Genomic DNA, 143,358 nt, shown 5'->3' with positions numbered 1-143,358 from the left:
AAGTGCTACATATTTTTCCTTTTGTTTTACCAAGATCAGACGAACATGTCTACCTCTCTATTAATCTTCAAATATGTGGCTCGGAGAGAATGGGGATCCTCTCTTCTCCATGACCATGGAAGGCTGGACAACAAGGGTTAATCAGTAGGGAGTTTTTGATTAAAAATTAGGAAAACTTTAAAACTAAAGGGATAATTAAGACCTTAACAGGCTTTCAGAGGAGACTGTGGAATCCCCATCATGGGAGGACCTGTAAGGAAAGATTGGACAAACACCTAGCAGAGACCGTCTAGGTTTACTTGCCCTGCATCAGAATGGGTTCTGGACTTGCGGGGCTGGAAGGAGCCACCATTTCTCTGAATCTGTGATCTGCCATTAAATTAGATCACAGATTGATTCTTTTCATTAGGTTTGCTCTTTGCATGGAGCTGAACTACAGATCTCTTTGGGGATCATGTTTGCACTGACATGCAGGTAATATTACCTTTTATTGTGGCTTTCCCATCTTTCCTGGGTACAGCCATCACCCAAGGTAGCGCTGTTGGACTGATATGACATTTGTTACCTCTTAATGTTTTGCTACAATATGCAAATTCTCTGGCACATGATGGCATGCAGAAAAGGGGAAGCAGGAACAAGAACATTCTTTGGAAACACTCCAGTAGGGGACACAGCATTCTAAGTGGCTTTGGAATTTCCCAAAACTAAGGCCAATTACCATTCATATCATCTTGCTTGTGCATTAAGAGCTCAATAAGGCTGTGGCTAGAGGGCCATTCATTACTTCAGATAGATCACACATTCACTATACACCCATGCACAAGAAACACAGCAGAGGGATTTTAGTTGGGGAAACAATCAGAAAGCTATTTTCAGTATTGATTTCACAACAGTGATTTAGATCCTAAATCAAATCCATTTATGCAAAACTTCTGTAAGAAGTTTCTATTGAAATTTTTCAACAAAACAAAAATGTTTCATTTTGTTTGGAATTTTTCATTGAATATTTCAATTTTCTGATTAAATAAACTGGAACGAGCATTTTCATCTGACGCAGGGAATTCTGCAGTTTGTCTTTTCTTCTCTCTCCTTTTCTTCTTCCTTCTTCCCCAGTGGTAAAAAGGGAAAGAGAACAAAATAACCCAACCCACTGACAACCAAAAGGAAACAAAAAAATTCGATTGAAATTTTCTCTCAATTTGCTTAAACAACACATTGAAAAACATTGAAGAAAATGAACCTTTTTTGTGAAAACATGTTTCCTCTGAAAAGCCATTTTTCATCAAAACACATTTCCATAAGATATGTCCTGCCAGCTCTGGTAGAACAGTTGTCGGCAATCATTTGAGATGGTCTGCGCAGTTTACTCATGGTTTCACCATTTGTTGGTAGAGGATCTGCCCCATACTCATCCTGGCAAAATCATAACTGTACCATCATGTGTAGCTGGTCCACCACACGTCATCCTAATAATCCATCAAATCTCGCAAAATAGGAGACACTTTGGTTGAATGGTTAAAGCAAATCAGACAGCATTCCTGAGCTGTATTCCTCATCCTGGTGCTAATTCATTGTGTGGTCTTGGGCAAATCGCTTAACCATCCTGTATCTCAGGTTCCCCTGGCGGAAGATGGGCATAATATGTTCCTGCATGTATCCTTGTCCTTGGAGAAAAGGCCACATAAAGGACTGCTCTTTGGCACAGGGATCTCAGCAGGGTTACGGCAAGCTACCTTCCCAAACGCATTGGTTGTGTCCCAGTCAGTGGTGCTAATCTAGAGACAAGCGATTGCTGCTGCCGAAATGGGCGAGGAATGCAGAAGACTGGGTCCCTCGCTTTTCGTTTCCGTGCTTCGAAGGTGGTGGAGTGTATCCTGACACAGCCGCAGCTGCACACAATGTTTGCGTGTGGCTAGAGAAATGTGCCTCTCGCAGCAGGGGACATGCACTCTACAGCTTGCTCAATGGGATGGTCCCACAGGCTCCAAGCACCACCCTCAACATCCCACGTGGCTGGTGGCCTCTTGAGGGACCCGGGCCATTGGCCCAAAGATGGATAAAGGTATGAGATCTGGAGAAATCAACCCCCATTCTCAAAGGAGCTGAAGGTGCTAGAAATCACTTAACACCTCCCAGCTGGTCTTCAGCACTAAGGATTCAGAAGGGGAGTCAAGAAATCAACACAAATGTCGAGTTTGGGAATATGACTCCACCTTGTCTCTTTCCTCTGTCTGAATATGTAGGGGGCATCACTCCTCTTTCAACACTTACGCCCCGGGGCCTCAGCAAACACTGAAAGAAACATCCAGCCAGGCGGAGGGCATCGTGGTGGCAATTCACCTGGCCCTCTTTGTCATTACTGAGTACACGGCACCAAAGCGTGCTGTCATTCAACTGGGATGTAAACCTGAGGTGCTGACCAATTTTCTGAGTATCAAAGATCCCCGGAGCACTTTTTGTAAGTGTAGGTATTCCCGTGCCATGGGACTCTGGGGGCGCTGCAGGCTGAAATCTCTACCCAATGCACAGTAAGAAAGGCAGCAGTGCCGATAAGAGACCGAAAGTTATTTCCTGGCCTTGGTCATATGGTGTGAGTCAGGGCTGTGTATATTGGATTCTTCACGACCAATATGGCTTCCGACAGTTTCTACTAGGTCAAAGGTGGTATTCTCAATGCTTCTGTCATGCATCTAGGAAAACCCTTTCCTTCCCAGCCCAGCATCCCCCCAATCTGCAGCCAAACACTGGCCAGAGCATTCACCCTTTTGACATGGTGGGAGCGGGACTGAATCAAACGACATGATCTTAGGCCAGAGAGGCCTAGGAAACTAAAGCAAATACCCCCAACTCCAAAGTGTGTCTCATCTCTCCGAGCCTTGAAAGCCGTGAGCACCCTGGGATTTCTCTTGCAAAAGGGAATCCCACAAAAGCCAAGGCAAGAGAAGATTATTTCTCCATACACAGATGGCTACTGCTGGTTCCTCCCTCGCAAGTTCTTGGCTTTGGCGGCATGGCATGGGTTGCCATTTTTACGCCCCAATCCTGGGTGAGGAAGAATGCAATCAATGCACGAGGACCGTGGAGCAGAGCGCCTGCAAAATGCGAACTCAGTGCAGCAAGCAGCAGCAGCAAGGGCTGAATTGCCATTTAAATAAAATGCCAAAAGGCAGTCAGTGAAAGTGACATTTATGGTGTTACTACAAATGCATTCAGTGGGAAAGCTGAGTAGCAGAAGCAGAGGAGGGGGGGGAACAAGCTGTAGTGAAAACTGCCATCTGTATATTGTGCCCCGTTTTTAATATTCTGTATTCTCATAAAAAGTGTTGTTTCTGTCACTATTCAATCTCACAAACTCACACGGAACACTGTTAAAAGTCAGCAGTGTGTGAAATGGTATTTTAAAATAAATGAAACCCGCTCGCAGAGCTGCGGAGGAATATTGCAATGCCGAGGCGCTGACAGACAGGCACTGAAAAGTAACAACCGTTATCATCTTAAAGCAAAGCGGATTAAATAAAAACCCACAGCTAGTGGTGCATTACCAAGTCTGATATTGACACAGCTGCTGTGGTGGTTATTTTTCATTGTCTCATCAAGACAAAGCATCATGGGATATCAATCTTCCCTCTGTCAGGCCATGCCTGGTATAAAGTTTTTCGTTTACATTTTCATTATATCCCTTTTATCTCAGCTGCCAGCCTTTTTTTCCCCAACCCTAGGACTTGATGACTTTAGGGTCAGGGCTGAGTTCTTGCCTCCTGACCACCAAGGGTCCCCCTGGGGTAGAGGGTATTTATCTTGCTCCCTCTCTCATTCACTCCTCCCATCCCCATCACTGGCCTGCAATGGACTTAGTCGGCCATTATCCTTACACACGGGAGAGAGGTGAAAACCCGTGGAAGGATGGGATTTTCATCGACTTCCATGGGAGCAGTGGTTGGAGGGTAAGTTGAAATGGTGGGATTCCTTGAGGGCAGTACAGCCAATAAACCTAAGTAAGCACCATCCTCCTTGCCCTGCCAAGCTTCCCTGGGCCGGCCTCTTCTCATCGCCGGCTTTCACTGCACTTCAGCATGGCTGGCCTATGAAGCATAGTTCAGTTTGGAAAGATTCTCCACGGAGAGGACTGCTTCCTCAGCTCAGTTCTGCTCGCTGCCGCATTTTCTCCTTTCTCCTGAACAGGACAGCCCATGTCTCTAGCACTTACAGTGCTTTACACTGCAAAGACCTGGCTAGACACATCGTTGAATTATCCCTCACAACACAGTGAGGTAGGCAAGGATCATGACCCCCATTGTCTCTCTTTGCCCCCCCCCCCCCCCCGCCCCGATATTCAAGTTGGAGCATTTGACAGAACTTTGCGGACAGGCAGTGTCTCTAATTCTGGGAGCACAGAGACCTCAAAGCCTTTGGAGAGGCGTTCCTCAGAGCAAAGCAAGCTCGTATGGAATCCAGCGGTCACTCCTCTGCAGGGGGCTCCCTTCATTCAGCACGGCTTTTCCACATAAACCCAGCAACTGACTTCCTCTTCTTTTGATCTGCTCCAGGCCAGTTTCCAGAGACACTAACCAATCCCAGCTGCTTCTGGCCCTCTCTTCATTTTTGCCTCACTCCATAGAACCCTAACATGGATCGCCAAGACCTTCTGACCCAGCCCCCGATAAGTAATACCAAACCACGACAGTGCAGAAGGCAAGCACAGCCAACTCTATGTAACCAGGAACCAGGGTTCCCACTGGACAAAGGTCCGAAGACTGGGCAGGCCAGAGATAGGGCCTACAGCCTCAAAGCATCCACCAGAGATAACAATACATCATGGAGCTCTCTCTCTCGTGTCCTGGGAAGAGCTGAGCTGCCAGGGACCTGGGGGAATCACTGGGGACCAAAGCCAGAGCACAAGTGGAAACTTGAGTTGCATAAGCATCCTTACCGCTGTCAGCCCTGTCGTTGGAGCCCTCAAGTGGCAAATTTGTTTTCTGAACCGTGTTTTCGGTATGAAATTATTATTTATTTCAAAGCACCCTGCTGAGGGGTAGGCTCTTCACAGAAGCCAGGAGACAACAAAATAAAACCATTCCTTGTTCCAAGAAGCTTTCAATCTCAGGTCCTGAGCACGGCGTGGGTACAGGAGAGCTTGCATGGAGCTCAGTGCAGGATCAGGGCCCAGGTGTTAGTCACAAGACAAGCACTGTTACCCCAATGGCTTGAGTGATTGATCAGTAGTTGGGGCCTCGCTGGGTTGTCTCCATTTGAGAAGAAATTGATAACACGGATGGGGTATTTCTTTGGTGGAATCCCGCTGATTTATTGCAAAGAATGTACACAAAGTCTTGTTTCCCAAGGCACACTAGCAACAAAGAACAGCAGACAGTTCCAGGCTCCCAAACGCCACGCCTGCCTCCCCAGTCAGTCCCGTACTTCAAAGACCTCTGTCTCTGCTCCTTTCCAAGGTCCCTCCGATGAATACTTCTTTTGCTGTCTTCCTCCCTCACTCACACACCCATCTTGCCAAACCACCTTGTTGCCCCTGAGTTTGCTGTCAGTCCCAGGAAACCCCTTTTTTCTTCTGATGTTAGCTCTTGCTCAGGCCCTGCCATGCATCCCACTGCCATGGGTGGTGGCTTCTCTTATTTCCAGGTCCCACTAAGGAAATGGGAGTTAATTGCTTTGAATGAAGGGCTCCTTCCACAACCAGGTCTGTGGTCTGTAGGGTCGGTAACCCAAGAGGAGACTGGAACAGCCTATGTTTCTCCCTCTCAACCTCTTTCCTGCACAAAAGAAGAATTTCACAGGCTGCTGCGCCCCCACTTGAAACTTTGCCACTACAACATTTTGAGCAAAACTTGAACGGGGGAGGGATTATAATTAATTTACCATTCAGAGCAAAGCACAACTAAAACTAGTGCATCCAAAGTCACAAATGAACAACTCAGTGAGTGAGTGAATGAAGTAATGATGGATTCCCAGGAGGTGACATTTCCCATACTAAAATAGCGACTTGGTGAAAATCCGGATTTTTTTAGTCTCACAATGTTATCTATAGTTCAGGTTTCTCTGACAGCACCAGCTCCTGGATGCATGGGACTTAGCTGAGAATCTCTTGAAAAATAATCGTCTAGCTCCCATGGTTCTGCAGAAAAGCTCAAAATTGACCTGAGAGCACGCTAAAGGCCTAGAAAATGGAAAAATAATAAAATCAACCCCAGATCAATCACTTCTTTTAAAAGCTCATGATTTTTAAACTGTTCTGTGAAGGGAGGGTTAAGACAACAGCTGTCATTAAGGACATGACTGAAATAGTTCTGCAGAAAACTGAAATCCTTTGTACAGATTACACATGCAGGACACCCCGGGTAGGTGAACACAGAACTGTCTTTCTTTCCAGCAGACTCCTTAATATATACCCCCTACCTGCCACCCTTCATCGTGACTCCAAACGTTCACAATTAACTCCACACCCCTGCTGATGAAAAGCTTAGCCCATCTTACCTTGAAGCATGTGCGCTTTAGCGGAATGGAGACCTCACTGAGTACATAGCTCATTTACTAAGTGTATGTCTACACTTTCACCCTCTTTCAAGAGAGGGATGCAAATGCAGCTGAGCAAAATTGCAAATGAAGCACAGATTTGAATTTCCCATGCTTCATTTCCATATTCGCTTTATGGCGCTATTTCGAAATGTTGCTATTTCGAAACAACAAACGCTGTGTAGACGCGGTTATTTCGAAAGAAACCCCATCTTCTGAAATAACCCTTATTCCTCCTACAATGAGGTTTACTAGTTATTTTGGAAAAAGGGTTTTCTTTCGAAATAACCATGTCTACACAGCGTTTGTTATTTCAAAATAGAGCCATAACGCGAATATGCAAATGAAGTGCGGGAAATTCAAATCCGCGCTTCATTTGCAATTTCACTCAGCTGTATTTGCATCCCTCTCTCGAAAGAGGGTACAAGTGTAGACATACCCTAAGTGTTCCCTGGATAAATTTCGCTGGGCTGACAAACACAGCTGACCCAAGCTACCTCTAAACACGCTTCACTACAACCCGTGCTGAACTCAAGTGGACCCAAACAAAAACCATCCTCATGACCAGTTCCTGGAGCTAACCGGGAGGCAATTTGTTGCCTTTTGTCTTTTATAAATAATGGTGATTTTCTAGGATAGACACAACTCATTATTATTGCTCCTTCCCCCAGCCCCAGTATTGCCAGTTGCAACCAGTCAGACACCAAACACATGAGACTAGTTTAAAAAAAAATCACAAGGCTTTCTTTCTTCTTCTTCTTTTTTTTTTAAAGAATATGGGGTTCTTTTTCTTTGCCTTCTTGTTTCTGAGTCTGTACTCGGGACTTGTTTCCAAGCTTTCCTCTGCAGTCATGAGGGCTGGAAGCACAACACGTTATTAAATAAAGGCTAAGCATCTTCTGTAATACCAGGACTCCAGAAGCAAATACCAAATAGCATGAGAGCTGGCAACACTGCCTTTCCGCCTTGTGCATCGACCCTACTAAAAGTTGATTGAGAAGCAGCTGTAAAAAGGGTGACATTTTATAAATAAAATATTCATTGTCATCTACTGCTTGGAGTATCACAGTAGCACCTCAAGGTCTCAACTGGGAGCAGGACCTCATTGTGTTAGGCACAATACAGGCACATAGCAAGACAGTCCCTGCCCCAAAGATCTTACAGTCTCAATAGACACACCAGTCAAAGGGGAAACAGCGGCACAGACCACAAAGAGGGCAGGAACAGAGCTCAGACAGGACTCCCAGCCCTTGCCCTTGGATCATGCTGTCTCACCATATTATTAAGGATCGTTACTATTAAAACCTGCCCATTTTGATTCAGTAAAGTCCCAGAGATGGAGGAGTATGGATGCTGCAGGTGTCTTGGCATAGCAGAGGGGTGGCAGGTGGTGGGAAATTCAAGAAGCTGCTGCGGCACAAGAGAGCTGGGGAAGGAGCTGAAACGGTCATAAGCAGAGGGTGCTCATTTGGGACTGAGATAAACCTGCAGAATCTTCTAGGCCACATTAAGAACACTTTCTTGATGTGGCTACTAAGGCCCCTGAAGCACACTCCTACCTTTATACTCGTGAGTAGTTCCAGTGAAGACCATGGCATCCCACTTGCTTACCTGAGGTGGGAATTTGATCCAGCAGTCACATTACGTCTCCTCCCCAGAATTCCCCGAAGGGAACAGTTACACAGAATCCTCCAGTAGAACTTTACTCTCGCCCTGAGCGGCAGAAATTGCCACTCCACATCCCTAATAGCAGCATAATCAAAAGTTATGATGCATTTTTCAGTAATCACAAGAAATGATCCCCACTTAGTGTTAAGTAAAGCAAATTCTCCACTGGAAAAAAAAGCGGGGGGGAGGGGGGAGGAGAGTCAAAAGCATTTCAATTTTCATTTGAAATGAATGAGACAGTGTCAATTTGGTAAAGCCGTTAACAGCGGCAGTGCACCCCTCTCAGTCCTTAACAGGTACAATTTGCTTTTAACAAACAACCTCACGGAGGTCTCCCGCGCTATATTAACACAGTGGCATTCAAACCTTCTCGCTGTTGTGTGTTTAAATTGGGTAATAGAGTCAGTCGGAGGAGTGCCAACATGAATCTTAAGAAGCAGCGCAATTTGCCAGCCTCTAAAAATCCTTTTACAAAAAAAAAAAACCCTGAATCTGTTTGCCGTTTGTGTTGGGTTATTTCAGAGCTGAATAATAATCATTATAAAAAAAAGGCCCAATAAGATCCAAAGTGGCGCGGCGTGAGATGGTAGCAGCTACGCCCAGCTCTGAGTGAAGAAGTCTTTAGTTTGCGAAGAGCATCTGTGCACGAAGGCTCCCCCTAAACCCAGGTGTCAGTGAAAAGAGACAAGTGCTACATTTTAATTGGCGTTACAGAGCAGACAGTCCTCTCTTCGGCATGAGCTCATGCTTCTCCACCGTCTGTGGAGACTCTGGATGAAATGAGTGTGTCTCTTGCAATGCTGTGTCCACACAACAGATGGTATAATAAGGCAAAGAGAAATTCACTAGACGCTTAAACAGTCACCATGGGGCTCTGTTGGGTGTAGAAAAGAACGGTTACTTACCAGTAACTGTTGTTCTTCGAGATGTGTTGCTCATGTCCATTCGAAGTAGGTGTGCGCGCCGCGTGCACCACGTCTTCCGGAGCGTTTTCCCTAGCGGTACCCGTAGCGCCGGCGGGGCACCCCTGGAGTGGCGCCGCCATGGCGGGACATAAGTACCCCTGCCGGCGCTGCCCCACCTCAGTTCCTTCTTGCCAGATATTCCAACGAAGGGGAGGTAGGGTGGGAGTCGAATGGACATGAACAACACATCTCGAAGAACAACAGTTACTGGTAAGTAACCGTTTTCTTCTTCGAGTGGTTGCTCATGTCCATTCGAAGTAGGTGACTACCAAGCTAACCCCAAGGAGGAGGGGTCAGAACAGTCATAGCACCAGAGTCATAAAGGAAGGTGAACAATAACAGATTTATTTGAACAAATAAACAGTGACAAGTCACCAACCCAGAACAAAGACAAACAGATCTATATATTTACATCACAGATTCGAGGACTGCAGAGCCCACCCTTGCATCCTCCCTGGCCTGTTGAGGTAGCACATAATGTGTTGCAAACGTGTGGAGGAAGACCAGGTGGCTGCCCTGCAAATGTCTGTAATAGGTACTTGTGCACCAAAGGCTACCGAGGACGCCTGCACCCTGTAGAGTGTGCCTTCACCTTGGGTGGGGTTTTACCAGCCCATTGATAACACTCTGCTATACACTGCACCACCCATCTGGATAACCTTTGCGTAGAAATAGGTGAACCTTTTCCCTTATCCCCAAATGCAACAAACAATTGTTGGGATTTACGGAAGGGCTTGGTTCAGTCAATATAAAAGCCAGTGCTTGCTTGGCATCCAGGGAATGTAGAACACGCTCCTTAGGGGATGCGTGAGGTTTAGGGAAGAACACCAGTAAATAAATCTCCTGAGATAGGTGAAAAGGAGAAACCACCTTCGGGAGGAAGGTTGGATGAGGCCGTAGCCTTACGTTATCATGTGAAAAAACAAGGTAGGGCGGCTCTATAGTCAGTGCCCTTAACTCTGATACCCTTCTAGCAGACGTAATGGCTACTATAAAAGCAACCTTCAATGAAAGGTGCTTCAATGAGCATGTAGCCAAAGGCTCGAAAGGAGGGGACATAAGCTTGTGAAGGACCAGGTTGAGGTTCCAGGCATGGTATGGAGCCCTCACTGAGGGGTACAATTTCTCCAAACCAGTAAGAAACTTTTTAACCACCTGATTAAAAAAAAGAGAGGTTCCTGCCGTACCAACATGGAAGGCGGAGAGAGATGCCACATGGACTTTAATAGAGGAAAAGGACAGGCCAGAAGAACGGAGTTGAAAGAGATAGTCGAGAATAGTTGGAATAGGGGCCGAGGACGGTTGTACTCCTCTCCGGGACTCCCAAGACGAGAAGCGCCGCCACTTGGCAGTGTACAACTGTCTAGTAGAGGGCTTCCTGCTGCTAAGGAGCACCATCTGTACCTGTCGGGAACATTCCCTTTCTGGTTGGTTCAACCACGGATAAACCAGGCCGTTAGATGAAGAGACCAGAGATCCGGGTGAACCATTACCCCCCCGTCCCAAGGCTGAGTTAGCAGATCCCGAACTGGAGGGAGTGCTATAGGGTCTTGGGTCAGCATGTCCACCAGGATGAGGAACCAGAACTGCCTGGGCCACCTGGGGGCTATGAGAATGATCGATGACCTGAAAGTTCTCGCTCTGGTCAAAACCCTGGAAACTAGTGGAAATGAGGGAAAAGCATAGAGAATGCCCTTTGGCCACACGGTCGTCAGGGCATCCCCCAGGGATTATTCCCCCAGCCCCAGCAGGGAACAGTAGTTCCTGCACTTCGCATTGCGTGCCGAGGCAAACAGGTCTAGGTGGGGATAGCCCCACCTGCAGAAAACCTGGCTGAGGACAGAGTCCTTGAGCGACCACTCGTGGGCTCCAAAGTATCTGCTCAGTGTGTCTGCAAGTAAGTTTTTGCACCCGGGGAGGTACTCCGCCTGAGGCGTGATATTGTGGGTGACACACAGATGCCATAGACACAGGGCCTCCTTGCATAGGGGTGGCGAACGCGCCCCACCCTGCTTGTTGAGGTAGAAGACCGCTGCAGTGTTGTCCATAGGTACCAGGATGGAGCGGTGGGAGAGCCTCAGTAGGAATGCTTCGCAGGCCCTCCTCACCGCCAGTAGTTCCCAGACGTTGATGTGCAGGGACCGTTCAGAAGGGGACCAGAGGCCCTGAGTTCTGTGGCACCCTAGGTGTGCACCCCATCCCAGGTCGGACGTATCGGTGACTACCGTCAGCAAGGGGGCAGGGGCGTTGAAGGGAACCCCGCTGCGCACCACGGAGTCCTGGGTACACCAGAGTAGGGAGTCCAGAATGTCGGGGGGCACTGATACTATGGAGTCCCATAGACCCTTGGACTGGCAGAAAGCCTTCGCCAACCACGCCTGCAGAGGTCTCATCCTCATCCTGGCATGTCGCACCGTGTAAGTGCATGCCGCCATATGTCCCAGGAGCCTGGAGCAGACCTGAGGGGTCGTAATGGGGAACCGGGTTAGTTCTGAAATCAGCTCCACTATGGAGAGGAACCTGCTGTGGGGCAGGAACGCTCTTGCCACCTTCGCATCGAGAAGGGCTCCCACAAACTCTATGCTCTGGGAGGGGGTCAGGGATGACTTCTCGACATTTATCATGAGCCCTAACCTTAGGAGAAGAGCTCTTATGAGTGATACGTGAGCTTCTACCTGCTCGTACGAGCGACCTCGGATTAACCAATCGTCGAGATACGGGAACACGTGTACCCCTCGATTGCGCAGAAAGGCGGCAACCACAGCCATACATTTTGTGAATACCCTTGGTGCAGTACATAACCCAAAGGGGAGTACCGTGAACTGAAAATGATAACAGCCCACCATAAACCGGAGGAACCTCCTGTGACCGGGCCTGATAGCCACATGGAAGTAGGCGTCCATTAGATCGAGAGTCGCGTACCAGTCGCCCATTTGTAGCACTGGGATGACCGAGGCTAAAGTCACCATTCTGAACTTGTGTTTTACCACCGCCTTGTTTAAGTATCGGAGGTCCAGGATAGGACAAACTCCCCCTTTTGGTTTTGGGACGACAAAATAACAGGAGTAGAACCCCTTGCCCCGCAGATGCGGGGGAACCCTTTCTATTGCTCCTTTTTCGAGGAGTGCCCCCACTTCCTGAAATAGGATGTGTTCGTGAGGGATGTCCCTTATTAGGGACAGGGTAGGGGGTTTTGAAGGCGGTGGGCCCAGGAACGGGATAGAATAGCCCGTATGTACAATGTTCAGGACCCAGGCATCTGATGTTATTCGGGCCCATGCCTGGGCAAAACGGGAAAGCCGGGCCCCAAACAGGGGGCCTGGGTGGCCGACTGGTACGGGACTCTCGAACGCCCCGTCAAAATTGAGGCTTGCCCTGATTGGAAGGGCCGTGGGGGCCTGCCCTCTGGGAATCTGACCTGGGGCGATGTCGTCGACCCCTAGGCCCTTGAGGGTGCGCAGCCGCCCCGGAACCTCCACCGGGGACCTGGGGCTGCGCTCTACCCTGCTGCCTATACGGCAGTTGTCGCCGCTGCGTGGCTGGCGTATGTATGCCTAAGGACTTCAAAGTTGACCTAGTGTCCTTTAGGGTATGGAGCCTGGAGTCTGTGTGCTCCGAAAACAAGGCCTTCCCTTCAAAGGGAAGTCCTGTATGGTATGCTGCACGTCTGAGGGAATCCCCGAAATGTGGAGCCACGCTCCACGGCGCATAACGACACCTGTTGCCATGGTGCGGGCTGCCGAGTCCACGGTGTCCAAAGCCGCTTGGAGGGCGTTCGAGTAATGACTTTATCCTCGGAAGCCATAGCTGCAAACTCCTGTCGGTCCTCCATCGGGAGTCGGTCTCTAAATTTTTCGACCGCCTGCCAGGTGTTGAAAGCATACCTGCTCAGCATCGCCTGTTGGTTTGTGATACGGAGCTGCAGAGCACCCGTAGCGTAGACCTTGCGGCCCAACAGGTCCAGCTTCTTAGGCTCCCTTGCCTTTGGCGAAGGCCCGGGCTGGGGAAGCCTTTCTTTTTGGGCCGCGGCCTGTACGACCAATGATCCCGGGATGGGCTGGGAGTAAAGAAATTCGTGACCCAACTGCGGGACAAAATAATGCCTTTCTACCCCTTTTTGGGTAGGAGTCAGAGTTGCTGGCGTTTGCCACAGGGCATTAGTAATTTTTGAAACCATTTTATTGAGCGGTAAAGCGAAGCGCGCAGGGGTGTCCTCAGTGAGGATGTCTACCATTGGATCGGTATCCTCAATTACGGGCTCAACCGGGACAGCTAGGTTGGAAGCCATGCGCCGCAGGAGGTCCTGATGTGCTCTGGCATCCATTGATGGTAGCCTGGGCGCTGGGTCTGCCAGTGCCTCATCGGGGGAGGATGACGATGACGACTCCTGAATCAATAGGGGAGTGGTCATGACCAACTGCGGAGCCGGTTGGATGGTTTGAGCTTCCGGAGGGCCTGTCTCCGGTACCGGTGGCTGTGGTGCCGCAGGATCTTGTTGCGGCACTCGAAAGGGAGAGGGGGGCACCCTAGACAGGGAAGCAGAGGGGTGGGAACGGTGCCCCGAAGCCTCCGACCCCATAGATAGTGGTGGTTGTCCCTGCCACTGATGATAGGCCCAGGGAGTCCAAAAGGGCCACTGCGGATGAGGGGGCCACATCTGCTGGTTGTGGTCCCTCCGGTGCCTGGATCTGGACCTGTGGGTCGTGGAAGCTCCCGAAGACCCTAACTGCACTGACACCGCGTCTGAATCCGAGGAGTAATCGGACTCAGGCCAAGGGGGGGCCGACGAGGATTGCGGTGCAAACTTGGCCATCAACTCCGGCTTGCCCGCGTGGGCGCGGCGAGGACGTGCCGTCTGAGGTACCGGGGGACCCATGCCCGGTGCCGTAAGGGCCGCTGATAACTGCGGCACCGGGAGACCCAGGCCCGGTGCAGCGAACTCTGCTGAAGCAGTTAAGTGTGGCGCCGGGGTGCCCAGGCCCGGTGTCAGCTGCCCCGTCAGAAACTGCGGCACCGGGGTACCCAAGCCCGGTGCCGTTTGCGACGTCATTTGCGGCACCGAGGTGCTCAAGCTCGGTGTCGGCTGCACCGTTTGTGGCACCGGGGTGCCTATGCCCGGTGCCGAGTGCGTCGCCAGTAACTGCGGCACCGAGGTGCTCAGGCTCGGTGTCGGTTGCGATGCCTGGAGTTGCAGCACCGGGGTACCTAGGCCCGGTGCCGGTTACGCCGACTGAAGCTGCGGCACTGGGTTGCTCAGGCCTGATGCCGATTGTGTGGCCAGCAGGTACGGCACCGAGGTGCTCAGGCTCGATGCCGACTGAGTCATGCCCGACTGAGACGGTACCGGGGTGCCCAGGCCCGGTACCGGGGTAGACCACTGGGTCGATGCCGGTGCCGATGATAACACAGAGACGGACGCCGACTCCTAGAAGGCCACATGGCCATGGGGGTATGGCACTGGTACGGCCAAGTGAGGCTCTGGCAACTTGGAGAGCAACAACCTGCCATGGCTCGACGTTCCCTGAGAATGACGATTCGGCGTCATGAAGGGTGCCGTAGTAGTAGCGGGAGCCGACCCCACCGGGATTGGTCCCGACACATAAGCCACTGTAGCATGCCGACCCTGGCCATGCATGGGCGACGGCGGTGCCCTCCGAGCTTGCACCGGGGGCGACCTCGACCCGTCCGAGTCAACCGACGACAGCGGGGAGGTTGTAAGACTTATTAGGTCCTGCGCCGCTTCAAAGGTGTCCGGTGTCGACGGGCGATGAGAGGGCAGGCGACCAGGGCTCACTAGACCCCCTCGGTGCCGACGGTGCACTGGAGGGGAAACACGCACCAGTGAACTGCCGGTGCGGTGTCCAGCCGACGTCGACTTCTTAGACGGAGACCTGCCCTGGGACTTCTTCAACTTCTTAGATGGTGCAGAGTGAGACCGGTGCCGGGATCTTAACATCGATGGCCGGTGTGTGGCCTCGCGCGTGGAGGCCGGTGCGCTGTGCACCGCAGGCTGGTCCGGTGGTGCCGGTTGAAGCGCCGTCTCCATGAGGAGAAGCTTCAAGCGGGAAACTTTCTTTCCTCGTACGAGGCTTGAAAGACTTGCAGATTTTGCAGGCAATTGCCAAATGAGCCTCACCCAGACACTTAAGGCAGCTGTCGTGTGGGTCGCCCCGGGCATAAACTTCCCGCAGTCAGCGCACACCTTGAAGCCTTGCGGCCCTGGCATTCCTTACCCCCAAGGGGGGGAAGGAACAAAAAACAAAAATCCTAACTATCTAACTACACAACTATTTACAAAGTGAGAAATGGGAACCATTAACTATCTAAGCCTAACAGCTATAGAGAGAGAGAGAAACGCTCCAACGACCAACACGGCGGTAAGAAGGAACTGAGGTGGAGCAGCGCCGGCAGGGGTACTTATGCCCTGCCATGGCGGCGCCACTCCAGGGGGCGTCCCGCCGGCGCTTCGGTACGGCGCTAGGGAAAATGCTCCAGAAGAAGTGGTGCACGCAGCGCACACACCTACTTCGAATGGACATGAGCAACCACTCGAAGAAGAAACAGGGTTGCACCCCTTTAATCCGTTTGTGAGTCCTCCCTCTAGCACTGCTCACTGGGTTCTGTGGCTTGGTTCCAAGAGATTGCAGCTCTCCCATGTGTGTTGTGTAGAATTAATAAACACCATTATTTGAAACCCAGCTGTGCCCATGTGGGTTCCTCTGTTCCAATTGTTATGGTGTGTGAAGAGCAAAAGATGCATGGCATTCTCCTCTGTCTCTGGGCCAGACCAGCCTTCCTGAGGTTCCTTTCAGACAGATTTCCTGGCATTCTTCTCATGGAGGGGGATGGCAGGAGGCGGGTGGTTGCCCCTGCACAACAAGCCAACCAGTCTGCCTGCCAAACTACTTCCTGAGCCCCAAAGGGATCAGCAGAAGCCCTCAGTGCAAACCACCACGCTGAGGTTTTGTCTGTCCCACAAAAACACTAACCCAAGGCGGAAGCGGCAGAGCCCGGGTTCACAGACCTGGACTTGTGGTCTCACACTCTGGCACTAGAACTAGCAGCGTCATCGCTCCATCTCGGGCTGACGCTTGGGCCCTGAGTACTGCCAACCAGAGCAGGAACAAGATCGTTATTTTAGCACGGAGCAGAGAGCCCCACGTGCCCCAGCTGTAGACCTGGCTTTTGAGACTCACTGCTGTGAGGGGTTTTTTCCAGTGCTGATGTCCTCAGTTATGCTCAAGCCTATTTACCCTGCTCTGGAAGCACCTTTGTGCCTTAAATCAGAAGACCAGAAGGCGGCTCGCCCTTGCCCCCCGGCTGAAGGAGCCCCTACCTTCCCTAGAATATAGGAAGTACAAAGACAGCATAAAGCGGAGAGAAACCCCCAGCACAGGGACGGGGCCTAGCACTGTGTGCCCCCCACCACTCTCTCAGGTCCCGCAGAGCAGCGACTCCCCCACTGGCCAGTCACCCTGGAATTCCCTCCAAAAGGCTGAGCACTCTCCCTAAGCCAACTCTGCTGTGCGCTGTGTTAATTCAAGGCTGGTGGGGACGAGGCGGGTTCATGGGCAGCAGCCTCGCCCCTCCCAGCCCCACATCCATCCCAGACAGCACACGAGGAAAGGCTTCCGTAGGGAAGCCATGGTACAAAAAAACCTCACAGCTCCACGACCTCACCGCCGCAGAGTCCTCTTCTCTCTCCCCCGCATTCCTTTATTCTCTCGTTTCATTATTTCACAGACTCCTCGTCTTTCTGCAGAATTACAGGAGGTCAATGAAAAATTCATGTTCTCAGTCAGTAATTGGCATTTTTGTTTAACATCTGAGGATCTGAATGGGGCGGGAGCAGTCACGCAGTTGTTAAGATAAGGTTCCTGCCCGTGCTCCCCCTCCCCCCGAGCATTTGGGGCCGCGCTTAAGGAAGTAAAGCACCCTACCTATTGAAATTGGAAAGCACGCCTCATGTTTTTATTAGCGCTATAAGTAATGAAAGCAGCCTGGATATATGCACTGTTTAGCGCGTAATCCACTGGAAATGATGTCAGTCCAATAATGCTATGTTCTACTTTCTCCTCAGTTTTTTTCGACTTCAAATAAATGCTTTCCAAATTTCTGCCGAAGTTACTGTTCTGATCAATAGCACCAAGACTCTAAGCATAAGACTCAATTAATAGGATGCCGGCAAAGGCTTGCTATTGATCTTTGGCTGATCTGAAACAAGCCAATAGTGGCAAAGAAGGACCTAGAGCAGTGGGGTGGGGAATATGCTAAATAATTCCTGCACAAAAAGGGCCAGAGCCGAACAGTTTGTGAAATTGCAGCTACCTGGAGTAAAACGAAGTACCTGTACTAAACAACTATTGTACTCTATTTCAAAAGGTACTCTGGAACAGTACTAACAACCAGAGTCCACCCCTCTGAGCTCCTAAACCATTGGATTTAATGGTCACTTTGCCCTGGACATTATTTCTCCCCGTGTTTGAAATCAAACACATTTCATTCCCTTTAAAGACACAGCCCAGAAGGTGGAAAGGAAACACGCCTCCCGAAAACAGCAGTCACGCTGTCAGCTGGGAAATGGGTCACTGTGTAAGTCGGTCCAAGGCTTACAGTGATTAGATCTATTAATACAAGGTCTCCAATTCCCCTCCAAGGCCCCAATTCACCGTGACAATCAGGGATGGGCTCAGTTTTGCTGAGATGGAGCCTAAAATCACGACCTTCTTTGTGATTGCTGCTTAGTGGCCTGTGTGAAGTGAGTCTGGGGGTCTGAGGCAAGCATCTACCATGGCAGTGGAACAACTGATGCCCCATGTTAACTGGCTCAGCAGGGTGACACCACCACCTCAGCCTTAGAGGAACTACGGCAGCGTGAAGTGGGGTGAGTAGATCTTAGCCTCAGGGCCCATCTATATGAAGGGGGAGGGGGCTTTTGCCCAGATAGGCTCCTCCTACTCCTTCCGAGGAGTCAAACAGGCCTGGTTCTGTGGCCCCTCCCTCAACCGACAAAGTGGGTGTATTGCCATAGGAGACTCCACCCACTATACCTGGCATTCAAACAGGCTTCGGTCCTGCAGCCCCCACCCCCTCCCCTTGAGAGGGATCCACCTCCTCACGCCAAGAGCTAAATACACTGGTGGAATCAGCAGTGGGCAGCTGGCATTGCACCTTTGCCCTTACTCCCATGCCCCATAGTCATTTGCTGGTTGTGGTCCCACCTTCTGCTGAGGGGACGCCCATGTTGCGGGCCGACTCCTTCCAGTCTCCAGGGATCAAAGAGGCTGGTGCCCACCAAGGACATGAGTGATGGCTCCTCCACAGAGTCATGGTCACACATAGGGGTGGCATTGGTTACAGAGTTCTCCAGACCCCAGCACACTTGCTCTGTAATGCGCCTCGTTGCAGCCCTTCTTCCACCTCCACCGGAATCTGTCATTGAGATTCCAGCCATGCTGCTCCCCACTTCTCCTGCCTTCTGCACTCCCCATCCAGAGCACCACAGAAACGGCCAATGTTCGCCACTCGTTGGCCAGGACGATGGCCCATCAGTGCTGGGGGGAGGAAGCAGGCTGGAAAGATTCTCTATGATTCCTTCCTAAGAGCACGCATATGGGCTGAGTTCCTTTAAGCGCCATCCGCCAACCTGCCGGACACCTTGGAGCAGTTGACACTGGCTGTAGTTCTCTGCTCAGTGCTGCTTCCTAGATCAGCATCCACACAATGGTTTTAGCTGTCCATTGAATTTAGAGTAAATGTTAGAAAAAAGTATTCCAACCTCTCATAGGCCCTTCCCAAAGGCATCCCCCCAAAAACCTGTGAAACAGCTAATACAAATCAGGCACCTGATCATTTTTTGTCTTTGGGCCAAATCTTCAGCTGGTTAAAAGCAGCGTTGGCCTACTGGGTTCAATGCTGATTGACACCTGCTGAGAATCTAGCCGCCTCTTCTTTTTTTTTTCTTTTACGTGTGGAAGCCGCGCTCCAGGCATCTTCTCCTGCCACGGACATGTTGGGGAGACCAAGAGAGGAAAGGCAAACCCCTGGTTTTCCAAGACAATTGACACCACTCGCTAATCAGTATGAGTGTGGATGCATCTTCCCACCACCTGCAGCCTGCTTCCATGTGTGTGCGCACATGCAGACCAGGGAAGTTAAAAGTGTTCAGTTTGCACATTTATTACATGCTTATTAGATAACAGGCACCTGTATGATGAATTGGCTGCACAATTGCACTGTTCCACTTCTGTTCTCAGAGCTCTGCAGACGGTGCTAATTTTGTTTTGCACAGGCTCAGTGAGGCAGAGTTGGGTTAGAGGCGGGCTTCTACTGGCTCCAGAAAAACCCACCTGATCCTGCAAACATCACCCTGGACAGGACTTGTGGGACATGTTTTGCGAGCAGTTGTTTTGCTTTTCAATTGCAAGAGTGTCTGCAAATCTCATGGAAGCGACAGGGAGCAGACTGGCAGCTGCAGGGGGTGTCTACACTGCAGTGTAAGCCATGGGGTAGTAGATTTCAAGTTAGAAGATCTTGGGTTTATCAACCTAGGGCTTGAGCATCTTGGAAGGCCTGGCTCTTTCGTGACGACTTCTCCCCCGGTTCATTCTGAATGGTCATTCGTCAGTAGGATGCTGACACCTTATTTTTTTCCTTCTTTCCTTTAAGTTTCAATTCAAACACCAGCAAGGAGAGAAGAGTTCAGAGGCTGGTTCTTCCACAGGATTGTTCTCCACTTGCCCACACTGTGATATGCATTAGATATTTCCCCTTCCACATCAGGCCAAGGACACTGAGCGGTGCTTTTAACAGTTGGCATTTCTGCATGCGCACATGCGCGCGTGTGTGTGTGTGTGTGTGTGAGGGTGAACAAGGCAAAATGAAAACCTACTTCCCTACTCGATCTGTCAGTCAATAGCTGTGCTTCCTCCTTTTCTCTCTCTCTCTTCACCCCGTTGGCTTATTTGTCCCTGTTTTGGTCAGTGAAGGAGAACAGCAGGGGATGATGCCAGCAGGGGCACCCACACGTATCCGGTCTTCACTTTATTGGCACTTCTGGAACATATTCCAGCACTCCTCTGCTTGCGTGTGCTGACGAAGGCAAGGAGATTGCTGAGCTCACTGCGCAACATTCGGCCTTGATCCACGTGGCCAGGGTGAGGGCTCCCATGGGATCTGACCTTTTACCTCAAGCTCAGGAGGCCAGTGGCCGGAAGCTGGCTGTCACGTGGCCTTTTGGCATCCTCTGGGCAATGAACTGGTGGGCCTCAATCCCATTGCTGATGCTCCGGTGTCTATCGCACGAGAGGCACTAATGGCTTTGCTGCTTGAGAGGGGCAAAGGAGTGAAAGACATGGAGGGTGAATTGCCTCTCAGAATGGTCCCAAAAAGTCAGGGGTACGATATATTGGGCAGGGAGCGGGGTGGGGGTGGTGGACCTCAGTCTGCTGCTGCTGCTCTGTGCTATAATGGGAAACACCAGTCTGCCTGAATCTTCCGTATGGCTAACATCATTGCCAGCAGAACAATGAGAAAGAGCATTCACCGCCCTGTGGCAAATTTCACCTTCTAGCAGCTGCACGAGAGTTCAACCAACCCTCGTGGGATTGCACCAGCTTAGTCCAGCTTGGTCTGGCCCCTATCACTGGTGGGCCTGAACAAGTCCCGCGCTTTCCCGCACTGCTCCTCACAACAGCCCCGGGAGTTGGGAAGCAATAGCCAGTTTTGCAAATGGGATACTCACAGGAAGGTATTTAAGCACTAACCTCCCATGGAAGTTACGGAAACCAACCGGCACTAGAATTAATCCTTTGAGGATTACGGCCAGAGAAGCTAAGTCATTTTTGAACATCACTCAAAAGGTAAGCGCTGGAGCAGGGAATTGAAGTGCTAGGACAAGACAGAGACCTAACGACTGGACCATCCTACCAAGCTGAAGGGAGCTGAATTCTGTCCGTCCTCCAGGAAGCTGACTGCGGCATCCCAGACCAGTTCAAATGTTGCCGATTCTTTATGGGAAGTTTTTTCCCCTTCCTCCATCATTGGAGAATCCAGCCTCCCAGCAGGGGGAGGAGTGCGTATTACATACATCCCTGCTGAATTGTTACATGTTTCTGCTTCATTCCTTAGATAGAGGACTTTGCTACCAGCAAACAAGAGAGAAACAGCCATCTGGGACCGCGTGTACTTTCCCAACAGATGGTTGACTATTCTAGTCGTGTCTTATTTCTAGACATAGATTGTACAGCAGCAGCACTAATGTGAAAATGGGATATGACAGGATATATATTGTTGACACCTTCTGAAAAGTTCAGATGAAAACCAAAATGTCAAATTCCATCTAATTAGGTAATTAAGAAAAGAGGAAAAAAGCTGATTTTATATATATGAAGTAGTGTGCATGTATACACACACAGCATATCATATGCATGCTGTAATATAAAGAATCATGAACACGGCCGCAGAGGCAGACACGCGAATGTATATATTCAGACATACCATGTAATCAGGGGCGGCTGATCCTGTTTTAGCTGTGGTCTGTCTGCATTTGTCATTCAGGTAGTAAGCGCTTCAGGGCATCTTCCATTCTATGTTTCTAGAGCGCTGCAGTTCTAGAAAGGGGCACAACAGGGCCCTATTCCTGGCCTGGGCTGGTTGGCACTAACAGCAGAAACCACATAACTTTATTGTAATTTGTCTTGAGATCGATTCTGGGAGCCACCAACAAGGCCTGCCCGCTGTGCTGGAGGCTGCACAGACACAACAAATGAGTCTCCTGCTCCAAAGAGCTTACGATCTACAACCATGGTGTGTCTAAAAAGAGCAGGATAGTTTCTCAGCCGACATCCATAAGAGCTGCTAGAAGGTCTTCAGCAGAGGTCAGTGTTTTGATCAAATAGAGAGGGGCACATCCCCTATGAAAGACTCACGCTATTGAAATGTACAGCTGTATAGGCAAAGGACGGATGAGGGAGTGCTGTGAAGTTTGGATACATATCCGTTCCCAACCCTCCCTCTCGTTTGTGGTGCACAGATGCAGTGTTTCAGATTGGTCCATTAGCCCAACAGCTATAAAGCAAAGTTTGGATCAAGATCTGAATCTCCTCAGAGTCCTGACATGGTCAGAGATGGGGTGTTGGTCTGGGACCTATTTGTCCCAAAAGGGGCTCTATCTTAGCTCACTCATCAGCAATTTACCCACTTTTCACAGAAAACTTTTCTTGTGCTTCACATGTTGACAGAAGAATGAGACTGCAAAAAATAGAGATGCAGAATTAAAGAGTCCCTGATCCTTGATTATCAGTACATGACAAGCAGCACACGGGGAGCGTCAGAAGGCTAAAAACTAAGCCATGCATTCAGATAACAAGCACAAACTATGACTCTCTCGAGCTCTCTTATCTCCAGGTACTGAACACATTCTCTTACCTCAAACTTTCAGGCCAGCAGGAACCACTGATCAATAATGTGACCTCTGGCAAGTTGCAGGCCACGGACCCTCACCTACCAACTCCTGGAACAGACCCCTAACCTCTGGCTGAGCTACTGAAGTCCTCAAATAATCGTTTAAAGACCAAGTTGCAGGGAATCCACCATTTTCTCTAGTTCAAACCAGAAAATGACCTAGGCTCCATATTATATAGGATGGCCAAAAAAAAACCAAGATCTCTGCCAATCTGACCAAGGGGAAAATTCCTTTTCAACCCCAAATACAGCAATCATCCTCCAGGGCAGACTCTCTGCCCTTCTCTTTTCTCTTTGTACCACTGCGACTTCCATCCCCTCCTGGGAACACCCTTACCACGATGGAGTCCTCAGCAGGCACAGAAAGGCAAAGCTGGCTCCTTCGGAAACCAAAGAGAGCTTGGCCTTGGACAGTCATGGGGCTGGATGCCAGGTCTGGGGCCTTGATTTCCTTCCAGAATCAGTAATGGGGGTGCTTGCATGAGTGTAGGCTTGCAGAATTGGGCCCTATGCCTTGTATTCCTTGCACATGTATCTGGGAAGCAGTTTGAGTGCACAACTGGGATGCTATATGGTATCACTCCCTACAATAGGCTGCGTGTGCACAGCTCAAACTCCGGCAAATGCTGATTCTCCAAGTGCTGTAATAAAAGCTGGTAGGGCCACCGAGATACCTGGGGGAGCAGGGCTGGCAGTCCCTGCTGGAAGCAGTGCCACTGCACGGGCTGGTGCATGGCTTCGGGCCCGGGGCAGCAAGGAAATCTGAAATGCATCCTGACGCCTTGGGACACTGTGTAGCACTCAAGGGCAAAGAACATAAGGCTCTGGCAACAAAGCTGCAAGGGAAGCCTCCTTCTCACAGGGCTCTGAGAAGTCTACTTGCATAGAGAGGAGGAAGGCCGATACCTGGCCAAGCCGTGTTGGGCTCCAGCCCCTTCTTTGCATATTTCACAGACAGCTGATGGCCACGGAGGCACGCTCCCGTTCTGCATCACGCTCCAATTCCTTGGGCCCAATCCAGAGAGGCATTTCAAGAATCAGCCAGTCGCCTGGGCATATAACTCATGCTCCTCTGGGCTGCCTCCTGTTCACACCCCATTACCTGGCCCCTCGGAGGTTGGCCTGCTAATTGACAAGGCCAGGAGCTGGAGCAGCACAAACTCCTCACAGGAGGCACGTGCTGAATGGAGCCCTTATTGACGATGCAGCAACGATACAGCCCAAGCACCACGAGATCCCATCTGAGCGCAAGTCCTGGAGCGAGGTGCTGTACATGAGTCTTTCACTGCGCGCCCCTGCCCCACGGTGCTTACCGCCTGCCATGCAAGTCGGTCAAAGGGTGGGAGAAAGAGACAAAGGGATCAGTCTACCTTGCAATCAGTCAGGGCACGGCAGCACGTGTAGATACACCTGAGCGCACTTTGGTGTCATGCAGGGCAAAGCACGCTGGAGTAACGCAAACCTCCCAGTCAGCAGCGCAGGCGGGGACTAGTCAAGTCTGTAGTCAGGGTCTCAGGTGGGCAGGGATAATTGTGTGCCTCCATGGCTTCCCTATTACGTGAGCTGGCTAGGTCAAAGCTACAAAGCCGCGGTCACACTTCCCAGCTGAACCTGCCCAAAGTCACCCAATGAGCTCTCCTGAGGCCCAGTCTGCAGCCACAAGACCATAGAAGTGGTACCACAAGCCAAGCAGGGAGGGTGCCACATGGGAAGTGAATTAAACATTAGAGCCAGATGACAAACCAAACTGCTGAACCTTTCACCTTACTCCTAAAACAAGAGCTCGGAGCCTGGGCTGACCAGCCACCAGTGGCAAGCCTTCTCACGGCGGCAAAAGCCGGGGATTTTACCTTTTCCTCCTCCGCATCATGCAAAAAAGGGCACTGCAGAAAGGAGAGGATGGCTGGGAGTTTGGGGGATTTAAACCACGGCAAGACGGCAAACTCTGTCTTTGTCACTCTGCGGCTCCCTGCGTGTCACTCAAACGGGAAGTCTCCTGTCCCATTTCCATTAGGCCGGGATGTGTTTTCCCACTTTTGCCTAGTGAGGTACTTTCTGTAGAGCTGACGGTTAATTACTTGACAATGAATACACCACTCAGTAGTATACCACTCCGAAGAGAAAAGGGAGGGGATTTGGGGGGATATGAAGCCTATTATTCACTGCACACTCACACAGATTGCACAAAAACAACACACCCTAGATGCAGCAAATGCTGCCCCTGCTGTTAAGATGAAGATCTTTCATCAGCTCCTCCTTTAGGATCAGAGAGGAGATATTGTTAAGCTGCTGAAACGTTCAGGGGCATCTCATTGTACTTGGTAATGTGCAATGTACAAACCAAACAAAGCACAACCGCAGAAGATAAATTCAGAGTGGAGCCTCCATAAATCCCCCTGCCTATACACTGGGGTGGGGGAATTTCTTCTGCCTGCCCCCAGTGGGGAAACTCAGCTCTTTCGGGGGGAGGCGGGGGTGGGGGAAGTGGCACAGGGCTGCATTGAAATGTAAATTCACTCAAATTATTAAGCACAAGAGAGCAGCTCCTGCCAGCCCTTTGTTCCGCAGTCAGAATGTGTAATCGAGAAGAATAAATATAGTCAGTTATCAGCCAAACAAAGAGACCCAGGCCATGCATATTCACTGACCCTCTCCTTTTACCCCCAGGAATCTGCCCCCTTCACCAGGGAGGTTCTTTCCGCAGTCAACAATTAGAGATCAAAATGCCCTGTTAATTGGGACCGGAATTATAACCCATTGTTGTTTATGTGCAGGGTGGGGTCAGCCATGTCACTCTGTGGGACAATATTCCCCTCTCCCCAACCCCCATCCTGTCCTCGGAGGATGGGAGAGGACTCCCTTGGACACCCATCAATGTCGCGCTCATCAGGCAGAGGGGGGTGCTGCAGAGCAAAACCCTCGGTCGGACAGACAACGCGGCTCCAACCATCGTCTCTGCTGGCCTCGGTGCTACTCCCAGACAGACCAGGACAGAGCCCCCTGCAGACTGGCCGAAAACAGAGTCCAAGCGGCCAAATGTCCCTCGCCACTTGACGTGTGACATGGCATGAAGGGTGAACTAAGCCCAGCTGCTCCGATACAAAACAACCTCTTGCCAGTGTGTCGTGGCACTTTGCACAGAGGCTCCCAGGTACACATTGCTACCAAGATGTTCGCCCTGGGGAAAGCTGGAAATGCACGATGCTGCTAGGGTAGGTTGGCAAGAGAAAGTAGGAAGAGGAAGGGAAGCTTTTCACTGCTAGGGTTAAGTTGCCTGGCTCGCTGCCAGTGGATTATATTAAGTTACAGGGCTGTGTTCAGGGGATTGTTGGCACACATTTTTAAACTGTGCTCAGGGCATCTAGAGCGTATGAGTAACTGCTCTGGGTTTTTTGCATTTGCATGACTGTAAATAATTCCAGTATTTGTGTTGGCCTAGCAGTGCGGATCTGTCTACACTGCACGCGGGAGACATGACTGCAATGCATGTAGCCACCTTAAGCTAGATTTGGTCTCACTAGCTCAGCGCTAGCTCAAGTAGCAGGCAAGCCACTGCTGCAGTGACTAGCCCATCCCACCAGGATCCTGGGTCTGTACTCAAGCAGCTGCAAAAGCTGGGGATTTTCCCCTCTGGGCAGCATTGTAGATCTGCCCCCTGTGGCTTCAGTCAAGGATCCTCTTGTGCAAGGTGCCAAGCACCTAACAAAAAGGTGGTGGAGCAGGGCTACTCCACATCCATGCAGCCCGAGGCCTGTTTGCGGCCCGCGGGGCGCTTTGGGTTTATGCAGGGCTCAACACACAGCCTGTGGGTGGGATCCTTTGAACGTGGCCTCCACTGGGAACACCCTCCACAATGGCAAGTCAATATAAGGGTCTTCTGTTGATACCCGTTTTAGTAGTTCAATTCCTGGACTGTGCACTGCTCATTAAAACTGCTGTCAGATGGGTAGAAATCGGATGAATATTGCATGTTATTAATATCATCAGAAATCACTTAAATGGGGCCTATGTGTTGTGTAGTCTTGCCTTAATCTTTGCATTCATGCCTGTCAACGTGAAAGAAACTATTTGCATATATATTTGCATGTGTATGCAACCATACTTAAGTTGTGGCCCTCAGGATGTGCTGTGAGTATCACTGTTGCCCCCGGGGCTTCCAAAGTTGAGTAGCCCTGTGGTAGAGTATGGTCAGTTAGGTAATTCCCTTACGGTATGTTAGGGCTGGTTAGTAAAATAATTGGTGACGGTCGAGCTAAGCAGGACTCAAGATTCACTATATAAACTGGGGCCCAAAAGGAAATTCTTTGGGAACCAACTCCAGGACAGAGCTCCAAGATCAGAGCTGCCAGTCCCCAACCCTGTGCCAATGACACTGGGCTGAAACTGGAGTCCCCCAGATGGACCTGATCCTGACTGGTCACTATAACAGACTGGGACCTCACAGACCACCTGCACCACGTGTGTGTGTGGGAGAGAATCCACATGCTGCTTTTCATGGCATGTTTTCAACAAACATGGCCTGCTGCCTTTTCCCCTGGAAAGGATCCCGTGTGCTTCTAAGCATAACACCATAAACGAGTTTGCAGGTCTCGGTGTAGCTCCCAACAGCCCAGTGCTGCTATCACCGTGAGCCGTGCTAATGAGCCATCTCCGTCGAGGGGCCCAGGCCTGCATGGGCCCTGGGTTGTGACAGAAGGGGCTCCCGTGCGGTCACGGCGAGGCATGGCTCCAGAGAGGGACGCTTGCGCTGCCTGTGTTGCAGCTGTTCTGTGGGCAAACCCAGCACATCCATCTCCAGGGCTGTCAATCCAGCGCCTTCCCCCAGCACTAAAGCCACTTCAAAGATTTACAAGAAGAGAGAGGGGGGGAAATCAATTTGGCTGGTTTTGAGTTATATGAATATAATAAACTCCAAGTGTCCTGCTTTTGGAGGCAGTCTGGGCCTCCAATAACTCAGCAGCGGATTCATTAAACAAAGGCAGAGAGGTAAAAGCAGCCAAGCCATTAAAATAAACTACTGGGAAAGGCAGCGCCATGCAGGCTGTAAATAACTTTGACTCATTTTCAGACAATTTTTTTTAACCACTTCTCATTTAACGGGTGACCGCTGAATTCGGCCCCCCCAGAATCATCGTTCTGTGTCCTCCCACGGGACTGCTCCTCAGAGGATCACAGCGCACTCTCTCAACCACAGCTACATAAGCCTTGCAACTTGGCTGAGCAACAGGCAGGCACAGTTCACCCGCCTCTGAAACGCAGGTGCCACCAGAGGGAGCTCTCAATGCCCGAGTTCCAGCGAGCGGGAGAGTTTTGGCAAATTACTGGATGCTTTAATTGGCGCATTGGAGCCACTCTCCTGAATCCCCAGTGCCGCCTCTTGCAACCCACCACCTTCTTTCAGCAGGCTGGGCTCAGAGGGATGAATCTGCTGAATAGCCAACACCAATTTGGCAATAGCCAGGCTTTCCTTGGAAGTCTCCCCGCTTCGGGTAGTTTCATAGCCCACCTGACTTTGTAGGGTGTTGATTCCTTGCGCGGTTCTGCCCAACACAAAGGCAAGTATCTGTAAAAGTTGCTGAGATCATCAGGGGAGTTCTCTGCAGGGCACAGTCCGTCTGCCTTCTTGCCAAGGCAGCTGTGTGACGCGTTTGCATGTCCAAGGTGATTGTGCAACAGCATGGGGCTGTCTGGAGCCCAATCTCTTTTGTCCTCTCCCCTCCAGCTTGATTTGAAAAGACCCCTCCTTTGAGTGCAGATCTTAAGAGTTCAGGCACCTCTTGCTCTTAATCCCTCACAAAGCCTGGAGCAGATGGTGATTTTGAAGGAAGTGGAGCTATAACCCTCCAAAGTTATTAAAGGATGTTTGCTAAGTTACTGGTTCTGTGCAACAAGCTGCAGTGGAGAAGCATCTTGGAGGCTTCATGGGAGCAGAGAGGCTGGGAATGGGTCAAGACAGCTTGAGCCGTGGAAAATGGAGTGCCAGCGCACCTTTCTCCTCCTCCCCAGGGCAAGAAGTCGGCACCTGTTCCTCGCGAACACGAAGCTGGCCACAGGGAGCTGTGAGATTGCTCGATACTGCAGTGCCTGCTCCATGAGGCAGCTACCGGGGCTTCCAAAGAGAGCAGGTGGCCAAGCACATACCCCACTGGAAGGGAACACGCAATGCCCCTTTGCACTGGCTGTGTTGACCAAAGTGAGCCCAGCTCTCCACTGACTCCCCACTGAGAATTAGACCCAATGTGCGGTCCTGGGCTCCCACGTGCTGAGCTACCAATGGACCAATGGGGCACAGACCTTGCTCTCCACTCCCCTCATTATGTGGGTCATATAGAGAGCCCTGGGGTGGGGGAAAGGGACCAAGAATCATTCTTTCCCAAGAGGCTTCGATGGGAAAGCCCAGAAAAACACCTGAGTGAATAGGTTTTGAGGAGGGCAGATTCCTCGGGGTGATGCTGGAGGCTGAGGGAAGAACGGCATTCCAGCCTGCCTCCTCTTCAGACACCAGCAAAGGCCAGGCACAGCAGGTTAATGGTGGCTCCTTGCAGTGCCAGCGTGGGATGCAGGAGACAGGCAGCTACAGCAGCCAGGCTAGGTTGGGCCTATTAGCCAGAGCCCTGAGCATGGGCTAGCTGGAGCTGAACCCCCAGAGGAGGAGGCTGCAGCATGCAGGGATGCAGGCTTTGCTTCATGGGACAGAGCCATGCCCCACTCCCTCCCCACCTCTTGTGGGGAAATGTGCCCCCTGTGATGCATGGAGGAAGCAATCCCCCTTCTCCCCCAGACACGAGGCCTGCCTATGTGCCCAGCCCACGCAGGGGACATGCGGCAGGATTGGGCCAGGAGTCCCCACGCTTGCTGGGGCTATGGCCAAACAGGCCCCAAGTGAGAGCAGCTGGCTCAGCTCAAGCCTCAGAGAGGCCTGGGCCCAAGCCTTTCAGGGTGGTGCCAAGTCACAATCCTCCCCCCCGCCTCTTGCTGCTTGGCGACTTCAACTCCAGCGATCAGGTTACACTTTCGGAGCGAGACGCTTACTCGGTAAAATAAACAAACGCTGAGATTCAGCTCCCGGGGGAGCCCAAAGGTTAGTTCTGCTAGGCAGGGGCTCTGCAGAGCCCCCCTCAGCTCAGCCCTGGCTGAGACACAAAGGTACCATACCACTGCAACCCACGGGCGTCACTCCTGAGTCACAGCACAGAGAGAGAGCAGGCTCTGGACCTCTTCGATCTACAGTATTACCCACGAATAAAACCAACTGGGAAAGGGAATGATTCTTCAAAGGGCTGTTTTAAGGAGTCACGTCATTGTTTGCTTAATTTGCACACACATTGGTTGCCACTGCACATGCAAATCGCATACCAGCGTGCCCTAACAGAGGTCAGATGTCACAGACATGCTCAAAAGCCCCACAGGCTGCCATTTTACCCAAGGATTTGCCATGCAATCATGTGCCAAGCCTTCAGAAATCCAAGCACTCTGGGTTTAAAGTGTCAGTGAATATCAATTTCAATTATCCTACAGTTACGTTGTAAATAACATGGACCGCTAAGTCAGACCTTTCATGTCATGATGTTCTTGTATAGTCTAGTCAGTTAAACACAGCAGTTTCCCATGTACTGCACTTCCTTGAATACTGAGCTCTGTTCACAAACTCACTATGTATCTAACCTGCATACGTACCTGACTGGTCTACAGATTTTCTATGGCATAAATATTCTTGTTAGGGAGTTGAGTTAACTGAAATATTTATATCACTGCAAACCATAGTGTGGAAGCAGGTCTACTGGCATAAATGGTGGTGTATCCTACTCTCCTGCCTATATGGGGAATCCTTGTACCAGTATAAAAGCAACTATCTAGCAACAGAACCGCGACACACTACAGGGATTGTCCCGCTTTAACTATACTTGTGCAGTTTGAGTGGTACATCGTGTGCATGCAGACAAAGCTCTGAGCCCTTAGATTACAGACATGTCTTCACAGAAGCTGGGAAGGAGCTTCCCAATGCAGGTAGTGACAACTAGCAGACTAAAAATAGCAATATGGCCTGCCCAAGAACAAGCCAACTCCACCCTAGCCCTGGGTACATACTCGTGTGGCCTGCGAATGACCAACAGCAGCAAACTTTTCTATACAATTTATGACTAGTGATTAAAGGCATAGTAAACATGGGAAATATTGACGAATTTCAGGATGTTGTGTATTGCATTAAGTGAACTGCACAAGACATTAAGATTTCACCTTTCTTCAGCACTTCCCATCCAAGATCTCAAAGCAGATGAAGTCAGCATCCCAGCGTGCCAGTGAAGTAGGCAAGTGACCATCCTCATATCGATAGGCGCTCCCTACTCCCCCGCTCCGGTAGCTCTACTGGAATGGACAAGGCACCGTAAATCAGGTGTTCCAACTGGGCCTTTCACAGTACAAGAATGAGGAGATACAGGATGACATCAAAATCCCAAGCCAATGATAAATTGAAATAATTGTGCCTGGTACCCAATGGCATCACCAGGACGAAATATTGTTGAATCCAAGAGCTTACGAGGGTGACATATTTATGTCAACAGAAGGAATATCCATAGTTACATTAGATAGGATAAAAACATGAGAAGGGAGCTGATCATCTGAGCCCTCATATTTCAAAGCATGCGCCAAGACTGCAGCCAAAGCACTGGATTAGAGGGATCACAGCTCTGATTTGATGCAGCAACTGCCGTGTTGCTTTAGCCACCACTATGTTGTTTTGGCAGAAGCAAACTTCACTGCGAGAAAGCAAGAAACGGTGGAACTCTCGCCAACCCCTAAGGCCCTGAAGGTGAGAACACACACTGGACAACAGCGTGGAGGAGGTGAACTGGAGGACACCCCTCTGCAAATGGCTGACAACACTGTGGTCCAACCCAGCATCCATGGCCCTGGCTGCTCCATTCACCTTCCTTCATGCTTCAGTTTTCCTCCTTCAGCCCAAGCCATCTCTTCTGGTACACTGTTTCTATGCTGGATGTCAGAGGCCCCTTCCACATCTGGCTGCAGTGCTCCTCTCTTATGCCCCTTTCGCGGCTGGCCACACCTGCACTGAGCTTGTCTGTGCAATGCCGTGCAAGCTGAGGGAGATGCCAAGAGAAAAGGAGCATGGGATGTGGCTGCTGGGGATACTGTATATGCTCCAAATTGGGAGCGACAGTGAGAAGGTTGGGGTATTCTCCCCGTCATCTCACTGTGACACCTCCGTGAGATGTTTATCTATTAAAGGCACTTAAGAATATAAGAACGGCCATTGGGGGTCAGAACCCTGGTCCTTCTAACCCAGTACCTGTCTTCCAACAGTGGCCAGTGACAGATGGAACAAGCAGAACAGGGCAATTAGGGTGTGATCCATCCTCTGTTGTCTAGCCCCAGCATCCAGCAGTCAGAGGTTATGGGATATGCAGAACATGGGGTTGCATCCCTGACCACCTTGTCTAAGAGCCATCGATAGACTTAGCCTCAGGCACATACCTAACATTTTTTAGGCTAGTTGTACTTTTGGCCTTCTCAACATCCCGTGGCAAGGAGTTCCACAGATTAATAGTGAATTGTGCAAAGAAATACTTCCTTATTTGTTTTACACCTGCTGCCTATTTCATCAGGTGATGCTTATTTCATGTGTTATGTGAAGAGGAAAATAACACTTCCCTGTTCGCTCTCTCTCCACCATTCATTACTCTATAGATCTCTGTCGTACCCCCCCCCTTAGTCATTAAGTTGAACAGCCCCGATCCCTTAGGCCTAGAACAGAGGCGGTTCTAAACCCCTAATCATTTTTGTTGCCCTTCTCTGTATTTTTTCCAATTCTAATACATCTTCTTTAAGACAGGGTAACCAGAACTTTGTGCACTATTCAAGGGATGGGCACACCCTAGATTTATACGGTGGCATATTTCCTGGTTTATTAGACATCTCTTTCCTAAAGACTCCTAATACTGTCAGCTTTTTTGAGTGCTGCTGCATAGTGAGGGGATATTTTCAGAGAACCGTGGAGGGTAACTCCCGTATCTTTTCTTGAGCAGTAACAGCTAATTGAGAGCCCTATCATTTGGCATGTACAGCTGGGATTCTGTGTGCTAAGTAATGCACACTGGAACTTGCCAACACTGAATTGCATTTGCCATTATGTTGCCCAGTCACCCAACACAGAGATCCCTTTGCAACTCTTTGCAGTGAGCTTTGGATTTAACTACCTTGAGTGGTTCTGTATGGTCTGCTGATTTTGTCACCTTGCTGTTACACAGCTCTTGTCACCCTCATATTGGAACCCCTCGCCGTGTTGAGTGTGTTTAGCCTCACACTCACGTGCCCCTGTGAGGCAGGGCACGGCTGTTATCCCCCTTGGAGAGAGAACAAAGACACAGACTGACCTGCTCAAGGTCACACCAGACATGTGATGGAGCCTTAGGACTCCTGCTGGCACCCAAAGCATCCTGCCAACAGGGAAGCCAGGTGGAGAGTTATTTCTCTCTCTAGAACTGCCATAGGAGGGAGGAACCAGACAGGCACCTACTTCCCCTTTGCACTGCTGCCCCAGGGGGATGGTTGGCATTGAGTTGCTTTCCCGTGGATCAGGCTGGGCTGTCAGTTACTTGTGTGTTTGAGGCAGGCCCTGACAGCTCCAAATGGAGCCTGTTCTGGCCCGCCCAGTCGGAGGGCATATCCTACGGCTCCTTCGGCAAGTTCACCTCAGCAAGGTCAGCTCGGAGCTTGCAACCGAGAGAGACCCTGTCACAACCGCTCACAGCTCCTCCTGTGAGTCTCCCGTGCTGGTCCTGGCATGTGCGAGGGCTCCTGGTGGAAGTTGGTCATGTTCTTTGTGTGTGCCATGTCAGAAGCGATAGACATCACGCTCCTCGGCAATGACAAGACTGAGGGACTTTGGGTGGGAATGGCCCTTCGGGCTTCCGCTCCGCATGGGGCTTCAAAGGCATTCGCACATGTGAAATACCTTCCTAGGAGGAGAAAATGCAGCCAGGAATCATAGTGCCCCTGTGTGCTACGCCTGGCACAGAAAGGCCAGTCCAGGGCAGAGATGGGGCTACAGCTGCCGGCAGACTCTCAAAGCACCTGGGTTCCAGGTCTCTGTTGGGCCTTGCATGAAATAAGTCTCAAGACGCAAAGCAGGCCACAGCTCCCCCTATCAACTCTGGCCCATCAGTAGGTGTTCTTGCCAATCTCACTGCTCCAATGCCAGCTTCCCTGGACTGGAAAAAGAGGGGCTGAAAAGATCAAGGCTGAGGGGCTCTGGCAAAGCAGAGAGCGCAAGTCAGAAATATGGGCCAGTAGTAGAGCTGTGTCAAGGAACCTTGGACTCCTTTCCAGCCTCCACTCTTACCATTATCACTATTTGCTTGCATTACTGCCGCAACCAGGAGCAGGGCCCCATCCAGTCAGAGCCAACAGTCCCTCATTTTCACAGTCCCTAAATTCACAGGCAGGGGGCAAATACCTCTGAAGGAGGCTATTCCAGAGCCGATTAAATCAAACCAAGCAGGCCTCAGAAAAAGGCAGCGCTGAGAACACAAATGGTTTCATTTCCAGGTCAATTGTGCCCTCTGGACTCAGCTGAGTGAACTGCAGACATCAGCCCACTGAGCAATCTCAGGGCTGCCTTAAACCCACAGCTCTTATCTGTTGACTTGTGAGGTCACTCTCGCTGTGACCTTCCAACCTCGTCAGGCAGAGCTACAGGTCACACAGCCAAAGGCATAGTCTAAGATCCCCTGGATTTACCTAAGCCTCCTTTTCTGACACGTAACCATGCCAAAGAGACACAAGGATCCCTGGTTATGAGAGGTGTCCAGTATTCCCAACAGGGGTGTATGCACATGCATCTACATGGGAAGACTAAGAAGCGTAACAATGTCCCAAAGAAGTACTGTACTTGGGCTGGCTTCTGTCTTGCTTAACCAATGGGTAGTAATGTCCTGACAAGTAGTGCTCCACCGGAAGCTCCAGTGAAGAGGGTGGATCTTTTGACAGGAAATGTGGAGTGAGCACAGTTCAGCCATTTTGAGTAAAACCCACGCTCTTCTCTTTCAAGACAAATCCTTGCAACCTATGAAACAAGACAGGTCCCAAGAGGCAACCTCGCATGGAAATAGTCCCCAGTCCACCTTTTCCAACAGGCAACTGGTTTGGATAGGAGCAGTTTGGAAGAATTTGGAAATCTTACACTTGGCATCCGCAGTGAGTTTGGTACAAAACACGTCAGGCACGTTCCTGTAGACAGATTCTATTCTGCGCAGGTTCTTTTATACCGAGCTCATTGCTGTAGTAGCCAGATATATTGCCCAGGTGTGAGTAGCAGATTTAGAGTCCTCTCTCAGAATGGCTCCTCATAGGACAGCACCTGCTTTTCAAGTTTTGTAGGAGACCCAGGATCTCCTCCTGCAAAATGCTGAGTACCAGGGGCCAGAAGATCATCCCTTGTACCATCCGCGGTCTCTTGCCCACACTGGGTTTAACGTCACTGAAAGAACAGCTCACTCACAATAAATGCAGACTTAGAGATGTCTGGAATCCCTCCCAGACATAGCCATTAATGGCTATTAGCCAGGATGGGTAAGGAATGGTGTCCCCAGCCTCTGTTTGTCAGAGGGTGGAGATAGAGAGCAGGAGACAGATCGCTTGATCATTACCTGTTCGAGTCACTCCCTCTGGGGCACCTGGCATTGGCCGCTGTTGGCAGACAGGATCCTGGGCTGGATGGACCTTTGGTCTGACCCAGTCTGGCCGTTCTTATGTTACGTTCTCCAATACCAAGCAATATAAAAACATGCTAAAGTCTGTAAAACAGCCAATAATGCTAGCCTCAAATAATCCAGTGGAGTGCTTAGGGAGCAGTAGATATCTGCGTTGCTCCATGAAATCCACCTGCTTTCTGCCTATCAAGCTGTGCTAACAGAGAACACTAGTCAGTGGCACTGTGTGCTGTATAACACTGCCCATCCATCAGGACCCCTTCTGAAGAGGAAATCTCCCCTCCTGCCCCTGTGTCACACTGGGCAGCTGACATGGGACATCACAGCTGGACAGAAGGAACGTATTAGAGGGCATGACTGTGACTGACGCTGGGCAGCCTGGGGGGAAGCAAACCTCCCCCAACCCCCCCAATGGGAACAGTAGGCTGGAAATGGAAAGACCAGATTGCTAGATACCCCGGTCTTTAACTTAAGACTAATCAGTATGGGAGGCCGTTTGGCTCTGTTTCTCTATTACACAGCTCAAAGGCTAACATTTCTAATTCCCAGAGATGCCACCCCAGCTCTAGGTATGGAGTCAAATTGCTTTTACGCCTGCACCCCATTTCTATTTATTTTTCCCCAGCAGTAGTCTTACAGGTTAATTCCTTCTTTTACAATTTTTTCTAGACCAAATACACATTAGTCAGATGTCATTCCTAAAGCATTTAAGGGGGAGGAAGAAATCAGACTGGAAAAAGTTAGTTTCAAGCAAGATGGGAATGCCAGTTTTAAAAAAACATTAGAAATGGGATAGCAGAGCACATCAGTTTTAACAGGGCAAGCTTTTCCTAACCTTTCGCATCTTTGCATGGCTTAATTATTCTATAGATCTTGTTAACCAATAGTAATGCCAGACAGCTCAGTCAAGCTCTGAGCCCATTTTGGGAAGGGCTACACAAAACAGACCATAAAGCTTGGTCTGCACTTAAAAGTTTTGTCGTTATAGCTATATTGGCTAGAAGTGTGAGAGATAAATCACATGCTAAGCCGACATAGCTGTGCTGGCAAAACCCAAGCACAGATGAGTTACACAAGCAAAAAAGTCCTTTTGCTGGTGTAGCTTATTTCCATTCAGGGATTGCTATAAGCTGCAAGCAAAAGCCGTCTCTCCAGTGGAGAGTCTGCCGATGTGTCTCAGTCTAATGGCACATCTACTCCAGAAAACCCTGTTAAATGTACACAGACTAGACTAGACAGCATCTGTTCTGGAGAACTTACAGCCAACAGAGAAAAGACAAACAGTGGGAGAGAAAGAATTGTTATCCCATTTTATAGATGGGGCCTGCCCTTGTGACATAAGATGTTTAAGGCCCTGGGTTAACAAAGCACTTAAACGCATGCTTGCATTACAAGTAACTACTTAAATACTGTAGGGCATCAGTTAGTATTTAATATGAACCCTTTATAATAAGCTATACAGATCTAGGAAGAAAAACTATTACAGAAATTGCTCCAATCTGTTTAAAATCTACATTGACAGTGAAAAGGAGAGAAAAGATAATCCCCATTTTACAGACTGGAAGCGGAGAGAAATTAAGGGCTTGTCTACACATGGAAATTTACCAGTCTAATTATACCGCTACAATTACACTAGTATAATTACGCAGAAAATGTCCCCAGATGGACAAGTTGTAAGGCTGTGATTTTCAAAGCTATCCAGGGGTTTGGGACAATTCTGAAACTCAGCCTGAATGATTTGTCTGAGGTCACACAGGGTCTAGTGCAGAGCCAAAAGCTGAAACCCAATGTCCTGCTGTAAGCCCAGTGCAATCATTGGCTCAGATCACCTTACAGTGGCCTTGCACATTTGTTTTGTTGTTGTTGTTGTTGTTTAAATGCGTTGGTGAAAAAAGCAGCTTGACAGACCCGAAGAGTGAATTCTTCCGTCTGTTCTCATCACAGACAAGTACAGCATTGGCAAGAGCAGGTTGGAGGCACTTCAACAGAACCTCATAGTGCATCAGAAGGTGGTTCTATCAAAACAGAAAAACTCTGAAATCTGGGCAATTTCGCTAGCATTTTGTTTCAGGAGGAACCAGAAAAAAAGTTCCGACAACGCTAAAACATCCGTGCCTGATGGTTTCTGTGCCTTCCCCGGCCCCTCATGGCTGTTGGGCATTTTTCAGGGACTCTGATCAGTTTCCCCCAATCCTTCCCATAAATGATGTGTCTGATGGTTTCCTTTTTTGACCCCATCCTACCAGCTGGGTCATTCAGCAGTGTAATAGAGAATATATGGAGCTTACCCACTTCTCATCTAAGGAAGACAGCATTTATTTGCGCCTACTCTTCTGTGGTAAGCAAACCCTGACTGCATGACCACAACAACGGAGATGCACATTGCCTACCAGCTGGCTATGCTCAACAACAGAAATCATGACCTGTAAAAATCTGCAGCAAGACATGCAGTGCTACAGCAAGCGGGCACTAACTGAATCCCTTTGCCAACCACTAAAACCTTACAACATTTATTTGTTTTATAACTTTACATAACTTACTTTTGTTTGGCAAAAAGTGAAGCATCAGCAATTCTCTTTTTTTTATTTTAGGGAAAGAAATGAAACATTCTGACTTGGTTTCTGAAACTGAACAGCTCCCATAGACATTTGCGCTTGGCTCTTTTTCCTGAAACTGCTCACACTTAGCGCAGTCTATCATGCCACTGCCCAGCATGGAACATCAAAAAATTGAGTTTACCCATTGTTTTTGTTGCCACACCACTGAGAGCATTAGTCCTTCTGGAGAAGGACTATTAATACTGAATCTGGGAGTACAGGAATCCAGTGACCTAGCCTCCACGGAGCCAGTGGCTCTGCCCATTATCTTTTAGTAACATAAATTAAAGCTTGTCATATGATGAAGCCTCCAGGAATACGTCCAACCAAAACTGGCAACCCTAGGAACAACTCAGTGTGTGCAAAGGAGTGGCTTATACTAAGCTATTTTTCTTGCAGCCCCCTATTAAATTAAACCAACATTGTCCTATCCCAATATCCAGGTTAACAGACTATTAATCAATTAGAGAGCAGCTCCAGCTCCCTCACAAATGTCTCAACCACAAACTTCATGAACCTTTTCTAGGGTGACGGGGAAGGTCATTTTCCTTGTCCGCTCAATTCTTTGTCTTTAACGATGAGATGTCACTTGTGTTAATAGCCTCTGTGTGTTGGACACCTGCCCTCTAAGCCAATGAACGTTTTTCAGGCAATAAAAATTAGGGTTGCCACTCCTCCAGGATTGTCCCAGAGTCTCCAGAAATTAAAGATTAAACTTTAATTAAAGTTTATGTCATATGATGAAACCTCCAGGAATATGGCCAACCAAAATTGGCAACCCTAGGAATAACCTGAGTTTGGATCCCAACCAACAACTGAGCAAACAGCTCAATGTTCCATTACCGATTTCTCCAAGCCACTTACGGGACTTAGCATGTTCTGCTTCACTGACAGTTGAAGCTTCCTTGGATACACAACTGCTTTTGCCTCCTTAGCATCTGTAATATGAAAAAGTTTAGGCGCATTAGCATCCATTTAATTTTCAGCACTTAGACTTCATAATTCTTCTCATTTTGTCATTCTTAATATTTATAAGACATCTGGCGAGTGATTGATTTTCTTTAGGACTCCTTGGTCATTCACATGTGCTTATCTGCAGCACGTAGGGGGCAATCCTCAGATTTATAGCAGCCAATAAAAGTTGTTACCAAAAGTACAGTTTCTTTTTTCTGTGCGCTAATTTCTAATAACTCTTATGCATGATAGCAATTACTGACAAAAGTCAGCCTCTGTTAATAGAGTTTATCTCAGTTCATCATATATCCTTTGTCTGTGGAAGCATTTTGACAAGCCTGGGGTTAATTAAAACCAAGAAGACAATAAAATACACCTAATCAAACATTACAGGTACAGAAATCAATTAGCAGATTTATGGCACTTCGGAGCATGCTATAATGTGCAAAATTCAAAGAAACTGTCAGTTCCATCTCCCCAAGACACTGTAATTGAATTTCTAATTGAAACTATTTTTCAATAGGTAACACAATCCAGCAAAGTTTGATTTGCATAAAAGTGGGGTCTGTAGAGGCCAGAAGAGCCTTAAAAAAAAAAAACTTGAAATCCCAAGCTGCTTCCATTGTTACAGTAATTATTATTGTTATTATTTGCATATTCAAAATGTCCTAAAGTCATTTAGAATCAATAAAGTGGACGGCATTGTGCTGAGATGAAACTAGGATGTGGCAGATTACAGCAGAGAGATTTGAGCTAAAATCTTCTAAAATAAACAGGGCTTAGATCTCATGGCCCCAACAGGTTTACAGAAGGTCCAGATAAAAGCCCTGCAGCCTGTGTCTGGCTGCTCCAAGGAGGGGCAGGGCTCAAACATACCATCCAGGGCTCTCCAGGCCAACACCCTATCCCCTAGGCCACTCCAGAACCCACCCCAACTATCTACCTACCTACCCTCCAGGCATCCCTTATCTTGCCTTCTGAATGCTAGAGCCAGCTCCAGCCCTGGGGCAGCCTAGTGTTGGGGCCCAGAATAGGGTGCCAGAGTTCAGGAGTGATGTGCATTAGCACAGCTGCGTATGGGATTTTTGTCCCATATCTGCTTGGACCAGGTCAAGATGCTGGTAAATGCTACTAGCCCCTCGGCTTAATGAGCACTGGAGCAAATCCATTCAAGATGGAGGGAAAGGTTAATAGTGTAAAGAAAGCAACACATCCACTGTCCAGCACTCAAAGCCTCTATTTGCCTCCTAAAAATCAAAAGAACTTCCTGAACTTGGCTGAGTACCCACAGTCTCTCCTATCTACATCTCCAACTTCTCCCCAGCATGATTATGGCTTCCCAATGCAGAAAATCTGTAGTATGTTGAAAATTGGGGAGCAGGATACAATACACAGGATTTTATATCAACAGAAATAACTCAAGCAATAATCTATTAACCCAGCTTTATTTTTACATTCATGACTGTGCAGAATGGGAAAATTGATGTCAAGGTGCCTAAGAAATCAAGAGGCCTAGTGTTAGAGCTAAACAAATATTCAAAAAAAACTTTTGCTTTAAAAAGGGTCTTTTTCAAAAAAAAAAATGACTTCCTTTTGGGAAGCGAAAGAGGCATGTTCCAAAACATTTTTTTTCTGAAAACTTTCAAGAATAGTTTTGATTCATGTTTCTAATTAAAAATAGGAAAATATTTTGGGAGAGGGGGTTATTCCAAGCTCCGAGGAAAGGAAACAACTTCAAAATGCTGAAGTTACTCTCCAGTCGATGAATAATGCTGGGACAGAGGATGGATCACTTGATAACTGCCCTGCCCAGTTCATTCACCCTGCAGTATCTGGCATTAGCTATTGTCAGAGGACGGAAGCCTTGGCTGCATGGACCTTTGGTCCGACCCCGTATGGTCAGTTTTACATTTCTTATGTTAACCTTTTCAGTTAATTATCTGAAGCTTTGATGTTAGCTTTGAACACCATAGCTAGTATTCTGTTCAAGAGTCCTAAGGCTTAACTCGCAGTACATCTGATGATCCATCCTTCCAGCTGTTTCGCCTCAATGTGCAGAAAACTTTGCAGCTTAGAAAATCTGCTTTGTCCCCGAGCCCTTTCCTTGAATAATGATGTCACAACCAAATTGATGAGTCGATTCTCCCAAGCACACACAGACCAAGAGAAAACAGGGATGCTCTTTTTAGATCCATTAGTAGGTGGGAGATGATCATTCACAGCATCAAACCAGAACCATGGATCTCTGCCCTGGATAGGCAGGGTCTGTGGTCAATGTGGGATGCAGTTGGAAAGTCCAACTTGGAATGAAGTGCCATTACGGAATGAAACTCCCCCAAAGTCAGGATCTGGTGGTGATAAATAGATTCCAAATTCAGACAGGATCATTGTGTCCTCTACTCTGATCTAGCACAGACCATAGATAATCTCCAAAATAATTGCTAGAGCAGATCTTTCCAAAGAAACATCCATTCTGGAGAAAGACTATAGAATGTAATAGACAAACAGCAATTAAGCAGCGTGGCTTCCAGGCAGGCTAATCAACAGAGGATAACCAGATGGCTAGGAAATTTCCATTTGTTTTCCCATGGTGATCTTCTCCATGGAGCAAATTTCTCATTCCTTAGGAAACCAGTATGTGGGGGATCAGGATTTATTACTCCAGGACAGACAACCATTCTTCCAGATACTAACCTACAGGTGATGAAACGCTGGTGGAGTCAGGACACTATCCACAGGGAGGGTGACTATTCTGCTAGTGGACCTGGTGGTCATTTATACCCAGTTAATTCTAGCATCACTAGAGGAGTGGCTGTGATTTCACCCTTCAGGGTGTAATGGCATTTTGCTTTGGAGGGGATTTTTCAAATGCTTTAACCCGTTCATGCATACACAGATGGCCTTGAAAATTGCAGTGCCACATCTGGGCAAGGACTTAATGCTGCCTCTTGGGACAGTACAGTACCCTATCTTCCATGAGCCTCTGTCAACCGTCAGCAAGTAGCCCTAAGAGCAATGGTGCTGCATGAAGCACAAGGAGGGGCCACCGGGCTACATGAGCAGGCACGCTGGGCACAGGAAATGGCAGGCTTGGTCAGGAAGAGATAGAGTATCGTTACAGTCTCCATTCATTCCTGGGGGGCAGATTAAAGCTATGTGGGAAGCAGTACCTTAAACCTACTTTTCCTGGCTTCCCACTGCTTGCGTTTAGAGTGGGGGGTGTGGGCAGCAGCTCCATGACTCTGAATTGCCAGGGTTTTGTAAGTTAGCAGGTGCTCTTTTTTTCCCCCAGTAAAAGTAACATTTTTTAAAGGAAAACACTTGGCTGCGGGAGGTAGGACATTAACTCTAATCCTGAACTGAAATGTTAGACTCTAAGGCCTACATCCCAGCAGGGCCCAGGGAAGGATTTTGATAAGTGAGCTTCTGTAGTCTCTTTTTCCCAAGGGATTCGGTCAATGACTAGATCCCCCACAGTTGACCTTCCAGCATGGGGTTGAAATACCAATGTAGCATTGCAGTGAAATGTATTCTTCCTGGGAGCCCCTCTCTAGAACAGTGAGCCCCTTGCAATCCCTCACCCATGATCCCACCGAGCAACTGTAGGTCATGGGAGGGTTTCAGGAAAGACAGCGGAAAGTAAGCTAGGTTACAGGCACAGACACCAAAGGGAGGAAAAGCCAAGTCTGTGCGGAACACAGGCAATTGGGAGCTAAAATGAGTGCTACCTCTCGCAATAAGTGACACGAGGAATATGTGGGAAGCTAACTACTCCCTGGACAGAAGTCATCTGGGAACTGCCCCATGTTGGAAGTGCTCATTAGAGGAAGCTGATTCCTCTTCCCCCAGCCTGCACCACACACAACTCCAGCTCCTGACCTCTCCCTCATTTCAGTAACTGGCTGGCACTGGGATTGAGGCTGAACCGTTAAGGAGAAGGGAGAGGACCAGGGTGCCCATGCCTGTAGGATCAACGCTATCCCTGCAGGGATGGATGCCCTGAATGCAACTAAGAAGCTGCTTCCTGTCCACCTCTCTCTGACTTCCAGCCCCGGTACCAGTGTGGACTTTATCCCAGACTCCACCCCTACTTCCCGCCTCTGGGCTGGTCGGTCACCCCAGATTATTGCCCCATACCCTCAATGGGAGGCACATAATCAATGCGGTGCGGCATCCACACGTATCAAGTTGCAATGCCATTCGCTCACATTCAGCCTCGCCAGCCCTGTAATTGTAGGGGACCTCGAGAAAACTACCCCTTTGTCCCTCCTCTAGGTGCACTGGTACCAGGGACTGGATGGAGAAGAGGGAAAACCAGGAAGCCATTGGTTCACTGCTGGTTGGGGAACACAGGTTGGGACATATTCTGGGGAGGGGCCTAGTTTTGTTGAGGGAGGAAGCTGGGAAGCGAAGGGCTGGGTTTTTGAAGAAGGATCTCTCTGTAATTTAAAGGGTTACACTTACTGCCCAGTATTTTCAAACGTGGGTACCTAGAGGCCCCTAAATCCATACTGGGGCAACTAAATCAGCATCCTTACGTGGAGAGGTGTTCAGCAACCACATCTCCCATTAGCATGAATTTACCATTTAGGAAGGATGAAGCACACTCAAAGGCCACGTTTATAATTACAGCACCGGAGATCTACTTTCTGGCATTTGATTTAGCAGGTCTAGTAAGGACTCACTAAATCAAACGCTGAGGGTGCCGGTTGGCAGCGGTACTCCTCAATTTGTGAGTAATAAGGGAAGTCGAGAGGAGCATTTGCTCCCATCAGCCTCCTGCTGCGGAAACAGCACCAAGCTCGACTTAAAGTATGTTGACTCCAGCTACACTATTTACATAGCAGGAGCTGTGTACATTAAGCCTACCAGGTGTAGTATAGATCTGGCCAAAGACTTTGGCAACCTCTCCTCCTATCCAACTCCCATGGTAGCCCATTCCCCAGCCTGGCAGAGGGAGCAGGAAAGGAAATGTATGGCCCAGTCCTGATAGCTCAGAAACTTCAAGACCCCACAAACTCTGAGACCCCACAAACTGCCAAACACATTAACTTAAAATCAGCAGCTAGGTGCAACACAACCAAAGCACGAATACAACGGCAAGGCCACCATCCTGCCTTAATTAACAACTCCAGGGAGCTGAGGTTGGGCCAGGAGGACCAAGCACTGGCTAGCCAAGCCATCCTCGCTGATTGCAGGACAGAAAAGCTCAGGAGGATTTTGGGAAACTTGCATTCCAACACATTCAAAGCCTCATTAAAACAAAGCAATGCGCCCCAATCCCTATCCCATATAAAGGATATCCACGCCCCTCCAGACTATGCCTCCTTGTCTTGATGTGCTAACATGGTGTTTAGCTTCTCCAACCACCTAACAATCAAGCTGAAGTTCTGCCCAGATGTTGCAGGGAAATCTCTCCCAGAACCTCCTCTCTCAGCAGCGCTCTCATGCCAACATAGGATAGGACCTTGCCCTGAGTTTCCTTTACCAGGGGGGCAAAAGGAGCATGGAAGAAAATACAAAGAAACCCCAGCTGTAAAGTCACATCTCTCTCCAATACTAAAGTGCCTCCCTTTAAAAGTTTGCATTCTTTGACATCTTTGCAATTTCTCCATGTTTCCGCTGCGGTTTCTTGGCAATAGATAAGAAAACTTCCAAACCTTGCTCTGTGCTCGCAATAATGAGATTCAAAAGAAAAGATTTTTTTTTCCTATCTTTCTGCATAAAAAAACCCTATGAATCAGAGCCCAGCAGTTCACAAATATTACTCATGTCATCAGCACTAAGAAAAGGGGAAGTGTGAATAGAAAATGTTAAAAATGAACACAAGGAGCATTGTTTGCATATCAGAAAAATTAATCTACATAGAAAAGTGTAAAAGACTGCAATTCAAAAAGCAAAGAATTAGGACAGCCCAGCTGAGAATAATTTTCTAGCCAGTTAATTTAATTGCATAAATCATTCCTTTGTTAGCAATAAAGAGATATAATTAAAATGAGATTGCTTCTCATTTCTATTCTCTAGAAACTAAAGGAATTGATTTTGGGCAAAGCATTCTTCCAAATACCAGATCGGCAAATTACATTTACCTTTTTAGAAACGCTAAATTATTTTACACTAATATCATGGAGGGTTTAATTAATTATAGATCTGCCATATGATCTTAAAGAAATAATTTACTTAATGCCCATAGAACAGAAGTTTGCAAGTGTGTGTGTGTCCGTATATCACTTTGATAGTGTGTGTGCAGATTTTACAAACAGGTCAGAAGTTGAACAAGTGGCTGTCAGGAGAAATATGAGGAAATATAATAAATGTTTAAAGATGGGGGAGAGCTGTGTTAAGAGTTCTTTGTGCTGCTTATTTGATACTATATACTTCGACTGGTTTCTCCTGGATTTATTTAATTCATGGCTTTATTTTAAATTATAATTATTTCTGTACAAATATTTGACCCCCGGTAAGTCTAAACTGACCAGTAAGAGAAGAAGAGAGAACCGTTTTTATAAAACAGGTTGGATACCACCAGTCAGGGATGGTCTAGAGAAGGGGTAGGCAATAATTTTGGATGGGGGGCACTCCAAGAATTTGGTAAGTGGTCAAGGGCTGCACTCTTCCGTGATATTAGAGGAAGCATGGGATGGAGGTTGGGTGCAGAAAGGAGTCCAAGGTAGGGAGTTTGGGTGAAGGAGGGGGTTGTCACCCGGAGTAGGGGACAGTGGTGAAGGAGGGAGTACTGGATCTGGGAGGGGGTAGTGACCTGGAGAGGAGGTGCAGGATTTTTGGTTATGACTTGGAATAGAGGATTGGGGTGCAGGGTCTGGAAGGGGTATGGGTGCAGAGGATTTGGGTTGTAACCTGGGGCAGGGGTGCAGGAAGATGAGCAGAGGATTGGGGGAGGGGCTGGGTAGGCAGGCTCTGGCTGGGAAGCACTTAGACAGTTCCTAGCCAGCAGCCCAGGCTCCCTGCCTTCGACGCCCCCGTACTCCACTCGGACAGCAAGTTGTGGGGAGCCATGTGTTCTCTTCTCACCATGCGCTCCTAGGGCATGGGGTACTTCCCACGCTGCCTATGCTGCGAGCACAGCCCAGGCAGATCCCATTGGATGGTTTCTGGCCAATGGAAGCTGTGAGATTGTTAAGGGCAGGGGCAGATAAACTCGTGTAACATCCCCATCGTTTCCCCAGCATGACTGTAGCACACCCTGCATCTAAACCCAAATCTCTCTCAATTGTATCTAGGTTATGCCACATGTAGTGCTAAGTAGCCTAGCCTTTCCCCAGGATTAACCTGGACTGAGACTGAATCCAGTCAGTTTCACTTCTGTTATGAGCATGTGGACAAAGGTCTCTGCCATATGAAAACATCTAGAATAGTCTGTCTTCCTTAGGTTAATTCCCACTACCTGGATCAGCTCACACCTTCCTCTTTCCAGGATCTTCCGGAGGTTGCCCAGAGCTGGTCCATCCTGTTGTAATTAGGATGTGTTGCTCCCTTTGAACTGTCCTATCTATGGCTTACCCTCACGCTCTGACACTTCAAAAATAATCTTCATTGTCAGCTCCCCAGATTTGTCCAGGCCAAAATAGGACATGGCAGGGAAAAAAAAAAGGATAAATTTGTCCAACCATGGCAGCTATTGCTAGTCATCATCATGGCAAATCCCAAAATGTTCTAGCTTCCTGGCAGCCCAAGCGACACCTGGATTGATTTCCAGCAAGGTCCTTAAGACAGTCTGGCTTGTTATTCAGTCTGCATCCATCACTGGTGACCTTATTGCATCCCCAAAACTTTTGGTGACCATGTGGTCATTGCTATTGGCGGGGGGCAAATCATGGAGCTGGAGGATTTGGAATTTGAGAGTTAAACAACAGACATTTGAGCTATTCCTTTGAAATTCCCAAGAAAACTATTGTGTTGCTATGGAAACTCACTGTATCTTGGGTTTTTCCACCGTTTTCTTTGCAGAGCCTTCATTTTCTATAGTCTCTGGCCTCGTCTCAGTCTGCTTCTGCTCCTCCAAAGGGGCAACCTGGTTACTGTGGGGTGACTAGAATGAACCTTTCCCCTCTGATTCTGCCACTTGTTATATTCTATCAACAACATTGCTGCCTCTCTAACATACGAGTCTCGCCTGTAAGCTCTAAGGATTCCTTCTTTGGCAGGTCATTTGATTTGGCTTTTGTTTTCCTCTGCCAGCCTCAGCTGTTGTTACAGTCCCTGTACACTTTCCTTTGGGAAGAGAAAGAGGCATGTGAATCAAACAAATTCCACTTGATCTTCGTTTAGGAAGAAACCACTGCACTGTCCCCCTGTTGCATTGCCGTGAGCTAGCTATTACCTATACCTGCTGCATTGTTAATCAGAGCTTGCACTAATGATCTGGATGAGGGGCTGGATTGCACCCTCAGCAAATTTACAGGTGACAATAAGCTCAGGGGACAGGAAGATATGCTGGAGGGTAGGGATCGGGTCCAGAGTAATCTACAAATTGGAGGACTGGACCAAAAGAAATCCGATGTGGTTCAACAAGGACAAATGCAAGAGTCCTGCACCTATGATGGAAAATCCCAAGCACTGCTACAGGCTGGAGACCAACTGGCGAGGCAGCAGTTCTGCAGAAAAAGGCCTGGGGATTACAGTGGAAAAGAAGCTGGATACAAGTCAACAGGGTGCCCTTGTAGCCAAGAAGGCTAACAGCATATTGGCATGCATTAGTAGGAGCATTGCCAGCAGATCGAAGGAAATGATTATTCCCCTCCATTTGGCACTGGTGAGGCTAGGGATGTAAGCGACTGGTCGGCTACTCAATAATCCTAGACTTATTGGGTAGTCCAGCTGACTAGTCGCTTCCCCACCCCACCCTTTGCTGCCTCTGTAACAGAGGCACCAAGGGGGGGAACAGGGGAGGCAGAAGCACAGCAGGGATCCCGCACTGCTGCACCTCTCCCTTTGAAATGTACAGGAGCCACCCAATAAGCTGATTAATCAACATTTAACATCTGTAGGTGAGGCACATCTGGAGTACTGTATCCAGTTTGGGGCCCCCCACTACAGAAAAGATGTGGACAAATTGGAGAGAATCTAGCTCAGGTCAACAACAATTATTAGGGGGTTGGAGCACATGGCTAATGAGGAAAGGCTGAGGGAACTGGGCCTATTTAAGTCTACAGAAGAGAAGAGTGAGGGGGGAATTTGATAACAGCCTTCAACTACCTGAAGGGGGTTCCAAAGAGGATGGAGAGAAGCTGTTCTCAGTGGTGGCAGATGACAGAACAAGGAGCAATGGTCTCAAGTTGCAGTGAGAGAGATCTGGGCTGGATATTAGGAAAACTATTTCCCTAGGAGGGTGGGGAAGCACTGGGATGGGTTCCCTAGGCAGATGGTGGAATCTCCATCCCTAGAGGTTTTTAAGGACCAACTTGAGAAAGCCCTGACTGGGATGGTTTAGTTGAGGTTGGTCCTGTTTTGGGCAGGAGGTTGAACAAGATGACCTCATGAGGGCTCCTCCATCTTCAATCTTCCATGATTCTATGATTTGCTTGCCAAGCAACCGATTCTATGATAAACAGTCCAAATCCAGACACTCCAGCCTTTCCTCACTAGAAATTCCACCTGCTCTCTCTAAAAACATAAATGAGGCCACAGCAATCAGAATAGCTTCCTTCTTTTAGAATGGCTCACATCAGGAACAGACCAAGCTGGGGCAGATGTCAGAGCTCGGCCTATTAGCACATGCCCCAGCCCTCAGCTCTCACATCTAGCACAATCCGCAGTAGCCTGGTCTATCCATATTTGCAAGATTGATGCTTTCCATATAAACCATTACCTCATCTGTATAAGAGACCAGGAGCTTAGCTGTCATTCAGGGTAACCAATGGAGCTATGCTGATCTGCGTTCACTGAGGGCCTGAGCCCAAAGCTCTATCCCTGGTCCTTGCAGGATGTGCTCCACAATCCAGCAGCTCCAGTACCTGGCTACTTCCCTCTGGCTAGCCACTTTGCTCAGGGTGTAGGCCAAATGAGACGACATTTTGACATGTTACACCCATTGCAATGCAAGGACTTTTCATGGATCGTGAAAGTGAATTTGTGGCGTGCAAATTCCTTCTCCTCCAAAGCACAAAAGCTTTTCTGGCAAAACAGCAATGGTCACAAAGTCTAGGTGTCTCTTCCCAGGCAGCTAGAGAACCCTGCTCTCACCACACTGCTCTGGGCCTCTTGTACGGAAATGCTTTTACTGTAGCTCCTACAAATTGTTTCCTGTCAAAATATTTCAAAATTCAAACACTTTTGATCCACTTTGCTACCCAGCTTCTCTCTGTTTTAGAGACATAACAACCTGAAACTGCCAAGTCTTATTCCAGGGGCTGCAGATTCAGCAGAGACCCCCCCTTGGCATTAGTCGATATAGGGGTAGAAATGTAGGTTAGTTCTGACAGGTCTCATACATTTTCCCTGTGAAAACAGTGCCACCATGTGGTCAAATGTACTCATGTCTTTTTCCTACACCACCTCCTCCTTGTCTCTTTCACTGTCTGCTGTGGGTGCATTAAAAGATATTCCCTCACCCACCTTGTGTCTCATATCCTGGGACCAGTACAGGTAGAAGACTGCTGCAAACATTCTCCTCTTTCTCTCATATAATACAGTGAAGATAACTAAGTGTCCTATTTAGGACAGTTAAACCCTCTCCCTTACCCCAGATTAGCTAGTACCACGTAGATTGGGAGAAACAACAAGTAGTCCTGTAGCACCTGAGACACATGTTTGAAAAGCAATTTGACACTGTTTTTCAAACAAGCCATCATTCTAGACAAGGTGAGGTGGGAGTGCTCCTTCCTGGAAGGGAAGAATTTGCAAATACCTCCCTATGGGAAAGCGATGGAGTGAAGGCAAAGATGGGGATTGCAGGGGCTCTTAACTCTTAAATGGTGTTGCTTCTGTTTACGCACCCCAAGTGGCTGCTGTAAGAGCATACTGCAGGACACTCATTTTGCCCACAGTTGCAGCTTACAGGTTGAACTTCTCGTCCAGAACTCTCTAATCCAGAAACATCCATCATCCAGACTGATTTTAGTGAGCCAGATGTCCGCTTTTCATGGGTGTGGCCAAGTTTTCCACGGGTCCATAAAGTTTGTTTACAGCCACCAGTCCTGGCTCTCAATGTTCTGTGCTGTTATTTAGCTCTAATTTACCCTTAAATTAGAGGAATAAAGCACAGTACACAGTGGATATGTAGGTAATGCTGCTAGAAAACACTGACCTCCCATGGTCTGGAAAACTCTCTCATTCAGGACTGGTCTGGTCCCAAGGGTGCCGGACAAGAGAGTTTTGACCTGTGCCAGGCGCCATGAGACTGTTTCAGTTCTTGCATGAAATGGGCAAATTGTTGCTTCCTTCTAATGTGGAGACAACTTATTCCACTGTCCATCGCTACCTCCCCTTTCAACGGCTATTTTAAATTATACAAATTCAGTGCTAGTGCAAGGTGCCACACTGATAGTTATAGAGGCAGGATGCGCTCTCTTACTTAAATGGTGATTCTCATGTGAGTAAAGTTATATGGGTGCCTACACATTTGCAGGATTGGGACTTTTTATGTAAACCCAAGTGCAAATACATTGAAAGTGTGATCTCACATGCTAAGAATATACAATAACTTTATCAAGTAGCAAAATGTATTCACTGTAAACCCCCCCGAGAATGTTCCTTTTTTATTAAAATGTCTCATTTAATTCTAAACTACAATCTTGGGCCCAGAAACTACCAACATTTAGGCACAAGTTTAACTTGGCATGCGTTACATAAAGTCAATAAAATTAGATGTATTAATCCTATACTGATGTTTCCTGTTTATTTTAACTATTGCCCTTTTCTGTGACATTGTGGTTTTTATATCGCTTTTCATATTTAATCCCTGCCTTTTTCTTTGTCTATGTATTATCTTAACTCAGACCCTTTGTAAGATGGCCTGTAAGCATCGCCATTTTTAATCAGTAAAATAATTTGCTACTTTAACCTTACTTTATTTCTGGTATTCTTATAGGGATTTCTTGCTTTATTAATTTTCGCCCATGCCTATTTCAATTGGTGGCAAAGCAGGTGAACAACCTTCAGCAGCACAGCAATACTCACTGCTGAGGGTGTCTGGAATCCTGGGGGTGACGATGCTGAATTTGGCAGAAATCAAGCGACACTATTAAAGGACAGAATGGCTGGAGTCTGAAGCTGAAACTTCAAGGGAAGCAAGGGCTTCCAAGCTGAGGCCTGCATAGCGGCAGTCAATATGGGGGACTACTGATTTGACCCAGTACTGTACCATCACCCAGTTGTTACATTTTCAAACAAGTACCTTCATGCTTTCTCACCGGCTTGAAAGGAACTTCCAGTAAACACCCACAAAGGTCCTCATTAAACACTCACATTTCCCTTGATGCCTACAAAAAACATGACAAGGGTTAGACCACTGTGTGCTGACACCACAGCCTATTGTGCTAACCAGTAGCACTCATTTTGTTGTACACCCCCTATTTATCTCATACTCATAAGTGTCTTGGGGGCAGGAACCACCTTTTTATTCCATTTTTCTACAGCATCTACCCCAAGTTCCTGGGTCCATAAGTAGTGCTTCTAGTTGCTACAATAATCCAAATAAGTGATACTATTCTAGCTGAAAAGTTTGCCAGCGAGTAATTAAAGTTTGTGAAATTCAGGCTATTCACTGAACGATTCAAATTTGAAAGTCGGTCTGTTCATGCGATCTGTGAGCAGAAAAGTATGCTAAATGGAGAAAATATGTAACTAGTAGTTTGACTAGTAATTCACAGATTATATACCCAAGTACCACTCTTCACACTTAAATCATCTTAACACTGTACCTATTGTGTGCTCATTACCTATTGTGTGCACTCGGCATTGATGAGCATAGCTAAAACACAATTAAGCCATTGTACCTAGGGTATTTGTAGCCTTATTCTTCCTGCCAGAAGTGCTCAATACAAAACCATCACAGCTAGCTTCCATGAAAGCCTAGTGCTTAGAATCCCAGCAGTGCCTACTCCTCACCAGCAGAGCCCAGAACACAGCACTATAAAATATTTGTCAAGGACTGGAACCACACATCTTCATGACCTTCAGCACTGGAATTGTGTACTGTACTAGCTACCTTATTTTGAAACTGGGAGAACTAAATGCATCAGTCAGTTCATCCTTTTGCCATGCCTAACAATTTTATTGACCCTGCAAATTTAAGAATGATGTTACATATCCTTTTATAGCAGTGGCTGCCACTTGTTGCCTCATCTATTTATTAGGTATCCTCTACGGTCTCCAATTTAAGACGTCGTGGTCTGCAGGGTTCAGATGCCTCTCGATCAGCCACAGAATTGTTAGAGTGATGCCTCCAATATACACAGGAGAGTACTGTACTCACATTAGGGAAGACCATGTGGAATGTAATAGTTCCGTTAAAACAATCAGCAAGCTCAAACTCTACAGCACAGTAAGCAGAGATCATACACCTGCATATTCATGTCATCCTTTGTGGAGAACTGAAGTCAATACCAACTACAAAATAACCAGCTATCCACAATATTATCATCTTTATACATAACACACATGCACCCACTGCTTTTGTGTAGAGCCTCAGTGAACCGTTCCCCTTAAGAACCCAAACACTGCCAAGAGCCATATAGACAAGCAAGAGAGATACTCTGAGGTGAGCCAATCAAGTGACCAGGCATGGCATGACTCATTGTGAAGTGACTGATCATTCGTCTTCCAGAGAAGCCAAAAGTTGTCTCACCCTCTGAGAATCCTGTCCTTGAAACTCAGCAGATTTTTCCTTCATCCCCTTCACTGGGGACTATTTGTGCAAGTCTAGTATAATTGCTTTCTCCTTCACCAGGAAGTGATAGGTGGAAGTGTTCAATTTTAAACCCCAACATCAAAACACAGGAGTCAAGCTCTTTTCCACATTATGATGGGCTTCAAAATTAAAGAAACACTGATCACAGAATTAAAAATTAATGGTACTTTAGGTACAACTGATCATGATTTGATGACGTTTATGATTTGCGAACAGAATAAAGTCCGGACTAGTGATCTCAACCTCTCTCTCTCTCTCTCATGATACATATAGATAAAGACAGATATGAATGAAATTGGGGCTTTAAAAAGGGCAATTTCATACCTCTGAAAATGTTTGTGACAAATCAGCTGGGAAGAACTGTATCAGAAAAATTACTGATCATTGAGAATTATTTAAAAACATTTTACTAGATGCCAAAAACTCACAATCGAGGAAGGTGGTCACATTGGTTAAAAAACAACCTAGTTTCAATGGCAAGTGAAGGCAGTATAAACACAATGAAAGAAAGGAGGATTGGAGAGTAATGAATACAAATCAGAAGCTAGGAAATGTAGAATATTGATAAGGGAAGCCAAAAGGACTCAAGAAGAAATCTACAACCAGCAGAATTAAGGACAATGAAAAAATTAAGTATAGTAGAAGCAAAAAGAACCCTAAAAAAGGTATTAGTCCATTACCAGATTAACATGATAGAATTATTAATAAGCAGAAAAGGCATAAGTATTTAATAAATATTTATATTCTATACTAGCTGGAGTTACCCGACGTTGCTCGGGAAACCGGAAGAACAAACTGTAGAAAAACAGTAGTCCATTATCTTTTTTTGAATTGTAGAAAAATTACATTGATTTCTATAGGGATTAAAATATAGGCCCGCATCATCCCCAAAGGGTGGGGGAGGAGTGCGACCCCGGGGGGAGGGGAGGTTACATGTGGGAGGGGCACCCCAGCTTGCGCCTGGGGCTGCAGGTGCCGCAGGGGGTAGGGTGGGTGCCTGAGCCGTTGTGCACGTGGGGGTCGGGGCACTGCATGCTGACACGGGGTGGGGGAGGAAAAAGAGGGTCGCTTATGTAACCTCACAGGAGGGAGGGGGCGAGTCCTGGACGGCGCTGGGGGCCGCAGACGGCAGGCACGGAACCTAGGGTGCACGGGGCAGCCCTTGAAGCACAGCGCAGCAGGTTACTTTTTGATTTTTACAGCTTGAGCTCGGGCCAGATTGTACCCAAATGCACCTTAAAACCTTCTCCTGGATGAAAGATTATCCCATGCAAAGTTTGGTTGCGGCAGCTCTTATAGTGTCCAAGTTATTAGCGCATAAACTTACAAATGTTCTCCTTTATATATTCGATTTGGGGAAAACATGATTAGTCATACATGGCAACTCTTTCCATTCCAGTGGATTTTCAGCAGAAAGTTAAAGAACAACTATTAAATTTAGGTGTTTTTTGTTTAAATCAGCAGTTTGGAATAACTTGTATCAAGAGTTTCAAAAGAGATGACTATAACTTGCTGGCCTGTTAATGTTGATTGTCACTAAGTCTTGAAAAAGAATGAAAGTTAATGTTTTTCCAATATTTAAAAAGGGTAAACCAGAGGAACTTTAATTACAGGCCTGACAGAATGACATCAATCCCAGGCAAGGTAATGGAGTGGCTGATACAGGAATCGATTAATAAAGAATTAAAGGAGAATAACCCAATTAATGTCAATCAGCATAGATTTATGGAAGGTTGATCCTTTTCAACTTGATATCTTTTTGTGATGAGATTACAGGTTTGGTTGATAAAGGTAACAGTGTTGATGTAATATACTTAGACTTCTGTCAGGCATTTGATTTGGTACCGTATGACATTTTGATTAAAAAACTAGAAAGAAAATTAACATGGCACACATTAAATGTGTTCAAGAGCTGGCTAACTGATAGATATCAAAATGTAATTATGAAGGTGGAATCAAACAGGGGTCTTTCTACTGGGTTCTATTTAATATCATTAATGACCTAGAAGCAAACAAAATCACTGAAAGTTTGCAGATCACAAAAAGAACTATGGGAGAAGTAAACAACAGAAAACAGGTCAATGATACATATCACTTGGTAAGCTGGGCTCAGACAAATAATATGCATTTTAATATGGCCAAATGCAGATATATACAGCTAGGAACAGAGAACGATTGTACAACATACGTACACAATAGGGACTATCCTGAGAAGCAGTGACTCAGATTTGGAGGTTGTGGTAGATTATCAGATGAACGTGAGCTCTCCGTGACAGGCTATAGCCAAAAGGGCAAATGCAATCCTTGGATGCATACACAGTGAAATCTGAAGACGGAGCAGAGGGGTTATCTTAGTTCTGTATATAGCACTACGGTGACCACTGCTGGAATTTCTGATGTCCACAATTCAAGAAGGATGTTGATAAATTGGGGCGGATTCAAAGAAGAGCCACAAGAATGATTAAGAACTAGAAAATGTGCTTTATAGCAGGGGTGGGCAAAATACAGCCCAAGAGCCGGATCTGACCCACCATGACCCTGTGGGCTGCTAATGTCCATATCCCAGAGGGATGCTCAGGCAGGCTGTCTACCTGCCACATCCCCGCATGCCACACAAAGCAGCCAGTTGCTGAAGCAAGAATGTCTCCGTAGCCAAACTCCCTCCCAGACACTGCATCCCTCCCCAGCTCACAACCCCTTCCTGCATCCAAATTCCCTCCCAAGCCCTGCACCCTAGTCCCCTGCCCAGAGCTCCCTCCTGCACCCAAACTCCGTCTCAGACACACACCCATTAATATAATAGAAAAGTACAGCCCATGACCATTTACCAAATTCTTAGAATGGCTCCCCCCAGCAAAAAATATTGCCCATCCCTGCATTATGGTGATAGATGAGCTCCTGGAGTCTGTTTAGCTTAGCCAACAAGGTTAAGGGGGAACTGGAGCAGTCTAACTACATTGGGAGCAAATATTTGATAATGGCTTAATCCTACAAAGAAAGGTACAGCCGTATACAACTGCTGGAAGCTGAAGCTAGACAAATTGAGGCTGGAAACAGGGTGAAAGTTTTTATTAGTGAAAGTAATTAACCACTGAAACAATTTACCAAAGGTGGTGGTGGGTTCTCTCCATCACTGAATTTTTAAATCAACTTTGGATGTTGTTCTAAAAGATCTGCTCTAGGACTTTTGAGGAGATGTTTTATGGCCTGTGTGATACAAATCACACTACATTACCACCATGGGCTCTTCTAGTCTTGAATCTATAACTGCTTTGTTGGAGAATGCCTTTAGGACAGCAGATAAGTGCCCAGAGACACATCCCCATCTCTACTGAAGATGGCCCGGAGGGGAATTTTTCATGGACTAATGATCCTGGCAACAAGACTGACTCCTGAAGCGGTACTATTTTTGATCAATGAATCGAAAGGGAATGAGACAATGGATATTCAAGTCCACCTGCTCTGTGGACACACTAATATGGCATAAATGAGAGCTCAGAAAAACACAAATGAATAATATTACCTTCTCAGGTATTGAAGATATGCTCACACACACACACACACACAGACACCAACATGGTCAAATCCTCCAGAGTATTCACTTTCCCCTAAAAACAGCACAATTCTTTTCCCCTGACCAAAAAGCTCCTGCATTTGTGTGACCTCTACTGAACTCTGAAGCTGCATGGGCCCAAAGTTCTCCTCCCTTTCGCTGATATTCAGAGCACATGAAAAAACCATCTCCTCCCCTTTTCCTACTTTGTGGTACACAAACAAGGTTACCTGTCAGGCCTTGCACATTTGTACTATTTTACCTCTTTGGGAACAACATACTTCTACTGATGTGTGTTTCAAGCATTGTAGGTAATTATATAGATATTATCCACTGGTAAGCGTAGCGCATACATATTAAATCTAGATATCAAGATATGTGCCTTGGAACAAAAAAGTTGTTCCATGTACTGCAGGTAGCCATGGCATTAAGCATATTCCAGAATTCTAACCCTGTCTACAAAACTTACACTTGCTACACAGACAAGTCACTTACTTGTGTCTCCATCTCTACATTTGAGACATGGGATTGTACTAATATACATGCCTACCTCTGTGTGATACTTGGGTATGTAACGTGTGGATAAATAAGCAGCACCATGAGGATCATTTTTCAATTGCACCATTGATAATATTAAAATCTTTAATGGTCTCAGAATTTAGCGAAGATGTGGAGCATGTAACAATTATTGGACTGAAAATTATAGTAAGTTATCAATAATTTTTCGAGTGAGTGAATATGTTTAGATCATTAGTTTTCAAATATCCATCTGTGACAGTTATGGAGCGTATGGTAATATGAGAAGTAGTGTTCCTGCAATTTCATACCGTTCTAGATAAAGGTATTTGTGATTTAACAATTAAATGCAGCACTATAAGAATTTTTTATTGTGTGTATGTGAGTATATATACACATATATTAATTGCAATGCAGAAAAACCTAACTATTCAAATTTTCAAGGACCTTAGTTAAGCATCTAATTAAAAAGCTACAATTGTACCATGGAGGTGACAGAATCCATAACCTCCAAAGACCTCTGAGACTTCGGACCGGTGGCTGGGAGCTGCGGGGTCATGCCGCCTCCCACAGCAGCAGGGAGTTGGGAAGTACACCTGCCATCTGATGCAGCAGGCCCCCAAGCTCCCAGCTGCTGGGAGGCAGAGGGACTCTGGAGCTCTGATCCCCATGGATAGAGGGGGCACAAAAGCTCCCAGCCACCCCACAAGCTGTCTAGCCCCTTTCCATTGTATCATGGATATTTTTAGTAAGAGTCTATACAGGTCACGGCTTTCATGAATTTTTCTTTATTGCCCACCACCTGTCCATGATTTTTACTAAAAATACTCATGACAAATCTTTGCCTTACTAATAGCTGATCTGTATTCAGAGATTGTTGAGCATATGCACCACTCCTAGTAACATCATTGGGAACTATGCACTGTCAGCACCTCGAAGTCACCCTAAAAATATAATTTAAAGATACTGGGCCAGAGTTTGAAAGGATATTGCATATATAGGTCTAAAACTACCATAACATTACTAAGATTTCCCCTGTACTTTTTAGTTATATCCATTCCTATGAATATATTGAAACCAATGAGTAATCAAATTTAAGTTTTATTTGTATGGTACACAAAGAGACAGGCTAAAATAAGCAACAAAAATGTTCAAACAGTTCAACTAATGAAAGATTAAGAGTAACATTTTCAAAAATTCTCAAGACCTACTTTCAAAAGCACCAAAGTTAAGTACATTTTACCCAAGACGACTTTACAGTCTGAAAGATCAAGAAAAAGATATTGGGAAAAAACAGATCCTAATTGGAGAAAAGAGAAGTAACAAATGGGTAAACTAATACTTAAAGTCTCAGTCCTAAAGAATTGCAGGGCGCAGGAAAAACAGGAAAAAACAAACAAAAGAAACAGGCTAAAAAGAATGAGATCTGAAGAGAAATTCTGAGTAACTCAAAAGCTCATCTCTTTTACCAACAGAAGTTGGTCCAATAAAAAAAAATACCTCATACACACCTTGTCTCAGGATAAACATAGGTCTAATACAAAACTCAAAAACTAGAAGACTTACACCAAAAAGAGAATGAACAAAGTAGGCTGAAAGAATACAAAGAGAAAAATAAGGCTATCCAAATCTTTACAGCAGCTATTTAAAAGTAGCATTTTATGCTCCCAAAGCAGTCTGGCCAAACATGTTAGAAGAGCAGTTTCAATAGAAATGAACAATGAATATCCAGTCCATGTCAGTTTATTTTTAATGCAGTTGTCTGCCCAAACACAGACTTATCCTCTACAAACACAAATGGGTGGTCAAAACTACACCAAGTCGAGACCATGTATTCAAGTTTCCAGAAACAGACAGAGCAACACCAACTGAAGTTATGTAGCTCCCCAGATAGGACTCTTTCGTCTTGAGGACTTCTTTATTGCTGGACGTTGGGGCAGACCAATGCTGAGTTTCTATAAGAATCCACTCTCCCATCATGACAATCTCAGTAATACTTGTTCCAAAATCAGATGGATATTTAGGTAAGTCAGACTGTGTTTGATATACCTGGAAAATACTAAAACCAAGATCTAAGAAGATACTCCATTCAAACCAAAGCTACTCCAAACTAATATCCTAGGTGTAGTTTCTGCAAAAACTGTAGTTACTCTAAAAGCCAAAGATACATAAAATAGTGGGAGGTTAAGCAAAATAAATTGGTAAACTTACCACTTGAAGAATCAAAACTGAGATAGATAATGCAGACAGGATTTCCAAGTCTATTTTTACCAAGGTTAATCAGTTGACAGTACCAGAGACTGTATATAATATTAAATGTGTTCTGAGATGTTTTTAGAAGAAGCTTCCCACATAAAATGCAATATTTTACATCCAAACAGGAGGATAAATACAATAAGCAGAAGCCAAATGAAACAGCTAGTTCAGGATATCTAAACTCAAAGCATTCTCCTCTTTAGTTCAGCAGTTTTTTCATCTCGTGAGGCTGCATATCTCTCTGCTATCTTTGCCAGAGCTTCATGGTATTTCTCCAAGCCAGCCCTCAGGTTAAGATAGATCTCCTAAAATGAGAAAGTTCATTAGATTCTCCCATCAGCATGATGCCTTACAAAGGACTGAAGAAACAGCAGGACAGATTTTGGGTGAATCAGAGATGCACTCAATTCTGCTCAGGAGTATCCATGGAACAGGAGGGGAAAGGTACAGCAGATGAGCACAGGGATGGGAGAGTAACAGGAACTACCATCTCCTAAAATTCAGAGGAATCAGGCTATTATGCACTCACCATCCAGATTTGCTTGGCTCCCTCAACCACAAGCCTTTCGTACTTCAGAAGGTCTAGAGGAGAGGAATTCCCCACCTTGCCACAAAGCAGTCCTCTCCCCTTCCCAAGCTCTCTGCTCCTTGTAAGGATCACAGGAGGGCCCTGATTCAGCAGACCGTCTATTATCCACATGATTGGAGCTCTCACACAGGATATTATGAAGTCCAAATGTGTTGCTCCATAGCCCCAAAGCAATCCCTTAGTCTACTTCTCCCACAGGACTAAGGGTCACTTGAGAAGAGCCTTGCTCACATGGACTTCAGCTGGCATAGAGTACAAGTCTGCTGCAGGAAGAGTGCCTGTGTTGAAAGGAAGGGGAAGGAGCAGGAGCTGGCTAGTTATATCAGAGCTTTTAAATCAGTTCATGTTGAACCAAATCCAGAACTGTGGGAAAAGTTTAGACAAATCAAAAAAATCCATTTGGGGTTGAACAAAACAAGTCATTCAACCGAAAACATTTGGCAGAGGGATTGTTAAGGGACTGGAGGAAGAGGTGGTCAGGCCCTCCTTAAAACTTTTGCCAGCGCTATGAATTGAGCCTCCGAGTGTCCATTTATAGCCATTGGGCCAGGGAAAGAGTAAGAACGACTCTATGGCCTGCTGGTTAAGGCAAGCCCGAAGGATTTGGTATACTGTACCCATGTTCACGTTCTTGCTCCTATGACTATTTATAATAAGCGGAAGAGCTTCAGCTAGAGAGAGAGAGATGTCCACACCAGAACATCCTATAGCCTAGTGGCTAGGGTGTGCTCCTGCAATGTGGGAGATTGAAATACAAATCCCTTTTTCACGTCAGACAGGTAAGGGAATTCAGCCTAGATCTTCCACAATCCAGGTGAGTGCCCTAACTACTGAGGCTACAGTTCTGAAAGAGTCATCACCTCCTCCCCATCCTGTGGTGTGTGAATAATGCCAGAGTGCTAAAGAAGGTGAAGCTATTTGGCAAATTTATAATCAAATTCAAAGTTTCTGCTCAACTGAAATGGCATTTTTTGGCCAATAAAAACCATTTTGCCCAGCTCTCCTCCCCAGTACTTAACAGAGAAGAATTCTGCTGACCTGTGCTTTCATTTTTTCCTTTTCAGTGTTCTCGTTCAGCTGCTGGACTTTGAACCTTACTTGCTGGATTTCCTTGTGAATCGCTGTCACCTTCTCATAGACGGCCCCTCTCTTCTCCTGAACTCTATTACAATACCTAAAGCGAGAAGGTATGAAATAGTTAGTGGTGAACTAAGCACCTCACCCCAAATTAAATATAAATACCAACATGAATTTCATATTGGATATGAATGTCAAGTGACGTACAAAGTTATAGTTACAGTTATTTGCAAGAGTGAAGAAAAAGCTGTACTTGTAGGATAAATAATGTTTACCTATCCACACGTACAATTTATTTCCATCACACTGACATCAGAAAAGTTGACTCATTCTTAAATACTAGAGCTAGATGGCATCCGGAAACAAAACAAAGGCGTTAACCTAAGTTGTCAAACAGAAATTGCCCAATTGACTCCAACTGAGGTACACCGATGTAAATGAGCTGAGAATCCAGTTCTAAGTGTGTTCCTCCTCTTGAGTGGGCTTTCGTCATACTCTAGAGCAGTGTTCTCAGACTTATTTGATTGCACCCCCATTCTGTGGGGCTATCATTATTTACAAAGCCCCCATGCCACCCAACTCTAAAGGCAAAGTGGAAAGCAGTGGCTGCTGGCCAGGTGCTCAGCTCCGAAGGCAACCCCACCACCAAGAGCAACGCAGAAGGCTGGCATGGTATGGCATTGCCACCCTTACTTCTCCACTGCTGCTGGCAGCAGTGCTGCCTTCACAGCCGGGTACCTGGGCAGCAGTCACCACTCTATCTTGATGCCTCTATCAGATAGCAGCAGCAAAGGACGGGGGGGAAGGGGGGAAGAAGGGGTACTTCAAAGCAGCAGTGCTGCTAAGCTGAGCCAGGGATCAGCTGTGTGGGAGCTGCCGCTCTGAAACCCCAAGGCAACGTTTCAAAGGGGCAGAGCTGATCCCTGGCTCAGCTGTGCAGCGCTGCCCCTTTAAAACGCTGCTTCAGCGTTTCAAAGGGGCAGCACCATGGATCCCGGGTTCCGCGTGGCATGCAGCACAACATGGAGCCTGGAGTCAGTGGGGAACTCCCCCGCCACTGACCCCGGGCTCCATGAGGGCACTGTGGCTTTGAAATTCACAAGAGCCCCTGCTGGGGAATCTTGTACATTTCAAAGCAGACACTCGCGTTCAGCCCAGAGTCAGCAGGACTTCCCGCTGGCCCCAGGCTGCACACAGAGTTCCATATTTCTCCTTTGAAATGTATAAGAGCCTCAGTGGGGGCTCTTGTACATTTCAAAGGAGGAATGCAGAAGTGTCTATAGACTACTCAACTAGTCAATTAACCACAATTTAACATCCTTATTGGTAAGATCAGAGCACTTAGTTAACTTTCCTCATCTAAATGAAGATGATTTCTAAACAACACTGCATACACTTGGCCAATAATCTTCTGTGTCCCTACTGATACTATTGAAGACTATCATGGCCTAGCGTCTCCTAGGTCTTATTGTAAAATCATAGCCCTGTGCTTACAATATTACAGTTTGCCCTCATGGAAAGGATTGTGGTGTTCCAGACCTACCCTTACAACATGCCTTCAGCATCACATTGGAAAGAAGACTGGCTGGGAAGCTTTGATCAAATGACACTTTTCCTTTTGTTTTAGACGTGTCACATTAGGATAATACCCCCCTGAGATACATGGCCCCATTTCCCTGTGGGTCTTGAATGGCTTTGATAATGAGCAAAAGTGGCAAGGGAAATTATGAAAAATTCATGAAAGGCAAATGGGGCTTTGTTGAAGTCTGATGAGTTGGAAAATTATCCCAGTGTGACATTTTCTTTAAAAAGATAAAAGAATCAAGGCTAAGCATTATAAATTGAATTAGTAATACACTGAAAGAGATGCTGTCAAGTCACATTGCAATTATTGATCCAAGTCTCCAAGTGCTTGCCTTCAGCATTACAGGTCTTCACAAAACTGTCCCTGTTCAATTCTCTCTCTACTACTTGTTACATGCTTCTATCAGAGATGTGAATTTTTGTACGTGTACGTTATATAAAGTAGCATCAGCCAGAAATGCAAACTCATCCATACTCAAATACTGTGCGCTTATACTGGTCAACGTCCTCATGTTTCTTATTAATCCTTATTTCAGCGGTAGACAGCTTCTCCCGCTTAGCGCAGACCAATCTCTTTAAGGACATCTCATCTGTTGTGGCGTTCTTCATCTCTAACTGGGCACTCTCAATCTGGTCCTCAAGATTTCTGACCTACAGTATTTTGAAAAAAAATACTGAAAAACAATTCTATAAAAATCACAGAAATGCAGTATCTCTCTATTGGATTGATAGGCAGCCTAGGTTAGTGAGTGGGCTGCAGAAGTAACCTTCCTTCATCTCAGTGGGCCTCAGGATTGTTGTAACCAAGACCATCTCCTAGGATAGAGTAGTTTTGCTAACTGCACTTGAATACCTAGGATAGGGATGTGAGTGACTAATCGACTATCCGATAAGCAAATGCTTATCGGATAGTCAACATGCTAGTCGACTAGTCACTTTATCCTCCCCTTGCTGCCTCTATCAGAAAGAGGTAGCAAAGTGCGGGGGAGAGAAGGAGGTGCTTCAGAGCAGTAGCACCCAGGCTCCATGCAGTGCTGTCGCTTTGAAATGCCACGTGCAGCTTGGGCCAGCAGGGGACTGCTTGAATTCCCTGCTGGCCCCGTGCTCCCCATAGAACTTTCGCCTTTGAAGTGTAGCAATAGCCCGAAGGCTTGAAAGGCAGAGGCTTATCAACTAATTGAATAGTCAATGCAAATTGCATCGACTATTTGATTAGCCAGTTATCTAAATTTAACATCCTAACTTAGGATTTGCAAGATGTACCGACTGAACTGTAGTAGCTCTGTGATTGGATGCAAAGGCAGCACACAGCTCTCACCGTCAATGTTGTGTGCAATCAGCATGCCTCTGCTTTATGTGTGTGTCACTTTAGTAATACCAGTAGGAAAAAAATTACGTAGACAGAAACCAGTGGAATCTGGCAACTAACAGTAAACAAAATTTATCGCAGGCCATACATAGAACCCTGCATGGAACCCACAGACTGTAGGCTGCCCACCACTGTACTATTGAATATTTACTAAAATAGAACTTTATTCATTTTGATAGTCTGAAAACCCAGTTAATTCTTCCCAGCAATCAGTTAACATACTTTGTAAATATTTAACAGGTCAGGCTTGGTGGATCACACCACTTAGACTTCCAATACTTACTGCATATACTACTGTACCTTATGTTGGACAAATAATCAAAACTTTACTAAGTTTTGCCAAAAAATGAATAGTGAGGTAGCTATTTTTATTTTTGCTTACTACTCTGTCATTCTCCAAAACTGCTGGTTCTAATTAGTAACATAACTTACCAACAAATAACCCTCTATAAAAAGAAAAGATAGTTCATGCTATTTTGGCTTATATTTCTACAGTAATAAGTGCTTCAATTTTATGACAACACATTTACAGGAGTTTGTCCTTAATTCAAAACTTTCTCTCCTATCCACTGATGTGCTATGGGAAATTATTATACTCCACCCCAACTGTTGGTGCATATTGGTGGTGCTGATGATAAACAGCTCTGAAGCAGCTTGGGATCCTTTGGGAGAAGTGAAACTATTGAAATGGAAGATGATGATTAAAAAAATAGATATAGGGCTGGCTATTATGTCTAGATGCTAGAAGGCACTGTGCTTTGGATTGAAATATATTCTACTTTTGCAAATATCACTTGTCAACTGTTGCATAATAGTTGGGGGGGGTTAGATTCACATTCTAATATTTTTGCTTAGGGTAACAGGGAGCAGCACTTGCATTAAATTAAAACCTGGTACTTATTTGAGAGCAGTTTATTTCTTACATGAAGTTAGAGGGGGGCACACAAGTAAATAATACAAACCTCTGCTGAGATATTGGCCATCTTCTCCACATTTGCTCCTTGGCTTTGCATTTTCTTTTGGTATAATTGCACCTCCAGTTGACATGATGGCAGGATCTCAACTAGGTCTCGATAACTTTCATACTTCTCAATTATTTCTTGCTTTACAAAGAACAAGAAAAAGCTATTTACTTAAATAAATGAGTGAAACGTGGTTTCAATTATGTCCTGCAGCAATGCATATTTACTCTTGTGACTAATGTATGGATGTAAACTGAAATAAAAGAAATCAAGTAACTTCAAAATTGTTGCTGAAAGGGAGTAAATTTTGAGTTTGCCTACAAGATTATGCATCAGGGAGTGGGGGATGGGGAAGACAAGGATGATACTAAGTGCTGTACTCAATCAAACCTTCTGCTATAAAGAAATAAATGTGTCTATTCAATATGCTACAATGCCTGTTGGGAAAAAGAACATAAATTATACAATGGAAAATTCTACATCAGTAGAAGTTCATTTATGTTCACGTGCCTAGCATTACACAGGGATGTTTGATTCAAGTCAGATGGTAATAACGTCACACCTCAAAGAGTACAAGAAGAGAGAGCAATCTAAAGAGCAAATGATGAGCTTCACTGATGCAAAGATGTATCAGTATGCTCACAAGACACAGCCAAACATGAACCTTCTGTCTGCAAGATTTGAACTTTATATATGCTGTCTGATCTTTCTCTGCCTACTATTTTACCAGAAACTAAAGACACGGGTATATAAAGTTAGAGGAACATTTTCCTTTATTTCTCTTATTTAATTTGTGCATTTCAAAAATTATAAATTGAGAGGGGTTCCAATGTTGCCCCTAAAGAGCCATTTCATTTCCTTTTGTTTGTCATGACTCTTCAGACATCAGCAGGAATGAAAACATTTAAGAATCCAAAGAAGCAATTAGAAAACCACAAATTAGAGAGGGGACTCAGGGATGCTTAGTTCCTGAAGACACATTGCCTTTTTTGCAGTTTACTAAGATTTCAAGTTGATTGTGTACCTCAAATTATCTGCTTCCTTCTAATGTACCTTCTCCATTTTAACTGGAGTGAACCTATATCAGATGATTTTGGAATTAGATTGCAATTTTGGGATAAAGTGTTCCCAGAAAGAAGAAAGCAAGCCTCCAGAGTCAGAACTACTGAGTGAGAACCAAGGTAATCCTGGGCCTGGGAAGAGCTATCAAAACACAGCCAGCCATACTTGGTAGAATAAGGATGCAGTCAGCTGGACAGGTTCAAGGGACCCAACATTTCTGAGCTTAGTATTAAAGACGGAACAATCATCAGTAGCACCTATGATCCTATGCTTAAAAAGCCTTTTTGAGCCCATGTGTTACTACACCTCTGTAAATATCAGCTGTTTTCTTTCATTATAAACAAAATTATTAAATCCCTTGCTTGTCACCTATTACTGATTTTTGTAAACTGGTGCACTAGCAGCTCTCTATATTATGCCAGAAGATGGAGTCCCATCATTACTCATGTCTTGCCCATCACAGAGGGGAATTTAATAGACCGTGTAAGGACAGAACAGGCATAATACAGTAATCAAGACTCACCTTGGTTTTCTTGAGTCTTTGGACAGTCTCCTTCATATGTTCTTTGTAATTCTTCAGTTCCTCTGGAGACTCTACAATTTTTGATTTCAGTTCCTCTTGTTCTTCTTTCAAAGTAGCCATTGTCACTTTTAGCTGGTTCTAATGAGCAAGACAGTTAAAATATATGGCTGATATCTCTGTTTTACTTAATGTTAATAATGCTGCAAATGATTGTCTTCTGATGAGTTAAACAGAATGGAGAAGAGAAGTTCTGTGAGGAAGGGCTTTGCAATGAGCATCTTGTGCAGGATAGCATTCTACTGCTATCTAGCCAAACTGTTCTATAGCACAATATTTTTCTTTTAGTATTTGTTTTAAAAGAAAAATTCTATTAAATTCTCTTAAGAATGTTACAGTTGCCAAGTAAAGCATTCAGGTCAGAAAATGACAAAATTAAGGCTGCCTTAATTCTGCTAACTGATGTATGTGCATTATGGTACAATTGTGAGTTACATGACCACTTATTTTTGCTACATTCATGCTTGCTGCGAGCATTCTCGCCAATAAAATTCACTACCCAAATGCTAATGAATAAGAGATCACAAATACCAGCAGAACTAAAATGCCAGCCGTATTCACAAGAATATTCGTATTTTTTTCCGCCGTTCGCCCAGTTCTACTCCTGGCCAATATCCTCCCACTCTTATAAAATAGATAACATCTGAGAAGATAAGGGTTATTTCCAAGAATTTAGGGAATGCCCTGTTTCCCCCACTAGAGTGTTTTCACATTACTGGAAGACATAAAAGGTGATAGAGCTATTACATCAAGAACTGATTACTTTAAAAGGATGTCACTGTTCTATAGCTGGGCATTCAAACAAGGAATTTCCAAAGTTGGAATATTCAGCCTCAAATCTATCCTTTTATTTACATGAAATAGTACAGTCTTTAGTTATGGAATCATTTATTATTTACTGTAACACAATATACAGTTTTTCTACAACTTTAGATGCTAGCAGTATTTCCACCATGCATGCTTACACAACTTTAAGTGTTATAATGGTCCAGTATCTTTTTTTGATTTAGGACACCTCAACACCTATATGTTTTTCTTTCCAAAGACAAACAGAAGCAAGGCACAATGAGAATAATATATCCCAGACACATTACAGGATCATTAAGAAGGAGCTCAGCTTCATTTGACTTGCAACATACAAAATAGGCATCATACCAACTGAACTATGCATACATAAAGTGTCACTTTCAAAGGTTCATGATTTGATCACGTTAAAAGCCAATTTTCAAATGCTTAAAGGACCTTTCCATGGGGCTTCTTGTGTACCAAATTTCAACTTTACGTCTCCAGCTGTCAGAATAATTACAGCAGTTCACATAGTTGTAAAATTGTTTTTTATAGTCTACCCCTCCTTCCCCCACACTCTGATGGCTGAAATCTTAATTCAGCTTGCCCACAGTATTACTTCTGGGAAGACACCAAGCTTGCATAACTTCAGACAAGCTGAAAATAGGAACTTGGAAAGGAAGTTGTACAGCTTTTACTATACTACTACAGTTGAAATGCTACAAAACCTCTTGTCTGGGCACAGTTATAAAGATGCTTATATAAGTACAGTGATTCCTGTAAGAGAAAAAGAATAAGCCAAATTGTTATTAGCGCCCTTATTCCAATATAACTGCAACCACGTTCTCTACTGGTATAATTATTTTGGTACATAAATGGCTCATCCTTAACTGAAATAGCTAAACCAGTACAAAAACTGTTTAGACCAGGAGTTAGAACATTAAGGCAGGTCTACACAACAGTATTATTTTGGAATAACTGGCGTTATTCTGAAATAACAAAGTTCGTGTCTACACCCAAACAGTAATTTTGACATAATGTTGAAATAATGTCGAGCCAGAGGACTTCTTACTCCGACTCCTGTAACCCTCATTTAACGAGGCATAAGGGAAGTCAGAGGAAGAATGCTCTCTCTTGGACTTCCTGCTGTATAGACAGCGCCAAAAGCTGAAATAAGCTATTTCAACTTAAGCTACTCGATTGACATAGCTCAAGTTGCATAGCTTATTTTGGCTTTAGCCCTACTGTGTAGACGTGCCCTCTGCTACAAGAGCTGGAGTCGCATATATATGAAAACCAAACTCTATTCTTTCCGTGAAATACAAACATAGAAGAGGTTTTTAAAATGTAAACTAATTTAATTGTCTGAGCCATTCACACTGTGCATAGCTAGCAAAAGTCAAGCAGAAAAATGTGACACTATTTTATAACAAGCTCCATCACTGTCCAGATCCCACTTAAATTGAGTTATACTTACCAGACTTCGGGTTCTCTCTGCGACTTCTGCTTTCTTTTGGGAAGTCACTTCTTGCAACGCTGTCTAATCAAGAGAACAATTGTTTGACAGTTCAAAGGGGAGGACTATCAGTATGGCTTCTGGTTTTATATTTGAACTTTTACTACAGAGTAGAGACTACTGAAAAAAGCAGTTGCCAGCTACCTGCACAACTATCCTTTCTCAGGGCCCAGTGAGTGTAACCCTACAGCAGTCAGGCCATGGTTGGGATTCCAGCGTTCACCCACTCTTGGACAAGAATCTGGGTTACAGCCCCGAAGTACCAACCATAACTAATTCAACAAGTCCAGCTAGAGTTTGGACCTGGCCGTTAGTGCATCTGGGAGTCATTACTATTGATTTATGCAGCAAGACCACACCTTCTCAAGCAGTACTGTTGAATATTAGCAGGGGTACAGCTTTCAGAAACATTGGTTACAAATTTTAAAAAGGGGGAGACCTAACTGCATGGATCTTGCCTTAATCACTTCTGGCCTAGATGCTTAGGCCCTTCTTAGAGAGAACATGCCTGTCTATAGTTCCTACTTCTTCCCCTGACCATCTATGTGGGCATGCTGACCACTTTCCCCCTCCCTTTCTCTTAGGGGCATCTTTTAACCAATCAGCATCTTTTTATCTTTAGCATGTGCTAGTGATAGCCCCCCAGTATTCTCAGTTGCTTTGAAGGTGCATAGCTGCTGTTTTCTTATGTCTGAGGGTGTCTACACTGCCATACAAGAACAAATAGCAACGTGGGTAAACACACCTGTGCTGGCATGGCTATAAAAGCCATGCAGATGAGGCAGCAAAGGTTTGAATAAATCCCCAGAGACCCTGGTGTGCTTGTACAATCCTTGCTGTCACTTCTTCACTACTATTTTTAGGCATGCTAGCACAGATAAAACTAGTACAGGAACTGCTACCTGAGCTGCCGTTATTCCTCAGACTCCATTGCAGACATACCATTAAGTCCCTATTTCCTACACAGATCTGATTTAATTTAATCCTTTGAGTTCAGGTAGGCAGCAACACAAAATTAAACAGGGAAACAGTCACAAAATATTCTTTATAATGCAGATCTCAGTTCATCACACAAGCAGTGTGTTCCTATAATGAAAAACAGACTATATTTCACATACTGCTTCTGATCTCGCTAGACACAGCTGTTAGCTTCATTCTCTCATAGGTATAAGCACACGTTAATACTAGGGAGTATCACAGGACTCAACCAGGACAGATGTAACTTTACTTTACGTTGGAAACGTCCCCTCAAATTTTCATGAGATAAATCCCAAGACATAATAAATTCCCAAAAGCAAATGTCACAATAGTTATATTTTGTAACAGAACATCAGAGACAAATAGGGCATACCGTTTTTCGACGATAGTCCTGGTTTAGTACTTGCTGCAGTTCTTGAATATCATCAGACAGCTGCTTGAACTCTGCTTGCTGCTCTACTGGAATTGTGCTAAACACAAAGATATGACGTTTGATCTTGTTAGTGCACACCAGGTGTCAGTGAGTTAAGAGCTGTGTAGTACAGGCAGAAAGACATTTTCCTGACTCAAAGGGTCTTACAATCAGCTACACACAGTGACCTGGTTAACCGGCTGAAGACTTAAATCTCACCTAGTTTTCCTTTGGTGGGATATTATTGAAAGCTTTCATAGCTAAAATGTGATTTAAGGAAAGATTTAAGAAAAGAGGGAGCAAAAGAAGAGAGCTGTAAGTTTAAGATGCAACATGGAAGAAAGTGCAAAAACAAAAGTGAGAGAATGAGACAATGACGCAAAGAGCTATCCAGATATTTGAATTATATAATGTAATTATTATTATTGTAGCAAGAGCTTAAAGTGGTAGACTTAAAGCACAAGGCTAAATTCTTGAGGACCAGAAAACTCCTCTTAGTTTTCAAATTGGTCTAGGAAATTAGCAAATAAGAACCAGAAGTGCCTATGGATAGGGGAAAAAAAGAAAATGGTACACAGAAATGGGGAGTTGGACAAATGAGAATGGGCCAGAAAACATGAGTAAAGGAGGCAGCTAACCCCATCAAGGAAGCCAGAAGCAGTCATGTAATTGTAACCGAGACTTGAGAAATATTAGTCTGAGACATGTTTAAAATAGGATCTTCCATCTTTAACATACTTTTAGTTAAAACAACCTAAATTTGGAACTGGTGACTGGTAGTGGATCAAGTCACCTACGAGGCATGCCACAGAGAAAAAACTGACCTGTAGTCCATAATGGTGACAAAGTATAGTGATAGTACTTGAGTGCTTTGCCAAAGGAATGGACATGAATGAGGGAGCCTCATCTCATGAGCTAGAAGCTAAAGAAGGGCTGGAAGAAAGGGAAAGTACATGGAACAAGAAGAGTGCAGACTTCCTTAAATATACAAAGGGAGTAAGAAAGACAAGGGAGCAAAAAGAATACAAAATCAAGAGAAGTAACATTCAACAAAGAAGTAAAGCTGAATATAGTCTTAAAGATGCAGAGAAGAACACTGAAAACTTTATGCAGGATAGCTATTTAGCTTTGTTAGTGCTTTGCAAACACTAATCTAATTAGCCATCAACATCTCCTGCAAGGGAAGTAAGTCCCCTTTCAGGCGAGCAGATGCATACACTGCTGGCTAGACCTGTAGTGCTCTCTCCAACAGCTACCCAACAATGCAGCTGCAGACCAGATGTTCTGATTTGGCTCCCCTTCCTCCGCATACTGCAGTTTGAGAAAAAAGCTGGTTCAGAGAACACAAGCAGCAAAGACTAACCTCCATAGTAAATATAACTATTATACAGAAGGTAAATGGAGACAGGGCTGGCAAAGGTTACACAGAATTCCACTTCCTAGTCAATATTCCTCTGCTTGTATATCCAACAGTCACGCTGGCCATCAGCCAACAGGAGGTCACATTTAGCTGGTTACCCACCATGAACCCTAAGTTCTGAAAAGGACTTTAAGCTGCTTTAAAAGTATATCCACATACACATATATACATATCCATATATATTATATATAAAAAAAACCTACTCATCCGGCTCCTACTAACTTTAGGAGCCAGGGCGGGGCAGGGGGCAGGCAGCCCGGCTCAGTCCCTGCTCGCACCAGATCAGGGACCAAATCCCCCTGTGGTTCTGCAACTTAAAACCCAGTAGGAGCCAAAGGGCATTCTGCTCCTCAGTTCCTACCACCTTTTAAATTGCAGAGCCGCAGTGAGGTTTGGTCCCAGCACGAGCCAGGACTGACCGGGGCTGCCTTCCGCTATTGAGTAATCAAGTAGTCAATAAAAATTCTATCAACTACTCAATTACTAAAATAACTTCAATTTAACATTCCTGCTCAGAGCAACCACCAGAAAAAAAGTCCTGGGAAAAGTTTTATGTTTGGCGAATTATAATTATGGGCTAGATAATCAAAAGTCCATAGGATAGGCCCTAGGTACAAGAGAGTCCCTTCCTCCCTCCACAGCTCTGAAACATTTCACCAATAGAAGGAGACAGGAAAAACTTAAACAACAACAAATGCTCTGGGAGAACTTTAAAGACCAACAAAACATGTAAATGGTGGTATGAGCTTTCGTGGGCACAGCCCACTTCTTCACATGACTGGAGTGTTGGAAGTTCAGAACCAAGTTCTCTACCAAGTTCTGGACTTCCAACACTGCAGTCATCTGAAGAAGTGGGCTGTGCCCACGAAAGCTCACGATACCATCTACATGTTTTGTTGGTCTTTAAAGTGCTACCAGACTATTTGTTATTTTTTAAGTTTTTCCTGTTACAGACTAACTCGGCTACCTCTCTGAAACAGAAGGCAGGTCAGTTCAGGAAGCAGGACTTTCACAGGAGCTAGACCTCAACTATGGAAATAAAAACTGATCGTCTGTCTCATTTCAGAATTAAATGTAAACTTATCTTTTGGCTTTTCCTTCAATTACTTCACATAGAAAAATAAGTCAATTTAAAAACTTACTCAAGGTATTTCTCCTATACCCTGGAAGGAAAAAAGATATTTATTTCTATCTTTAAACAGATGGAAGATTCTCAGACACTGATACATCCATATAGTGACTTGACGGATATAGAAAAGTCAGACACCAGCCACATCACTTCTGTCCTAAGACAACAGCTTAATCATTCCCCGTGAGAGAATTGTACATGTGCGTCATAACTGCAAAAGCCAGGGATGTGAATTACTTGAGCCTGTACTCACTCAAGTTTCTCTAGCTTCACTGCTGCCTCCTGATTTGCTGTCTGCAGTTGCTGTATTTTTTCCATGGCTGATTTCTGTAAATTAAAGATTAAGGTATTTTAATGATTAGTTGGCATAATATGGGAGCACAGAGATTTATAAGCAACCTACAATATGTCAATATGTTCCTCACACAACCAGGTTGGTCCTACATACTCTGTTTGTACTGCCGACATACACAGTTGAGATAATTGCTGGTAGTTCTAGCATCATCGTTTTCTGCTTAGTTAGTGTTACCTCTCACGCTCCCCTCAACGGAAAAGTTTTCCAAGTGTCCATGTCTTTGCTCCCTGTGCTTGAATATTTAACAAGATACTAGAGGGAGGGAAGCAGTTGCTAGGCCTAAAAATTGATTCAACAATTACCCTGTACGAAAGCCCTTATTTAAAGATTCCAGTATGCATGTTTATTTCCAGAAACATCCAAATATTCAATGTAATGTGCAAAAGAAAAACAAGTACATGGATAGGCAGGAGGTCTGGTTGATATCAAGCTACAAGGATGGAAATATTCAAATATGGATTATAACAAACTGCAGTTATGTGGCAAGTAGCGTTCTTTAAGAGTCTATCACCTACCGAAATCCTCATTCTGCCCGGTAAGAAATGTGATTTTTAGCCATGCATTTAGCAAAAGTATGTCACCAATGTCTGTTACTTCAATCCTGGGCCTCTCAAGAGCCAAAGACCCTTTGTGAAAGTTATGAGATCCAGGATTCACCTCAGAACCAGTAGAAAAGCAATACACGGTTCATGTTCATTATCTTAGCTCGTAAGGCATTCAACACAATAGAAATAACCAAGTTTTGAGCAAAGACATTCCCCTTTCATTTCTTCACAGTGGTTTTCGGAAAGCCATTATTCAGCAAAAGCTTCATTGAAAGGGTAGGTCTTAGTTTTTTATCTGCATGCATTTAGGTTTGGGCTCAATTAAGTTACCCAAGCAGTGTCAGCTGAAAGCAAGACTTTAAGTGCCCAAATCTAACCCAGCTGCATCACCCCAGCAGAATGCATCTGTCAAAATATTGCCAATGAGGCAGTCTCCCTAGCAGCTGAGCTCTAACCAGTTGTGGCCTTGCAGAATATCACTAGGACTTTAAATTCAGATTGGAAATGAAGGGAAAACCAGAGGAGAGTTCATGGAACACTAGTGTGAGACAATCGCATCAGGTTTATTGGCCAGGATGCAGAGACCTGTGTGCTCCAACACCTGAAGAGACCTGTGTGCTCCAACACCTGAATTTTCCAGGCACTGATCAGATTCAACACCAAGTACAGCAGGTCGAGTAGTGTACCTGGAGGTGATCAAAGTGTACATCATCCAAACCAGATCATCATCTAACAGGAAACACTGTAATAGCCTTCCATCTTCTACAGGTCAGAGGCATATCTTGCTACTCTAAGTGTCTAGATATAACAAGGAGACTGGTGTGAAGCTAAGGCTTCATACTATGTGTTCTAAAACATTCATTCGGTGGTAAGGTAAGAGAATAGGAAAATTTCTAACATCTCCTTCCTAACATCTTTCCTAGACTGCTGTCTTTCCTAGACTGATTTTGACCCAGTTTGTCCTTTATTCAAACTGTTTATTTCTTCCAGACACTGAGGCAAGCTTAAACGGGCCTACATGAAAATTCCAATTGACACGTTTCCTCAGAGAACCACACCAAAGTGTCTCAAACTATTTACCAGGACCCCGTGTTTGATCAGAACTTATAGTACAATGACACAATAAGACTTGGCTGTATTCAACTGGTACTCTTAGGTGATGCCTTTCCAACAGCTTAAAAAAATAAAAGTAAGATTTCTGCCTGCCCTATAAACAGTTAAATGTTCTCCATAGCATGTAGACAACAGTTATCTGGCATTCCTTTCTTTCCTTCAAAATCTCTGTCTTACAGAAAGAAGGTGCTACAGCCCCTTTGAAAAAAGTTGTAACACATGATGGACTCGTGCAATTTACAAATCCGTACTTAAGCCTGCACACTTCCAAATATAAATTACTACGGTAGACTTCCGATAATCCGGATCCTTTGGAACCTAGGTGGTGCCGGATTATCGGATATGCTGGACTATCAGTAGTTACTATAAACCACACTTTATATACAGTATGTACTGTATATAAAGTGTTTTGAATCCTTTTTATTGTACATACTTATACAATATACTGTAATGTTTTAGTTATTTTAACCCTTTTTTACCCTTTTCGCTCGGTTCAGCTGCTGCTGCTGATGCCTTGTGACTCATTTTTTGCCGAAGCTCACTCACTAGGCTCTTGCCATTTTGATGCCGGACTATCAGGAGTGCCATACAATTGGATGCCGGACTATTGGAGTTTTACTGTAATTATATTTTGATGGTCTTATTTGAGCTTTTTCTTACAAACTATACATAATCTTACATAAGTCCACTGGAATTCCATGTAGATCTCTCGGCGTGATTCTCGGAAGTGAATAAAATTAATAATGCCACTCAAGAAACGAGCTGTCCGTTTTACTTCTAAAAGAGAGAAACAGCATAGAACAATGAGTGTTTTGGTGTCTATATGCCCTATAACTAGGGAGCTTGAGCACAGCAAAACTCATACAGCTAAACAGAGACAAAGACTGAATGAAAAGTGCCATGTTAGAAATAACTCAGGATAGTTTTCTGTTACAAATGTACTATACTCCAAAGAGAGTTATGAGGTTAATTTATCTATGTTGCCTTCGAAAAGAATTTCTTACAGATTTTCATTGCCAGGTGTTTTTTTTTGGGGGGGGGGGGGGGTAGAGAAGGGAAATATTTTAAGAGATACCCATCACTGAACCAAATCATCATCAGTCATTGAATGTACTTAAATTGATATAATTAAACAGGGAGAGGTAGAAATCAACTTCCTTAATTGATTATTTATATAATCAATTTCTTTATTAAATTGAAAAAAGTCTTTCCTGAATGGCCTGTGCCACACGTGAACTGCAACAGTGTGTTGGCAAGACAGTGGAAGAAAGGAAGAAATACAAGTATTTTCTATAGAAATATTTCCCCCAGGAAATCCACAAAATTGAGTTCCAGTCCTGTCACCTACTCAAAACTATTTCTATGTTTTAGGAATAACTATCTACTATATATTTGAGAGAGTTTTTCTGTACATTAAGTTGGTCTGTTCAAGAACTCCTCCTAAACAGTAAAAGCAAGGACCATCCAATTCAGTATGCAGCTGCCTCTTATCATAACATAAGCAAGGTAAAGGTTTGGTTATGCCAGGAAAATGGGATGTGCCTGAAATGGTATTTCTGTCTCTTTTCTGTATAGTTTTATGAGACGCATCACCAGGCAGGGGAACCCAAGCCTCCCTCCCCCAGACATCCCTTAGAGAGGGCTAAAGGTGATTAAAAGCTCTCCAGTCTCCCCCACACTGATTCATGCAAGAACATTGCTGGCTGTTCCCCTTCATCAGGGAGCAAAGGTGCAGTTTGCTGAATTCCTCATTCTGACTGGGGAGCGCAGGGGGCAGACGAACCTGAACCTACTCCAACTCCCAGCAGTGCATGCTGGAGCTGCAACAGCCATGTAGAGGTGCTTCTCACCTGGCCCAAATATGCTGCAGTGAAAGAGAGCTGAGGTAGTCCTCTCTCCCCAGGGCAGCCTGCATACTGACCCCTACTTTCCCAGCCGCACTCCAGAGCAATGATTTAAATGACAAAAAGCCAAGATTGGGTTAAGGATCTGAGCAACGCTGGCTAAATCTTCTAGTAACCCCCATATATTGGTAAATTACTTGAAAACATCAGATTACTATCTATCCTAGCAGCAAGATGGAACTGCAATGTTTTGCAAAAGAGCAGAAATGTATTAATTAATTAACATTAACTGGATTGGCTAAAGCATTGGAAGAACTGTTTAATGAATTGCTCTTCTCTGCAAGCCAGTGTGGTTCAAAAGGCAGATGCTGTCTCCACTACATCACAATTGTCTACCTCAGCATAGAAAGAAAAACCCAAGAGCCTTCAAAGATATTTCATAGAAATGTCCCAGGCATCACATAAGCATGTGGAAACATAGATGGAGTAACAAATGCTTGCTTACTCGGATTTATGACATCAGCAATCTGGAAGTCATTAACACGGCAGACTGGAAGGAAACGCTCCCTGTGGGAATTAAAAAAGATACTGAGTGTTACTAGCTCTGTGAACAAGTCTACTTCAAATGGACACTATAGTAGTTTTGCTCTACATAAATCCAGAATAGCTGCAGAAGAGTCTGACTGTATCCTGGTACTGTACATAACGTTGAACAGACTCGGCAGAACAAACCCCTGAATAGCATTTTAGTAGTACTGAATTCACGAGCTAGTATTATAGATCTTGAGGTGTTATAGTGCCATGAAGAAGCTTTTTTTAAAGTTACTTTTCACAGGACACTTTCATTTCAAGCATGTTAGTGGGAAATATCAAGCCATGCACTATGAGATGCTAGCCATGTTTATGCAAATAATTGAAGGAAAAACTTCCATTCACATTTTATTTTGTGGGATTATTTTCTTTAAAAAAAAAAATAGATAACTTATTTAAAACCAGTAGGTTTCTCAGTAAATTTACAGTCAGTTTTCTCAAACTTCTGCTGTAGTCAAGTGTCTTTAGTTAGATTCTGTTGCAGCACGCTGCAGGGACAAAACATCTGGCTTTATACATCTGGGCTGTTTGTTAGTGCAGCAGAAGAAGAAAGATTTTTCACTACTTCTTCCATGGACTGACATGCAAGAAACACAGTATTTTTCAGATCCGGAAAACTTCCTGTACTAGCCTACCAAATCTGAAAAATGTCCTTCACATTCTGGTCAACTAAGGGCTTGTCTACTTACTTCATGCCAAGCGGAGGTATAAATCTATCCTAAACTAGCCTGCCATGCACCAAGCAACCATGCAGGCACTGCTGTAACTCACTAAAAGTTCCATAGAGTCCTTAGATCTATTAGGGACGTTGGAGTGTAACCGACTAACCATTTAACCAATAAGCTACTGCTTATCGGTTAATAGTGCCAGTTACACTCAGCAGGTTCCTGGGCAGGCGGCCTCACTGCGGCAGGGAAGCCACCTCCCTGGGAATGGTGCTGGAGGCCCTGCTCCTGGGGAGGCTTTGCTGAAGGCTCTACCGTAGAAAACTTATTTGAGCTTTATACTGCAGATCTCACAGCGCGTAACTGCTGAGATTTTCAGTGGTTACACAGTTACCTATTTAACCTATTTAACATCCCTAAGATCTACCACGACTGGTACAGGAACAGATTAAAGTGAATTAGGGAAATTTTAGTGATCTACAGCAGGACCACATGGACCCTTAGGGAGAAGCAGATTAAAGCAGGGTTAACATTCACCCCAGTTTGTGTAGACAAGCCCCAAGAAGATCTGCAATATGCAGCATGTTAATTTTAAATTGCGTTTTTGCTAAGATTGTCCTCAAACCCTGATCCACTTTAGACCTTTGCATCATTCACCAATCACACCCTGCACAGTGAAACAGGGAATGGTCTGGCAGGAAAAAAAATAATGTATGTAAATACATAAGGCGGCAAATACCATGGAGCAATTTACAACCTTGAAGTTCTTATTGTTGCTTTCCATATTACAGGTTGAACCTCTAGTCTAGAGCCATTAGGAACTGACTGGTGCCGAACCAGAGAATATGCTGAACCACAGGAGGTCAATGTTATCTAGCAGCATTATCAACACTTCCACTGCTTGCTGGGCTCTTAGAAAACATTTAGGAGTAAATTAGAGCTAAATAACAGCACAGAACACTGAGAGCCAGGATTGGTGGCTATAAACAAATTTTACAGGACCTCAGGTACATAGTTACATCTATGTGAAGTGGACATCCAGCTAACTAAAATCATGCCAGACGACGGATGTTGCTGGACCAGAGTGAGCCAGACTAGAGAGGTTCAAACTGTAGTATACTTTTAGTAAATGCTGAGTTGTATAGGGCACTTCCTTTCTTCTGAGGAATGTCACATTACAAGAAAACAGTGCAAAACGGAAGAATGCATTTAATTTCCTTTCTTTTCAACATAGTACACCCTTCCTTCTCTCTGAAAAATAAATTAAAACTTCTATATAGTGTACGCTACCAACTTAAGCCAGCCTACATGAGGTCAGATACCACAGTAATTACTGCCATGGCTGATGGCCACACCACCTTCCTTCCTTCTGCCGCTAGTGCGCAGCCTCACCAGAAGCACTTCCACCAACTGAGGAGCAACGTGGGAGGCTGAGTGCCATTGCTCTCAGCTCCATGCTAGGGATGCTAGTAAATATTTATTTTTGTAAACATGTAATGACTGAATTTTAAGCCGACTCCCCACAGGCAAAAGCTTCCACCTCCTCCTCTTCCCCCACTGCCTCCGATACAGTAGCTTACTCTGATAAACCATGGGCCAGAGGTTGCCCATCACTATGTTAGCTGTTTTAAGTTGTCTCTTTCTTTGTCTGCTAAATTGTACTTCACACATCTGCAACAAGTTGAAGGACCACCACAAATGCACAGAGCCCAAACACCTAAATTGAATTAAACTATAATCAAATCAATGAACTGTATGAAAAAAATCCATCTGTTGTACTCACATATTAATATACAAGTTACAAATAGGTAGGAAGCCTTCAACAATCTGTGGATATATGATGTCAACAGTGACCGGCATCTAAACACAAGAGTCAATAAATAAAGAGATTACAAGGAGTATTCATAAGGAACAAAACACTGGGGGTGGGGGTAATAGGAAAGTCATTCAGAGGTGATAAACATGGATGAGGAAATCAATCACTAAACTCAAATTGCAAGGCAAAAGCAAGTTAGTAGTTCTCAAACTGCAGCCTGTGAATCCCTGTCATGGTGGCTCTCAGAATAAAATTTTGAGAACCAAGTAGTTCAAGGCTGGAGAGGGTGGGAGGTAGGGATGTAAAAGGTTGCCCAGGAAGCATTCATCTTACCAACAGTCAAGTAACATTACAGGCTAGAACAGGTGCAAATGTTCAAGTGCAATAACGGATGTATGATGCATTGCCATATTTCAGTCTAGAATGGAAGCCTAGGTATTTATTAGCACAAGTTGATAAATAGTAAGGAAATTGTTTTGAGGGGGTAAATCAACAATGGCAGTCTGGACTTCTATGCTGCATGTAATGTTATAGTATTATTTTACAAGCCTGTGCTATATTGTAATGAACTCATTCATTGAAGTATAGTGTAGCACCAACTCCATTATCATTAAGGGTGATCATTGCTTTCTGTTTGAAGGTAGACTGCTCTAGTTCTCTAAAATCCACATGCTGACTCAGACTGTTTTGAAACATTCTATGGGATTTCTGAGTAGAATCCTGAGCCAATCTGGTGTTGTTTGAGCAAGTGGTTCCCAAGAAACAGCCCTACTGCCAAACAACAACATTTCACAAAATCATTTTGCTCCTCTAACTTTTTTGCACCTCTCTGGGGCTCAGACTACAGTTCTGATCTTCCCCTAAATTGATCAGGATTTATCTCAGCCAAAGTTTGGAATTCACTGCCCCTGATGGGAAGGGAGGACATTATTCTGATAATGTTATTCAATGTTAGTTAAGAACTCCAGGTCAGCAAGTAACAAACTGATGTGCCTAAAGGAGTAGACAGTAAGTCTGAGGTCTCTTCCAAAAACAAGATTTCCAGGAAGTCTAGTCACAGTACCTGGGTGACTCAAGGTGACATTCTGTGGTCACTGAAACATATGTTTGGTTGGATATTAGGAAAATTAGGTTGGACATTATGAAACATACTTCCTAACTGTCAGGGTGGTTAAACACTGGAATAAATTGCCTAGAGAGGTTGGAGAATCTCCGTCTCTGGAGATATTTTAGAGCAGGTTAGACAGACATCTGTCAGGGATGGTCTAGACAGTGCTGGGTCCTGCTGTGAGGGCAGGGGATTGGACTGTCGAGGTCCCTTCCAGTTCTATTGTTCTATGATTCTATGAATGTGCATATTCTACAGGCTCATTCTCGGAGTTCTGCACTGAAACTAAAGTTTCTGGAAGCCAGAAATCCTTACATTATTCATGGCTCTGACAGACTTCCCTTGACTTTGACAAGTTACAACTTTTATGCCTCAGTATGTCCATGCAACACATGTGGCTAGTACTTATTTATCCATGAGGCAGCTAGGGATTAGTTATTCTTGTAACACTTTGGAGATAGAAATCAAGATACAGTGTTAAATTAACAAAGAATCAGTTTTTAGTTTGCCCCCGGCTGTCTTTTTCAGGAATTGGTTTGTCTTCCGCTGTATTTTAATGATACTTGAAAGCACTTTTTACATTTACTTTATTCTCTGGAAGAAAGATTAAACCCAAAATACAATAGACTGGGAAAATATCACTTCCCGGTATTTTCAGCTGTATTACACCTGACATCTCCCATTAACTAAATGTGTAGATTAAATGAATGATACCTCAGGGCTTTCAAATTCACATTCAGCTACACAAAATACTAGAAGGATCAGCTAATTTAAAAATGCAAAGAATCCAGTGCTTTAATAATATAATTTTCATAATTCTGGAAATTAGAAATGTCACTTTTTTTGCACTTAATTGTGCACCACTGTATACACACACCATATAGAAGTGCTCCAGACGGATTCCATACACATTCTGCAAGATTCTCATGAAGATCATGTGCAATACCTCAGGCTGCAAAAGAGAGACAACATTTAATTCTGGTAATTAAAAGTACACTAATACCAAGTGACTTTTACTGATGAGCTTCCTCTCTGTAAATTACTATCTTGTTTTCGCTGTTATTTATAGCATACAGAATGTATCACAAAACAAGCGGTATTCTGCCTTTAACAAATGAAGAACCACTTCATTTTTTCATGAAGATGACAAATCACATTGCTATACTCTTGTTGCATCATGAGATGTTGTACTGCAACATCTGATAATGCAGCTTCAACAAGCAATAACCAGACTGGCAACTAGAATTTTAATCAGTGTATTTGTACTCATGGTTTTCAATTATTTATTTGTAATCAACAATTATGATTATAACAGCTTCACCTAGAGAATTTTCAAACTTGAGGATATCAAAAATCTTGAAAAAGTCTATCACATTAAGACAGTGATTTAAACAAAAAATGATAGCAAACTCCATAGCAGTGGTCACCATCCAGTAAATCGGGATCTACTGAAACTTCTTGGAGCCTTTTGACAGGTAATCCTGACAGGTTTGGCCAGGAAGCTATCAAGTGCTGGCACCTCATCTGCCCTTCAGCACTATCGTGCTGCTCCTGCCCTCTGTCTTGGAGGTGCCCCCACCCTCAGAAGTCTCCTGGTTACAGTGCAGAGTGCGGGAATAAGAGGTGGGGTGCTCATGTCAGGGTGCCCCTCCTCCCACCCTGTACACCATCTCCACAGAGCAGGGGGGACAGGGATGGAGTTTGCTGGCTGTTCTTGGGAGTGGTGCAAGGCCAGGATAGGGGTACGCCTGCTTTAGTCCCCTGCATCACCACCCAGAAGCCACCTGTGGTAAGCAGTGCTCAACTGGAGCCTGCATTCCGAACCCCAGCCACAGTCCTGAACCCTTCCTGCATCCCAAACCACTGCCCTAGCACTGAGTTCCTGTGCACCCAAACTCCCTCCCAGAGCCTGCACCCTGAAGCCCCTCCTGCACTTCAATTCCCTCCCTGCCCCAGGCTCAGCTCAGAACCCCTCCCACACTCCAAATCCTTTAGTCCAAGATCAGTGTCTGCATCTCTTTCCCCCATACCTCAACTTTCTGCCCCCAGCCTGATAAAAGTGAGTGAGGATGGAGTGAGCAGGGCAGGGCCTCGGAGAAGGGGCGGGAAGGAGGCGGGGCAAGGGTGTTTGGATTTGAGGTAGTCCTGGATTGCACTTAAATTCAAAAAGTGATGTCATGCTCAAAAAGGTTATAGACCCCTGTATTATAGGTGGGGGGGGAGTAAAAAGGATAAATTAATAATTCAATATTTTATAGACTGGAAATTAAGATAACCTCATGTCATTAACAAACACCCAAACAGTTGCAGGAGAGAAATATTTATTTGTAGTATTTCCTCTTGTGAATATTTTTTACTGCAGCAAGTGGGACTACTCGTGCAAATAAGCGTTATGGAGTCAAACCTGGAATATGCTATTAGATTTAACCTGTCCTCCAGCAGCAAGCTTCTGTTTCCAGCGCATTCTTACCTTGGGATTTGGAAACAAGTCATTTTTAGAGAGGTTTTTAGCTTCCGATCCTGTGAGGATCTGATTGCGGATGTAAGTTATGATGTCATTGGGATTATATCTGGGAAATGTTAAGAGATCCATCTTGCAGGCCTGCAAAGAAAAACAGCAGCACAAAGAATGAGCCTTTAGAGCCCCACAGCTGTAGGAGCACACAAGCAGAAGAGAAACTGCAGAGGAGCCTGGGTCACTGGCTGACTTCCCATTATGTTTAACCAGTGAACTGATTAAGAAGGGCTCGAGCAGGGGAACTGGGCTTGAGCAACTCCCCTCCTCGCCATAGGCAGGAGTTCCCCATGGACAGAGGCTGCTCTGCTGGAGCAGCACTTGCCTGAGGGTCACCCACGTTCAATGCCTGGCTGAAGCAGTCCCCCTATCCGCAACAGGCAGGGAGCTGCTCCAGCCATCACTGATTAACCAGAACCAGTAAGCATTACCTATTAAAGGTGATACTTACTAGTTAATCTTTCACATCCCTATCATGACAGTGCAGAGAAAGTGAATAGGGAAGTGTTATTTATCCCTTCACATAACACAGGAACCAAGAGTCAACTAATGAAATTCAGAGGCAGCAGATTTAAAAAACATCTGGAGTATTGTGTCCAGTTCTGGGCCCCCGACTACAGAAAGGATGTGGACACACTGGAGAGGACCCAGAGGAGGGCAACCGAAATGATTAGGGGGCTGAAGCACATGACCTATGAGGAGAGGCTGAGGGATTTGGGCTTATGTAGTCTGCAGAAGTGAAGAGCGAGGGGGGATTTGATAGCAGCCTTCAACTTCCTGAAGGGAGGTTCCAAAGAGGATGGAGAGAGGCTGTTCTCAGTAGTGAGGGATGACAGAACAAGGAGCAATGGGCTCATGTTTCAGTGGGGGGGGTCTAGGTTGCATATTAGGAAAAACTATTTCCCTAGGCAGGTGGGGAAGCACTGGGATGAGTTACCTAGGGAGGTAGTGGAATCTCCATCCCTAGAGGTTTTTAAGTCTGGGCTTGACAAAGCCCTGGCTGAGTTGATTTAGTTGGGGTTGGTCCTGCTTTGGGCAGGGGACTGGACTCAATGATTACTGAGGTCTCTTCCAGCCCTAGGAGTCTAAGATTCTAAAAAACAAGCAAAAGGAGCATTTCGTCACACAAGGCACAAGCTGCCTGCGGAACTCCTTGCCAAGGGATGTTGTGAAAAACCAAAACTATAACTGGGTCCAGAATCAGAATCAGTTTCATGGAAGATGAGTCCATCAGTGACTATTAGCCACACCGCAGCGCCGGCTTTCCCCAAACCTCCAACTTCCACAGGCAGGGGTTGGGCAACGGGATGGGTCAGCCAATAATTGCCCCACTCTGTTCATTCCCTCTCAACTACTGGAACCTCCTGTGTCAGAAGGCCCAGCTACAGGGACCTTTGGTCTGACTAGGCATGTCCAGGGACCCCAAGCACCAGTACCCAGTGCCGACACCCCTTCCCGCCACAGGGACCAGCACTGACACCCCCTTCCACCCCAAGGACCCCCTCAGGGCCTGGCACTGAAACCCCCTCCCGCCCCAAGGACCCCCTCAGGGCCTGGCACTGACACCTCCTCCCGCCCCAGGGACCCCCTCAGGGCCCGGCACTGACACCCCCTCCCGCCCCAGGGACCCCTCAGGCCGGGCACTGACACCCCCTCCCGCCCCAGGGACCCCTCAGGGCCCCGCACTGACACCCCCTCCCGCCCCAGGGACCCCTCAGGCCAGGCACTGACACCCCCTCCCGCCCCAGGGACCCCTCAGGGCCCCGCACTGACACCCCCTCCCGCCCCAGGGACCCCTCAGGCCGGGCACTGACACCCCCTCCCGCCCCAGGGCCCCCTCAGGCCGGGCACTGACACCCCCTCCCGCCCCAGGGCCCCCTCAGGGCCCCGCACTGACACCCCCTCCCGCCCCAGGGACCCCTCAGGGCCCCGCACTGACACCCCCTCCCGCCCCAGGGACCCCTCAGGCCGGGCACTGACACCCCCTCCCGCCCCAGGGACCCCCAGGGCCCCGCACTGACACCCCCTCCCGCCCCAGGGACCCCTCAGGGCCCCGCACCGACACCCCCTCCCGCCCCAGGGACCCCTCAGGCCGGGCACTGACACCCCCTCCCGCCCCAGGGACCCCCCAGGCCCCGCACTGACACCCCCTCCCGCCCCAGGGACCCCTCAGGGCCCCGCACTGACACCCCCTCCCGCCCCAGGGCCCCCTCAGGCCGGGCACTGACACCCCCTCCCGCCCCAGGGACCCCTCAGGGCCCCGCACTGACACCCCCTCCCGCCCCAGGGACCCCTCAGGGCCCCGCACTGACACCCCGTCCCGCCCCAGGGACCCCTCAGGGCCCCGCACTGACACCCCCTCCCGCCCCAGGGACCCCTCAGGCCGGGCACTGACACCCCCTCCCGCCCCAGGGACCCCCAGGGCCCCGCACTGACACCCCCTCCCGCCCCAGGGACCCCTCAGGGCCCCGCACTGACACCCCCTCCCGCCCCAGGGACCCCTCAGGCCGGGCACTGACACCCCCTCCCGCCCCAGGGACCCCCTCAGGGCCCCGCACTGACACCCCCTCCCGCCCCAGGGACCCCTCAGGGCCCCGCACTGACACCCCCTCCCGCCCCAGGGACCCCTCAGGGCCCCGCACTGACACCCCCTCCCGCCCCAGGGACCCCTCAGGGCCCCGCACTGACACCCCCTCCCGCCCCAGGGCCCCCTCAGGCCGGGCACTGACACCCCCTCCCGCCCCAGGGACCCCCCAGGGCCCCGCACTGACACCCCCTCCCGCCCCAGGGACCCCTCAGGCCAGGCACTGACACCCCCTCCCGCCCCAGGGACCCCTCAGGCCAGGCACTGACACCCCCTCCCGCCCCAGGGACCCCCTCAGGGCCCCGCACTGACACCCCCTCCCGCCCCAGGGACCCCCTCAGGGCCCCGCACTGACACCCCCTCCCGCCCCAGGGACCCCCTCAGGGCCGGGCACTGACACCCCCTCCCGCCCCAGGGACCCCTCAGGCCGGGCACTGACACCCCCTCCCGCCTCAGGGACCCCTCAGGGCCCCGCACTGACACCCCCTCCCGCCCCAGGGACCCCTCAGGCCAGGCACTGACACCCCCTCCCGCCCCAGGGACCCCTCAGGGCCCCGCACTGACACCCCCTCCCGCCCCAGGGACCCCTCAGGGCCCCGCACTGACACCCCCTCCCGCCCCAGGGACCCCTCAGGCCCCGCACTGACACCCCCTCCCGCCCCAGGGACCCCTCAGGCCGGGCACTGACACCCCCTCCCGCCCCAGGGACCCCTCAGGGCCCCGCACTGACACCCCCTCCCGCCCCAGGGACCCCTCAGGCCCCGCACTGACACCCCCTCCCGCCCCAGGGACCCCTCAGGGCCCCGCACTGACACCCCCTCCCGCCCCAGGGACCCCCTCAGGGCCGGGCACTGACACCCCCTCCCGCCCCAGGGACCCCCTCAGGGCCCCGCACTGACACCCCCTCCCGCCCCAGGGACCCCTCAGGGCCCCGCACTGACACCCCCTCCCGCCCCAGGGACCCCTCAGGGCCCCGCACTGACACCCCCTCCCGCCTCAGGGACCCCTCAGGGCCCCGCACTGACACCCCCTCCCGCCCCAGGGACCCCTCAGGGCCCCGCACTGACACCCCCTCCCGCCTCAGGGACCCCTCAGGGCCCCGCACTGACACCCCCTCCCGCCCCAGGGACCCCTCAGGGCCCCGCACTGACACCCCCTCCCGCCTCAGGGACCCCTCAGGGCCCCGCACTGACACCCCCTCCCGCCCCAGGGACCCCTCAGGGCCCCGCACTGACACCCCCTCCCGCCCCAGGGACCCCTCAGGGCCCCGCACTGACACCCCCTCCCGCCCCAGGGACCCCTCAGGCCGGGCACTGACACCCCCTCCCGCCTCAGGGACCCCTCAGGGCCCCGCACTGACACCCCCTCCCGCCCCAGGGACCCCTCAGGGCCCCGCACTGACACCCCCTCCCGCCCCAGGGACCCCTCAGGGCCCCGCACTGACACCCCCTCCCGCCCCAGGGCCCCCTCAGGCCCCGCACTGACACCCCCTCCCGCCCCAGGGACCCCTCAGGCCAGGCACTGACACCCCCTCCCGCCCCAGGAACCCCCTCAGGCCGGGCACTGACACCCCCTCCCGCCCCAGGGACCCCTCAGGGCCCCGCACTGACACCCCCTCCCGCCCCAGGGACCCCTCAGGGCCCCGCACTGACACCCCCTCCCGCCCCAGGGACCCCTCAGGGCCCCGCACTGACACCCGCTCCCGCCCCAGGGACCCCTCAGGGCCCCGCACTGACACCCCCTCCCGCCCCAGGGACCCCTCAGGCCGGGCACTGACACCCCCTCCCGCCCCAGGGACCCCTCAGGGCCCCGCACTGACACCCCCTCCCGCCCCAGGGACCCCTCAGGGCCCCGCACTGACACCCCCTCCCGCCCCAGGAACCCCCTCAGGCCGGGCACTGACACCCCCTCCCGCCCCAGGGACCCCTCAGGGCCCCGCACTGACACCCGCTCCCGCCCCAGGGACCCCTCAGGGCCCCGCACTGACACCCCCTCCCGCCCCAGGGACCCCTCAGGCCGGGCACTGACACCCCCTCCCGCCCCAGGGACCCCCTCAGGGCCCCGCACTGACACCCCCCCCCGCCCCAGGGACCCCTCAGGGCCCCGCACTGACACCCCCCCCCGCCCCAGGGACCCCCTCAGGGCCCCGCACTGACACCCCCTCCCGCCCCAGGGACCCCTCAGGGCCCCGCACTGACACCCCCTCCCGCCCCAGGGACCCCTCAGGCCGGGCACTGACACCCCCTCCCGCCCCAGGAACCCCCTCAGGCCGGGCACTGACACCCCCTCCCGCCCCAGGGACCCCTCAGGCCGGGCACTGACACCCCCTCCCGCCCCAGGGACCCCTCAGGGCCCCGCACTGACACCCCCTCCCGCCCCAGGGACCCCTCAGGCCCCGCACTGACACCCCCTCCCGCCCCAGGGACCCCTCAGGCCGGGCACTGACACCCCCCGCGGGGGGGGGGGCTAAGTACTGACGCGCCTCGCGCTCACCTGACATAGGGGCGAGAGGGGCCGCTGCGCTTGACGTCACGTCGCTTTTTCAAATCTGGCGGGCGCCCCGCCCACAGAACGTCCCTTCGGTCGCGACCGCGTTCCTCCGCCCACAACGTGGGGACCGCGCGAGCTCGACGTGGGGCTGCGGGGCGGGGCCTGAACGGTCCGGCCCCGCCCCCCCGGCAGGGAGCGGCCCTGGGGCCGGCCGGGCTCGCGCACACGCCCCCGTGCGCATGCCCGGGGCGCGGCAGCTTGTCAAGGCAGCGCGCAGCGCCCCCTGCTGCTGGCTCTGCTCACGGCGCGCTCGCTGCGCGGGTGCCCCGGACGCGTCACCGCCTACTCCGCTTCCAGAAGCGGCGTGGTCCGTGTAAACGGGGTGCGCGCCACAAACGCTCCCTACCGGGCTGGCGATTTCCAGACCGTGGTAGCTCACAGAGAAGGGCCAAGGGGTCGGTGACTGTCAGTGTTTCCCACACAGGACCCACCCACCTAGCAATAAAGATACCTCTGCCCAGAAGCATTTTCCATGTGGCTCTCACACCTCTGCAAGGCTGTAGTGTGCACCGGCTGGGTACACGGCTTCCTCAGCCCCGGGCTGTCTCCTTGTGCTGTACACCCCGTGTCTTTACCAGTGTCCACAGTGGGCAGAACTGTCAGTGATCAGGGGAAACCCGCCCCATGTATCTCTTTCCTTATCCAAAAACGGCGAGGAGTCCTGTAGCACCTTATAGACTAACCAAAGTGTTGGAGCATAAGCTTTCATGGGCAAAGACCCACTTCATCAGAAACAGACATGCATCTGATGAAGTGGGTCTTTGCCCACGAAAGCTTATGCTCCAACACTTCGGTTAGTCTATAAGGTGCCACAGGACTCCTTGCCACTTTTGCAGAGTCAGACTAACACAGCTACCCCTCTGATACTTGACTTCCTTATCCAGACATTCTGCTGCCATATCTCCAGGACCACCCTTATTCACCCCTCATGGCCAGCAGCTACCTGGCCCTTTCGGACAAATCCCTAAAGTGGAACGATTTTCACCCTGTGTGATTGGAGGCTATCTGGATCCATACTGCAAGGCTGTCCCACATAATGAGGACAAGTTGAGGCGCCTTTGTTGTTCTATTATTCCACTCTTTGTTTCTGTGAGAAAATCTCCCATGCAATATTACGGTCTTCTTTTTAAAAGAAGAAAACTTGAGAGAAAAAAAAGAGTAATGGCAGTTGAAAATAGTAACTCCAGTCCCAGTTAGGAACAGGAAGTTGCTAGCATTTGTTGCTCAGTTTTATCTTAGTTTCCTACCACAAATTACAGTGAATCAGTATTTGATTTTGAAGAAATGATGTAAGAGCAGCCCAAGTTAAAATTGAGCACTCCTGTTCAAATCTGGAAGGCAGGGATAGGTTCTCTTTCCCAGTATTGGATGAATCTGGAGAGGAAAAGTCCATTTCTGTGTCCATGGCTGTGGAAATGGAGTTGGATCCTCCTGTGAGCCTGGCATTGCATCTAAAGCTACCCAGGCCCTCTCTGCTGGCATCCACATACTTCCCTTGCTAGGCTTCAGATAATGGTGAACTGTCCACCCAATTTCTTCTTTGGGGGTGGCAAACTGAGGCCATGGGCATCCCTTATCCAGTCTGGGGAAGAGTGTGAGACTGGGCTAAAGCCACCTACTCGCTGTGCACACATGTTCCCCATTCATAGCACCAGCCCCTTCTAGCAACCAGCTCTCCATTCACAACAAGCTGCTTCTCCTGTGCAAAACTCACAACTTTCCCACTCCCTTCCCTCCCGTTTCCTGATGCTAACAACTAAGGGCACACTGGGAAATGTAGTCTCTTCCCTGCTCCAGGGCCAGATCTCTAGGCAGGGAGCTGGCCAAGGAAATACAGCTTCCACGGTACCTTGGGCTCCCCATCATGCACAGCAGGCTTCACTGCAAAGTGAAGAAGGGAGAGAAATGGGGCTCTGGTTATAAAGGAATACATTACTATAATGAAGAGCTATTGCAGAGTTTAAGTCAGAGTGGAAAAAATGGTCTAAGCAAGCAAGGGCAAGACATTAGAATCCAGACTTTATCAAAGGAAGAGATGAGCCAATGCGGAGGGTTTTGCAGAGAGAGGGCAGGCGTTGTTATGTGTGGCGCAGGAATGTCATAAATGCTTACAAATGTGGGCAGTGCTGGCTAAAGAAAGCTTACAAAGTGCTCCGGGTCATTTCAGAACTACATGCAGCTCAAACATCTACAACCTCAGGTTCTGGGAAAGGATTGTTAATATCCAGCGCTGGCACCCGCAGCAAGTACTTGGTTTTATGGATCTCTGGAAAGTCCTCCTCTGTCATTCCTTTTTCCCACTTGGGAAAATCTGGTGCGGCTTTGAACCATAAGTCTTCCATGGGGCCTTTTGCAGTGAACCACCACTCCTAGGGAGAACAAAAGGGGAAATGAGAGGCCAGAATGAGACCAGATCTACTGAGGTAGCATTCCTACAGCTTGCTATTCTGCACGGCCCCACAAGCAGACCAGGGAACAAACTGGGATTATGCAAATTGCAGATTGATCCTTGGATCTCACCTGGCTTTGGGGAAGGGAGTACAGCCGGTCCCCGACTTACGAACGAGTTACATACCAAACACTAGGTCGAACTCGATCTGTTCGTAAATCAGATTACATTCACTTAAGTATGACCGCAGTGTTCGTAAGTGCGGATTCCGTTCGTAACTCGGGTTCCGGCTGTATAGGAGGTTGGTCGTAAATACGAACGGTCGTAAGTCGATGCGTTCGTAACTCGGGTTCCGGCTGTATAGGAGGTTGGTCGTAAACACGAACGGTCGTAAGTCGATGCGTTCGTAACTCGGGGACCGGCTGTAATCTGCACCAGGCCTAAACCAAGCACAAATCTCTTTGCCCTGGAAGGTGGGTGCTTGGGGGCAGCAACACTCCGTTCCCAATACAGCAGGTGTTCTAGGGGCAGAGTATGGATGGAGCCAGGTCCACAGTTTGGGAAGGCAGTGCCTTCCTCCGCCTATTATACCCACCACCCCCACCTGTCCCATGTAGGAAGAGAAGTAATGACCCCATTGAAACATCTCTGCTCCCCATGCTGTGCCCAGCAATGAAAGTAAGTTGAAATTTCTTGCAGGTACTGTCCTATCGCAACCCAGTGCCCAGTCAGCTCTTTCAATAGCTCCCTGCTGGCTTTTACCACATCTTAGCCAGCACTTGCCAGAGCTGCGCACAAGGCGCCCCTACTCGCTTTCACCTCTGGCTATGCCCCATGATACAGGTAGACCACCGAGCGATGCTAAGGCTTGTTAGCCTCCCCCTTCTTACACACTGCTAGGCTACGTCTACACTGGCCCCTTTTCCGGAAGGGGCATGTAAATTTCATGAGTCGTAGTAGGGAAATGCGCGGGGGATTTAAATATCCCCCGCGGCATTTAAATAAAAATGTCCGCCGCTTTTTTCCGGCTTTTAAAAAAGCCGGAAAAGAGCGTCTACACTGGCCCCGATCCTCCGGAAAAAGTGCCCTTTTCCGGAGGATCTTATTCCTTATTCGAAGTAGGAATAAGATCCTCCGGAAAAGGGCACTTTTTCCGGAGGATCGGGGCCAGTGTAGACGCTCTTTTCCGGCTTTTTTAAAAGCCGGAAAAAAGCGGCGGACATTTTTATTTAAATGCCGCGGGGGATATTTAAATCCCCCGCGCATTTCCCTACTACGACTCATGAAATTTACATGCCCCTTCCGGAAAAGGGGCCAGTGTAGACGTAGCCCCCTAAGGTGTAATAGGAATGGTTTTCATTTGAGGATATACGCTATGCTGGAAGAGCAAATATCATAGTGACTTCTCTGTCCACAACAGACTATATGGCAATAAAGCAGGGCAACTGCCCTTACCATGAGACCAGAACAGACCTGACACACAAAGTCCTCAGAAGTGGGAAAAATGCACCTGGCAGGGGGAATGATACCCAGCCCAACTCAGATCTCACTGGTACATTTTCACATCCAAAAAGTAGCTCACAAGGACTGAAAGGCATTTTCTGTGATGCTGAATGGACTAAGACACGTGGGCTGGAATCTCAAGCCGCACCTTGCTCCCCAGCTTGACAGAGTCTACGGGTCCGTCTACACAGCACCGTTAGTCTGGAATAACAATGTGCATCTACACACAAGCAGTTATTTCGACATGCTATCAAAATATTGTCCAGCTGGAGGACTTCTTACTCCGACTCCGATAACCCTCATTGTACCTGGAGTAAGGGAAATCAGAGGAAGGGTGACCGATTTCGAAATAAGTGCTGTGTAGACGTGCTCAAATTCGAAATAAGCAATTTCGACTTAAGCTACACAATTAGCATAGCTCAAGTTGTGTGGCTTATTTCAAGTTTACCCTGTTGTGTAGACGCACCCTAAGGGTGCTGCTGAGTACCTGGGGCAAGAGCTGGGGGCTGATCCGTTGTGCGGTTTTAAATAGTCACTGCTCCAGGCTACGCAATAGCACAGTTAATAGAGTCCTAGACAGAGTCTGTTCCATGTGAGTGGGTGTGGACATACGTGGCAGGGCGAAGGCCGAGGTGCTGGGCACACTTCTCCCCCAAGCCTTGTCCATGAATGCCATGCCAGTCCCAGGCTGTCCGAGAACGTCACAAACCTCCCTGGAAGTGAGCAGTGAGGTGGGCTTGGGGTGTATGACTTTATGGTGGGGCAACTTTCGGCCCTGTTAAAGAGCTCCTCTCGTCCCAACCAGCCTCCAGCCTGTACAGCGGTAAATCTTGTCTGGCTTAAGGATGGCGGGGCTTAAAAAGGAGGCTGCCCACCCAGTTTGGGGTAGCTCTCTGAAGGGCGAGGACTGCAGTGCAGCATCCCTCACTCCCAGGAGGAGGGAAACGGCTACAGAGCCTTGCCCACCCAGGCCCTCTCAGAAAGAAGGAGGGCTGGTACTTCTGTGGTACTTTTGCCTTTTTTCCCTTCTCTCTTTCTTTGGCTTCACCAAATTTCTGTTTGGACTGGCCACCGGGCAAGGGGGCAGAAGCCTGGAACAGCACTAGCACAAGGGGATACTAGGGAGGTACAGCCTACTACAGGCTCTTACCAGCTCCATCCACTGTTTTGATCATTCGCCTTCCAAGCCTTCCCTTGACTTTCGGTTGCAGCCATAGACCTGCAACCAGCTCCACTTTCTGCTAGGGAGCCCTGAATCCCTTCCCAGAGACCAGCTCATCTGATGCTGAAGGAACAAGCTTTTAGATTACCGGGTCCCAGGACTTACTTTGCTGATCTCCAGCCAGGACTTCTCCAGCAGGTTTCCATAGGTGTTGCAGAGTTTGAATGCTTGGTCGAGGTGGTTCTGGCTCTGCTCTTCATTGCCCAACACCAGGAAGACATAGGCTTTGAGGTGGTAAACCCGAGGGTAGTAGATGGGGCTGGTGGAGCATTGCGAAAGACCCTGGTCCAAGTCCTACCAGGAGAACAATTGAGAGTTGTGTCAGGATGACATCCCAGAACTTTGAGGTCCCTTTGCAGGCTAAGAGGAGCCTAAAGATCCATTTCTTGCCAAGTGACTGAGATGGAGACAAGTCACAGTTAATGGCATCTTCTTCCACATCCTCGTCATGTCCAAATAATCAGTCGTGGTTCTCTCAGCCCACAAATGTGCATCCGTCGCTGGCCCTGGAAACATAGAGCTATGGGAATGAAACACCGCTGTTTAAGCAAGGGTCCCCCCCCCCCTTTCGGAGACTTTCCACTGGCATCCTGCTTTCTATTGCATTCAGTTTCAAGTTGGTCTGTTTCCCCTACAGAGCTCTACAATATGAACACAAACTTAGCGGCAGCAAACAAACATTGCCATGCGCCTCCCCTGCTCCCTCGCACAGCTGGAAGCATGCAAATACCATTCATCGCCTTTGACCCATTTCCACGCTCCATGCCAAAACCAGAAGTGTGTAAGTGCGCCTGGGGGACACGTCATTTCGCCTGGGGATCTCCCGCCCCCTCTGGGGTATTATGGGGGGGGCGGAGAGATTTTCCAATTCTTGCCATCACATTTTAGATGAATGGCCTGGAAAGAAGGAAAATTTATGATCAACGCCCTCCTCCCCCTCCCGCATGCAGCATATTATTGCTCATGCTGAGCTAGGGTGCACCACGGAAGGGATTTCAAAACCAGTCCACCACCTGAACAGCCAGTCCAGGTGCCCAATTAGGGAACTAGGCAATTCAAAGCAGGAGTTCCAGCCTAGCAGGGCTGAGTAGACGCACAGGACTGGAAGGCTGCAGGTGTCGGGATCCGGGTATTAAATCCAAGCCCCCTGGGTCTCTAGCATCCTAGCCTCTGCGCCATGGCAGCATACTGAATTCTACCCTGGACCAACCGCAGCTAGGGCCCTGATTGGCTGGGCTGACTGCATTCTCATTGGGCACCTGGACTATATAAAGACCCCAACAGGAAGAGGAAGCTGCTGGTTGCTGCCTGGACCGCCTTGCTGCCCTGACCACAGCTACCTATCTTGCCAACCCCGCCTCTTTGGATTGGCTCTCTCGACCCCCCACGAGAACGCCGACCATTATCCTGGGCTGCCTGTAATAGAGATTGTCCTGCCAGTTACCAGGCCACCTACACGCCACCAGCCCCCAGCTCTGGACTGCCCCTAGCCTGCTTCAGCCCCTGGGCATTATGGTAAGTCAGGCTGGGAAAGAAGACTTGAGAGATGACTGTTCTGAATGCGCCTGATTCAAAGCCCACAGAAACCCCTGGGAAGACACCAGGGGCTTTGGATCAGGCCCTTCATACCTAGCAGCCATCCACAGACACCAGGCCTTCACTTGCAGCTGTACTGCACTTCCACAGTCTTTCCACACAATGCGACCATCACCTTCTCCCTCTCTCACCTTGAGCGTCTTTGTACGGGTCTCTCGGACACTTTCAGGTTTTTCCTCAATGTGTTTCCGTAGCATAAGGACCTCGCACTCCAAGAATCTACAGAATCCACTTGTCGCGAAGAAGGAGGCGTTCGTTCTCCTCAGCAACCGTCTGGCCTTTTCAAAAGGCTCCCTGAAGTTGCCCCACTCCTGAAGTCTGGCAAACCTAGATCGCCAAGAGAGCCACTTCAGATTTGCTGTAGGGGACTGGACTACTGGACCAGCCGAAGGCACCGATCTACAGAGGAAGATGGAAAACTCATCCTGTATCTAGCTACCTGCCCAGCGCTAGCCCATGGGGAGAGGAATTCTTCCTAATGCTTGCAACAAAGCACGAGCTAGGATTACCACCAACTTAGATAGCACTTTGGGGGCAGTGGCTGTCTCATTGTGCCATGACAGGGCAGTGCCAAGCATGACCCTGCTTCATGGTTAGGGCTCCTAGGCACAATGATGTTGATTATAATAATAGTGTAAAGGAAAGGTGTTTTTCCTGCACCTCGATTTATCCATCCCTGGTATGCGACATAATGACAATGCTTTTCCACCACTGCTCAGCCAAGGTGGCTTCCAGGCTCATCAATATTCCGTCCTCTGATAGACTTGGCCCAATTCTGCCACTTTCACTCAAGTAGAGAAGTACCTGATCACTCAAGTAGTCCCATTGATTTCAATAGGACTCCTCAACTATGGTGCGAGTCAGCATGAGCACGGATGGCAGAATCCAGCCCAAAGTTTCCAAGTTCCAAGCCGCCATACAGACCAAATAAAGCCTAACACAGTCACACAGCAAAGCAATCTGGAGGAGACTTCGGCTATTACCAAATGGCCAGGGAGGAATACAGCCCCAGCATGATGCTGTTCTGAGACATAAGGATGCAGTTTTTTTCATTGTGTTGTATGAATTCCAGGCATTCTTTAAATGGTTTAAATGAAAACCCTGTAAAAGAAATTTGCGTTAGAGAAGCCGTTACTGGGGAGAGTGCTTTTCTGTATTCTAAAACTACCGAAGGACAGAGATACTCAAAAGGAATCTTGGGAGTAGCTAAATTGCCTGGCAGAAGAAAATCCTCTGATCTCAGTGAAAATCTAACAGAAATGCTGTAAGCTTTGGAGTTTTAACTGAGCTCTTTGGGGCTGTCACAAGTGCTGTATTAGTGGTCTCTAGTGCAAGGGGAGAAACCCTGCATTGGGAAGAAAAAAAATGAAAGCATCAATAACATTTCACCCAAGCATCCCGTCTGTGGCTATATCTAGACTGCAGGCTTCTTTCGGAAGAAGCTTTTCTGGAAAAGATCCTCCAAAAAACTTCTTCCGAAAGAGCATGTCCACACTATGAAAACACATCGAAAAAGTGATCTGCTTTTTCAACAGATAGTGTCCACACTGAATGGACGCTATCTTGCGTACAAGTTGTGATTACTATGGGTGGAATGGCCGCATGGGCACCTGTGCTTTTTCCTCTTTCCTCTTCTTGCGAAATAATTCCCTCTTCCCCATCCACACATGCCTTTTTCCGAAAGAGCTCTTTCTGAAAAAGACTTCTTTCTCGTAGAAAGAGGTTTACCAATGCCCTCTGTTCTTTCGATTTTTTTTCCGAAAGAACGCGATTGCAGTGTGGACGTAAGTGAAGTGTTTTCAGAAAAACAGTTGTTTTTCCAAAAAAAAAAAAAAACCTCTGTAGTGTAGACATACCCTGTCTCTCTCAGAGGTGCTTTTGAAAGAGGACCTTTTTAACCTACCGAGGAGAAAGAGAGTTTCAAACTCTTCCAATTTTGGGGAAGGAGAAAAAGCCAAATAATGACAACCAAAATCTAGTCCAACCCCCTGCTCAAAGCAGGACCAAATGCAGCTATACTGGAAAAGGGACAATTGCCACTACATCGTATGCCCTTCACCATGGCGGGTATAAGTTGTCCCATCCAAAGGATTTTTTTGCTGGTGCAACTGCATCATTGCCGGGAGGGCTTTTGCCAAGTCAGTATTTGTACTGCCAAGGTTTTCAGTGAGCCCAAGACTTCAGGAGAGGTGGGGAGTGCCGGGGGCTCCAAGGAGCAAGGAGATTGGGGTAGAGGTCCGGAATGTCTCCATGCCAGCTGAGTGAAGTCTGAGAACCCACAGTTAGCCTTGAGTGGTTTGTAAGCCAACATCACAGCTTCCCGCCTCCAAGCATAAGGTTCCAGATTTGTATGAGAATATCCCAGCAGCTTCAACGGTCACACAAATATCAACACACCCACCTGGGAGCCACAACCCCTTTTCCGTTAACCCTTTCAGCTCTCATCACTAAAAACGCGCCAACATCATGTCACCACCACCGAGATGCCGGAACGGCACCACCACTTTTGGCCGCGTGGCCGCGGCGACCGTCCCTGTCCAGGAGCGTCTTTGCAAAGCATGCCGCTGTCCGCTGTCCTCTCCACCCCGTACTCACCAGCATACAGCAAGAGTTCTAAGCAGTAAGAGAAGAAACAAGCCATCCCGATGATTCTGTCCTCCACGACGGCCAACTCCTCCAGCCAGCTCAGCACACGCACACAGTCTTGGTACCTAAATATCATGGAGCATTACTGCACAACACATTTTATCCTGGGGTGTTCCTCCTCTACCCCTTCATTTCCTTTCCTCTTTCCACGTCTCCTCCTCTGTCCATCATTCCACTCATATACCTATCCTATTTTTCTCTCCATGGATCTTCGGCGAAACAACTTCTGGAGGAGGGCCTCAAAGATGCCTGACAAGACCCCAAGTGAATAGAGACATTCCCTTGTGGCCTTTCCCAGGTGTGCAAAGTATCCCTGTGTGCATATAAGTGTCTGCAAGGTCCCCTGGGGATAGCTGGTTTCCTTTCCAGCTGGTATTGACCATAAAAAGCACCAGGGGCAGTCTTTATAGAATTCAGGTGGCCCACCTATCGCAGCAAACAAACCTGCCCCAGCAGAAGGAACAGTTGTGGGAACAGGTGTGTTGAGGGAGGCATTGTGGCCCAGAGAGAGCTGTTGTAAATGGATGTCTAATAAGAAATAGACCATTCTTCCAGTCTGCTGGGGACAGGAGGAAAATCAGTTATGTACCATCTCGTAACTCTTGTTCTTCGAGACGTGTTCCTGTCCATCCCACTCAGGTGTGTACACACACACTCGTGCACCGTAGCCAGAAGATTTTTCCCCTAGCAGCTAGCCATAGGGTCAGCCTGGATGCCCCCTGGAGCGGCGCCTTCAGGGTGCCCGATACAGAGCCCCACCAACCCGCCCCTTCACCAGTTCCTTCTTACCACCAGTGGCGGTTAGCTGGAATATCTTGGTGCTTGTCTTTGCAAGTGTGCTAGCCATTAGCCACTAGTGTCTTCAGAGTGCATAGCTAATAGGTAGTAGCTGTAGATAGTTGTAGATGGTTTTATTGGAGTAGTTTGTCAATCATTAGTTTCTCTCTTGGGAGGGTCGTTCTTCTCTCCCTCTAGTCCCTGACACTGGGCACATCTAGGTCACTGGGCTTCAAAGCCCATGCGGCCCGTGGCAGACACATGCCTAAGAGCGATCCACACACGTTATGTTTAAAGTGTCTGGACGAGAGCCATCAAAGGGATCGCGGCTCAGTTTGTAAGACCCTCAGACCTAGGTCTTTAAGAAACGGAGCTCAGCGGCTGAAGGTCATTCCCAGGGAAGCGGCACTGCAATCCCAATCAGAACAGGGGTCGTCGGACCCAGCGCCGAGCACTTCATTGCTGCTGTGGAGTGCCCCGGTGCCGAGCAAGGACAAGACATCCCAGCACCGCATGACCATGGCACGGGACTGGTGTGCAGGCACCAATCCCAGCCACCCGTGCCTCAGAAAAAGAAGAGGCAGGACAGGGATAGATCTCCCATGTCCCGACACAGAGAGCCAGCGGCTGTGAGATCCGAGCAGGGCCATGCTAAGGTGGGCCCACTGACACAGGGCCGGGCGTTGAGTCCCAGCCAAAGCCAGACTTAGTCCAGACTTCTTCACTCCCCCTCTCCCGGGCTCTACAGACCACGGAGGTCCTTGGTCACGCTCATAATGTGCCTTCCACCTCCTTCTCTACAAGGCATATTGTTCTAACTGATGGTAATTCACAGTAAGCGCTCCGAGGGACTGCTCAGTATTAAACCTCCACCTCCTCCTCGGGCAGCCAGGCTGGGCACCATAAGTCGGGCCCTGGGTAAATCACACTGCCGTGGAGAACTTGGGAAGCAAGAAACTACCCCCACACTGTGATCTTTTACATATTTTCCTTGCCATTGACAACGTTTACTTGTCAAATTCCAGGGACTTCAGTGGGCAGGGCATGTGGTTATAACGACAGAACCAAACCAGGTAATCATAGAATCATAGAACACTAGGACTGGAAGGGATCTCGAGACGTCATCGAGTCCAGTCCCCTGCCCTCACGGCAGGACCCAAGTACTGTCTAGACCATCCCTGATAGACATTTATCTAACCTCCTCTTAAATATCTCCAGAGATGGAGATTCCACAACCTCCCTGGGCAATTTATTCCAGTGTTTGACTACCCTGACAGGAACTTTTTCCTAATGTCCAACCTAAACCTCCCTCGCTGCAGTTTAAGCCCATTGCTTCTTGTCCTAGCCTCAGAGACCAAGATGAACAAGTTTTCTCCCTCCTCCTTGAGACACCCTTTTAGATACCCGAAAACGGCGATCATGTCCCCCCTCAATCTTCTCTTTTCTAAGCTAAACAAACCCAATTCTTTCAGCCTTCCCTCATAGGTCATGTTCTCTAGACCTTTCATCATTCTCGTTGCTCTTCTCTGGACCCTCTCCAATTTCTCCACATCTTTCTTGAAATGTGGTGCCCAGAACTGGACACAATACTCCCACTGAGGCCTAACTAGTGCAGAGGAGAGCGGAAGAATGACTTCTCATGTCTTGCTCACAACACATCTGTTAATGCATCCCAGAATCATGTTTGTTTGTTTTTTTGCAACAGCATCACACTGCTGACTCATATTCAGCTTGTGGTCCACTATGACCCCTAGATCCCTTTCTGCAGTACTCCTTCCTAGACAGTCACTTCCCATTCTGTATGTGTGAAACTGATTGTTCCTTCCTAAGTGGAGCACTTTGCATTTGTCTTTATTAAACTTCATCCTGTTTACCTCAGACCATTTCTCCAATTTGTCCAGATCATTTTGAATTACAACCCTATCCTCCAGATTAGTCGCAACCCCTCCCAGCTTGGTATCATCTGCAAAATTAATAAGCGTACTTTCTATGCCAATATCTAAATCGTTGATGAAGATATTGAACAGAGCCGGTCCCAAACCAGACCCCTGCGGAACCCAAGTGTCACTAAGAATGCCGTCTTTATGTTTAAGCCAGGCCCTAAATAAATCACAACTTTTTTGTTTTGAAAATTCATGACAGTTTGCAGGGAATGAATTTGACAAGTACACTTGATCAATTGCTAGGAAAAACTGATCCCCCATCTACCTCCCGCAGTTCCCTATTAGATTTCTTTTCCACGCACTGTTCTCCTTAGCCCATCCACAAGGGAAGATCGATTTGCACCATACCTGATGCTCAGAAAGAGAGCTTCGAAGAGCATGCAGAGAACCAGGCAGTCCAGCTTGGGTTTCTTCAGATGCACACACATCTCATGGGCTCGATAGCCTGTGGAGAAAAACAAACATATTAAGTGTCTCTCCCTTAGCACGAAGGCCTCCTCTTCACCACGTATGGTGAAAGCAGACTTACCTAACTGAATAGACAGGGGCAGGTTTCCCAAACAGAGCTTCATATAGGCCAATGACTGTGCTAATTTAACTGTTGTTAATAGCCCGCCTCCGATAACCTGGAGGTGAGAGCTACGCTGGATGGCCATTAGCTCGTATTTCATCCATTCATCCTGGTAGCCCATCATCTGGCAGCAGAGTGAGAATTCCGTATAGGATGAAATGATCTAAAATGTCCCAAACAAGAGAAAAAACACAAGAGTCTAAAACTGACTGGATCATTATCTGGTGTAGGTGCAAAAGGGACACAGGGATAAACCAGAACCCCTACATTTCTTTGCTCCTTTTTCTCTTTCAACACAGACCATTAAACATAAGGGCTGTGTCTACATTGGCATCCCTTTCCGGAAAAGGGATGCTAATGAGACACATCGCAATTGCAAATCCGCGGGGGATTTAAATATCCCCCACGGCATTTGCATTTACATGGCTGCCGCTTTTTTCCAGCTTGGGAATAAGCCGGAGAAAAGCGCCAGTCTAGACGTGATTCTCCAGAAAATAAGCCCTTTTCCGGAGGATCTCTTATTCCTACTTTCAGGCTACCCAATAGCCTGTCTGCCGACAGCAGCCAACACCAACTGTACCAGAGGGAGTGAACAGAACAGGGAATCCTCACGTGATCCCTCCCCTGTCACCCATTTCCAGACAAACAGAGGCGAGGGACCTCCATGAATCTATCTAGCTCTTTTGTGAACCCTGTGAAAGTCCTCGCCTTCACCACCTCATCAATAACCCCGTGGGGCAGGAGACGTCCTGCCACCACAGTTCCTTCCAGTGCTGCCAGTTCCTCCCTCCTCTTTGGGGCTGGAGAGAGGGTTGTCTGGACCCACCTGGCTCTCGTCCCCCGATTCCTCTGCCGAGTTCACCTTCATGAGCGCCGCCAGGCGACAGAACTTCTTGCTGTTGGTGGCCGTGTCCAGGCTGAAGAGTTGCCACAGTAAGGAGAGGCAGTGGCTCTGCTGGTACAGGAAAGCTAATTTCTTCTCCCTGTCACGCAAGAGGCAGCTTCAGGACAAGGATCTCACTGCCACTACTAATTAAATGGGGGGGGGGGAATCCTGAGCAGCACATTTCCCCCTCCTCCGAGGAGCAGAGCCAGGGAAGGTTCGGGGCAGCAGGAGGTAGCAGGAGGATGACGGGGTACCAGTCGGGGGAGGCTCAGTGGGTGGAGGGTGGTACTGTAGGGTGGGGATGGGGTAGGAGAGGAGATATCTGCTCCCCCCACTTTGTCTGGCTGTGGGAGGGGCAGCACAAGAGGGTGCGTTCTGCAGCAATGCTGAGAACTCGCCCCCCTTCCCTGGCCTCCACAGGTCAGCTGTTAGGTTCCAGCCAGGTGGGATAAGCAATTGTAGCCCCCTGCCAGCTCTGTCTGAGGAGGGGGACAGAAGGGGCATGGCCAGAGCCTGAGGGAACAGCGCTGGCTGGAGCAGCCGCTTCTCCCCCACCATCCCGCAAGCCGGCAGAGGGCAGGGGGCGCAGGACCAGAGGGGGCAGCTGTGAGGGGGACCTGGGGAAAGTCAGGCTGTCAACTCCCATGACATTTGGGTTTTTTCTTAAGTCCCAGGCGCTGGAGTCGTGGGCTCCCACGGGGACCCGGCCTGCGATTTATTCGTTGAAGCCCACAAGCTAGGAAGAAACGCTTGGGGGACTCTCGGGGCGGGTGGGCTTGGGCGAAAGGAAGAGACGCCGGGAGGGCTGGAGGAGAGGAAAGAGACAGGGTGGGAGGCTGTTTGGGGTGGAGGGAATGAGGGGTCTGGGGCAAGAGGTGGGGAAAGCAAGAGGGAGGCGGGTGACTGAGGGAGGAGACCCTGGCCGGAGGCCCTGCCCACGCTGGCTCGGGGGGAGACGGAGGAGAGTGTGGGAGGACTGCACACTCATTAGACATTTGGAATGGAAATCCATCAACCGTATGAAAAAGCCTTGCTTTAAAGTTCTCTTCTCTTGGGAATGCAAGTACCTGTAATTCCTCCTTCACTAAGGCTATGTCTAGACTACAAAGAAAAGTCGGAAAAAGATATGCAAGTTGTGAACCGCAATTTGCGTATATTTTTCCACTTTTCTTTCAAAAGAGGCTTTTTTGAAATTTGGCGCATCTACACGGTGCCAAATTTCGGGAAAAACCTCGTCTTTCAAGCCCTCCTTTCTCTCTCGTAGAACGAGGTTTACAGGGATGGCGAAAGAACACATCTGCTTTTCTGAAAATTTTTTCGGAAAAGCGAACGCGTTCCTGGGCCGCGTCATTGCTTTTCTGGGATACCTCCTGTATCGCAGAAAAGCGCTGCCGTCTAGATGTAGCCTCAGTATGTGAACACCAGGCTTTAAAGCCCCCACCCTTCACATGCTTAATTTGAAGTATGAGCGTTACACCCTTCAAGTTAAGCATGTGCTTAAGTGTCTGCCGGATCAAGATCTAACTGCCAACCAGGGACTAAGATGAAATCCACCCAGCTAGGTGTTACTCCGGTTCTACTTCCTACCCTCGAGAGCGAGTAAACAAGAACGGCTTCTTCTGGTGAGACGCATGCTTTGACGCCTCCAGCACAGTCTTAAAGACGACTCCAATCAAGATATATGGGAATCTTCTTTTCAGTAAAACCAAAGCCCTCCTGATAAATTTCTTGGCCAAATTCATTTGGCCCATGTTATAACAGACCTGCAGAGAGGAAGGGAGAGGGAGACAAAGACGGTTTGTAAAATTAGCAGTCAACGGCGCGTTCTGATGCCATTTTCTAGCATGACATCGATGCTGGAGCCAAGGCGGAGGTAGGAAGTGGGTTGGTTAAATCTCGTTGAAACTGTTGTGACCTCCACCCTTTAATGAATTGAGCTGGGAGAGGCAGCACAGCGGTGCTACCTAAGCCAAGGGGGCATGTGAGCCTGTCCAGCAGTCTGGACTTTCAGTTCTGGGTGAGGTTGTACGGACACAGGAGGGAGACGCAGGAAACCTGCAATCATCTTCCATGCATGATCCCGACTAGATACCCAAAGAGATTCCTCAGGGCCTTGCTGTCTCTTTACCTCACCCTTCAGGCTGCAGAAGGTGGCTTCCTCAAACGGGTTAATTACAGTCGCTTTGAAATCCACCGATTTGATCAGATTCTCTGCTATATTCAAATTGCTAAAAGCCTTAAACAAAGCAAAGTGCAGAGATGAATGGGACACCCCCGGCAACGCACGCCTCTCCAACCCCGCCACCTGCTGAAGAGAGAGGGCTGGATTCCCCAGCCTGCTCCGGGAGATGGCCAGGGGAATCCCATCTGTACAGGCGGAGGCAGCTCCGTGTCTCCTACCCGGCCCCCCCGCTGGCGCACGGGAAGGAGAGAGGGCAGAAGAAAGCCAAGGACGACTGCGAAAGAACTTGTTACCCAGAGAGAAAGGTGAGAGCGTGTGTGGGCAGAGCTGTCTGGAAAGGGGAGTGGAGCTATGTGCAATTAACTGTCTCCAGCTATTGGATTCCTAGAGTGTTCGGGGAACTAGAATGTTGTAAATAAAGAGGATTGCATCACTGCAAGACCTGACTCAGTTTCTCCTTCTAACAGAAACAACTCAGAGAATCCCAACTTTTGACTGACTACGCGGGTCAAAAGGGGCACTTAAACGTAGCCCAGAATTTTGCTTGTAAACTCCCGTGTGCTACATCTGTGACACTAAAATTCTGCTCCTCAGCTCAGCTTCTCTGGCAAAATAGGAAGGGAAGACAAAGAAGACGTAGGCCTAACACGGCCATTGGGAAAGAACCAAAGGATGCTGGCTCCTCGGGGAAATCGGGACAGCCTGCTAAAATGGGGCAAAGTCAGAGGGAGACCATGGAGGCGCGCCTGAACTGACACGGATGTCAGGGCCAAGGGGGCAAAGCAGCTCACCATGTAGTTGTTCGACAGATGTAAATAAGCCGCCGCACACTCCAACAAGAAATACAAGGCTCTGGCGTAGTCTCCCCTCGCCATGCAGTGCCGGGCCAGGGGCACAAAGACGGACTCCACGATCTCTTCACATTCACAGGATCCCAAGTGCCGGATCTTCTCCCGGCCCTTGTCAGACTGCTGGATGATCTCGTCCAGCCCCTCCAGAAACTCCTTCTCCATCTCTTCAGCTCTGGCCAGAGACAAGACGGCAGGCAGAGAAAGGGCAGGATTCCCGGGTCACAAGGCTCGTCTGGTGGGCACGCGGGGGAGAATCCAGCGTTCCAATCCCCCGATGCTGTTTTATGTTGTTCTCCTGCGCTAGGGGATGGTGCTCTCTGACCCCCTCCCTCTTGTGCCTTCTCGCGCACTGTTCAGGGGAAGATGATGGTGTTCTGCTAGGCAGGGCAAGATTAAAGCCATGTGGGGCTCTTGGCACAGCCCACCCATTGGAGTCTCATGGCCTTTGGGGGTGGAGGGGCAGGGCTGGAAACAAACTCCTTATAAATGAAAACTGAGATCCCAACATCATTACAGTGGGGAACCCAGCCCTCCCCACTTGGCACAAGCCTGTGGTGTTGGCCAGCCCTGGGACTCTGCGCTTGTGGCTCGGATGCTGCCCTCTCTCTGCCTCACTCCAGAAGGGAATTCCATGGAACCTTCCTCCACAGAACAGCCCCAGGCCAGCCTGGCGCGCTTCCTGTCACTCACCCCACCTGAGAGAAATCCGAGCACACACGCTGCTAAAATGCACCTGACTGAACAGCAGCGCTGCAAGAGGACGGTGGGAGCCGTCCCCACTACCTCACCGTGACCTAAACACTTGCTTGAGCTGAATCTCACACCCCTGGCTCATCTGCAGCCGGCCTGGAAACCGTAGCTTGCCTGGACAATATGGGGCTTTCATGTCTATCTGTCTTTCCTGAGTCGGAGCAGAGATCTTTGGCACCAGTGGTACCTGTACATGAGCAGCCTGCCTGTTTATAGAGGATGCAGAAAGCAGCTCTTTTTAGCATGGATTTCTCCCAGAAAACCGGTAGCTCTTTTTTAGGTAAGTGTCCAGTAGATCTGCCTTCGGTGAGTCCTCGGGAAAGCCGTGCTGCGAGGTGCTTCAGAGGACCCTTGGCTTTCCCTGCAGACAGTGCACTGGTGACAAGGCCTCCTCTGAAGAGCTGGAGCGCTCTACCACCAAGCCGGCGGAACTAGCATCAGCACAGGCGGATGAGCGGAGCACAACAGCCAAGGTCTGAGAAACTGAGCCACACCCCAGAGCTCAGCTTCTGCCCCAGTCTGGCCCAGCTTCCCGCTTCCCTGGCAGCCACGGGGGAAGGGAGCTGTGGGCCAGGCTGGGCAGACAACAAGGTCTGGGGTGTGGAGTCAGACCAATCCCACGTTCATGGACAGATTCTACTGCAAGAACGTTCAGCTGTGAGCGATGGGGTGAGGGAAGAAGTGTGCGTGGGCACTTCCCCGCGAGGGTAGATGGATGCTGCTGTAGAAATCAGGGGCTGCTGCTCTGGTCCCACTGTGCCACAGATACATGGGGTGCTAACTGAAATTCCCAAAGGGCTGCTCCATGCTAAGAGAGCAGCCTCCATGGGTATCTCACCCCCCCCCCACCGGATAACGCCTGCCCCGCCAGACAGCAGCCAGACCCATCTATGCCACTCACAACCTCTGGAGCCCCTAGGAATCTATTGCTTTGTAAAACGGTCTGGTGAAGGAAGAGGTTGCTCCCGTACTTAATGTCCTCTGGCAACATCTTGTGTTTCTTTAGTGCCTTTAGGGTCTCTGGAAAGAAAACCAACCACCAGTTCAGTGCGTCATCACATGTCCTGGAACAGGAGCCGCCTTTTACCCTTCTCTAGCACTAAGATTACGAGATCAAATTCAAAGGTGCTGCGGGGCAGCTATTTACAGTGTTGCCATGACACCAGGAAAGTCTTCACTGCAACTTAGCATGGGCCAGATCAGGCCACTCCATAGGCCGCAGTTAATGGGAAGAACCCCACCCACCCGCCCAGATATCCTCAAAATGCCAACAGCTTCCAGGGGAGAAACATGCACTACTTCTGGGCCAGGTCCTTTGCTGGCGCCAATCAACCTAGCTCCACTGATGTCGGCACAGCGACCCCCATTTATGCCAATAGATGAGCTAATCCAGGTGGGGATTTTGCCCAAACCTGCTAGCTCCTAAAGGACTTCGTCAAACTCTTCCAGATTCTTTTCAGTGCAGCTTTTTAGGGTTTGGCTACGCTAGCGCTTTTATCAGCAAAACTTCTGTCAGTTGGGGGCATGAAAAAATCCCCCACCGTACGTTTCACCAACAAAACCACCGGTATGGAAAGCATGAAGTCGGTGGGAGATCATCTCCTGTCGACACAGTTACTGCTGCTCGTTGGGGTGGTTTAATTATGCCAACAGGAGAGCTCTCTCCTGCCAGCATAGAGCGGCTACCCAAGACCTTAGATCAGTGCAGCTGCAGCAGTACAGATGTTCCACTGTAAGGTTTGTAGCTAGAGACAGAGGGAAGGGGGAGACATTCAGTTCCTTCTATTCACCCACTTCAGTTTGTTGCTTTCTTTTTAACAGTATTTTTCAACCCTGGATTTGTAAGGCTACTAGCTGATGCTGCTAGCTGATGCTGAGGGGTGACATTTGGCTCTCCGTTACAAAGATGCAGCCCCCTTTGAAACCAGTGGCAGTCCTATAGCCGATAGAGCTATGACTGGAGTGAGACACGCACCGCACTCTTTCAGTTAGAAGCTGTTAGAGTCAAGCTTGGATTTGGTCTTTAATTTCTCACTGCTGTGTTGGCTCAGCCTGTGGCTGAGCTCTTACATTCCAGGAATAAACGCAGGCCTTTACCTTTCTTAATGTCTTGTGGTTCTAAGAAGTCCTTGGAAAAAGAAGAAGCATTGGTCTCTGAAATTAAGAAAACAAGGGAAAACGGGGATCTAAGGAATCGGATGCCTGCCACACACATCCTTTGTTCAAGACAATAGGTTCTGGTACATGCTGCCTGCAGAGAGAAGAAACTTTACCAGCACTGGGTGTCGTCAAAATTGCAGAGGATGGTGTTTTGGGTGCAATGAGCTGAGCCATTTGTGGACCTGTTTAACAGGAAAAAGAACAAAAGAAAAGTGCCTTTGAGCCATCACTTGCCTTTGCACATTGGAAAGTGAACGTGATGAGCTTTTCTCGCAACTCCCCCAGCAGTCCATCAGTGCAACCCTGCTGAGAACGACAGGGCTGCTTCCAGGAAAGTGGCTACTGTCCCAATAGACTTGTCATTGGACATCAGCCATTTTCTTTTCTGTTCTTTTGTACCTGACAACCTAAATAGCCCAGTCATTTCTCTCTGCAAAGGGACCCTCAGCAGCACGGTACGACTGTCGAGGGGATGACACGCTAATCTCAGGTGCTGACCAATTATGCTTGTGACAATTTCCACAGCGTTTTTCTTTAAAGTTAGACATCACAACCCTGATCGTCCTGGCGTAATTGCAGCAATGTACGTTTGGCTCCACAAGCCCCCTTCCGGATGTCCTTGGAAATAATTATTCTTCCCGGCTCCTCCTCCAAACACCTGTTGGGTTACGCTGCTGATACAGAGCAGGTGTAGTATTCCGCCCCAGAGGTGGCTGCATTTCGTTGGTGGGGGAGTAATCCCGCCACGTACAAACTCTTAAACGCCATGTCGGTGAAAGGTGTGGCATAAATACTGTAGGAAGTCCTTGGCAAACGCAAAGAGGAGTCCTGCGGCAACTTAAAGACTAGCAGATTTATCTGGAAATAAGCTTTTGGGGGTAAAAACCACTTTGTCTGATGGGGCCAAAGAAAAGGCCCTGGTGCCAGGTGATTGCCAGGCAGGAGGGTGGCCCACTAGGGCTACGTCTAGATTGCGCTGCTTTCTCGGGTTACCAGAAGTATCCCGAAAAAGCAACGACGCAGCCAAGGAACGAGTCCGCTTTTTCGAACCCTTTTCTGAAGGAACAGAGGGGCTTTGTGCCATGCCTGTAAACCTCGCTCTACGTGTACAGCCACGTAGACGCGCCAAGTTTCGAAAAAGCCTCTTTTGAAATTCAATCAAAAAAAGATACATCATTTGTATGGCGCAAATAGCTCCTCTTTTTCCCACATAAGAGTGCAGTCTAGACGCAGCCTCGGTGAGGCTGTGCTATTAGTACTACACTCCCCCGCCACTCGCCAGACCCTCCCCACTCTCCAAACCTCCCTCTTTGGTGGCGGGGGAGGTTGTGTTTTCTCTCTCATCCTTCCACCCTATTATTTCACTCACTCTCTTTCCCTCAGCAGCCACTTCCCATTCCCTCCCGCTTCCTCTCCTGCCGCTCTCTGGAGTTTAGCTGGTGGTCTTGCCTGGCCCCCTCCCGCTCACGGTAAGTTCTGCATGCAATGGGCTGTTTTACCTTCACTTATCCTCTGGACAATTTCAGGGGAGCTTGTGCTGGCTAGGACAGCCTTAGCAGTCGCCACTTTCCTCTTTGTCCCTTGGAGAGAGAGACCGATGTTTATGAACAGCTTTAGAACCACTCCGCCTCGCTATGTGCGTGGCCAGGGCCAGCGGAAGCCAGGGGGCCGTTGCACCAGGCGCCGGACCGACAGAGAACACAAAGACGGTCTGTGATAAAGTTCGACTCGCCGCCCTGACCCCCTGCTGGTCGTCCTGGGAACTAGCTCAGTTTGCCAGTGCGCCCTCGTGTGGTGGCTGCCACATCTGCCTCAGGACGTGTGTGGCCCCAAAGAGCACAGCGCCCTCTGCAGGTCACGGCCCTCCAACTGTGTCACATTCGGCTTTCCCCCCTTCTGAGGGGGCCGAAGTCCACGGTGCAGCCGCTTCCTCGGTGGCAGGTGGGGGGGTCCAGGCCCTGCGCTTTGACGGGCCCTGCGGCAGAGGCCTCAACAGTTCTATGGACGGGGCCCAGGGTGGCCTGGAGGATTACCTGGGGGGCTAGAGCGAGGCGGCAGCAGGGGTCACCCCCACACATCATGGCAGTGGGAGCCAGAGCGACCTGGCAACCTGCTCCGCTTTACCCTGCTCCACCCTCCCGTCCCAGCAGAGCACACTGGCCCCGGGGCGCTCCACTTCCTGCCACCGCGGAGAAGCAGAGCACGTCGGGCTGAGACGGGCAGTGGAGTGGGGCAGGCTGTCGGGGAGAGTGCAGTCCACACCAGGCCCCCCACTAATCCCCCAGCTTGCATTGCGAGGAGGGCGAGGGGGCAGGCCAGGGGCAGGGCAGAACAGCGGAGGAGGGGCAGAGCCTGCAGCCACAGGTTAGTCTGGGCCCCACACCTGGAGCACTGGTAGGATTGCTCCAAGTCCTACACCCCCCTAGTGATGGCCCTGACTCCATGTCCCAACCCAGAGACCCTGTAAACGGCAGCCATGTGCTTCTGCCCCTCTCACCTCACTCTAGTTCCCTGGATCACTTCCTTGCAACCCCAGCTCCTTCGCTGCCCCCGCCTCAGCGCCCCCACAGCTGGCCTAAGTTCTGTCCTCAGGCCCGCTCGACCTCACCAACTGCTCATCGCCAGGGCCCTGGCCACCTCCTTCCCTGCCCCTAGTCCTTCTGCCCCACACCTCTGTCGCCCCACGCTGCCCCCACCACAGCCCAGAAAGTGCTCCTGCCTGTCAGCTCCTGCCCCTGGGCCCACAGGCTGAGCAGAAACATGAGGGGGCATGGAAAGGGAAACATAAGGAGACTGGAGGAGCGTGGACAGGGGGGCAGGATGCCCCTCTGGATTTCCCCTGGGGTGGGAGGGGTTGCGGCGCGAACAGGGCCAGTGGAGGAGAAGGGGCTCAGCAAAGGTGTCTGGTGCACCTAAGCATAATGAGAGCAGAAGGTGTCCTTATTGTAAGATTCTGCCTTCCACAGTCCCTTGGGGAGCCCAGTTGGGGGGGCGCTGGGGAAACGCGCGCGTCCATTTACCTTCAAAGGAGGGTGCGTGGAGCTTCCTCAGGGTTTCACGGATGATCATGGAGGCTGCTTCGCTGACCGGGTATTCCGTGTGCAGCTCCGAAATGGTTTCCTGCGACTCGATGCTCTCCAGCAGCGTCTCCACGGTGTGGCGGTGGAAGGCGATGAAGTCCCCTTCCCCGCAGCGCCGGCACTTGTGGGCCTGCCCTTCGAGGTAGCTAATGCACTTGAGATGCAAGGCTTTCTTCTGGCTCTTCAGCCAGACCTCGTAGGCCGCCTCCTGCAGCAGCGGCGTGCAGAACGCCATGGCCCCGCACTGCATCACCAGCTGCTCCAGCTTGATGCGGTTGTACACGGACGAGCGGATATCTGAAAGAGAATGTGGATTTAGCACACAAGGCACCGCTTCTTCCGCAACCATTGCTGTGGCCACGCAGGGACTGGATTCACTCTGTTACATTGCAGGTGATTTCTGCTGCCCTGTGGTAACCCTGTGTGTGTGCCTCAGTTTCCCTGGGCACCGCACCGAGACCTAGCTGAGGATGAGAATTCTGGGCGTGACTGTCATTGCGGGAGGCTGGCCCAGCCCCAGCACATACAGAAAGGTCCAGACTTCCTGTAACATGAGTCTGGGAGGGGGTGCAACCAGGTGACAAGTTTTTGGGCAACAGGAGATGTTACTGCTTGAGTGAACAATGCACCCCTTAGCCATGGGTGTAGCAGACTCCTCAAATTCCAGATTTGGCCAGCCACCAACGAGGGTGGGGGTGCGGCAGAGTGCCACAGCGAGTGGGTGGATATGGATTCTCATTGCTTGGTTACACGTACCCCAGTGGGCAGCAAAATAACTTCCTGTGCCTATTGTTGGTGCCGGACTTGACCAAAACAACAGAAGACATGAATCAGTGCCGGGTACCAGCCTGTGTGTAGACAAGCCCTTAGACACCATAGGAAGGGTTTGGTGCAATTGAGGTGAAGCACCCAAGAGAACAGAACAAAATAAAAACTTTGGGTAAGACATATGAGCCCACAGCAGCCGGCTTTATCACCTATTTATCCTCTATTCATCCCGACAGGGTTTTTGGAATGACTATAAATAGTGGTTAATTTAGTGCTTTAGTGTATAAGCTGCCACGTTGTGCTAATTATCATTTGTACTAAAGTAACTCAACAGAGATCTCTACGGAACTCAGGGTTCCTTTGAATTCAAAATAAAGACAGGCTCTGCCCCGATGAGATTATAATCTAACCAGCAGTCAGACACCCGGGGGGGGGGGGGGAGAGGGTGAGAAAGTGAACCACAGAGAGGTGAAATGACTTGCCCAAGGCCACACAGCAGGTTAATGGCGGAGGCAGAAGTCGAGTTTACGTTTCCAGGTCAGTTCTCTATCCCCTGGGCTCAACTGCCTCTCTCTAGAGTCACCCCAGCAGGTGACCTTACAACAGCGCTCCCAATGCTTCAACCACCAAGGGCTTTTTTGTATAGAATTTAAAAAAGAAAAACGCATCAATGGGCACCCTGAAACATGCCTCTTGGGGGTTTATTTCAAAGAGCGACGCGAGATTCCGCTGGGTAGGCTGCAGCAGTCGAAGTGGAGCCATTTCAGGGGCAAGCAATTACAGAAAACTACAGGCAAAAAACCCGACTGATCTGTTCAGTCCATGGCTACCAGAGGCAGCCCTGGCACTTTATGCCGGCTCACCAGGAGTCACAGAGCACTCTGGAAACAGCGCCCGGAACACAGACATGGAGCGGGGGGTGTCTGCGCACTCAGCTCCACCCTACCTGACTCGTGCCCAGTTGATCTCACAGTCCCGGGATACACAAATAACTCCGAGGAGGAGATGTCCTGTGCTTGCGAACTCTGGGATTCCTTTCTTTTATTAAAACACCTGAAGACGTGGGACTCCACCAGGGCTGCGAGCGTCTGGTTCATCTTCCGCTTGGTCCATTCGGGAAGGATATGGAACAGCAGATCAGTCGTGAAAGTCAGTCCGATGACAGCTGCGCACTTCACTACCATCTGCTCCGACGGACTCATGTTGTCCAACTCAGCCAGGGCAATGCCTGCCAAACCAAGTCATCCGGTAAATCACCAATGGGTGCTCCTTGGAGACCGAGACAATAAGATTGCACTGGTTAGCTTTCCCATTGGGAGCATGGATGCTCTGTCTGGATCCTGTCCTTTTTACCCTGCAGATGAACTGACCTGAGGAAGCCAACTCCTCAGTGGTCTCTTCTGGAACCTGCCTTCACCAGCCACTACAGATAATGGGCAGTCATGGGGAATTCACTCACTGGATTTGTTTTGCCCAGGAGTTGATCCAGGATCCACCACGACTGCTCGATAACTGGATTTGACCGTAGACTGGATTAGGAGGGTTGGGTTTATAGCAGTGTTTCTTAAACTGTGCTCCGTGGCACACCGGTGTGCGGTGAGGCAGTCGGAGGTGTGCCGCGGAGAACAACAGAGTTCAAAATGGCTGCCCTTAAAGGGACAGGCGATTTTTCCCCCCCTGAATAACTTTCCCCTGATTTTTTTTTTTTTTTTTGCTCAATAACTTTTCCCCAGCCTCTTTTTGTTGAGCACAAAAAAAAAGTCCTTGGTGTTCCTCTTAAAAAAACCTTTTGTTTGGTGTTCCTCCATCTTAAAAAGTTTAAGAAACACAGGTTTATATTCATGCTTAATCATCTGTCATTTTAACAAGTCAGAAAGTGGCTTCCTAGACCAGCGTCAGGACTCCACTGCTTGAGGCTCCCATGCTACTGTCCTGACTACTAGACTGGAGGCTGGTATGACCCCCAAGAGCAGACCGGAGTCTTCAGGGACTAGATGGGGCAAAAGGAGGAGAGAAGCTTTTACAATACAACCTCCAAGACTGTCCAGAGGGGGAGTGGGCTCCTTCCAAGCTGAAAAGTGAGGGATCACTCTACTTCCCTTGGTGGGTGGAGCTAAATTGACTAGCACAGAACCATAGACCACTAGAACTGGAAGAGAACTTGAGAGGTCATCGAGTCCAGTCCCCCGGCCTCCTGGCAGGACCAAGCACTGCCTAGACCATCCCTGACAGGTGTCTGTCCAACCTGCTCTTCAATATCTCCAGTGATGGAGATTCCACAACTTCCCTGGGCAATTTCTTCCAGTGTTAAACCATCCTGACAGCTAGGACGTTTGCCCCCCTCACTGGAAGTTCCAGAGCAGGACAGGAAGTATAAAAGGAGAGCCACAGGCCCCAGGTGGGCCTGGAGCACTGGAAGGAGCAGATGTCTCTTCCAGCCAGCTGGGATGTCAACAGGATCCCAGGCGAGGCTCTGAGTGGATCTTCACTCTGTGGTCGGAGGAGACAGACAGGTACTCCAAGGAGCCACCAGGACCACCATTGGACAAATGCTCCAAGCAGCTGTGGGGACTGCCAGTGGCCAACTACCCCAAGGAGACAGGGGATCTTTGGATTCCAGAGCTCTAGACCCAGACTGCAGTAGGAAGAGGCTCAGGGTAACCAGACTCTACTCTGGGTTTTTTCTGCCAGAGAATGGGTTAGCTTGTTTTGGCAGGATCCCCGCCACTGTTAGGTACCCTGTGCAGGATAGTCCCAGGTCACCCTATCCCCTGCGGCCAATCCCCTCCCCCCAGCCTGCACTTGCCTGCTTTTGCTCTGCCCTACCCAGGAGGCTGTGGACTTCTTGTGCCCTGCCCCCTCCCTCTTCTTCGCGAGTCAGAGTCCCCTAGACCTACTAATTACTGCCCACCTGTAGTGAGGCGGAATGGCCTCCCTCCCCACCTGAGAGCGAGGAACCACTGCACGGATTTCCGGCCTATCACGAAGAACTGCTCTGTTCTATAACGCCCAGACTCCTCCGCTCTGCTCCGGAGTTCAAACCTGTGCTGTCTGCAGCATGCATGCTCCCAGGCCTCCTTCAACGGCTGCCCTTAGCCAACAGAAATATGGGGCCTCCTCTGGCTGGAGACATCAGGCTCAGGACCTCACCTTTTAGCGTAGGCGGCAGCATAATGTTTTGCAGTTTGACATTCTGACGGAGGGTGCAAATGTACAACTCTTTGTCCAAGTCGGAAATGGATTGGTTTTTGGAGGACATGACCTTGATGGCATTGGCTGCACGGAGAGAAAGAGGAGGGGGGGAAAGCAATTGGAAGAAGTCACATTTTAATTTGTTTGCTTTTTAAATATCACCAGAACAAAACTATACTTGGCAAGATCTCATGGGAACAGGCTTTATAGCCGGCGGGGAGGGAGGGAATAAACTACCACTCAGAATGCAAACTGGGTTCTTCGCATTTCTACTTGCTCACAGCGTTCTGAGGCCTGCTCTTCTGAGGGTCAAAGCTTTCATGCTTGGCTCCCGGCCAAAGGAGTTCCCAGATTAAATCATACCAATGCCCCATCCCGGCCAGCCTCCCATCCCCAGCAGATGGTAAGAGGAAGCTGCAACTCCTCTTCCCTAGGGAAACGAGGCACTAATGCGGAGGAAGTGCCATCCTGTCCTAAGGAAGTAAATGGCTCGTTGATGGCCTGAAGGAACAGGCTAGTTTTCTCTTCTCCCTTATTTATTTAGGATGCTCTACAAGGCTTACAAGATCATGGCCATGGAATTGGCATCATTTCGGTTTTGATATTTACAACCGTTTTTATGTTAAAGAAGCATGATGTAGCAATAGAATCCTCAGATCTCTCTGCTTTACAGAACGTCACCTTTGCCCTGCCCAGGACGTTTTGTTTCTGGTGACTGTATTTTTCTGATTACCTATTTATCAAGCCAGCCATATTCATCAGATGTTAATAATCAAAAACAGGAATAGGCGTGCAGGGTTTTGCTTGGGGCATGTACTTTCTCTCGATACTGATTAATCACTGGGGAGCCAACAGCTTCCTCGGGCCCCTGGGCCCGGCTCCATGCTCCTGGAAGGGACAGGGCCACAGGTGGAAGGGGTGTGGCCAGGGGCAGACCACCCTCTGTGCAGTGTAACTGTCCCATCCCCCAGAGCCACACAGCTCGCCCTCTGGTGGTGATTTCAAAGACCTGGGGCTCCGGCTGCCACTGGGCCCCGGGTCAGTTGACCCCTTTGCTCCCCACCCCCACCGGCAGGCCTGATTAACCAGCTATCTAAGGCCATGTCTACACTAGGAAACTATTTTGAAGTTAATAAATCTGACTTACTAACTCCCGATTTAACAAAATGTCCACACTACAGGGAAGCCTCAAAATTAGTCCAAGGCAGACTCTGTTATTGTGGACGCGCTACCTCGGACTTTAGTGCCCCGGGAAGCACAGGGGAGCCATTAGTTCGAATTACTCTGGGGGGTAGTTATTTCCAAATTGCGGCACCAGAGCGTCCACACGACCAATATTTCAAAATAACAATTTCGCAATTAGCATTAGTCCTGATGAAAAGCAGGAAGACAGATTTTAAATTAAGCAGCCTGTTATTTCAAAATAACGGGCTTGGTCGTGTGGACACCCTGCTTATAAATTTGACCTGAGGGGGGTTATCTCGAAATAAAGTCCTAGTGGACTAGGGCCAAGTGTCTATCCTCTATATTTCTCATATAACTACTATAACTGCAAGTGGTATCATTCCCATTGGAAGATATTTTGCTTCCATAATATCTTGTGTCAATTAGTCCACAGGTGAAATGTGTGCTGAGTAAAAAAACGGTTTTCTTTCATGTTTTACATCTGTTGCTTTTTCATTTAAAGGGGTAGCGGCATGTTCTCCTGGGGAGCTCTAGCTAGTCACTATTAGAGAGGTAGTGTATAGCTCAGTGTTTCTCAAAGTGGTCTGCAAAACCACTTGGAGACACATGCTCACTGGCCGCCCCAGCATGGCTCACCTTGGCTACAAACAGCGAACAGGAGTGAGTAAGTAAACAAACCGGCGCAGCCAATTAGCAGCTTTCCCAGGGTGGTTTCATGGACCACTTTGAGAAACATTGATCTAGCTGGAACCTTTTAAGGTTGCTAACAAATTGCCTAAAGCCCTCTTTCTCCACAACTTATACCTGTGTTCGACATTACGCTTTGGGCCTGAACTTCCCCGTGCTTGGTCTCTGCCTCAGCTTGGAAAGTTCGACGTCAAAGGGTTCCATGGCAGCTTTGTCAAAAAGGCCTATTTTCCTCCCTGCCCCCTGTCTGAGCAGCTTCAATGTCAGAAAGATTTGGAACAGGAATAGAAATTTGTCAGGGACAAATAGCATCCAAGAGTTCTAACTCGCCCCTGTGCCTTAACCACTCAACCTCACTCCCCTTCCAGAACCAGGAATGGAAGCCTCGGACCCAGCATTCAACGGCTGCCTAGAAACGCCCTGCGCAGCGCATACTGCCGCCTCCCCCCTCCCAGTCTCTCCTCTTTGCCCAGCCTGTGTTCCTCTTTCCACTCCCCTCAATGTGTCTCCGTCTTGCCCCCTGCTCCCTTCTTCCTGCCCTGAATTCCAGCAACCAGAGCCAGGCTGGCAGGCGCTCCTGGGGAGAATGAGAACAGCCGGGGAGGGGGGTGAGCCGCTCTCCCGCAAACGGCTCGCAGCGGGCTGTGTTGGAGGTGTTAATGGCAAGGTGCTTACTGAAAAGGCCCTCCCACTCATCCTCTACTTCCTCCTCCTCCTCCCACAGGCGGAAGATAAGCATGTTGTTCAAGTGGAGGTTCCGCAGCAGCTCCTCGCAGTAAAATGGGATGCCGTGGCTCCTCTGCACCAAGAACCTACAGAGAGGCAGAACCGTCACTGGCCGTTAGCGACAGGGGCTGTGGTGCGAGGATGGGGCTGGCAGCCAAGGAGGTGACCGGTGCCTTCACAGCATCGGAGGCCGCAGGTGGAATGGAGGAGGCTGCTACTAAGCCACATGGAAGGTACAGAGTGTGCCGTGTGGCTAATGAGCAGTGGGGGAGAGGGCAGGCTCCTAGGAAAGCGTCTTAGTGTTCAAATGAGAGCCGGGCGAAGCTCAGCATTTAACACAGCTGTGGCGGTTGACAACAGCTATCTAAGGCCACGTTTAGATATGGCCCATGTTTTTTGACTGTAGCTAATAGCAAGTAGGTTACTAACACTGGAACCGTGTCAAGCCGAAATGTTCTGATAACTCAGCGCAGAGGCGGCTGCAGCTGCCTGCAGAGTTCTAAGCCATCACAGCTCCCCAACCGGCCTCTTCCTCAAGCACCTTCCTCTGTTCTCCCATAAAGCCCAATCGTAGAACCAGAGGGCGGGCAGAGACCTCAGGAGTATCGAGTCCAGCCCCCTGCTCAAAGCAGGACCAACCCCAACTCAATCATCCCAGCCAGGGCTTGGTCAAGCCGGGACTTAAACACCTCTAGGGATGGAGACTCCACCCCCTCCCTGGGGAACCCAGCCCAGTTCTTCAGCGCCCTCTTAGGAAAAATCGTTTTTCCTAATCTCCAACCTAGACCTCCCCCAGTGCAACCTGAGCCCATTGCTCCTCATTCTGCCATCTGCAACCACTGAGAACAGCCTCTCTCCAGCCTCTGGGAACCCCCCTGCAGGTGGCTGAAGGCTGCTCTCAGATCCCCCCTTGCTCTTCTCTTCTGCAGCCTAAATAAGCCCAAATCCCTCAGCCTCTCCTTGTAAGTCATGCCCTGCAGCCCCCTCAGCATTTTTGTTGCCCTCCCCTGGACTCTCCAATTTGTCCACATCCCTCCTGTGGTGGGGGGCCCGAAACTGGACGCAGTCCTCCAGATGTGCCTCACCGGTGCTGCAGACAGGGGAATAGTCACGTCCCTCGATCTGCTGGCATTGCTCCTGTGAGGGTTACACCTTTTGGGGGGGGGGGGGTGTCTGGGAATTACGCCGAGCACATCCAGGCTTCACCCGGACTGGGCAGGACTTTGGGCCTCATCACTTGACAGCTGGATCCCAGGCTGCCTCCCGAAAGGGAGACTGAAGATTTCTGCTGGTTTCTTCTCCCGCACCTGTCCCCACGGCCCCATTTAGGATCCTCCTCAGCTTCCAGCCAGCCAACCGGGAGGCCGACTGAACCACACTGCAGCACCATGGCAGGCTGAGACGCCAGACATGCCACCACTGCCCTGCCTGCACTGATTCCTGGGGCGACCCCTGACAGAAACCCACATTTCCTCAGCCTTTGCGGCCTCGTCTTTGCTCCCTTCCTATGCCTACCCCTTTACCTAAAGAGCTGGCACCGTCTCTAGCCATGCCTGTTGGCGGGAAACCTAGCAGCACACCTAGCCTTTCCCTTCCCCCGTGGGCTGGGCCCTGTACGATCCGCAAGGAATTCTGGCCCTGAAGGACTTTGGTCACATTCCTGTCAGTCTGGTCGCAAGGCAGAGCCACTTCCCCCTCAGGGCTCAGGCCGCTCACACTGTATGTTCCTCCTTGGCGTTGAGGGAAAGTTGACAGGGTGTCTCTGTAATACACACCCAGGCTCACAGCTGGCTGCTGAATGGCCAGGCAGAAAACAAAGGTCAAGTTAACATCTTAGCCTTCCCCGCACTTCACCACAACAGAGGGGATGGAGGGTGCCACCTTAGCTCCCTGCCGAGGGAGCAAACGCATGGAGCGATGCCCAGACACGCAACCAGCTTGGGATGGACTTGCAAGCCAGATGATTAGAAGGCAGGGACAAGCCAAGAGCTCTAGGTTAATAACGGATATACCTGGATTTCCTGTGGTGCTTTCCATCAGTGGCTCTCGAGGGACTTCACAAAGGAGTCAGGGTCATCATCCTCATCTTACAGATGGGGAAACTGAGGCACTGCGCAATGCCGTGACCTGCTCCAGGTCACCCAGCCAGTGACAGAACCAGGAACAAGCTTTGCCCCTGCTTGCATGGACCCTACGGCGTGAGTCACTTGGCCAGGAGCTGCGTGTTCCCTGCCCCCCCTCTGTTTTGCGGAGAAAGGCAGGTTCGCAGCTCGGAGCCCAGCGCAGGTGCCTGTCACTTACGTTTCCAGTTCCCGGGGGATGCTGACCACCCCGAGGTCCTGGCAGGCTTTCTGCAGGATCACCGAGGCCTTTAGCTCCCGCAGCTGGACGTAGGTGGTCTTGGGGCTCTTGATGATGCTTGTGGCAGAGGTGCACGGCAGCCGAGCGTGGCGGCTGGGAGCAGACATAGACATGACCATGAACACAGGGATGCTGGAGAGCAAGTTGTCCAGAAACTCCCAGGAGGCGGAGTCAATGAAGTGGGCTTCGTCAATGACAAATATGAGAATGTCTTTCTCCACTGTCTGAGAAGGGAAAGAATCACCTGACTCAGGGAGTGCTCTGGAGAGGTACATCTTCAGGCCAGGGCCCCCAGCCCTCACCCCCACCCCACGACAGCTACTCCAGCCCCAGGTGCAGAAGAGCAGCTGCCGCTCCTTCGTGTTGGTTGGGCCGGGTACCCGGGTCTGCATACAATGGAGCTGTGCAGGGGCCTGGACAAGAGGGGGGGCTCCGCACTCCCAACAGGGGCGGGTCCTCCAGTAGAAGGGGTGGGGCTGGGGCCGCCAGCCCCCGGCACCCTGCTCCCCCCTCAGAGCCTCACGGAGCGCATGGCCCGGAGCCCCGGGGGCGATTTAAAGGGCCTAAGGCGCCGGCTGCCACAGTAGCAGCAGCAACGGCCAAGAACCCTGGGTCCCAGGGAAACAGCCCCCTTTGCCCTACCCATCGGCGGGCCTGGATCCCCGGCCCCTCCGGCAGAGTGCTCCCAAGTTCTTCTTAACCTGCTCCTCTGTGCTGACTAGGGAGGTGACCAGGTGGGTTCCCAGGGCTTCCCACCTCCTAGCCTGCTCTCCTCGCCCCACGCCATTCAAGCATCTGCCCCTGCTCCCTTGGGGGAGGGGCTCGGGCTTTGGCTTTCCTGCCCCCCACCCGGGAGGAGTGTCAGGCTCCGGTCCCCGCTCCTGGGGTCATGTAGCAATGCGGTTTGAGACTCTCTGGTGCAGAGGGTCCGTATGCGACTGTACTGTCATCACAACGTCACTCTGAGCCCGAGAGGGGTCCAGAAGTGCACTCGCTGCCACAGAACGACACCGTTCCCACCCTCGAACTTGAGAGGTGACACAGAGAGCGCAGGTAACAGGAGCTAGGGCTGGAGTGAGATACCCGGGCAGAACATATGGAAATGGCCAGGCAACACGGAGTGCTAACGAGCTGCTCGTTAGCAGAATATGCTGCTCCAGGTGCCTCTCTCTGGTTCCTGGTGAAGACAGTAGCTCACCTTCTGTAGTATCTTCACAAGAAAGGATTCCATCTCCTCTGCCCTCGTTTCATTATCCATTTTGGAAACCTCTGCCGAGGTGGGGAACTGCTCAGAAAAACATGAGACCAGTGAACCAGAGAGGCAGGGTCACTGCTTGTGACATACACATTCCTGGGAAGAGCCCGGATGGAGATGTCCAGCCTTGTCACACACACACACACGTTCATCTCTGTGTCTATGCTTTCCACACAAGGATTGCATCAGACAGGGCAGGGGAGGGCAATACTTTTTGATGGGGGGTGTCATGATCATGAGGGTTAGCCAGCAGCCTGGGGACTACGGGGTTAACTGTGTCCCTTACCTAGCCAGGTGGAGTGGCCAATAGGAACGTAGGTAGGAATTTCAAACTGGGACAAAGGAATTTTTGGTTTTTCCCTGCTTTGTTCTGGGGGCAGTTCTCCCCAGCTATTAAGGGGGACAGACACTGTCTCCCTCCAAGAAAAGACCTTTTCTTCACTTTCTGTAAGTAGGGTAAAGTTTAGATAAATCCATCAGGTTTTATTGTTTTATGGCTTGGGTATGGGATCTGATGTCTGTGCACTTTTTAAAAGATGGTTTGGCTTTCCTTTGGAACTAAATTCTAGGCCCATGGAGTTTCTCCATGGCTGTGTCTACATTGGCACCCTTTTCCGTAAAAGGGATGCTAATGAGACACTTTAGAATTGCAAATGCCGCGGGGGATTTAAATATCCCCCGCGGCATTTGCATGAACATGGCTGCCGCTTTTTTCCGGCTCAGGGTTTTGCCGGAGAAAAGCACCAGTCTAGATGGGCTCTTGCGGAAAATAAACCCTTGGAAGTAGGAATAAGGGATCTTCCAGAAAAGGGCTTATTGGGTGAAGGAGGGGATTGTAATCTGGAGCAGGGGTTTGGGGTGCAGGATCTGGGAAGAGGGATGGGCGCAGGAGAGGATTCTGGCTTGAAGGAGGGATCTAGGAAGGGTGCAGGATCTGGGAGGGAGTTGTGACCTATGATGGGGTGAGGAAGGTGCAGAGGGTTTGGGTGGTGACCTGGGGAAGGGAATTGGGGTGCAGGGTCCAGGAGGGGGTATGGGTGCAGGAGAGGATTCTGGCCTGGGGGAGGGATGTAGGAGGGGGGCAAGATCTGGGAGGGAGTTGGGATATGGGAAGGGGTGGGGTCTAGCCTGGGGGAGGGACGTAGAAGGGGGGCAGGGTCTGGGAGGCTGTTCCTATGGCTCTCCTTGCTGGGGGAGGCTTCATGTGCTTTCAGTTTCTGGCCAGTAGGAGCTGAGAGATTTTGCTGGGGGCGGGGGCAGCCTGCCACAGGGGCAGGCTCTGGGCTGGATTAAAAGGCTTGCTGGGCCGGATCCAGCCCGTGGGCCATATCTTGCCTGTCTCGATCTAGATCATTCATCTACGTCCAGCTGAACAACAAAGCTACCCTCTGACCACTCTTTGGTGACCATGTAAAATAAGGCCTTGCTCTCAGTCCTGCTCTGGGTGGGAGGGGGCCTACAGCAGAGGGGCCATGCTGAAGTCTGTGGGATTCAGGTGACTGACAATGGACGGGGCTGTGGAAGCCAAGAGGCGGGTCCTTTCAGAGTGAGGCTGGGCAGTTGTGTGCGCACAGCCAGTCCCCTCCGCACGGTGGGAGTAACGATCAGGGTGCAGGACGAGCCCAGTGGACAGAATCAGATCCATGGCACGATGCCACTAGCAGATTTGGGAGCACACATTTCTGCAGCCAGGCCCTGCACTGTGTCTATCCCAAATATATTGACCGTGCTGACTTTCATGAGCACTCACGCCTTTGATCTAGCGGGCAAGCTCGGGGCAGGAAGGACAGATGCAGACTGAGGGTGAAGCAAGGTGATTAACCAACCCCCATTCCACAGGCAGGCCTTCCCCGGAGAGGGGGAACTTTCTCCATTACCTTAATGAGAAAGATGTTATTGAGGAGGCAGTAGTAGGTCTCGTCTATCACACCTCGGAGTTTGCCTTGGAGGATGCGCTGTCTTGCATCGTATGATTTGCAGGTGTCAATCCCCAGGAACATGGCCATGAGAGTCCGGATGGTGAAAAAGTTCTGCTTGACATTTACCTTTGTCAGCTCCATAGCAACAACCCTGTGCGGTTAACATGAAGAGAAATAAGGACGTTCTACAGGGGAGTAAGGAAGAGCCAGCATATTCAGGGTGTTTCTTGACTCCAGGGATTTTTCAAAAAAAGTGGCCTTTTTTCGAAAAATCTTTACCTGCATCTAGACAGTAAATCGAAAGAACGTGGCAGTTTTGTCGACCACGGAAAACCTTATTTTATGAGGAATAACACCTTTTTTCAAAAGTGCTCTTTGGAAAAAAGGCGCTATGTAATGCAAACTGTGCTTTTTCGAAAGAGAGCTTTCAGACTGCCTGGGTGCTCTCTTTCAAAAAAGCGGCTTGCTTTTTCGAAAGTACTGGTTGTAGTCTAGATGCTCTTTTTCGAAAGAATCCTTCGAAAAAGCCTCTTTCGAAAAAGGCGTGTAGTCTAGACATAGCCTCAGAGAAAGACTCAGAAACACAAACCTGCCCTTGACTGCCTGGACAGCTAGCCACATAGACAAAGCTTCCGAGTGAAGGAGAAATAATGGAATAGGGTCCTTCAGCCCTTCGTGCTCAGCTTCTGAGGCAGCTACCACACAGGGCCTTTCAACACCACCTAACTACAAGCGATTGCCTCATTTATTAAACGAAGAATTCGAGCAGTAGGCGTGTGCTGATAGGTACACTGGGCCCGTGGTGTTTTCTCTCCCGTGTGACTGCTGGCTGTTATGTGAGATATTTGCATTAGAGGAGGAAGTTACTAAAAGCTCCTCACTTTAAGTGGGGTGCATTTAAGCCACTTGTTTGCAGCCAGAGAGACGGGCATCTGGCTGTCTCAGCTTGTGCCAGCCTCCCAAAATCTCTGTACTATTTGGAATTCCTGCCCCCTCTGGAGGCTTGTCACAGCTCAGGGCCAAGATGCGTGGGCACAGGTGTATCAAAGTGGGTAAGATGCATCACCGTGAAGTTAAAGGCACTTACCTGTGGCCTGCCTCCTGGCCTAAGTAGGCAATTTCAGCAAGTAGCTGGCTCTTTCCATAGCCCATAAGGCCTTCATATATTATAACACGGCCTTCTTTAGACCCCACAAAATTCCTCAGTAAATTATTATAGAGTTCAAGCTCTTTTTCCCGACCTAAGAAAGACAGAATGACTTAAGAAAGCAAAGACAAAGCTTCCCCAATGCAAGTCCCTTTCCCCCATTTCTTAGCAGTGGCTGCACCTCTTTCCCCCATAGAGGAAACGCATACGTAAGTCACTGGTTCATTTCCACCTCTGCTGCAGTCCTTATCAATCTCTTTCTCCCCCCTCGTCGTGGTAATTACAGTTTTCCCTCTCTCCAAAACCAACTGCAGCTACTCTCCCACCCAAACACAAAGGCCATGTCTTCAATAGGGGGAAAATCGATGCTGCTGCAATCGATCTTCCAGAATTTGATTTAGTGGGTCTAGTTAAGATCTGCTAAATCAAACTCAGAGGGTGCCCCCATTGGCAGCCAGTACTCATGCTCCTTCAAGGAGTAAGGGAAGCCAGCTGGAGCGTTGGCTCAAATTAAGGTACGTTGATTCCAGCTACGTAATTAACGTAGCTGAAGATGCATATCATAGTTCAACCTTCCTCTTTAGTATAGACCTGGCCAAAGAAGTGTGACCACACGATCCCTATCTTCACACAACTCCTTGTGCATTCTCATACCCAGTGTCACTCTTCAGATTCGTAGCCAGCCTGCCTGTTACAGACCCCTCAACTACATTCACTGGAGCAGCCACAGGGAATATAACTTGCCAACCAGGAGATTCCTTTTCACTTGCCAACCAGGAGATTCATCCCAAGTGAGACATAAGGTAGTTGAGTGTATCAGCTTGTACAGAACAACTGGATTAAACCTTAGAGACGGGTCGGGGCTCACCCAGTATTGGGGGGTTTGGATCTGGCATTTGGTTTCAACCCCATTTGTCAGTGAAGTGAAAAGATGCTAGTCAAAGACAAAAAGGGAGTGGATAAGAATGGGCCTGCATTACACAAAATGGGGAGCATAAGTAGTATCTTCCCCATTGGACCAACCTCTGTTGGAGGAAGAGACAAGCTTTCAAGTCTACCAAGCTCCTCTTCCGTTCTGGGGAAGGGAGCCAGGGCGTTGCAGCTGAACAGACGTGGAACAGAGTGCTAAGTGTACGGGGATCACACACGTAGCAGGAGACCACTTAAAATGAAGCGGGCACTTAAACATTTTGTGCAAAAGCTTGTCTCTTCCACCGCCAGCAGCTCCCACCTAGGCTCTCTCATCTCCTGGGACCAACCGGCTGCCGCAACACTGTAAACATGGGTTCCATATTCTTTGCTAACTACGGACGGCACCTGCAGTCTTTAAAAGCACCCCGAACACCGCCAAGGTGTACACTTCTGGTACAGTCCTTCTGGTCAGTCACTTCATAGCCTCCATAGCTCCCCCCTCAGACATTTTTGCCCTATTCCCCTGGCAGGCTCTTCCTAGAAGCAACTGCTCCGCAGGCCCCTAGTGACAAACGGACAGGAGTCCCGACGAGCTGTGTCCACCTACCCAGTAAGGGATAGTACTCGGACCTCTCCTTGGTGAGATACGCCTTGCCAATCATTCTGCAAGGAGGAAGAGAAAGGAAAGCTGCAGTTAAAGAGCAGAAATACTCCTGGCCGGAATCTACCTGAGTGGGTCCCACTCTCTCTTAGCCGAAGCCCTGCGTCCCAGACGGGTTCCCTATTCCAAGCCTCCTGCACCCAGAATCTCAAGCAGAGGTGACGTAATGTCATGGGGTTTCCCTTCAGAGGAGCGCTAGCGAAGCATCAATCATTAAGGGGCCTAGTGAGCTTGGTGTAATGGAAGGATGTAGCCAAGCCTAACGGTGAGAGGTGCAGAGCTAAGGAAATGAAACACAACAGCCGAGGATTCTTCCGTAAATGACCAATGCAATGCCCACCAGACTGGCATCTTGAGGCTGCTACGGATCGGAAGGTAACAAACAATTCTGTACTGCAAATGGGCGAGAGAAGCAGGAATAGGCAGATTCAATAAAGCTTGCAGGGGAAAAGATAAGGAAAGCAAAAAAAAAAAAAAGCAGAATGAGTTAACTCTAGACAAAGGCCGTGTAAGGGGAATGTTTCTATCAATGTACCATGGGGAAAGCAAGTAAGCCATTAATAGGTAAGAAGGTGGATGAAATCGGTGCTTGCTCTGTGCTACTGTGTTGCTTTTTAAAATCTTTCCTTATCAAGCTATACATTAACAATGCCAGTCTCCTGCAAATTGCCCCCCACATGCGGCCTCTCACTGACTTCAGTGGGGCTCCCTCCAAATAGAGGAGTTGTAGGAATGGAGCCTTAGGTTTGGACAAAGAGAGCAAAGCAGGTCTTGTAGAAACAGCTGTTGGTGAAAGGAGCTATCAGGATATATGAAAAACAAAACACAATCAAACTTGTCCTCTGAACACAATAACAATTGACATTATTTTTGGATTGCTATGAATTTGTTTTTTTCTGCACTGCGCCTTTACATTTCTGATGCAGCATGTTCCAAAGGAGGGACTCCGTCTGGAGACTTTACTTTTGTTCTTTCTTAGTTTGCCGTGCCCCTAAGCCTGAACTGCAAGGCTGTTCTAGGTGTACGGAGAAACACTGAATGCTGTTTCATTTCCATGATGCTGTTCCCGGTCTCCTAGTCACTGGAACTGATGGAGGTGTGGGAAGGTGATGCAAATGAGACACCACAGTTACCCACCCTCTCAGACATAAGGATTGATTGAAGAGATGCCGGTTCAAGGTATCCTTACACTGGGCTATTCTTTGCTGACCAAGCAGCTGTTTGTCTTGTTGACAAAGAGTTGCCTGCAGCCAACTTGTGTGGAGAAGTTCAGGATTTTGGGAGATGAAACTTGTTAAATCAGCGGTAAGATGATGCTCTGGGTTAGGCAGGCATGATGCACATTGTGGCTTTGAACCGCCAGGACAGCACTCGCCCACTTTGTGTTGATCAAAGGAAACTTGCCCTTTCATCGCCCCCACGCACCCTGGGGTAAAATGGGGGTGTGACTCGGGGAGTCAATGCCAACTGGCAGAAGCCCTCCTACTGTCTCTAACTCACACCAGATCCGACATACTCAGGGCCCTACACACTGCTGTCATGAACTAGATCGCAAAGGTGTCGTGAAACGTATTGTGTGTCACCCTGGCCCCAAAAATCCTTGTGTGGTGTTTGCCCAGGCTGGATGCAGAGAGTTCTAGACGAGGGCTGGAAACATAGTCATGAAAAGGGGTTAGGAAGTACAGCATAAAACCCACCGTCTGCCCTAGGCAAAGGAACGGTTATTCCCCTCTCTCACCTGCTAGGTTCCCAGCAGAAGACATTGGAAGTATATTTACATATTCTCATATTTACATGGAGAGAAGACTGCTTAACAATTGTGCCAGGGGGTTGCATCTGTACCCCAGGAAGCCTTCCTGGCTCTATAGGCAGAGACAATGGACTTTGGGTACTAGCAAGGGAACAAAAAGACCTTTTAATCCTCTCTCACTAAGGAGTACAGTGCCCTTTAAACCAGGGGTGGGGAACCTAAGGCCTGGGGGCAGCTTGCCTGGACCTGACCCCCAAGGCTCAGGGCTCTCCTCCCAGTTTTGGGGGCTCCACCCTCCACCCTCACGGGGCTGGAGCACACAAAATCTAGCCTGGGCTCTGGTGTGCGAGGGGCATGTGGGGAGGGCCTTTCTGCGTCTCAGTCGGGGGCCATGTCAGCGAGAGAGTTTGGTTGTTTGCTTTGCTTCTCATTTGTGTGTGGCCCCCAACTGATTTGTTGTGGGTCAGCGGCCCTTGACCCAAAAAAGGTTCCCCGCCCCCGCTTTAAGCCTACGAAAACTAGATTCTCTCGGCCTGAAAGGCAAGTGCTTCTGGAAACATAAAGTGAGGGAAAAACGGGCAACTTGCTACGATTCCGTTGTAGTCTCCAGAAGCCTGCTTGGTTTGGTTTTGTCTATGACCTTGCCTGACTCTTTTTCCCTCGCTTGGTATCACTTAACCCTGTGGGCTGTGTGACTAAACCCTTTTAGTATAAAACCAACCCAGAGCTCTGTACTAAAGTGAAGGGGGCGGCCCCAGCTCGCCTAGTGGGCGGGTGTGTGTCTATCTCTTAGCAGGCAGTGAGCTTAGAGAGGGACTGCTCACTGGAGAATTCAGCACCTGGGGCTCGCGGATTGTTCCAGGCAAGGGTTAGACTGGCGGCGTCTGGAGCAGCTGGCTGGCATGGCAGGCAGGCTGAGGTGTCAGAGACCGGCCACACGGCTTAGCAGCCCCAAAGCTGGGCGGTAACAGCGGCTCGCCGTTCCGGGTGCCTGAGCACTTACGTTTTCTCACTGATGCCGAGGTAGTGATAGACCTCCCCACATTTCACAACCCCTTTCATCTCCACCTGGGCAAGCTCTTCGAAGAAGTAGTGGGGCAGCCGGGAGTTGGCGTAGGTCACTGCGTCACAGGACACCAGCCCCGGATAATACATCATCATCCGGGCAGCGAGATTCACCCTCTGGCCAATGACTGCAGCAGAGAGAGCGAGAAAGGGGGCACTGAAAGGTTAGCGGAGCTCCTGCCCACCCTCCTGGGGGGAGCGCCATAGGTATCGGAGCAAGCCCAGCCCCCCATCAGCCTACGCACCCCTCCACATACATTCCTGGGGCACCAAACACACAGAGGACCAGACAAACAGACTGTACCTGTGTATTCGTGCCTTACGCGATGGCCAACGACTCCGCAGAACACTGGGCCACTGGTAACCCCGATGGAAACTAGCCTAGCAAGCCATGAGAGCAACACGGAGTCAGCAGCCCCGAACACCCAGTCCCTCACGCACCCTCTCCCCACCCTCCTCCGCCCGTTCTTATTGGTACTGATGGCCCCCGCCTCAGCCAGCTAGGTCTCCCAGTGCTCTGGAGGCCTCAGCTACATGCAGCTCTGCGTGCGTGAGCTTCCTTCGCACCCGTGACAGTCCCTGCATTAGCATCACAGTTGGAACTAGCCTGCCCTGCCCGGAGAGCGTGGCCGAGGGGCGCTCATGTCCACTGCGACAGGTGAAGGGTTGCTGAGTCAAGCCTCGGCCACACCGGCTCCCATGCAGGGGAACAAAGCCTGTGAATGAACTGCACAGTGGCTCAGCGCGAGGCAGGGGCCACATTCCGTAGGCCACGCCACAGGTCCCGTGAGTGGTGAGTTCTCCCTGTAGCGCAAAGCCACGGCACAGCGCCCGTCGCCTGGTGCAAAGCAGGAAGTGGAGGCCTGACTCACAGTCGCGTTCACCTGCCCGCAGTAGAAATCTGGCATGTTTAAAATGCCCCCCGGGCCGGGGAGCAGTGAGATGGGTGTGGATTTCCCGCCCTCCCTCCATGTAACATGGTCCACTTTGCAATGCCCTGCCCACTGCTGCGGCACGCCAATTACCGTGGGTGCTGCTTCACTGGAACTCTCACTGCACCCGGATCGCGCAGGATACTCACGCCTGGAATGTAATCCCCTTGCGGACGAGTGGTTCTGTTACCTGGCTCTTGGTGGGCTGCATGCCCCGTGGGGGGAGTGACAAGCGGGCAGAGCACAAGACCCCCCACCCCGACTGGCTCCTGCCAGGCAGACCAGAGATGCGGCCCTCAGAGCGTGCCCGTCTGCACTCGCCCTGCTGGAAAGGCAGGTGCTGGAGGGGCGCTGGAGGGGCGGCCTAGAAGCGCAGGGGAGTCCGGTTACACGAAGACCCAAGGAGGTCAGTGCCGGCGGTGTGAAAAGGGAGTGGGGTTTGGTTTCATCGCTTATCGACTCAAAAGGGGACACCGGTCCTGGTCTCCAGAACCATTCTGTCCATAGGATGAATGCCTGCCCCGTGGCGGCTGCCCCAACTGTCCAATGGACGGGGGGGTCCCAGGGAATTATGGGGCTGGCGCGGGGTGGCATCAGGGCTCAATCCCCATACTCAGCATGCAGGCGGTGGGAGCCAGAGCACCCTGGCAGCCAGCTCCTCTCCCAGCCTGCTGTGCTCAGCTTCTCAGCAGCGGCAGAAACAGAGCGCTCCAGCCTAGGGTGCTCCGCTTTCCCCTGCCGCGGAGAAGCTGGGCACAGCAGGCCGCTCCAACTCCCACCAGGCACGTGGTGCGGGGGTCACCAGGCCCCCCATTACTCCTCACAGTGCGGACAGAGCAGGGGCAAACCGCTTTTAGAGCACAGAGAATTTGTCATTCCCACGCAAACGGGGCTGAAATCCTGCCCAGCTGGCCTCTTTGGGGAAAGCCCCGTTGCTCTCTCTTTTCTGCAGGGACTGACGAGGAGACGGGAGATCCGTGGGCTCCTGTGGGACAGGTCAGTGAGGGCGGCTTTGATTTTGCTCTGAAGATGCTCAGGTTCGCCGTCAGCAGGTTCCAGATTCATGGACAGCCATCACAACAGCGTCACCACGCGGTGCCCTTGCTCCAGTGGCACAGAATGGAGGGCCAAGTAGCACACAGGGCAGCCCAGGTAAACTGGCTACTTCCAAATTAGGTCTCCCAGCTGCCATGTCACTGCCTCCTGCCCGCTAGGGGGACCCTCCGGCATGAGAGCCCAACAGCGCCCCTGCAGGCAACGGGAAGAACTGCATCAGCCTGCTTACTTGAGTTTCATGAGCTTGGTGGAACAGAAGTTGAAGATATGAAACGCGCTCTCCAAGGCGTGGGTGCTTTCATCAGCCTGCTTATCCCCAGGGAGTCCGAACACACACAGGAACGTGCAGCCCTGCAAGGCAAGGGAAAGCAAACCCTGAAGGAGAAGGGGCTTACCACAGAGCAAACCGCTGTGCCCCCGCTCTCCGTTCGAGTAGGGCTGTCACAGTGTCCCCCCAAATGCCCGGGGAGGTCCCTCCATTGCCTCAGACTTGTCTCTTCAGCACCGAGCTTCTTAATGTTCATTGCTCCTGGTCTCTGGCCTCTGCCTCCCTTCTCGGTCTCTATCGACAAGGCCAGAGTCCCTCTCGCCTCCTCGTCGGGGACTGTCGGACAGTGCCGGCTGCCGGGCCGGAAAGGCCTTGGAACTCCTCTCTCACTCACCTTGTCAAACATAAAAACTTTGTTGATTTTGCCTCTGAAGACGGAGATGATTTCTGAGATCTTCATGTTGGCATCGTGGATGGCCTTGCACAGATGCAAGGTGTTGGCGCTTTCGTCAAACTGCAGGTTCACAAAGACGATCGACACCGGCCGCAGCTCCGACAAATATTCCAGTGGCTGGTTGTCGTCAATCTGGAAGAGAAGAGCCAGATGTCCTTAGCAGTCCAGCCTTCTGCTGAGCAGGAAGCATTCACTTCTCCATACTGTACCCCTAATCCAGCTGGGCTGACTGCTCTCAGATACAGGTGCTGAGGACAGAACTGTTTTATCAGCTACAGGAAGGAATGCACCCTCTGATCTCCTGACAATGATTCCCCAGAAGAGAACTGCAGTATGAGGGGCTAGGCAGAGGGGGAGCTAGCCAAGCAGACGCTGCTGAAACCAATGTGTCCCCATAGACTTTACAATTTTAAATTGAACCGAGGAAAAAGCTTTTTTATACACCTAGATTGTGGAATGCGTTGCCTGCAGTCAAGAACTCAACTGATATCAAAAAATGATGGCAGCATCCAGTGTTATAATAGTAAGGATTTTTTAAAATAAAATCCAAGAGTTTCAGAAAAGATCAAAACCCTCATGCCAAACAGGAAGGAGGAGGAAAACTCTTGGCATGCTGACGAGTTGTTCCACGACTACCCAGTGCAAAGTTTCTTCTGTTTTCCTCTGTAGCATCTGGAGAAACTCGGAAAACTTGTAGCTGTGCTCAAAAAGAAACACCGAGCCCAAAAAGAAACCTCTGCGAAGTTTCCGCAGTACCTTCTTCAGAATGTTTCTCATCACGAACTTCCGGAGGGACTTCTCCAGCTCATCGTTTGGTGACAGCATGGAAGTTGATCTCAGGATACCTAGGGGAGAAAATTCAGCGTAAGTGCCCGGACAGCTTGAAGCCAGCAGGCAGGAGAGGGAGTTGAAAAGCTGCTGGCTACTTTGCTGGCAGGGAGTGGAGGAGAACAGAGGAACTCAAAGGAGTACAGGGCAGGGGTCCCCCTCCCTCGAGCCCTGCAAATCCACTGATGTCCGCTTTATATCTGCAGGTGTCTGTGGATGAGGATCTCCACGACTCATATTTGCAGACACAGATGCAGACACAAAGTTTGTATCTAGAACCCTGCAAATATGCAGATGCCCACTTTCCAGCTGTGGGTATCCGCCTCTGCAGGCGAAATGCAGATACCCACAGATCGGTTTTGCAGATGCACATGTGGATCCCAATTTTGTATCCACGCAGGGCGCTCCCCATCCCTGGTGTAGTCCGTGTACCGTCTCGCATTTACACCGGAGGAGAATAAGGAAAGCTCAGCTTCCCAACAATCCCATCCCCCCAGGGGTCGAGAGAGGGGAAGGAAGAGGGACTCACTGGTATTTTCACTCATGGGGTAGTGCTGCAGGTATTCTGCACATTTCCAGAAGAACACATCAAACTCATTATCAGGGAGGTTCTTGATGTACCTAGCCTACAGGCACACGGAATTAAAGGAGTGTCAGCTTCCCTGAGCCCAGTCAATAAAACACACTCCCATCCCTGTCACTCCCACCCTCTCCCCCGTCCCCTGGGCAGAGGACACAGCAGGAACCTGCAAGGGTCTTTTGGCTGGAGCAGAACACGAGACCGCACTCCCGACAAATGGAAAAAAGTCCAGTCTCAGAAGCCGGGGGGCGGAGAGCCCTCCAATTCCACAGTCACTCTCCTGCTGGGTGTCTATCCACGCCCCCAGCCCTGCACATGCCTATGGACCTGCTTCACTTTCAGCATCTGATTGGCCCCCCTGATTTCAGTGGGCTTACTGCTGCACAGGCGTGCGACCGGGGCTCAGTTTCTTCTCCACTCGCTCAGCACCTCCAGAAGGATACGAACCAAACTCCCAGAAGGCCTGAGGTCTAATTCTCCTCCCCATTCTTGCTGCCGCTCTCCAAGAACGGGTGCCAGGCAGAAGGGGCGGAAGGTAGCAAAGCCCCAGCTGGCGGGCTGATCGTATGTTGGAGTGCAAAGAGGGGGCACTGGGGTCGGTGCGGGGGACGGGTCAGTGGAATTCTGCATTATCCTGTCCGGATGAGGCTTTGGGGCCTTTGGCAGTAAAGGGCAGGGGAGCGAGATCCACATTCATCCCTCGGTAACCACTTCCTTGGTCTCTCATAGTCCAAATGTCTCCCATTCCGATCTAGCTGCGTCCTGCCACACCCCGACCACCCTCTCCACCAGCCCCGATTCACCCACCTCCCTTAGGCACTAACCTTCCCCCCCAGCTCTTCCCTCAGCTGTCCATAGGCTGACAAACCCACCCCACAACCCACCCTTTACTAATGGACCAGCTCTGAGCCCGGGCCACCAGACAGCCCCCATGCAGCCCTCCAGCTCGAGCAAACCCAGCCCGGCCTCCAGAACCTCCCTGCTCCTACCTGGCACCCCCAGCACTGAGCTCAGACGCCCCCCAAGTCAGAACCCTGGTCCCTAATCAGAGAGCACTAGCGTGCTCTGCTCTGCACCGCTTCCTTCTTGCCACCTGAAGCCCTTCTCGTGTGGAGACTGCCAGGCTGGGAGTCCCAGGGAGCATCCTCTGTGGCTTTGGGCCTCCTTCCTCTGCTGCCCACAGCCACAGACTATGTGCTAGCAGGCCAAAAGGCCCACCAGCCGTCTCCAGAGACAGTCATTGGCAATGTCCCCTGCAGCACAACACTACACTACCCAGTTCGGAGCTCACTTGTGGGGCTTACCCTCCTTACTCCCTACCAGCCAGCTACTCCTGGCTAGAGGAAGCCAGCAGTGAGCCCCTGCTGCCAGGGTGCAGGCTATTTCCCTCGCTTTACCAAGCCGTCTTCCTTCATCACCGCTTTTAGCTTTTGCATTGTCAGTCTTCTGACACCCCTCTGCCCAGCCGGTCATCGGACAGAGGCTCCAGTAACAGACTCGCACACAAGCATATGAATGAGATCGCGTCCAGCAAGACAACGGGGCACGTGACCGTACCTCACACGAGATAGCAAGGCAACACTGTTTCTGTACCACTGTTGCACCTGCCGCACTGCCCACCTTAACAGCTCTTTCACCTTTGATTCTTTCTATTTCAATCATGTTCCGGTTACAGAGTTCCCAGCAGTTTGGCGACAGAATAACCTCACTTGCTTTTGCTAGGCTTTGGGCCAACCGAACTTCGTCCACTGCCCGGCCAATTACCAGAAAATATTGGTGCTTATTGTCTCCAACAATGACTTTGGAGATGTGACCTGCAGAAAGCCCTGACATGAGAAACAGGATTGTTATGTTGGCTTTTACACTTTACTGTTTGTAACATCTGCATCTCAACTATCTTGGAAGTGGATTTTGGAGGCCAATCTATTTCTTCCGGGGTGGGAGGTTTGGATCGTCATGTGTAGAGCCCCATGCGGATACAAAACTGGTATCTACATCCACATCTTCAAAAATTCTCCATGGATATCAAGCGGATAGCCATGGATTTTCAGGGCTCTAGTCATGAGGTTGCATCCGTTATATGGTTGCAAATTAGTTTCCATTAAACAGTCTGCTTATATCTGTCTGAGAAAGCAGTGTGCTGTAATCCTGGACTCCAGTTTAGAGACTACATGGAACTATGACGTTTGGAACAAGCTGTGTCACTCTCGAATTGGGCTTGTTGACCATAAATGGATTCCTCGGGCACCTGACTAGAACTCTTATACGTAAACCATGATCCAGTGTCTTGGGGGATGCCTATAATTATACCTGATCATAAGTTTCCACAAAGTTCAACTCTTCGATATGGAGCGTAACATTTACACCCTTAAAATAATTGTTGGCATGTTTTTCTTCATGGACAGATAACTCAAAACCAACTGAAGTTTGGCAATTGGTACTTGGCATGTAGCGAATGCCCACCAAGACATACGTACATGAACACGTTTGAGAAAAACCGTCTGGAAATCCCAGGAGGCACTGCATGCTTCAGTGTTTGGCTCTTTGTTGGAGGGAGTTACAGAAAACTGAAATTTTCATGGAAAACTGAACTCTTCATACGCAAAACTGCTCAGTAGAAAACCCAGTTTTCCATTGCAAAACAATGTGAATTGAATTTTGCCCACAAGTCCTAGTAAGAAGCTACTCAGAGACAGTCATAGCTCTTTAAAAATAAACTAGGCACAGCTAGCATTAATGAAAGGTGCCACACAGGCACTGATAAATAAACTGTCTGGCTCCTTTTGTTGTGCTAACTGTACCTAGTTTCAGAGGGGTAGCTGAGTTAGTCTGTAACAGGAAAAATTTAAAAAACAACGAATAGTCTAGTAGCACCTGAAAGACTAACAAAACATGTAGATGGTATCATGAGTTTTCAGGGGCGCGACCCACTTCTTCAGATGACTGGAGTGTTGGAAGTCCAGATCCAAGAATAAGCAAGGGAAGCGGGAGTGGGGGGAGAAGGAAAAAGGAGAGAAAAAAGGGGGGGGGGGAGATAGACAGTGAGCAGATGGTTCATGTAGTTACAAGAGGCTGATAAGAACCTAGTTTGTTTTTAAGGGGCTACGGCTGTCTCTGAGCAGCTTCTTACCAGGACTTGTGAGAAAAAGTCCATCAAACCTGTTTTGCAATGGAAAATGGACTCCAATTCAGACACAGGGTAGGTGTAGAATGGCCAGATGCAGGATCACCTGCCCCAAACTGCTTCCCTAAGGCACTTCAGCAGTCTCATCCCGAAGGCCCATTCAGTCCTCAGCTTCTCTGACAGGGCTGCTGTTTCTGGATGTAAGGGTGTGTCACAGATGGCTGCTAGGAACTCCCACGAGACCTGCAACGCTTTTCATGTGAGCCACCGAGCAGCCAGCTGGGAACAGATCTGTCACCATTTCCACAGGTTGAATGTGAACCAGCCATTTTGAGGTGAAATGCTCTTTATGCCAGTCCCAAAAAGCTTCTCCTCTCTGACCAGAAATTCATTTTCCCTATAACAGCAGCGTCTTTCCCATGCATTGGCTGGAAAGGATGAAATTGATCAGAGGACTGAGCAATTCACCTCTTCTACACAGACTCCCGGCTCACTAGACATGGAAGGGGGTGTGGGCCTGGTGTTTCTCAGTGGCACATCCCGGGAGCAAGGAGAGAGTGTGGGGCTTCACATGACCATTGAGTACACTCAGGAAGCAGTATTGCCTACTGGTTAGGGCAGGAGAGTGGGAGTCCTGACCGCTCATTGCCCTCTCTGCCATCAATTCACTAAGTGAGCTAGAGCAAGTTATTTCATCTCCATATGTCTGTTTCCCCCGCTGCACAATGGGGCGAATGCTTCCTATTCCCTTGTGTAACATGCACAGATAGGGCACGTCTGCTCAGCCAGGCTACCGCCGAAATAAGCGACACAACTTGAGCTACGTCAATTGCGGAGCTGAAGTGGAAATAGCTTATTTCGGCTTGTGGCGCTGTCTGCAGAGCAGGAAGTCCGAGAGAGAGTGCTCCTCCTCCGGCTTCCCTTCTGCCTCGCACCACGGGGGTTCCAGGAGTCGGAGGAAGACATTCTGTCAAAATAACTGCCTGCAGGGCAGACGGGGAGGAAGATATTCCGGAATAGCGTCGGCGTCACTGCTGTGTAGACGTGACGATTCTATGATCCTGGTACCCTGCGGCACCAAGCACTGCGACGCCGCCCGCAGCCACGCACCGATCTTCACGCGCAGTTCCAGGCCCACGTCCGTCTCCCGCACCCCGTACTCTTCCTGGATCCTCAGGCTGCATTTCAGGGCCAGGGTGATGATATCGCTCAGCTGGCTCCGCTGCACTTTCCACAGCGCGAGCAGGGCATCCCCTGGGGGCAGCAGTGGGACCGAGATGAAGGAGCAAGCGCTCGTCCAGATCCGAACGCGCTGGCGCAGCCATGCGACTTTTCAACAAGCCACTGCAGAACCACTGGGGACAGCCCAGCCCCTGGCCAGCAGAGATGCTCCCTAACCACCCCAGCCTCCTTCACTGGCTGAGAACGCATCAGCCCCAGTGTGCTCCTGGCAGCTGTGACTACCAAGTCCCCCTCCGTAATCCCTGGCAGCTGCTTTTGTACAAGTGAGCCCTCCTTCCCGGGGATCCCAGATGGCCACGGATCACACGTCTCCCTCCACCATCAGAGGCCTGCTGCATGCTCTCCTCCCTCCTCCCACACACACAGCCCATGTCCGCTGGTGCCAGGTACACCTACGGCTTGTGTACCCCCTGCTGCCCGTGGACAACTGTGAGCTCCGTCACTGAGGTCCCCACTCCCTCACTCGGGTCTGAGCTCCGTTCTACAGGCGGTGCAATCAGGGTCTCTCCCTCAGACCCGGGGGGAGCGGAAGGGGGTTGTTTCTAATAAGGATGCTCAATTGCGGTTACCTTGCTAATCGTATAGGCAATACACATTGTATCGACTGTACGGTTAGTCGACAGGACCGCTCTGCTGGGCCGCCGCGAGGGGAGCTCCAGGAGCCGGCTCGAGCCGGGACTGAACAGTCCTTTCTTTCCTTATCCAACTCCGGAGCCACCCGCACCGCGGCTGCATTTGAAATGTTGCCAGAGCCGCTGGGCACAGCGTCCCGGACCAGTGCGAGACTGATAGAGGCGGGGGGGGGGGGAGGGAGACAGGCAGCATCCCGGAGACGGTGCTGGGGCGAACTGGCTTTGAAGCCGGCTCCCCCCAGCACTGGCTCCTATTCCCTCATCCCTTGCCTCCTCTTATCAAGTGGCAAGGGCGGGTGCCACAGGGAGCATGGGGCAAGCAGGGACTCAAGCCGCCCCCGCTCGCCCTGTGTTCCCGCTACAGCACTTCAGTTTTGGAAATGTAGCAAGAGCCCCAGAGGGCCCCACAGTGGAACCGGCATGAGCGGGGGGGACTGCTTTAGTCTCCACTCACGCCGCTTCCCCGCTGTGCCTCTGCCTCCTTTGCTCCCCACAGGGACAGTGCAGGAGGGGAACCGGCTTTTTAGCCCGCTCCCCCCCAGCACAAGCTCCTGCTTCCCCCCTGATAGAGGCAGCAAGGTGGGGGCAGCGACTAGACGAGCACCCCACCCCAGTGCTTCCTCCTTCGATATCGCTAGCTAGCAAATACCTGCAAAGTTCAAGATATCGCCTCCGTAAATCAGCACCTCTGCGGTAAGAGAAAGGCAGGAGGAGTCACACACAGCTCTTGTCACAGAACATCATGGGGAATTGCTCTGTCGGGGTAGGGGAGAGCAGCTGGGCCCACCAGAGGCTCCTCACAGGGGGGTGGCACTGGGATGCCCGTCCCTTCCCCTCCCCCCCATGGCTCCTTGTTGCGGGGGTCAAGGTTCCCTAAGTGACAGAGAAGCCACCCAAGTGAAGAAGGGCCTGGAGCATTTCGATGGGCATTTCTTCAGTTCCCTCCTGGCCCAGGCGGGATGGAGCAGCCCGGTACTTACCCTCCACAATGTCTCCTACGTAATGGTTGAGGGTCTGCGTAAGCTGGTCAGCACCGCGGTCCAGGCTGGTGTCCATGCTGAACTTCTCTGTCAGCGCCGTGAAGCCTGTGACACAAACAGCCGGCACTGGGGGAGCCCAGCATTGTGGAGCCTCTGAGTCCCGGCCCTCAGACAGGCTGCGTGTGGCCTTGCCATGCCGAAGGGGGAATTCTGTGCCAGGAGCCCTGAGAAGGGCCAAGAGCACCCGCGAAAGAGTCCTCAGGCCTAGCCAGCCCTGGCTACTCCTAGCCAACGCTCCACACACACGGCCAGACAACGCCGGCCACTCACCGCAACCCGGGCGCTCACACTTGAGGCCGTTGCAAGTCATGGGCAGATGCACCAGTCTGCCCATGCAGCCAGGGTGGCACACTCAGGTGCCCGCAGTGTGCAGATGGCACACCACCAGCATGTATACCTAGACACACTGCCCTAGCACCAAGGTGGCCCAAAGCTAGGAGCTGATCAGCTCCTAGGAACTCCTGATTACTGCTGACCCTGAGCAAGACAGAGGAGGTGCCAAGGGGAGGAGGAGTTTGTCTCCTTTGGCGGACAGCACCCATCCATCATCGGCCAAGACAATCTGGGGCTTAGCAGTGCTGGCTGATGATGGACCCCACCCAGGAGCATGGACCAGTAACTTTCTCTCCGGGGCCTAGGAGAGCCTCAGCCTGGAGAGGAGGACCCGGTCTCTGCTCTATATGCTTTCCTCATCGCCGACCGGGCTTCGGAAATGCCGCACGCCTGGACATGATGCCTTCACACCTCAGGAAACGACCCCCTCTACAACCACACCAGCCACCCCTGCCACATCCAACCTGTCCTGGCAGTAATATAAAGTCAAACTCCTACTCCTTATCTCCCAGGAGCTCACTGGCCTGGCCCCATTGTATCGAAACAGCTGTGTGATGCTCCGGCATGGAGACAGCCGTCGACAGCTCAGGCCTGAGCAGCTGCTGCCGTGTCCCCTGCTACTCCTGTCCCAAACACTTTGGCGCTTAAGGACAGACGACTCTGCAAAATGGCCCAAAGGGCTATAATAGGGAGATTCCCAAACCTGCACCGTCCTTTGTGGGTCATGAATCTGAGGAACTGTCCTGGATTGAAGTGTCATTAGAGGAGGTTTTGGAACAAATTGAAAAACTTAACAGTAACAAATCACCGGGACCAGACGGCATTCACCCAAGGGTTCTGAAAGAACTCAAATGGGAAATTGCAGAACTATTAACTGTGGTTTGTAACCTGTCCTTTAAATCAGCTTCTATACCCAAGGACTGGAAGACAGCTAACATAATGCCAATATTTAAAAAGGGCTCTAGAGGTGATCCCGGCAATTACAGACCAGTAGGTCTAACGTCAGTACCAGGCAAATTAGTTGAAACAATAGTAAAGAATAAAATTGTCAGACACGTAGAAGAACATAAGTTGTTGGGCAAAAGTCAACATGGTTTCTGCAAAGGGAAATATCTTACTAATCTATTAGAGTTCTTTGAAGGGGTTAACAAACATGTGGACAAGGGGGATCCAGTAGATATAGTGTACTTAGATTTCCAGAAAGCCTTTGACAAGGTCCCTCACCAAAGGCTCTTGTGTAAATTAGGTCGTCATGGGATAAGAGGGAAGATCTTTTCATGGACTGAGAACTGGTTAAAAGACAGGAAACAAAAGGTAGGAATAAATGGTACATTTTCAGAATAAAGAGGGGTAACTTGTGGTGTTCTCCAAGGGTCAGTCCTAGGACCAATCCTATTCAACTTATTCATAAACGATCTAGAGAAAGGGATAAGCAGTGAGGTGGCAAAGTTTGCAGACGATACTAAACTGTTCAAGATAGTCAAGACCAAAGCAGACTGTGAAGAACTTCAAAAAGATCTCACCAAACTGAGTGATTGGGCAACAAAGTGGCAAATGAAATTTAATGTGGATAAGTGTAAAGTAATTCACATTGGAAAAAATAACCCCAACTATACATACAATATGATGGGGGCTAATTTAGCTACAACTAAGCAGGAAAGAAATCTTGGAGTTATCGAGGATAGTTCTCTGAAAACGTCCATGCAGTGTGCAGTGGCAGTCAAAAAAGCAAATAGGATGCTAGGAATTATTAAAAAAGGGATAGAAAATAAGATGAAGACTATCTTATTGCCCCTGTATGAAACTATAGTACACCCACATCTTGAATACTGTGTACAGATGTGGTCTCCTCACCTCAAAAACATATTTTGGCCTTAGAAAAGGTTCAGAAAAGAGCAACGAAAATGATGAGGGGTTTGGAACAGGTCCCATATGAGGAGAGGCTAAAGAGACTGGGACTTCTCAGTTTAGAAAAGAGGAGACTGAGGGGGGATATGATAGAGGTATATAAAGTCATGAGTGGTGTGGAGAGGGTGAATAAAGAAAAGTATTTACTTATTCCCATAATATAAGAACTAGAGGACACCAAATGAAATTAATGGGTAGCAGGTTTAAAACTAACAAAAGAACATTCTTCTTCACACAATCAACCTGTGGAACTCCTTGCCAGAGGAGGCTGTGAAGACTAGGACTATAACAGAGTTTAAATAAGAGCTAGATAAATTCATGGAGGTTAGGTCCAGAAAAGGCTATTAGCCAGGGGGCAAGGAATGGTGCCCTTGCCTCTGTTTGTCAGAGGCTGGAGAAGGATGTCAGGAGACAAATTGCTTGATCATTGTCTTCAGTCTACCCCCTGTGGGGCACCTCGCGCTGGCCACTGTCGGCAGACAGGACACTGGGCTGGATGAACCTTTGGTCTGACCCAGTCTGACCATTCTTATGTTCTTAACACAGAGGAAAGTCTCTCGCCATTTCAGCTGTGACCTCAGCTCGACTTGGGCCTAAGCCTCCCATTGCTGCAGGGTGGGCTTTTCGGAGAGGGCTACTGCAGGGTGAGTTACTGTACAAGATACCAGGGTCTGATTCTTCAGCACACCAGCTTGCTGCCCCATACCTGGTCAGGGGGACACTGCTGAGCCCTGGGCACAGCTTAGCACCCTGCTGCTTGAGAGCAAGCCACGCTCTGGGACTTTTCGCGCTGCTGTAGCATCGTCCACACAGTGCTGGCTTGCTGTTGAGTCACACTCCAGCTTATAACCTGCCACGTGGGCAAACCTTTAGGCACATACATCCCACTGGTTTTCAACGGGAGTCAGCCACCTAACTTCCTTGGGCCCTATTAAAAATCTCACCCTTAATGATCTCTGTACCCACCTGAGATGTCTGCAAAAAGCAATACCCCATCAAAACTCTCAATGAAAGGCACATCCTGGGAGAAATCGCCATAGACGATGAGATCGGGGACATGGGCGGCTACTTTCCCAAGTATAGTGCTGTCACTTGACTTTCTTTCCTCCATCTTGACAATGAATGCAACCGGCTGCCCGGGGACCCGCAGCACCGATGGAGGATTCACCACATGATCCTCCCACTTGGGGAAGGAGGAGACTCCCACCACCCTGTCATAACCATCCCCACTCGTGGCAATGACCCGACATCTGCAGGTCACGGGTCACAATTCACAGACGGAAGGGTCTCAGCCGGTAACATTCTCTCTGTGTCATAGGCTACGTAGAAACAGTCGCCAGGTGAGACAAGCTTCCTTCCTTAATGTATTTTAAACCCTTTAACGCAGAAATGGTGTGATGGGTGTAGAGACCCCACACAAGCAGGGCTGTTGTGACTACTGGTCCGACATGAGGCCAGTAAGCTCAAATGTAAGAAGTATGTCAAAGTTCTTAAGATGTTACAATAAACATGAAAAATAGGTCAAGTTGTTAATGACCCTACATGCTGTTGTAACCCACACACCTAGTGTGGGTCACTATCCCATAGAGTGGCACTTAGTCCACTTTCAGCAAGAGAAAAGAACAAGGCAACTCTACAGCCTAAGATGAGAGCCACCTGGCTTTATAACTCAAGCTAGAGGCTCCTACACTGAGGTCCCAGGTTCAAATCTGCCTGGTGGTGGTCACACTGAATCAAGCCCCAAAGAAACAGGACTGGTCTAAACCCAAAAGGCCATGTTGAAACATCCAAGGAGTGTTAATTATGTTTGGTGAAAATGGGGAACCAGGAGTGAAAAAACCAAAACTGGTGTGACAGATATGAGGCCTAACTAGTGAGAAAGAGGAACCATGATGCCCGCTTTGCCCCTTTCTGGGTTCCTTACAAAGATATGGCGAACAAACAAGACACAATCTGTTCAGTTCAGTTCAGCTCTCCCTCTCAACTGCCACCTCACAACAGTTCCTGCCCCAGTCTGCCAGCACCACAACTCAGCCCAGCTCACCTGACTCATCTAAAGGGCTTTCTTCCTGAGCGGAAGGCCGTCTGGCCTTAATCTTGTTCAAGGAACTTTGTTTTCACTTGTGAGTGCTGAAAGTCCCTGCATGATTGTGACATCCAATCCTCAGCACATCCGTGGGCATATCCAATTGCTAGTACCTCAGAGGCATGGAAGAGCCTGGATTGTTTTCCCTGCTCTTGTTGTGTTATTTTCTGTTCCTCTCCCCTCCACGCCTTTCCGCTCTCATTCTCTTGGCTGTTTATCAAACTCTGAGGCTGACTAAGGGGTATCCATCCCAGTCTGCCTGGTCTAAGATGAAAAGATCCAATCAGATGACGTCCCCGACCAAAAAATACACCAGGATCCAAGCAGCAGGTGTCAGGGTTGATTTGCCAACCAAAAGCCTCCATTCATAACAAACCAGCAGTCCAGTGTTTCAAAAACATCAACCGAAGCCCTATTCACCAATCGTCTTCTAACTTCT

At 49.0% G+C, this 143,358-nt stretch overlaps 2 protein-coding genes across 5 annotated transcripts; both read right to left on the bottom strand.

Moving 5' to 3' along the window:
* Nucleotides 1–57,934: 57,934 nt before the first annotated feature.
* On the bottom strand, nucleotides 57,935–88,350 carry NUF2 (NUF2 component of NDC80 kinetochore complex). The gene is made up of 14 exons (XM_075936966.2): nucleotides 88,196–88,350; nucleotides 83,074–83,205; nucleotides 81,481–81,555; nucleotides 79,463–79,539; nucleotides 76,929–76,990; nucleotides 75,259–75,356; nucleotides 72,820–72,893; nucleotides 69,979–70,075; nucleotides 68,589–68,651; nucleotides 66,269–66,406; nucleotides 64,684–64,824; nucleotides 62,828–63,003; nucleotides 60,730–60,865; nucleotides 57,935–59,407 (listed from the first exon to the last, which is right to left on the bottom strand). Exons 2-14 carry the CDS (start codon nucleotides 83,194–83,196, stop codon nucleotides 59,285–59,287), a joined length of 1,383 nt encoding a protein of 460 aa, XP_075793081.1. The 5' UTR covers nucleotides 83,197–83,205; nucleotides 88,196–88,350; the 3' UTR covers nucleotides 57,935–59,284.
* A 1,904-nt stretch (nucleotides 88,351–90,254) lies between these two features.
* ADCY10 (adenylate cyclase 10) lies at nucleotides 90,255–142,071 on the bottom strand. Of its 4 annotated transcripts, none has more exons than XM_075936961.2 (35): nucleotides 141,800–142,071; nucleotides 138,533–138,637; nucleotides 138,202–138,240; nucleotides 136,789–136,932; nucleotides 134,175–134,368; nucleotides 132,504–132,600; nucleotides 131,903–131,991; nucleotides 131,087–131,278; nucleotides 130,654–130,775; nucleotides 128,741–128,817; nucleotides 128,375–128,564; nucleotides 125,568–125,623; nucleotides 123,989–124,142; nucleotides 122,860–123,052; nucleotides 120,926–121,012; nucleotides 119,668–119,951; nucleotides 117,316–117,452; nucleotides 114,727–114,852; nucleotides 112,523–112,804; nucleotides 110,749–111,105; nucleotides 109,228–109,308; nucleotides 107,842–107,910; nucleotides 107,666–107,722; nucleotides 106,540–106,588; nucleotides 104,759–104,990; nucleotides 103,914–104,021; nucleotides 103,373–103,548; nucleotides 101,726–101,882; nucleotides 100,858–101,062; nucleotides 100,677–100,773; nucleotides 97,558–97,673; nucleotides 95,946–96,063; nucleotides 95,094–95,289; nucleotides 93,472–93,660; nucleotides 90,255–90,621 (listed from the first exon to the last, which is right to left on the bottom strand). In XM_075936961.2, the coding sequence occupies exons 1-35, from the start codon at nucleotides 141,942–141,944 to the stop codon at nucleotides 90,433–90,435; spliced, it is 5,109 nt and encodes a 1,702-aa protein (XP_075793076.2). In that variant the 5' UTR covers nucleotides 141,945–142,071; the 3' UTR covers nucleotides 90,255–90,432. The 4 variants fall into 4 exon arrangements, with proteins under 4 accessions (XP_075793076.2, XP_075793075.2, XP_075793078.2 ...); XM_075936960.2 differs by having other exon boundaries at nucleotides 134,175–134,380; nucleotides 141,800–142,070; XM_075936963.2 differs by lacking the exon at nucleotides 136,789–136,932 and having other exon boundaries at nucleotides 134,175–134,380.
* Between the last annotated feature and the right edge of the window lie 1,287 nt (nucleotides 142,072–143,358).

Source organism: Pelodiscus sinensis, chromosome 9, assembly GCF_052426305.1.
Source record: "Pelodiscus sinensis isolate ZL-2025 chromosome 9, ASM5242630v1, whole genome shotgun sequence".
Classification (NCBI taxonomy): domain Eukaryota; kingdom Metazoa; phylum Chordata; order Testudines; family Trionychidae; genus Pelodiscus; species Pelodiscus sinensis.
Note: the sequence above shows the minus strand (reverse complement) of the source record. Positions and strands in the feature narration are given on the sequence as shown.

What these genes read in the sequence shown, in the direction of transcription:
- ADCY10 (XM_075936960.2), bottom strand. Translation starts at nt 141,944, where the DNA reads ATGGAGGAAAGAAAGTCAAGTGACAGCACTATACTTGGGAAAGTAGCC. An exon ending in AAGTTTTTATGTTTGACAAG is followed by an intron (nt 130,776 to 131,086) that starts GTGAGTGAGAGA and finishes CTTGCCTTGCAG; the next exon opens with GGCTGCACGTTCCTGTGTGT. An exon ending in GCTCTCTTTCTGAGCATCAG is followed by an intron (nt 97,674 to 100,676) that starts GTATGGTGCAAA and finishes CATGATATTTAG; the next exon opens with GTACCAAGACTGTGTGCGTG.
- NUF2 (XM_075936966.2), bottom strand. Translation starts at nt 83,196, where the DNA reads ATGGATCTCTTAACATTTCCCAGATATAATCCCAATGACATCATAACT. An exon ending in TGCTGATGTCATAAATCCGA is followed by an intron (nt 75,357 to 76,928) that starts GTAAGCAAGCAT and finishes TCTCTCTTTTAG; the next exon opens with AAGTAAAACGGACAGCTCGT. An exon ending in AGGAAAAAATGAAAGCACAG is followed by an intron (nt 59,408 to 60,729) that starts GTCAGCAGAATT and finishes TTCTCATTTTAG; the next exon opens with GAGATCTATCTTAACCTGAG.